The sequence below is a fragment of the Megachile rotundata genome, chromosome 15 (genome assembly GCF_050947335.1).
Source record: "Megachile rotundata isolate GNS110a chromosome 15, iyMegRotu1, whole genome shotgun sequence".
In the NCBI taxonomy this organism is placed as follows: Eukaryota; Metazoa; Arthropoda; class Insecta; order Hymenoptera; family Megachilidae; genus Megachile; species Megachile rotundata.
In genome coordinates, this window is record NC_134997.1 from 14288887 (window position 1) to 14433065 (window position 144179).

A 144179-nucleotide genomic window follows, 5' to 3' on the forward strand; every position below is an offset into this window, starting at 1 on the left:
ACCGAAATTTCGAAAGGTAGCCTTTACGAGCGTAATGGGAATCGCATTCGCATGTATAGATTACGTATCGTACGCGAACGTAATTATTTAAATATTATGATCACAAGGTACGAGTCCGAAAAGAACCGACAATCGTTCCCGAAACTATTCCGGCGATGGCGGTAAAACGAATCACTATGGTCCAAGTAATCTCAGCCTCGCCTGTTCGAGTCGTAAAAGGAATTTTAGACGGCACTGCTAATAAACGTCGCCAGGTTTAGTGGCATTTAGCGATGATTATCAGGAACAAAGTGTATTTTATTCACCCGTAAAAAATTCATATTTCAGCTCGCAATTTAGAAACGCGACGCTGTCGTCATCTTACCGGCGACAATCCCCTGCCCAAAGATTGATGCTCCCCCAAGGCAATTTCAAAAATAGTCCCACGAAGGAGTAGAAGCCTTCGAAATCCTCGATCGTCGAAAGTCATCAGGCTCGATCAGCCACCGAAACCATGGTTCTCCTCCTCCAAAAGAGACGAAGAGAACCGAGGGTCCCTATTAATGCCCATTTCGCGTTTAATCTGGCCACTGATCTTTCGAAACGCGAACGCTGCCGAGCAGCCAGCGGATAGAGCGCGAAAAGTGATGAGAAACGCGGAGATACGAGCGACGAGAGAGGAACGGGAGGCAGGATGGAAAAGGACGAAAGGAAAGCGAAATGATGGAAGGGGTATAGGGCCCCGGAACCAGCGGGTCTGTCGCTGCGGGGGGCCTCACACGCACGGGCCAACACTCGAACGAAAAGCCAACATCGGCGCCGACAAATAACTACCCATATTATCCGATCTTGTACGCTACCATCTCACCACGACTCCTTTGTGAGAGGACCAACGTTATGTATTAGAGGACCCCATGAAACCGAGACGGTGAAATACAGCCGTCCCCTTCATGGATTTCCGCCTGGTCTTTTACGTGCCTCGCGTATTTTGCGAAAATTTTAGCGTCACGTACCGCGATACGTAGCGAAACGGTGATTTCTCTTTCGAAGGTTGCCAGACAAACGTTTCGACGCGTTAAGCAACTCGCTGCTTTAATTATCGCGGAGGGGCGATGAGAAATTAAAAATTCAACGATCTTTTTATGCCAATGTATAATGTACTCGGTTTTACTGTTCCTGGTAGATACCGTGTTTCGCGCGAGGTGTGCGGAAACCAGTGAAATTATTATTCGTAGGAGGCGCGCGTATTATGAAAAATCGAATAAAAATTCAACTCGTAGCCAACTTTTAAAATGCCGTGGTCCACGAAATAAATGACACTTTAATAAACTAGATGCTTTACTTTAGTAACGTTGCAAGGCCTACTTATGCGAGCCGTGTAAGTTTGTTCCAGGCAAATAATAAAGTAATTAAAACAGTGTCCGCTGGAGAACCAGTCGGTCGCTTATCTGGACGTCAGTCTACGGTGAAATTTATATTTCCTGTCATTATTTTTACCACGATTCCGGCAGACCTGAAAACGAATGAAACCATCAACAAGCGGTAACGATACCGTTACTCGTAAATTCACTGGTCGCCGTTATTAATAAAGTTGGAAGTGTGAAAATCGTCTGGAGGCACGCTCGATTCAGCGATAAAAGAATTCATTAAGAGCTAGAAGCGTTCCGGTGTCTTCGCGGAGGATATCAAACGGAGTAAGTACTTTTATAACCATTAAATTTCTCGTTTGCTCGATCAATTTTTTAATCGCTTCGCCGCAATTTTTCAATCGCGCACTCGTCAAGAGTGTTTCCTCTATTATCGAACGTTTATTTTTTTCCGATGATTGGTACATGCGAATAAATATAATAGTTGCTGATAGCAGAGTCCTCGAAAAAATTGAAACTACACCGAATCGCGTTCGAGTAAGTGGCAACGTTTATTTATTAACAAAATTCGATACAAGTGTACTCGTGTTCAACGAGTCAGGATGAGTTTGATCGTTCGAAGCGTTAGCCAAGTATTAATTAGCGAAATAGAAGCTTAATGCGAGCGATTAACGTCGGATTAATTAGTCGAGCGCGGAATTTTATTTAACTAGTCTCAGGTATCGAGAAAGTTTTCATTAATGAACCGTGGTTCGCCAACTATTAACATCCATAAATAAATCGTGGTGAGACGCGTTTCGTCGAGCCTGCACACGCTAGTCGTTAATAGCGCATTATTACTGCCGCGAACAACGCGTAAAGTGCATTATCTAATCTCGAGTTTCATAATCTCCGAGCCGCATAAACTGCGTATAATTGATACCGGCAATAGCAAGAATAGCAAATACCCTTGACAATGAGAATTATAAACATGGCTGTTACAGCGAGCCAATAATCCGTGATCCAAACGACATCGTTCGAACCCGTCCTATCCTGGAATCGTTCGGAACGCTCGAGCCGAGAGTCGAGAGTCAGCAAAAGGCCGCGCGACGTTTACAAGCCGTTCGATTAATTTCTCGTCGGCCAGGATGAATCTTTAGTTCGTCGATGGAGAGGAACGCGACGAGGCCCGGTCGACGAGCCTTTCATGGCCAGGAGACGCCGAAGGCACCGCGGCCGAGGGCACCGATTGTAAATTAGGGCAAATTGATCGCAAATCAGCCGCGGCGGAGAGTCACTCCCACACAATCCGTTCGCGAAAAGGGGAGGAGAAGCGGAGAACACCGAGTCGGACATTGTATTTACGCGAGGACCTTGAACGACCGAGTAATGCCCGAACGCTCGCGGTTTTATTGGTCACCTCTGTTCCGACGACGGTAAATCCTCGAACCGGCAAATACGCTTCGGCTCGCCGTTTTGAGGAACGTCCCCGTCGCTTCGACCAAGCTATTTCTCGAACTTTGTCACCACCTTGTTCGCCAACGTGTAACTTTACTCTCCTAGATCAACATTAGACATTCACACGCATTCCGAATACGCGTATGCGTTTTAAGAATCTGTAATAAGGGCACAGCGACAAAAGGACGTTGTCTGGTTCTCCATTTGCACCTGGTCTCGTGGACGACGGTCCACGAAAGTCAGCGATCGCGGTTTCACGGAAGAACGAGGCGCGGCTGGGTCCGTGTACGGGTTGGGAAAGGGTTGATGGTAGGAGGGGGTTTCTTACCGGAGACAACGTTTGTCGGCACGTTTGAGGGCGCCGCCCGATACCTCTTAAGGGCCCGAACTGTTACGTCGCGTTTAGGGAACCCGCCTCGCATTGGTACAGTTCTCTCACCCCCAGAAGAAAGGTGACTTCGGTGTCCAGGTGAGAATGGGTGGTTGAATTCTGGAGATGCCTCGGCAAAGGAATCGTCGAAACGATGCTGCTCCGAGAATTGGCTGCTCGAGATTCCACGGACTGTTTCGATGTCGTTGTCATTGGGTCGGGATGCAGGCTAGAATCTTATAACGAGATTCGTGGATAATTGTGGCCTGCGTTTGTCGTTTTAATCGCTCGATAATGCAACTCTTCGAGATATAAATTTTCGATTCGAGATACTATAAAAGCGAGGACAATCGAGGAGTAAAGTTTTCTCTTAATCCTTCGCGGCAACTACGTTTCCGAGCAATTAGTCCATCGATGATCGTGGGCGCCTAACCAAAAACTCCCCAGCCAACGATCGTAACCACTAATTCCTTCGTTCGTTAGAGCCCTGAACCTCTAGAGTCCTCGAACCTTCAGTGATTTGACCGCGTCAATTAACATCCCCGAAACTCGGGCCAATTAATCAGCGTTGAGTCCATAAGCGAAAAACGAGGGACAAGAAACGGCGACAAGCATCGATCTCGCGTCCAACGGCGGCGTAAATCCGCTCCGAAATACGGCTACCGACACTCTCGGCTTCTATTATTCCTCTTTCCATCGGCGACGAACGAAGACGCCGGCCAAACAGTCCGGATATCTATAGCCGCGACCAAGAGGTACACGACTAGAGGATGGCTCTCGGTCTCGCTGGATGGACACGGACAGGTCCGCATTGTATTCTGCGGCCAGTAAATCCTGGTGCTCGGTAGTGTAAATGAGAGGCAGCCGTGGCGGGGCACGGTGGACGGCTAACCTGGACCAGAAAGGGGATTCGAGGCTGGGCTTCCAGCTAAGCGAGAGAGGTGCAACAGAGACGGAAAGATTTATCTGCCCGCCGCGAGCAGCCCTTTGTCGCCGACCGCGGTGAGAAGTTCGCATTTTTCGCCATTTTTTTCCATCGTGGACGCCGTTGTTTCGCGTCTCTGTCCGTTTCGTCGGATTTTTTTCGCCGCGTCCTCTTCCTCCAGCTTCCTTGCGCGCGGACAACAGAACGCCCTAAGACTGGCTGATTGTTCCTGTCTCGCCGAGGACAGTTTCGATGGATCGAGGTAATGGATTCTGGACGATCGATCAGGTGTACGATACTTCGATTTTTTGATACAAATATTGAGAAACTGCTTTATTCGCGAGTTGTCAACGATATCGTCGAACCTGACGGTAATACGGTCTTTTAACGGTGTACGGTTTCGAGACTAAAGATAGTCTACGTCTATCGTGTATTGTCTATCTGACCTATTATCTTCTCGCTAAAACATTGTCGTTATTATCCAAAAGTCGTAATGTTCCCGTGTCATCCTCGTCGCTTGACGTCATTCCAAAGAATAGAAAAACATGTAACCCTTAAAAGCTATCTGACCGACGACGGATCGATCGATCAAGCAAAAGACACGTCTTCGAGAAGCTTTAATTTCTCGATCGAATCGCCGTGAAGGACCCTTCGCGTTCCAGAATGGTTCACGGATCGACTTCAGAAGGAGAAAGCCGACCGCCAAGTCGGCCACTTTGCATAGTTTAGCACCGTGACACCTCCCGGTGTCAATTAAATCCTTGTCGCTATCGGACTAGTCCCCTATACCCTTCAACTTCCAAATCTTCTCCTCCCCGCTATCCCGTGGCTCATGGTAGTGTTTCGACGCCGCTCCGATCAAAGCCAGTTGGGTGTTCGCGATGCTACCTAACCTTCGTTTTGTGGCGGTAGCCGAGGAAACTACTCTCTACTTTACCATCCGTTGATTTCGAAACTTGAACCGTTCGATCGATCTTATTATATTAGTTTGTCGATATTCTGCTTTTTCGATCGCTCTCTATCAGCCACGTATCGCGTTTTATTACACTTTAGTCTGGGCTTATCATAACCGATGTTCAGGATTTCATCAACGACTGTTAATTATAACTTACCTTCCTTTCCATGTTCGAGCGATGAGATTGATTCCCCGTAATCGAAACAGATTTCCATTTAATAGTCGACGAAATCGTATCCTCGCGACCGATACGCAGTGACAGATTGCATTCCCGACGATAAATTCGAATCCACCCCCCTGGCGAAGGGGTTGGTCGCAAAGGGTGGCCGGTACCAAGCGCGTACATAGCGTGCCCCGGCCAAAGAGCACGCTTTAATATCGTTTATAAATTATTCGCCGGAGATAGCCATCAGCATACAAATTGGTTCGGCGAGGAGCTGCGTTTCCTTCGATTCCCATCAAGCACGGATCCTTTTTCTACGAAAACGTCTGTCCGTGCTATCGATTCGACCTTTCTAACGTTATACAGTCGCTTTAATCAATTTCGCACAGTACGTGGATTAGCGATTTACAGTTAGCGGTGATAAACCGCGTGGAATATCGAACAATCGAGCAGAAACGAAGGAAACCAGAGACGACCAGATTTCGCCAGAGATAAGTATCGGTGAACTTTTGTACGGCTCGTTTTTCGATTTTATTCCGCGGGCAGCCAAGCAGTTTCGCGGTAATCGATTCGATCACGAAAGCTGCTCGTCTTTTCGTACTTCTTAAACGCGATACAGCTAAGCTGATATTAGCATACCCGTTCGACGGTGGATTAGTTTCTTAAATAGTCGTTCGCGAAATCCCTTCTACCTGCTCTACGTGTATCATTTTCTAATCTTAAATACTTAGTCATTTCTCTGGTAACTGCCTAAAAATTATACTACTTTGTACGGCAAGTGAGAAGTTGTTGAAATAATTTCGAGTCGAAAGCTAACATTCGTTTTTAGCGGCGGTTGAGATATGAAAGCGTTAACGGTTAGGACGAGCAACTATCAGCCAACGACGATGAAAAATCACGAGTGAAAGGATCAGGAACGGTGTCAGCGCGACGACGTCGTCGGATCGATTGCGTTGCATTAATTGACCATGAAAATGGAATGTCACGGCTCGTAGATTTTCCAGATTAGGCATTGCCGTGACTGCCGCTCGTTTCTGTTCAACGGTTTATCGCCATATTTTCCCTCGCCGCGCCGCGCCGCTCCGTGTCCGATCACCGATGCATTTTTCTGTCGCGTCATCGGTTACCAAGCGAACCTAACCGAGAAATCTGTTTAACGATGTCACCGAAACCTCTTTCGTGCCAAGATTAGTGCTAAGCCACGGTACGATGTCCAAACAAACGATCAAGAATATCGGTACATATCGAGAACCTTGAATTATTAATCGTTCGAGCATTTGTCCATCTTCCTTCGACGATGCACCGTCATTAATCGCTAATTGCGATCGTTCCCGATGCCGAACAGCTTTCTAATTTTCTAGCAGCGAACGTCAAACCACAGCCATGAAAGATTCATCGAGCTGGAAGGATAATCGAGGGAGTCGAAACATGCGACGAATTCCGCCCCGGCGAGCGTTCACACATTTACGGAGCAACATTTTCATCACGCGAACTTTCATTCAAGCTGAAAAAACAAAACGAACAAACGTATTCCTCGGAACGTGATACTACAAGGCTCGTGGATCTTGCGAATCTTTTATCGTCACTCGTTAAAGTTTGCTTCCAGCTCTTCGAATGCGATATCCTTTACTTTCTTTCTTTGATTATTACATGGACGCACATGCACGCGCGTAACAGTGTTCGAACGAATAAATATTTATAAAGAAAATACGAGCGTTTCTGCTCGTGAAAAGGTGGAGACCGTTTAAGAAATGTCGATTACCGAGGGACAAGTTTCGTTGGAAATTGCAATATTAATGGGGAACACCCAAGTAAAAACCAGTCGACCGACTCCACGGAGATTTCGCGATTACGTGCAACAGTTTACAACGTGTTGCCGCGGGAAAGAGTTTATAATTATTACTCGTTGACGAAACTATCTTCCCGTGGATAGACTCGAGAAATAATATTTATCCAACATGATTCTTCATCCAACATCGCATTAAACTATTTCATATTAACATTCTATGTTAACCGGTCGAAGTATCCAGCGTCTTCGAATTAGCGAAAAAATTGAAAGGCAACTGAAAATGTGCGAGGAGGCGAGTCCGTAACGCGGTCGTGTACGCAAATCCTTAGCCTGGGGCATTTTTTCGTGGGCCCACGGGCGTGGATGAATTATTTATACCCACGTAGCTCGTTTACAATGTGGTCGCGATATTTCGTTGGGTAAAAGGAAGGGTTGTACCGTCGTGAAGTTTCGCGTTCCCGTGCAAAAAATACCGACTTACACGGCCCACGGGTCGCTGTTCTAATTATACAATCACGCAATTTGTACGTTTACGTGCGATTAAGTCGTTAGCTTTTATGGGGAGAGAGGAGGCAAGAGGAGCATGGGACGCGACGAGAAAAATTAAACAGCCGTGGTTGATTTTTAATGGGACGGTTTTGTTTATTCAACGATCGTTTGCGAATCGGAACGACCCGTGTCCTTGTCGCGACAACGATTATTATCCCACTTACGACGAAGATCGATTACGCGATTAACGGTGATTACTAGATCCGACAGCAAATGACAAGTTTCTTTTTCGTTTCGCTCGTAAAAAGGACGAGGAAACTGATCTTTTTTCCGTCTGAACCGATTATGGTCGCGATACGTCCGTAAAAGGGTCGTTTCCTTACACGGCTTTTCAGAAAATTACTTCTTAATCCTTCTCGAATAACTTTTCGATTCAAATTCGAGTCTTTATTCGACGATAAGTAACCTTTTAATCACTTACCTAGAGCAATCGAGGAGAATTAAATTAATAAACTCAACCCTCGAACGGCGACGCAGGATCAATTCACAGCCAAAGCGAAAAGAGTGTCGTAACTCGATTTCAACGATTTAAGACTAAACCTCGTTCGTGTTTCAACCGCTTTGAACTGTCGTTTTAAACGGAACACGATAAAGGATGATTAAACGGAGACAGTCGAGTCAACATGGTATTTTTAAATTAATATATATATATAATTCTTAGTGACGTGGATTTCGGAGGGCGTTTTTAGGAGGTAGGGGGTGGTGGAGTAAAGGAATGGGCTTGGTGGATGTACAATATACAATACAAGCCACGGAATATCACGAGTTCTCGTGTTAGTTTTAGAACATTTCGATTCTCGTCGAGTTACATTTGTCTTTTTTGTTCATTTATTTTTATTGCTTCTTCTTGATCCTCGACAACGTGTCTTCCCTCTCTTTCTCTAAAAGCACAAGACCTGTACGCAACTCGCTTCGAGAAGTAACCGCAACGGCGAAAATAATGGATAAAATAAAGAGATCGATGGTTGAGCAAGGTTGTCGCGAAACTCGGTGCAAATGTCGCGGGGTTTCGCGATCGAACAGGGCCCCGTTACTCGACGATACGACCCTGAGATATGGGCAGAAACGCGCGCGTTTCAGTCTAATCTCGTTTGCGCATAAATTTGGCGTATTTAACGCGTCTACGGTTCTTCGTATCTTCTCTCTTGACGGTTCGTCTTGCGCGACCGATCGGCCGTCTTTCTCGAACGATCGTTGCCTCTCGTCGAAACTCGAAATTAGGCTCTTCTCGTGGAACGTTTGCCACGAAACGTTGAGACATTTAGGAAACGATCGAACGAGAAACACGACCTTTTTTGACCTCACCGTCCTGGACGGGTCATTAATGGTACGATCGCGAAGAAATATCAATGTTTTCCGCAGGTTATCGCGACGCACAGAAAAGGAACGACGATACCAAAAGCTTCGAAATGCAATTCGAAAAATGGGCGAAAAGAAAAACGAATGTTGGAGAACTTTTAACAGACGTCGCATTTATTTAAAATTTTAAATAGGAAAAAAATAGTTTAAAAATCATTATAATGACAGTTTGCAACTGGCAAAGTGACGTTAACTAATTAAAAACACGTAGGAACAGATATAGGTATTCACATTTTTACATAATCGAAGGTGTTACGAGTTGTTCTGCGATCGAAATAGAATAAAGAAATACTACATGACGACCAATTATTTGTCAAGTTAACTACGGTTTATACAATATGTGGTAGTGGTGAAAAGAACAATGTTCGAGACGTTCGTTATTAACAATTTACAACTGAAAAAGGAAATTATCTACCGTCGAAAGAAGGCTGAACGGAAACAATTGCAAGTTCGCATTTGTACACGGTGACGGCAACAGACCTGCACGAAATTCCACAGAAATTTTTTTATCAAAACCGAAACGGGAAGTAAGGAATTTCTTTGAACAAAAATGACCAATAAACAACTATAAATTACATAAGAAATGGTATAAAAAACGCAACGATTTAATAACGCGGTAACTCGTCGAAATGGGACTCTATCGAATTTCATAAAATTTTTCCATCGCGTAACTTGGTCATAGACGCCCTCCGTGTAAAATATACGGACAGTGCATCTTTCAGAGCGTATATTTTTAATCGAAGCCGACAGAATTTTACCTGGAAGACATTTATTACCTCGACGTCGAATGCAACGAAGGCCATTTCAACGAGCAAAGTTTATCGCGTGATCGAACCGTTGCGTTTTTTTTCGACTCGAGAAAAAGGAGACAATTTTGCAGGGGTCTTGATAAATTTGCGCGTGCGTAAATCTTGCATAGCTTCTAAAAGTGGGCAGAAATTCGAACGAAGAATTAACGAAAAGAAACTCCGCAAACGGAAATTGCACTCCGATCCCCAGCAAGACATCCGTAAACGGTACTACCCTTCTACCGATTCGATCAATTATTCCGTCCAGTACGATACTTGTTTTCCATTAGAACGCGAAATATTCATCGACGAAAGAGCTCGTTACGGGAACACGCGAGATTGTGAGGTGGTGAAACCGGAAACGCAGGGACGATCATCCCTCTTCGCTCAGGGAAACGACAGAGGCTCGAATCAGTTCGCTTCTACGTTTTTTTTTTCTCGCCGACAATTCGACGATTGACAGCGTTTATTCGCAATATATCTACGTCGATCGCTAACGTTTATACAAAGAGGAGACGAAGGAACGCGGGAGAAGGGCGAGCGGTGTCCTTTCTTCGAAGCAACAACGCGGAGAAAGGGTGGATCAACGTTCCCGAGAGAGAGATCGTTCGAGATAATGGTTCCGATTCGGTCCGAGAAGCTGGGGAAAAGACGCTAGCGACGGTGGTGTCCTCTACACAGCCAGCAAACGACGCTCGATTTCCGGTTTTTCTCATCTACAAAACACACGTTCGACGCGAACTTCGAGACCGAAAGGCGGATCGTGAGACCGAATCGGATTTGGCTTCTTTTCCTTGGTTGCACCTACTCGATCTTTTTTTTACGTTTGCGCCTTGCTCGGTATTTTCGAGAACGTCGAGGCGCGATCGGGTACAGCGTGCGTTTATGCATCCTTTACGTCTCTCTAATAATTAATATAATATTATATTCAATAATTAATACAGAGAGTAAGTATTTTTATATATATATGTATATTTATATATATGTATGTTTATATATTTATATATACATATATATATATAATATAATATAATATCACTAGGGTACATATGTACAGGGGCTGCAAATGGTAGGAAGTGCTTTCGTATTGCAATATCTCCCTCTCTCTTAGATCTAAAACGCACGCGGGTGGGAACGCGGTCGCGCTATTTTCATCCCCGTTAGACGCCGTTCGAAACGATTCGACGCACTTGGAGCGCTCGAAGTTAAAGTCTCGCGAGATACGTTCGAATTTCGAAGCTGTCGAGACTCGCGTGGAAATCCACGATACTCCAAACGACTCGAAACGTTTGTTGCGCGTTCCGTGTCCGTTCCAGCCAGCCGCGTCCCACCCGTTCGTGCCCCGAATAACAATGTACACCGGCATCTCTCGTAGTCCAACGCGATCCACCTTCGGCCAAATTATGTACACTCACAGGGAGTCAGGCGTAGCGCCACGAACCGGAAAGCAACGGAGAACGAGTCCCCGATCGTCAGGGTAAAATTGCACTTCATAGTCTCGAACGTGTCTCGTCCAGGTGATCGGCTGTTTCCCGGAGGGACGCGGATGAGCCCGGAGCGGTACCGAGCATCCCGGAACGGGGCACACAGGGTCCCAGAGGGTTGGACCGACGACCCTCTCCCCTGCTACGACGGCTCGGAGGTTGAGTCCGGCTCCCTCTCGTCGCCGGAGAGCTGTTCAAGGTCACAGGGTTCAGCCAGCTGCTCGTCTTCGGGGTCGTCGTTCGTGCTAGTGACAGGTTCGTTCTCCTGTCACGGACTCCCTCCGCCAGCGTCCGCGTCGGCTCTGTGACCGGGTGTCAGACTGGGACTGCGCCTCCTCTTCTCTTGCAGACCGTTCACCATGTTCTCGATAGACTTTAGTTCGCCGGCCGAGCTGCTGCTGGAGGTTAGGCCCGCCGTTGGAGTCGGGGAACCGGTGGGTGGCCTTGGCGGTGGAGACCTAGGACTGAGGGTCCTGCTGCCGGGCGTGACGGTCTCGAAAGCGGAACCGTGGGAGGGTGCCGGAAGGGTGTAAGGCGCGAACCGATGTCCCTTCAGCTGGTGCAACGGACTGGCCAACGGATGAGGATAGTGGGCGAACAGGGCCGGATGCTGGGACGCGGCCAGAGCCAGTTGCGCGTTGAACAGCATGCCCGGCGTCACACCGCCGTGGATTCCCAGAGGACTTGGCGGTATCAGGGGTCCTGGACCAGGGTAGAGGCCCGGTACCGGCGGATAGAGGTACGGTAGCAGAGGGGGATGAAGCGGCGGACCCACCGACACGTCGGGCCTGGGTCCTTCCGATCCCGTGGGACCCGCTCCACCGCCGCTCTCGGAGCCCGACGACTCGCTACCTTCGCCCCTCTCGCTGATCCTGTCTTCCCTCTCGCGAGAGTGCTCGCGCTCGCGTTGATGGTGCGCCGGATGAGGCGTGTCAGGGCCCACGACGTCCAGAAGCTTGTCCTCGTCGTCCAGCAGGTCGTTGACGGAGTTCGAAGAGCGTCGCTTCTCGGGGGACGCTGGCCCACCTGTTGTCAGACGGGAACCGCCTCCTGACACTGTCAACAGCGCCTGCCTTCTGCAACAACGACGCAGAGTTAGCAATCTTATAAGGCCGGTTTCGCCGCGATTTTATTTTGCCGGGCTACACGAGGGAGGGGCATCCTTTCGATAGAATCGCGGACCTCCAGGCGCGAGACCACCGCGAACACGATTAAAGATACGGGAATAGTTTTTCGGCTGCAGAAGAGTTTGATCGGATCTCGCGCGATGTCTGTCGGAAAGTAAAACGTAGACAGGTTCCTCGACGTTTTATTAGCTTACGAATTAGAAGTATATCGTCGGAAGAACAATACCATATTTAGGAACACCCTTTTTAACGCGGAAGAGAACTCGTAGACGCCAACGCGGAAACGACCACCGTAATGCTGGCAAATTTCTGCGTTTTACGCCGTGAGAGTTCACAGCCGTAATAAAAGTTTACGACTGTTTCAGTGCAACGTTAAATATTTCCTTTATCCCTTAAAGAATATATGATCGTTTTTGCGACGATCGCCGTTAGTAATTGCTCCGCGGTTGTTCGAACGCATGCTTCCCTCCGGGTCTTACGCTGTAGGTAACTGGAATGGCTTCGCAAATTTCTGAACGACGTTTTCGAACCGTTGATCGCGTACTCGGAATCCAATAATTGCTACGCGACACCCTAAAACAGCTCGACGTTCGTCCCTCGGTCGACGCGTTTCGCACCTCCGACAAATTACAGACGTTTTAGCTGTCGCGCGTAATCACTGTGCCACCGTTCGCACGGTTGTTATCCCTAGGAACGCGCGTGGAGCGTACAACGTGTCATTAGGTCGATCGTATCGTCGTGGCTTCGTGTAGTTCGCGATCGAAACGTTGAATCAAAAATTTATCGCGAAATAATTCTACCCTCGTCTCTCGAGTAAACTCACTTTCGCTATCTAACGCGATCGCTTCGATCCGATACTATCCTATTCTATAAATTCTTACATTCATTCGTACGTATAAATCGCACCGGGGATACCAGTAGCAAACTGATGCACTTCAAAACAATCACGCGCTTCAATTTTCAAACCAATTTTCTTCGAAAACCTTGGCAATCCAATTTCCAGAAACCACTTTCCCTCGTAAATTTCTGTCGCGCAATTCCCAGGCCAATTTATATCGAAACCAATTCTGTATTCCAATTTTCGAGTCGTCGTACTTAAAACGGTATTTCCGTTCACGAAGTTCCGCGAACATCGAAGTTCGCGCTGGAAACCAATTCGCCCCGTAAACCGCATCCATCTATTCCGCTCGAAACTTCGATTATTAAACGAATTTCTTGAAAAATCCATCGTGACCCGTACGCATCGTTTATCCCGTTTCGACGTTTTCGGATTCGTCTCGAGCGGATCGAACGTTCGACGCGATAACTTTGGCGATCCGACCACGATAAGTCCGCTGTTCGCGATCGATTTTGCGCGACGAATGCCACACACGTCGCGTTCCCGTCTCCGGCATCGAAGGAACCGAGCAAATTCATTCGGCGATGCCGAGATTATCTTATTATCTCGATGCACGACCGTGTTCCGATGAGAAATCGAGGGACGAAGGGGGTGTAACGGAACGCGATGCAAATCGAAGCGTTTCAACGAACATATCGAACAAACGTAAGCATCGTGTAAGACTCTGGCAGAGCCGTTCGAAAGCCGGACGTAATGACAGGCTTACCGATACCTTAATGCCGTGTAATGCGATCAATGCACCGACACAACCGTGACAAAACGACGGCAAGGTGAGAGAAAGAGCGAGACAGACGCACACCGTGTACATCGTCGATGTCGTACGGACGAATCCGTGAAGCTCGAAAGGGTGTTACGCTACGGTTCTCCGGTTTCCGACGCGCTTAAGTGCGAGAGTACCTTAAAATCAATAGTTGCGTGGACGACACACAGGTACTTGCTCGATGCTGACCGACTACCTTCCTTTGCTTTTAGTTGTGCACCGCTGATCTTTCGATCGCGATGTTTCTCCGCTGTCGACTGCTTCCGAGCTGAATCGAGCTTCGACGTTTACGGAACTGTTGTCTAACGAAACGCGATCATAGGTAGTAATGGAATTTAAGTATATCGCGAGTTCGTCCGACTGGATAATTTCGAACAGTGTGCACTTTCCGAAAGAGAAGCGATATTGGCAAGTAGATTGGATCCAAGCGTAGAATTCGTGAGTACACTCGATCCTTGGTACGATTGCAACACTAGCCTTTCAAATTCTGTACACGTAGTAAATTAGCTGTACAGAACGTGCAATTGAGAAAATACAGTTTGTCGCCACAAGATGATAAGTTAGGATACGAGACAGATAAAGCGTCGACGTTCTTTTTTAAACCCTAAACAACGGCATGAAAATCTCACGATTATCAGTGAAACGCTTGTTCGATTGATTCAACTGTTTCCACATGCGAGTTGGATGAAGTAATTGGATTCACTAGGTGTGCTTCGGTCGTGCACGCGACTGCTCCAGTTTCAAACCGGTTGACAACACTTGCTTTCGAGCGCGATATCAAATTTTTCCTTCCAACGTCGTTACTTCCTTCTCGTAGATCTTAACTCTATCCGATACGTCGAACGCACAAATGAATCGGAATCTCGGAGTAGACGGAGCTAAGCATCTACGGGCGTAGGCATCTGCCGATAGTATCTCGCTTTTATAGCCCACGTATAAAAGTCTGACGAGAACGGAGAAGAGAAAAATAACGAGCAATATGCGAAAACGTCGAACCACCATCTTCTCGAATCACGGTAACAAATTGCATCTGTTGCATTTTGTCCACGAATCGAGTATCAGCTACTAAATTGAACTCCGTAAGATGCAAGAAGCGATTGTTGAAACGTTTATTCGATCACCTGTACGGAATTGCTGATAAAAGTGCTCGAACAGCGCAAAAACCGTGAACAGCAACGCGTCAATCTCGAGTGGACCGCTTTCTTGCGGCAATTTCTCCGGATAATCGCGAGAGCCGGTAATATCGATCACGATTCCGGTTAATATCCAACCTGTCTGCCCGTTTTGGCAAATTGCACCCGGTTCGACTTTCCACCGATGAATTATACATTTAGAGGAAATCGATCGGCCGCGGTAATTGAACTATTTGAAAAGTCGCCGCTGAATTATCGAGCGATACGCGGCTCGATCGGTACTACACTCCGTTCGGGGAATCCCTTTGATCCGTATTCGACCACGTGTTCACGGTCTTTGTCTCCAGCGCGGTGCAACGACCACTCTCCGTTTTTCCGTCGATGCGACCGGTTCGCGTTTCTTAGCTTTCACCGCGTCGCTAACGCGTTACGCACCGCCTGGGTCATCGCTGGCCCGTGCTAGTTACGCGAAATAGACACTCTCTTCTAAATCTGTCGACGAGGCGCTTCCAAAAATTCGCAAAAAATTCAAGAATAAAATTTCTCTGCACCTACTCTGCATCGACACCAATTTTTTTTGGAAACCGACGTAGCCACCCTCTGCGCTGGCTCGTTAGGAACGAGGGTGATGCGTTCGCGAGGCAAAAAACGAGTCAAAGGTCCCGTATAATTTTGCCATAATTACGGGACGTCTAGGTTGCTCATCGAGTAGGCTGTAGTCTCATTCGATGATCGACTGTTCAGACAGAATGAAAATTCAGCCCCCGTTCAGGCCTTTGACGTTCGACTATCGGTGTCGTCCCACCCCTGTGTGTCATCGTCGAGGATTTGCAATCACCCCTCGAACCGCTGCTTTTCCCGGGGCCCTCGTGCCGGCGCAACGAACCCCGGCCACGTTTTTTATTTTCGCCACCCCTGAAAACGCGCCACGGTACGCGGAATCATTCCCTATGAAATTTCTGGCCTCGATGATTCCCGGCGAACCGTCTTAATGGATCGTTGACGGTGAAACGTCTTTCCGACGGTAGTTTCGATGATATCGTTCGACAGGGGTGAATCTGTTCCGAACCGCGATGACTACGGGGATGAATTTTTTCTCTCCCCCTCGAGGAATAATCTCCCTTCCAACGCTGTGTCGTTCGAGAACGATGATGTCGCGAGAAAATTGAACAAGTCGTAAATTTGAAATTGCGGTAGACACCAAAGTGCAGTTTCGAATGACAAGTAATCAAGGGGAAAAATATTTCGAATGACTCTATTCGATACGTTCACAGAGGAATAATATTATGTGCATAAATACCGCGAAACAGCGGGATGTAGTAATTAATGAAGAGAACCGTGGAAATCTATTCTCGGACAGATTGATTCTTTGCGCACCGCGATACGGTCGTTCCGGCGTGCCCCGTGATAAATGGACGTGACAGCGAGGGGGAAGTGGCTTCGTTTTTTCTTCGGAAATATGTTTCCTTCTAAACGGCACGTCGAATCGACTCGTCACACTTGAGTCGCATAGCGTCTCGTGACCAATGCATCCGTACCCCTTTGTTAAGAACTTGACGAAACAATAAAACATCCGACCCTAATCGATGTTTCCGCAATTTTCTATTTGTCTCGTTAAATCCTCGAACTATCCCGATGAATAATTTTAAAATTAATTATTAATTGGAAGCACGACAATGTAACCGTATGAAAAGTCCGCAGCACGGTAAAAGGAAAAAAGAGCGAAAAGAGGGAAACGAACGAGGCCTAGTACGCCGGAAGTGGTTCCCCCACCACCGAAGCACCCTTTTATACGCCGGTTACTGGCTGTAGCGACGATATAAAATTCAAAGCCACCAAGTGGCACCCTCCACGCTAACGACAGCGCCGCCCCTGAGCATCAGTATGCTAATCCGATGATTGGCTATGTTCCAACCCCGTTCTCTCTTCTTCTCTTCCTGTCTCTATCTCTCGCGGCTCCATCTCCTGGTTCTCTGCGGCTTCCTGATGGGATCCGGCCACCCTTAACCGGGAACCATAAGCCAAAACTAACCCTTATTCTAATTAGGCGGCGCCACGACGCGCCCCCTGCTTTGCATATTTTCTCGATTAACCTCGCCCTTTCTTTATCCGGTCGAGCGTTAGGCGTCGCTTCAATTTCCGCGGAATTTTCTCGACCTACCCCTTCCCCCGTCACTTTTTACAACCACTACGGGCATTTATCTAAGGAGCGATTCACCACCGCGTAAATTTTCCGCTACAAGTTTACCGCTCGGCAAAATAGTGGACGTTTATCGGCGAATAAGAAACGAGGGTGATTTGTCGGTTGCGGAACGAACGCTTTGCGAATCGACTACGCACCGTAATTTGTCAATGGTCAATAAGAAGAAAAAGTTAAAGAGCCAAATAATCCGAGATAATCCTACAGCACGAATAACGAGTACCGCAACCCTTTTTCGATGGCGGACGTCTTCGCGAGTCACGTCAGCGCACCTGAATGAGCCGACAATGCCACTGGTGGTACGAACAAATTGGAGAAGCTTACACGGGCTTTAGGAACGGCGATAAGCGTATAACGAGGATTACAGCGAGGTTAACGAGGCTGCCACGAGGCCTATGCATAGCAACTGAACTTAACATCGTCAGGATCCACTCGAATCCACCCCCAGGCGCGACCAATGAAATTGAAATGGTCGACCCTCCTCGCTGTAAGCTCATAAAGCCGCGATATTGAATACAAATGGACGATACCCGGCGGCCGACCGACCAGGGTGCAAATGAGCCCCGTGAAAGCAACCCCTAACCCCGAGGGCTGACCTCGAGCTCGATACCGCCGACCGTAATAGCACGGATCGAGGGAGAGAACGGTCGACGATCAATTAGGCTCGTATCTCCAAGACAAGACTATGCTGAATTGCTTTTCGTTCCACGGGCTGGCTTCTCATTGGCTGCCCTGCTTCTTCGAATGGGCCGCGTTACCGCTCTGTTTAGCCGATCAAAATAGTTTGCAGGGTGAAAAACCGAAGGTGAGACGAGGTTAGATCCCGTTTTAAAGGGAGTGGAATTGTTCTTCCGACAAAAGTTCAAAAAATTTAGCATAATTTTGAAAGCGATACTCACTTTTTCTCGCGCTTCCCCGCGCCCGTGTCCCGGAATCCTTTCGCGAAGGGGTTGTTGTCGATTTTCAACTGCGTGATCTGTGAACAGAGGACAATTTGCGATAAAATATAAATCCCGCGAAACGATTCGATCCGTGTTACAGGGAATCGAGAACGTTTCGGAACCGTTCCGAAAAAGATCCACAGAAACGATATCCTTGTTCCGGCGCCCCCACCGATACCGGGAAGAAGCCGATAAAGAGGGGGCCAGGAATCGGACGACGAAAAATTCGTACAAGGGGTCCTTTTTGCTACTTCGAGAATAACGCGTACCAGGAAGCACGGGGCTTCCTCGAACCCCGTAATTAAAGTCTGCCGAGAGAAACGAGAAACAAAGGACGAAATAAAAATATGCCACTATTACCATATTTCATCGAGTTCGAAACCGTATAAACGCACGGTTAAAGTATGAAACGGAGAGAAGGATAGTAATTTTGAGCGATAACTGAAAGCTGAATTTTCAAATCGATTCCCATCAACGTTATTAGCAACTAACCGACGAATAATCGCGACATGTAATTTCGATACCCCTCCTAATTGGCTTAGCGCGTCGTATCATCGTGATTTTTCGCTCGATTTTTTCATTGTAATTTCGTGAACGAATAATGAAACTTGTTAATTAAAGGGATCCGATCCAGTCTGCTCGTTAATTACTACATTTTCTTTAATTAATTCAATTCATTTTGATACGATACCGCCAATTTCCACTAAACATCGATAATTAGTGCGCAAAAGATAATAACTCGATAATAACGTCGTAGCGAAGAAACGTTCATGTTTCCTATCACTTTTATCGCGCTATCACTGACACAATAATATACCTAGAATAATTTGTGTTTCGTGCAGATTCGCGTAACAAATGTTGTACGATTTACAGGAAAATAGGGGTCGATAACCGTGCTCGCTCTAAGATGTCGACACGGTAAGTTTCTCTGGGGAAAATGGCGATTTGGATGAAGAGGGTATCATAGCGTGCGATGGGATTTCGTCGACTGCAGCTAGGGGAAGAATAACTTTTCTAGCAAAACAACTTACGACCGACAACATTTCGTAGGCTCGGCGAAAAATCTGCATAACGCTAAAAGTCCCGAAAGCCTCGAAACTTTATCGTATTCCCGTTTTTCGCGAACAAAGAAGAAGCAAAAAGACGAAACCGGTGGCTCGAATCGAACAAAACCGCCTGGACCAACAAAGGCCAGATCGATCGCGATAGAACAAAGTATAAAATTCTGAGGATCCTAACGAGAGTTTTCCTCCATGGTATTCCACGAACAAGTATGACGAGTCCGGAAACAGGAAGCCGACGTTCACTCACCTTCTCGTTCTGATAGGCGGTCACCGCGATGAATTCCGTCTCCTTGAAAACGTAACTCCTGAACGTCGAGTAGGGAAGCTTCAGGATGTCGTTGGCCCGCACCAGATGAAACCTCGGTTGGTACTTGTGCATCGAGTTCAATATCGTCTGAAACAACGAGCGGAGCATACATTGGGACAGACTGTTTCAAAACGCAGAGCCCGTGCTCGCAATCGTTTCACTCTTCTTTCGAGTGGCTTTTCAACGAAGATCGACCTACGTGTCTTTATTTGTTTTTGGCATTTACGCGAGGTTAACTCTCCGCGGTTGTGTGCCTCGAAGCTTCCAGTTGCGACGCTTCGAAAGCTACAAATATAGTTAAACTATCAACTGTTAAATGAACGCTAAGTTATCGTATCGTGCATCGTGGCATAATAAACGAGTAAAGTTCGAAGGGGAAAAAAGTAAAGAGGGAGAAAGAGGAAAGCAGGGGAGAAAAGATAGAAATCCTAATCAGAGTTTATCATGCTCGTGATTATTTCGCAAAGCGGTATAATCGTTGCTCGAGTTGCATCATGCAGCGCTGATCGGCTCGTAAACTCGTATTAAAGCTCATCTTTACGTTCTCCGTCTTCATCCGACGATGACGATTCTCGATTTTACAAGAAATAAACGCGAAGGTTACCGACTGCCGCCGCTTTTCGACGCTGAAACTTCTAATTGGATAACTTCGAGTCGAATTCGAAGCTTCGAACGGCAAAGCTCTTTTAGCGACCTCGATGCTAAAAATCGCGAGGTATCTAAACTGAAAGTTGCGAAACCACGCGATTAAGGTATGTTTACCTTCTATTCGTAATAATCGTTATCGCGAAAAATCAACGACTGTCCGTTAAAAGTATAAACTACGGAGCTTAAAAGGAAAAAATGTTGCGAACGGAGAAGGAACGACGAAGGTAACCTCTGTTTTTAATGGCGGACGCTTTCAGAGCGATTCGATGGCGAATAAAACGAATCGATTCGCTTTTAGTCACTCTCTCGGAGGCGATGCAAATGCACCGCGGTGGCAGTAGTAGCTAACAAGATTGCAGAGGACATTCCATCGAGAAATGGACGCGCCTCTGCTGGTAAGTCTCGATAAATCTACGTTCCATTCGGGAATCACGGTAATTACGTAGTGGAATTTTCGTAATGGAGAAACCGGCAGTCATCATTTTACTCTGTACGTCACCGATTCTAAATGATTCTGCAATTTGACGAATGATCAACAAGAAATATGCGCTCTTCTCCTTCTTTATCTCGAACATTTATTCGCGTTCGTTCGGATCGGAGATTTTCCTTCGAACGAAACCGATAGCGGAATAATTTCAACTTACGCAAGTTTCGTTAAATTCGCGTGGAAGTTCGTTCGAAGCGTCGATTAATTATCCTTAGAGCGCGTTCGCTTTCACCGCGGCGAAGTGTCGAGAGCCAAGACTCGTTCGATCGAAAGATTCCATTCGGAGAACCATTAAATATCGCGAAACGGAAAAAAATTTCAATCATTTTATCAGGAAACAAAGGATCGACGAAAGTTCACGGGAGTGTCGTGGAAAGCAAAGTCCCCGGTCGTGTTCGAGGAGGGAAAGAGGGCAAAAGGTCCCGCGATCGCGATAACCAGAAGGCAAAAAGAGAAACTGTATCCAATTGGACGACGAGGAATCCCTGGTTCGCGTTGATCAGGCAATAAATAAAACGCGGAGCGAAACAGTTGGTGGTCGATGCGTGGAAATCGTGATCGTACGAAAGAAGCTGTTGGCCCGCGACCGTCGCCATTATGCGCGGCTCCGCACAAAGGAGAAATAATTAGCGCTGCTCAGCCGATAAGCCGGCCAATCTAGGCGTTTGTCATTAGCCTATCAAACTCTCTCTCTCTTTTTCTCTTCGATTCGTCTCCGTTCGCGCCCGCGCGTTATCTTCTTTCTCTGAAACTCGAGGCATCGACACGCCTCCGACGCCGCGGAAAGTATGTGCGAACTCCGATCGTTGCAATTAGTATCTTCGTACTGATTAATCCGGAGAAGTTCTTTCTCGAATTTTTCGCCGACTCTCGTTCCGCAATTAGAAACGAATTCGTTCGGCCGAATCGGTCATCGGACGTAGCAGAAGGATAATACGATATTAATTTTCGTATCTAAGTTTCAATCGGTGGTATAGCGCTAAAAATCGTTCGAAAGACATTCGTTTGGTTATACCGGCAAATAAACTCATCGACAGAACGTTCGAAACCAAAAGCAGGAATAAATGAAGAGCCGTTCCAATACCTGATCCGCTCGTATACACCAAAACCCGGGACCCTAAGAAACAAAAAACGCCAGAAGGATCATCCTCGAAAAAGAAAGAAGAAGAGAAAGATCTTCAGAACGAGCAAACGACGACGGTGTCAATAGCGAGGAACTCTCGAACAGAAGTGGACGGAAACGTAGAGGGAGACCTGGCACCGAAACGACTCGGCCAACTTACATGCATACGCAAATACATACGTACGTAGGTGTATTCGTGCCGCGTGAATTGACCGTCCAGATAAAATGGTGGGAGGTGGAGAAAAGAGAAAGAGAGAAAGAGAAGGGAGTCGAGGAAAGTGAGAGAATATCCTGGCGGACACAGAAGCCGACGCTGCTAATGACTCTGTCCGCGGTAATCTCCGGGTGTTATCTGTCCTGGCTACCTGGGGCCCACCTACTTCGAATCACGAAGCTGCACACGCTTCTGCCTCCTTTCCTGCCGCTCAACCGCTTCTCTAACTCGCGTATACTCTTCCATCGGCGCTCTGGACAATCCTATCGACGAATTTTCCGCTTCGCTAAACACCCACGAACCATCTCCTTTCGTCCGTATCGCTCTCTGTTCTCGACCGTTCGGTTTGGACGACCGCCAGTGAAAAAGGTTCGCTAAGATTGCGAAAAATTGGCCCGAGTCGATTCGGTAATCCGTCTCCCTCGTCGGTCCAGCGAAGTCGACTCGTCGTAGGCGTGATTTCGCGTCTCGTCGCAACGAACTCCTCTGATCAAATTTTCGTGTCGCGAGGAAGCACGGTACGCGAGCAAAAACACGATCCTCGTTAACGGGCAAGCTCGACGCGAAAGAAAGCCGTAGCGCGCGCTAGAAAAACGAAGAAAGGAAAGAAAGAAAAAAAGAGAAGCTCTCTTGGCTCGTTTCTGTGGCTGTGTGCACCGCAAACTAACTGCGCACAGTTGCCTTATGTACGGACTCTAAGTAATCCTCGAACCATCAGCTAACTTCTTAACCCTCAAAGTGAAAAGGGCCGCCTCGAGCTGCGTCTTGGCACGACAGAGAAGAAGAGGAGGTGGAGGAGAGAAGCGTTTCGAGGGTCTCTTCTTTTGTCTCTGCGTTTGTTCGCTGCCGAGGCTCGACTCGCTTCTTCCGCCGCGCGAGTTTCCGCGCGGAAAGGAGCCGAGTCGATGACGTTAGCCGCAGCCAGCTAAATCCTTTCGGTGCCGAGAGACTTGTTTGCCCTTCTGTACGATCAGTTGGCCAAACAACGGGGCTACGATCTCTCCAACGACGCGACTCGCGTGTAATTCGACGATTCCGTACGTGGAATTTCTTTTTTTCAGACCTTCCCGTGCTCTCGAGCCTCTCTTTTAACGTTTCGCTTCCAACGATTTTCGTGCTCTTAAATATTGCTCGAGACGAGGTAAAACGCGAAGTTACGTAACTGAACTTGGCGGATTAACAAATCTGCGATTTCGAAACAATGCTGCTCTTCATCCTTGCTGTCCCCTACCCGATCCACCGCGTAGAATGCATCGCGGAATAAATCCGGCTTCCAAAAACTACCCCAATTAAACAACGAATCTTAAATCCCTGACACAACACCTTATTAAGTACACGTCGGTAGCCGAAACGCACCAAGTCTCCGGCACATAATGCTAGCTCAAAGGATTTAAGAAGCGTCAACCGCGGCAGAACTTCCCTTTTCTCTGCGAGTCTGGACCGCAAAAAAACGAACAACGAGTCGAAGAGGCTGAAAAACGCGTAGAAAGAAGGGAAAAACGAGAATAAGTCGCGGGAAGAAGGTGGAAGACGTTAAGCCGCACGCGTCGGACGCTAGAGGAGGGGTGGAGAGCGAAAGGGTGGCGAAAACAGTGGCGCCACCTCGGCAGGAAGCGGCAGAGGAACGAAAGTAAGCAAAAGCAGAGGGTCCTCCGTATATCGGGGGTGCGAGAAAGAAAAGGCGAGGCACATTGGGGGGATGGAACGCGGAAGAGGAGAAGGAAAGGAGGTGGTCGTCCTGGTATCGACCGGCTGAAAAAGGGGTGGATTTTTCTACCCCTGGGCGGAGGACCAGCGTCAGGGGGACGTGTTCTGGACTCGATTACGACTAGCCCACCTCTGATCTCTACGTCGGAGGAAACCGACTCTCGGTTCGTCCCTCGGTTAACTTTTGCCACGATCGAGCCTCTCGTTTCTCGTTCGTTAAGGGATGTTTCGTACGCGTTTGTTCTGTAGCTCTCTCGCGGCCACCACCGAAAATTAACGGAGTGATCTTCGCAAGGGACACTCGACGTTTCAACCACCCCACTCGTTTCTTTTTCAAATTATTTATTAGTTCGCGCGAACAAATGGACGATTGGAAGAAGAAATCTTCGAGTATAATTACTTCGTACTATGCTACTTTTCTAGTTTATAAATTAAATACGAAACTTTGCACTGTATCTATCAAACCTAGCATAACCCGATCTGCCATTCGTACTACAGACGAGGAGTATGACCATTTTCAAGGTTATTTCGTCGTGGACGTCGAAATCGCGGGTGGATCCCTTCTCACGCGAATCTCGATGGCGAACGAAAAAGGCATATCCGAGTACCGAGAAGCGGTCGCTTATCAGGTCCATAGGAAACTTTGACACCGTTGAGAAGCCGTCGATTCCACGGAATCCAATTAATCCCCGGATCGTAGGTAGGTTCGAGGAAGCGGAACGCGTGGGAGCTGGCTCGCGACGCTTCGCGTTTATTCCTAGAACGAATTAGCTGTCGTTGCTCCGTTCGCGACCGCTTTTCACCGCGACCACGGAAGCTCGAGCAACGGAGAGGGAAAGAAAAATGGATCCTCCGGGGTTTCTCCGCCACTTTACTCGGCCGGAAGCTAATTGGCCCGAATCGAGGGTGGCTTTTCCATCATCCGGTTCACGGCATTATGGCCGACTCGCACGTGAGCTGCTCGGCCAATAGGGTCGCGAGTCGATGCTCCAACGACCGGGAACAACCGCTTCCAAACGATGTTCCTTGCCTTTCTTCCTTCCTTCGGCCTAATTCTTCGATCACCCTCTTCGCTGGATGCTCGCTGATAAAACGCGATGGAAGCGCGATAAAGGTGTCGGCCTTCGACCCATGGATTCTTGCCTTTCTTTCTCTCTTTGGTTTTATCGACGTCGGGAGACTTCGTGCGATCGGTAATTCGGGACACGGAAGATGTTCGAATTCGATTACTTTGTCGAGTTAATGGTAGCCTCTTCTGGAGCGAGAGGAAACGCGAGCCAAGAAATAAAAAATACGTCGAATCGCGTAGAGCCTTCGGTGAAATGATCGTTCACCGTGGACAAATGAAAGCTCACGCAACGATCGTTTGAACGAGCAAAGAAGAAAGATTATCGGGTGAACTGCAGGTTGTGTCTCGATGAACCGTGCGAGCGGATGGAATATTTCAAAAGCGGAATATGCCGCGATCGGTGTCCTCAACGGGTAGGATATCGACGCTTCGTTTAATCGTAAATTACCAGGTCGATGTCGAGTTAACGGATGGAGATAATTCCTATTTACTTTCATTCAATGATCAAAGAACCGCGTTAAGTCGATAACGCTTATCTACCCTTTCGTACAGTGGACCTATTCAACTCTGAATTCGAAGTGACCGGCAATTTCTGTGCGATCCCGTCGTTAACTCCGGACCAAATCGATTAGCGTCACGTGCGACCATTTCGAGAATCATTTCGAAATTACACGAAACAAATCGTCCGATCGAAACTTTTGTTCGGACTCTTCGTTTATCCCCGACGCGACGCGACGGTGCAATCGGTATTGAAGCGAGTTAATTTCGTGGGGTCGTATTCGTCGTTTACTTAACTCGATTTCGCTCCCCCTCTACGAAGGCCAAGATTGCTGAATAAGTTAATTAGCAAATCGATTGCGGAAATTAATAATAATGAGGATGGTCGTGATTTTATAAGCTGAACGGGTTGGAAGTCTACGAAATAAATTCATCGACGGTTCGTTCGCGTCTATTTTGCACGAAGAAACTGTTCGAAAGGAAAGTATATTACGGCCGCTTCGACTAATCAACGCACGAATTCCGTTCGCGCAGAATCGTTCACCCTTCGGGGATTACCGTTTTACCGATTCTAGCAACGATTTCGCAGGGGAAAAACAAAACTAAGAGGAGGAACCGTAGGAAGCGAACGGCAGAAACATCGATAGAGAAGCACCCCACGCGACATCTTTTGAAAAACCACCCCTCCCCGGATCGTCGCTCGATTTCCATCGTTCGGGACGAGGAAAAAATCCAGCGGAGGAAAACGTTAAACGGAAATCAGCCGGTCGCTTACAAAGAACCGACGCTTCTGGTTGGGGGTGGCGGATGGCAAAAAGGTTCTTTGATGGGTGCGCAGAAATACGCTCGAAAAGATGGAAAACGCCGCGGGGACTCGGTCCGGGATGGGGCTGAGAAGGGAGTAAGTGTGAAATTGCCGGCGATGCCACGGGAGAGACCGGAATTTTCCTCTTCTCCGCGAAACTGTTCCGGAATATTCCAGGGGGTTGCTTTTCAGCGATGGACGCGTCAAACAGGGCAGAGAGTGGCTTCGTTCTCGTGACCGAGCTGATATCGGTGACCGCTTCGAGAGAATCAACAACGACCGAAATTCGTCTAGAACGGGTTCATTTCCAAACCTCTTTTTGCTATAAATAATAAATTAATCCGCTAGATTAATAGAAGTCGAATGTCGCGTAATAATTGATAACTAATTCGCCGCGAAATGCGTCGCAAAACAATGTAATCAACTCTGGTCGAGCAATTAGTAGACGGGCGGTATTAAAAGTGCGTAGCACAGGGTTATCTGCGTGCATTACGTATTGTATACGAGACCGACTGTTCTCTTTTTAAAAACTTTGCTCATTAGTTAATCAATTACAAATTTGTTCGATAGCGAGACAAATAACATTATAAAGCCGTAAATTTCGCAAAATATTCTTTATCGACGTTGGTTACAAACAAGATAAACGAACCGCGCATATTCGTTACGCAATGTACGTCGTTATGTGCTTTTCATTATCGTTAAGTCATGCTATAATTTTTACATATTATAAATCCGGACAGAATCGTGAGCGTCGTAACAGATTTCTTTGATTTAATCGTCGCGTATTTACAATATTTAGAAGAGTTATTAAAAGCGAGACAAACATAAAAAGCATCGAATCTTATCGAATAAAATTGTTTTCGCTATACGGAATACACAGAACGCAGCTAAAGAAGAATCGAACAACTGGGCAGGGTTAAACGCACAAAAATAATGCGATAATAATAATTGTATTGGACACGTACATTGACTCCCTGTTAAACGATTCGCCCCTCTACATCAAACAAGCGGATCCCGCCAGCCGACAAAGACGAAACCACCCCCGTGGGACAAAAGAAAATTCTTTCCTCTTTAAATTCTCTTCATCCCCTATCGATCGGCGATCCCAATTTCCCAGGACGAGAAAAGCATTATTCCCTAATCGTTTCTCGATCGCACCGTAACAATTTCCTGACCGGTTTCCTGTCGAAACACCAATCACCCCCTTCGGCGGCTCACCCCCCTCGTCGAGGATCACGGTGACCAACAATGGTGCTGATTGAAACCAATTATCGGACCTTCTTTTTTTTTTAACTTACCGGCACGCGGTCACGCCACCCTTACCGCCAACTTCCGCTCGAGATATCGCGACCCTGTAATTTCCACGGGGTGACGGGGTCAAACGTAAAAAAAGAGAGAAGAAGAAGAAAGACAAGGGAAAACAAGGGAGGCAAGGAAGAAAACCGAGATCTGAATGCGAGCCGCGAACGAACGAATGCCACCCCCTCCCCTTTCGTTTTCAGACCCGACTCTTTGTCCACCCACGGACCAACCCCTAACGGAGACTGCTAATCGAGCACCGTTTTCCTTTTTTTTTCTTGGAATACAAACGAGCCCCCAGGGGATATTTTTCTTCCCGTTGGGAAGACGTCTGACGTTGACCAGAATGTAGTTTTTGTAACCCTGCTTCTCGTGCGCAAACGTTGAATAATCTAAGGGCGAACTGATCGGAACAATGTTAGATTATCATTGCGTTACGTCATATCAACCGGTGCTATTCGTCGAAATAACATGTCCCTATTAATCAAAGTAGAAAAATAAGAACGTTCCTAAGAACGTCTGGTACGGATCTTTCGTATGATCTGTGAAATTCCGATTCTCGTAACGAACGACAGCCGAGTTTTACGGATTTCCAGAAGGATCGTCCGAAAAATCGTAAATATGGATAGCCGTGGCTCGTAAAGAAGATAAATAGGAGGGGCAAATATCGTGGAATCGACGCGTGCATTAAGCATCTCCGTGACTCCTCGAAGCTGCCGCGGCTACGCGTCTTTTTTCCTCGTAGCTTTTTAGAATTTCGTCGCATAAATTTATCGTTCGGTCGACCGGCTATCCGTGACCCCGGGCCGACGCTCGGATAACCTCTGAAGTTCATAGCGCGCTCTATCGCAATCTGTCTCAATAACTCGACGCAACGATGCGCACGACCGGCCTGCTAATTGACGTGTCGACCCGTTTTTTCTTCCGTGGGAAGCTGTTTGCTCCTGATTTTCGATCAACCTGATTCGTCGCACCTAAGTTTTTTTCACCTAACGACAAGGTTCGACGAAAGCTTCAACAGATTTCACGTTTTTTTATCGCCTTCCAATTCATTATTTTCTCCGCTCGTTAACGGGAAAAGCAACGATCGAGGATTAAAATTCGAATTATGGTCCCGGAGCCGAAACTCGGTGTCCCGACGGCGTTACACGAACCTTTCGAAGATTTCGGTCTTCGGTCAGCAAGCACGCTGGACTCGGAAAGGCGGTGTGTGTAATTAAAGGTATTTGCAGAGGCGTCCGCGGAGTGGCACAAAAGGTGTCCGCGGGCCCAGGAAGCGCTAGAGGACGGACCTCACCGCACCGGTAGGAGAGGAAAAAGAGGTTCCATGCAAACACGACCGCGCGTCTACCACAGAGGCAGTAAGTGAGTCGACCGAGCGGAGCTCCTAAAACATTCAAACGACAAACAACAAGGAGTCGAGTCGCCTGTCTTTCCTTCGACTGTCGCCCGAATGTCCGTTAATGGAGTTTGCGTGGCGGCCTCTCTGATGTCCGATCGACGAATGCGTGTCCCCACGGTCTCTCCGAGAAACGGGGGCCACCGCTGTTCCTCCAAGGGGTGCGCAAACATCGGCGCCGGTATTGGACGAAGGGGATTGTCTTTTCAAATTGTTCCTTGGGCTTCCGTGCTTTCGGACGGTCCGTTTCAGTTTTCTGCTTTAACGGACTATTAGATCAAGAGCAACCGTCATGATTTTATAATGTCGTATTCGTTTCGAAGAGTTCAGATCCGTAGGTGAAATAGTTGACTCGAATCCGCTCCATTCCATTACTATTCGAGGTTCTCGTATTCCTAAAATACCAGCCACATCGACAGCCTGGAGGTCTTTAATCGAAAAGTCGCGCGGCTTAACAAAGCTCACGGCGTTCGCGGTCGCGCGGAACTTCAAACGACCGTTTCGACGAATCGGTTGGCAATTCGCGAAATCTAATTATCACCCTTGGCCGTGGTGATAAGATTTCTCTCGGGAAGACGCGGCTCGTCGCTAGAACCAGCCTTTTTTTATGGCGCGCCTCTAATTCGGAACAGCTGCGCCGTCAACGTCGCTCGGGAGGACAAGACGGTCGAGACTTTTTATCAGCTCCTCGAACGATCGATCAATTCGCCGTAACTTGCCCTCCGGCGACATTTGTCTGCAGTTTAAGCAAGTACCTGGTGCAAAATACTTCTCAGGGATGCAACGAGACAAGTGGCTGCGACGTACGATCGTTCGGTGAATGCGAATAAAGTTCGGTCTTTATTTCTGAACACCGTATCCAGTTGAAAATAACGTTCTATTCAAGCAACACTATAGCGTTTCAGAGAAGAACCGACTTTTCGTAGAAACCGTGTTTCGGCGTTGATTAGAGGAGGTCAATCTGTTTATTCACGGCGCGTTAGCGTCCTAAATGAACGGATGAAAAGAGTTTGACGTTAGAGGCTTCAAATGGTACAGATTAGGTCTGAATTGGGTCAAGTTAACTCTAAGCTCTATTAACTCTTCTGTGGACTGTCTAAAAAGAAAAGCATAGACGCACGGTGATGATTTTAATCGAAACGTTCACGAATCTCGAAACACTTTCCGCGTCGAAATGGTTGGTTTATCGATTTTAAAAAGATGCTGTTTCAGGTTGATTCTCGAACTCGATCCCATCGCTGGAACAAGGCAAACCGGGTAGTCGTGGTAAGTGAAGACAGTAGTCGGATCGATCGAAAAAAAAGAAAAATCCTCGTTCCATTATTGCGTCGACTAATGGCCGACGACGGTAACCGTGAGCACGGAATGAAGGTTACGCGAGGAATTCGAAGGATCCCGAAGAAAATCCCTTTCCTAGCGCGAGACCCACGGATTTCTTCGAAACGCTTCAAGGCCGTTATTTAATGCCCACCGCTCGTAACAGCAGTTTTAACTTCCATATGATTTCACGATACTTTTATGAAACATAGTTACGAGAAAAATCATCTTCTAGTCGAGACAAGTTCATTAAAACGAAAATCTAGAGTAGAAAAGTGTTGTTAACTCGGTCATTTTAAGCGATCTTTCCGACTCGAGAACGTTAGTTTACGTCGAAACGTGGCTTTTTCAAGCTGAAACGCGTAATAGAAGATCCGAAAAGAAAGTGTGCTCGGTTTTTTCGTTGAAAGGGAAGCAGATGCGGCGCACGCGAAGCCGGAAATCCTCGAATCGGCGAGTTCCTCGTAGTCCGATGGCGCCAAACGAACCCGCAGAATTCGCGCGGAGAAGAGAAGAGCAGAAGGGACCTCATTATGTTTCGGTAATTGGCCGAATCCAACGATGTTTTCAATTTGCTCAAAGGCGCCGCTTGTGCTCGCTCCAGTCTGTCGTTGGTGGCCAGTTTTACGAGAAAAGTTATGATTTTCGAGGGAGTAGTTCGATGAAAGCGTGGCTGGTCGGTGATCTCGTTGAAATCTCGTTCGAAACTTATTCGAAATTAGATTATCCCTGCTAGCGATTTCATCCGAATTAAAACGTTGTATCGCGCGAATCGTAAAAGTTTACGAAGCTTATTTCTGTCTTCTGGCAATCGATCTCTAAAGCAAACTAAAACTTTCAGCCATAAATAACGACTTCGATACCTAGAATCTATGCTCGTGTTTCCATCAAGAATAAAAGAGCAGCAGTTTCAGAGTTAACGATCGTTCATCACTCGAAACGTAACAATATATCTGACACGATACCGTCTACTTTCACACTGTTACGAAGCTTTTCTTTATTCATAGAGAAAGGGCTTCGACGCAAGAAACATCGTCGAGTAACTCGGAGTCGATTTCCGGGTCAGTTTTCCACCTGAAAATAACTCCGCGATCGACATTTACCCGAACCGCTTACGTAGACAGGAGGTGTTCTTTGCATTCGATCAACGTTACAACGTTCCACGGATAATTAGATTCTATAGTCGGCGACGGTGGAGAAGGAGAAGCGTATAAACAGAGACATCGGAGTTTAGGAAACAGAATTTTTCGCTCCGGGGATCGCGTGAGCACCGTGTTTTTACACGTTGCGTGTTAAAGTTGGTACAGAGTTCACCGCAAACCATGCTCGAGACTTATTTGACTTGCTTGCAGAGTGAAGTAATATTTACTCTTTCTTCTATAACGCTTTTCAACGCGATGCTCGAAACACGCGTACCTATTCCAGAAACACTCGATGGAACTTCTTGCTCGTTTTTCTCCACCAAGCTGTTTGCCGTTCGAGAATCGAATTCTTTTCATTTTCTTTATCCCTCGCGATGATTCGCGCGCGATAATCCTTGCACAAACCGTGTCGGGCTTAAGAGCACTTTGTTCAAATCCGTTTTGCCACGCTCGTCCGCTTCTACCGCCTCGAACGACCATTTAAATGGACAAGTCCTTGCGTTCTCGATGCAAAAACGTCGATAGAACGCATTGAATTTCTCGGAGAAGAATGGATCCAGCGTGGCAGAATCCTCGAGTCGAAAGCCGACGAACGAGTTAAAACGAGCAAAGCGGTTCGGCGCGGAACGCGTGGCAAGATTGGCCAAGTGACGAGAGCCAGCGTAGACAAAAGGCGTCCGGGCAATCTCGTGATTGTCGGCTATCGTCACCCGGAGGTGGCTCTGATAGAAATTATGATTGGCGGGGCCGATCGAGAGGCAGCGAGACAGAGAGGGAGAAAGGGAACGAGCGAATTGGGGAACGAGCGGACGTGGCCGAGTGGCTCGGCGTTAAGCAGGAAGCCGTCCCGACGAAGCGGACCCATTAACTGCCCCCTTCTTCGACCGCGAGATTGCATTTTATCATTTTAACTCATTTTTCAATATGGCCGACCATGGGCCGTCTCCTACCTCCGACATAATATCTCTTGATAAACAATTTCATTCAGAGTCATCCTCCATTTCCCTGATTGTTCCTTCATTTTTCTACCATTTTTTTCGCGTACTAGGAAGACGAGTTTCTACACTCGCCGTTACCGAGGTCGTTGACGCGTCGCGTCAACGTTTATCGAATTGAAAAGGTAGCGAAAGCGTTGCCTCGAGATTCGCGATAAAGTTAAAAAACTCGATGCTTAACAAAAACAGTAGCGGTCTAAATGGGTCACGGAGAATTTGGAAAAGTAGCGGAGCGTCGAATAGAAAATTCCAGCGATGCTACGACACGTTCCACCCTCTAGCCGATTTACTCGTCCAACCGGGAGGAAGTGACGTCAGTTTTCGCCAGCTTTCAGGCCTGGGATCACGAACAAGTTCGCCATTGAACGCGTTTCAGACGCGCGTCACGGAAACCCGCGCGCCGTTCCTCGACAGAGTCGAGACGGAAGCTGGCACAGGGTTGAAGGGTGGGAAAGCTTGGTCAGAGGGAGCTTTCCGGAAGAGCGAGGCACGCGTCAAAGAAGCGGCCTCGTCGCACACCTTTTCCCAGCCGCGATTGTGGCGAGGAATCCGAGTAATTAAACGGCTGTTGCTCGACCCGCAGCCACTCCAGGAAACTAGCGCAAGAAACGCGAAGAAAAAGCACTCGCTGGGTCTGGGTGAGACTCGAGGATTCGCTGAGAGCGTCGCTGTTGCCGCCTGAGATCCGTTTTCTCTTGTCACGATCGGGGTGAGTGGTTTGTTTCTTCTTCGAACTCTGACATTTCATCTTGATCGATTATCAACGTCGCTCGGGTCATTTCGCTCGCGTCGAGCACACGCGAATGGAAAAGTAATTTACAAGAACGTTGCGTCGAAAATTTCGACATAAAACTATAAAGATAGTAGATGGATCGGTGGTGCCGGCAAACCAATTTCCGCTCTCCAAACAGACTAGTCGACCCGGAAGCCCGGAGCATCCCGACGGGAGCGCAACGAAACGGACCGAAAAGCCCGGAGAAGGTTGCGCGCACGTTCGGCCAACAAATCGAGCACGGGTCGAAGGTGGCTCGATCGGTGGGCTCGGCTACTCGAAAAACCAGAAACCCTGTCTCTGTCCTCGTCGCTGACGGTTAGGCTCTTCGTCGGGCAGCCAAGATGATGGCGTGCTACGTAGCCTGCAGGCCACGGTTCGCTGCTTCCCAATAATCCTCTATCTTTCTCTTGGCGTGCGCGCGAGCGAGCCAGGTCAACGGGAGATGATGGATCCTTGCGAGGATGAAGGAGAAGAGAAGCAGGGAGGAGGGGATGGATGGTTACCTTGGTAGGCAGATATAATGTAGCCAGCTGTAGGCAGTCGGTAATCACATGTTTGTTTAACCTCCAAAACCCCTCATCTACGGGGTCGCCCCCTCGAGCACCCCGGGCCACCCCGAGCTTCGCCAAACAAAGATGTCGCTTCTTCTTTCTCCTTTTGCTCGCTCGATCCTTTTTCTAACCGTGTTTCCTGCCTCCTTTCTTCGTTCCGTGCTCGCTCGTTCGCTTGGGTGCAGCTCGATCCGTGGGCGCCACGGCCTACAGTGATGGATGACCTCGGTCCACGGCGCGTATTAATGGAGCAGAGATTTCACGCGTCTCAGAACCTCGTCAAGCACGGATTAGTCGGGTTCCTCGGGCACCGGATCGGCTTCTCGCGCGACAGGATCCGTTTAGTCGACCAACGATTAGAGAGAGATATTCTACGGCGTCGGAATGTTAACCCGCCTAATTGTTTTCCACGAACGCAACAATCGCACTCGGCCAACTAACGGTGCAGCGTCAAAATATCGGGTTATTACCACCGGACTAATCTTTCCACGACGATTCGAAACGTAGTTCGATAGCAAAAAGAAGAGCGAGAGTTACCGGGCATCGTTGGGAGACTGGATGCGCGGTTACCTTGGGCCATCAGCGTGGAGGTCTTCGAAACGTTGACTCGCAACTCGTTCCACGCGTACTTGCAAATTTGTTGCGGGTACTTATGACTACATTATACCGGAGATCGGCCGTGGAACAAGAATTACAACGGCCGTTATCGAGGCGGCCGCGGTGATCAGCCTCGTTCCCGACGGAAGTTGCCTTATCATTCCGCATAATTGCGGCAAGGGAGCCTCACCGGCAAGCTATCCGATATCTTCCGAGGAATTCTAGAGATCTCGATAATCGAACGCGTCTATCGAGTTGCTTTCGAAATCAGATTTTCCGAAAAACAGTTAACTCATTGGCGAAAGGTGCGATCCGAACGCGCGCTTCCGGTATCAGGGTCAAGGAGGCGAAGTTTCGTTCGGAATCGCATAAAATTGCTATCGACGAGACGGTGAGTCGATCGAGTTGGCCAGCAATCCTTTGGTGGTCGCACGACGTCGTTCGATGGTCGGCAGAAGGGGTCTCTGGAAGGCGGAGCACCCTGGCGCCATGTCGCGGGGGGTCCACGGCACCCACACCGAAGCGAGGTGCATCGGTGAGAGCGCGTCGACGCCGAAGAACACGAGTCGAGGACGCGCACCAACACTCTGCCGAGCTCGACGCCGCCACGGTTATTAACCGTGGACTCTATCGCTGGAGGTGTGCTGATGGAGGCTGAGATTTGTGATTTAGATGAGCTCACCTCCACGTCCCTCTGCCAGGCCCCGAGGGCTTTGTTTTAACCGTTCAAAGTTTCAGCTGCGACGACGGCGGCAGGCCCTTAACTAGCCGCGGCCAGGTATACAACCGACCAGCCAGAGACCCCCTCCGTGAAAAGGGGGATAGGGGAGCTTGATAGAGGCTCGCGTTGGGGGTTCCAGGATCTTGGAGGAACGTCCTCGAGACTGGTCCACCGCGGGAATTTGAATACGGGGCGGAGGGGAAGCCTGTTTGTTTTCTTCTTACCGAGCAACGAGCCTGCGGACCCTTTGCCACACGGATTCACCGATTCTCCTTCGCGAATGCATCGAAAGCGATAGGAAACTTAATTTACTCTATCGCGTAAATCGTTATTACGAAGAACAGATTGATCCGATGGACTCGAAGAGAATAGAGCGAACGGGTCGCACTGAAATGACCGTGCCAAACAGTCGCAGAAAATAAAACATATTTCAATCTGATCGTTCAACGCGGTCGAACAATTTATTCTCCGCGATTTACATGAACCAACGCGCTTTTATTTACCCTCGACGCGGAAATACCACCCCGCGAACACGGCACGCGACAACCGTTTCGCGGCTGTAATTCACTGGCCGCGCACGATCAATTATAAATTTTCATGATCGGTTGACGTCAACGTTCGAATGACGGACGATGAATACCGCATTGTCGACTCCGACGATTGCGAAACAGAAAAACAGCGAAATAGTATATTTAGAACGCGGCGCTACGTCGCAAACGGTACAAGATCTTAAACAAGGTTTTACCATCGCCCGTATAAGTAATTTTCGTTTATTAGAGATTCGATTCCTTGATCTCGATACTTTTGTAAGGATCGATTAATTTCTTACCGCGGAGAGCACTAGCCGAACGTAATTCGATTACTTTCTAGTTTCCTCGTTTCTACGGACTTTGAAAGAAAGTTGAAACTTCTGGCATTTCCTCGCACGAAAAGAATGCGTTAACGCGCAACACCGTGCGAGAAAGAAACGGTACGTCACCTGTACGATCGACGGTAAAGCCGCTTCGCGTACGAACAAACCTTTACTTTTTCTTTCAATTCATGCATCATCCAGCAAAGAAATCGTCAGCCTGTCTATATACAGAATAAATCCACCGCTGACAGTTCAGTAGTTGTCGCGAATTATTTTTTCATCGTCCTTAGCACCATTCTTGACAGGTGGCGTATTATCGCTTCGTCTTGTCGCTATAGGCGGTCGCATTAAAAATAGAGAAAAGCAGGGAAAACGGCTAGACGCGCTCGCGATACCAATCTCGTAAAAGCGCCGACGCGTTTCCCTTATGAATTTTTTACTCGATTTTACCGATGGTGCGAAACTTTATTCAGAAAGTATATAGACTATTTGTTCTAACGAAAACTGGTCGTTGATTCTCCTCGGTGTAAAAGGTTCCCCTAAACACTGTGTAGACCCACGAAAGCCAACCTCTCGAGAAAAGAAACGGACGAGGAATCCAAGAAGATGAAAAGTAATCAGGATTCTAAGCACGAAGAACGCTTTCTAAAAGAAAAAGTTGGCCGGAATGTATCCCCGCGCGAAATAGCACGAGTTCGCCAAAAGCTGCAAGGTACTTTGGCGCAGCTACTCTCGTTCTCTTCGCTATCTGTTTCAGGATTCCGGGGCGGGTTTCTCCCGTCCTTCCAGGAAGATGGAAACGGGATCCGGTGAGCGGGGACGCGCGTCGATTTAATCGGTAGCCGGGAAAGGGGTCGCATAAATAAGATCTATCTCGCGTGGAACACGGGAATCCTTTACCGCGTAGATAAAAGCCCGGGACACCCCGTAGATAAGGTGCCGCCTTTCATCGCGCCGACTCGCCTCGCCGATAAACTGTCCCCGCGGTTGACGTTCCTTAAATCCCACCGGGTACACGGGCTACCGCTCTCTCCTCGACGTTTCTCGCCTCGACTGTTACCTGCAGATCTAATCTCGATACTTTGCTCCGAGTGGCGAGCGTGATATTGAATTTTAATGCGGGCTACTTTGTGCTTGACCGCTCGTTGCCGCGCGCCGCGCCGTTCGATTAACTCTTTGAACTCGCACCTCGACGAGGGTGGTTCGCTTTCGTCGATCAACTCGATCGGCTTTTTAACGTCTTTCGGAAGTTATCGAAGCATCCGCGACCAGTTTTTCTTCGCGTAATTAGACCGTAGATTCCGATGAATTTCGCGCAGCAACGCGAAAAGGGACGAAGGTGGAAGAGATGATCGGTGGCGGTTAATCGAGGAGAAGGATCGCAGGAAAGGAAACGTAGCGCTACCTGGGAACAACGTTACACGGAAGAAGATAAGAAGCCGGTTTGAAATGCGCTATCGTTACAATGTCAGCAACACCTCTTTACCGTCGGCCTAAACAACTCACGCAACGATCTGGGCCGAACAATCGCGAACAAACTGTTGTTTCCCACGCTGCGCGAATCACGATTCGCTTCTTGTTAACCATGAGACTCGGATCCGATCCGCATCAATGTCGTTCGGATAAACCGAGCGCGAGTCGTCGCTGAAAATTCTACTATCGGTATGCCGAACGGTAGCCGTCTAACGCTGCAGAACGCCTTTATTGGCAACCGAGCCGCCAATTGAGGCTGGGAGCATTAACATTAATGCCAGTCTCCATTGTGCTCGGTGTCCTCAAACCGAAGGTGAAATCGCGAGTTGCCAGCTGAAATGGGACCGTTCGCGGCACTGCCACGTTCTACGACCATTTCATTTCGATTTAACTGATCTTCTAACGAACGCTTTTCCTAATGAATTTTCTTTTTAAACAAGTATGCAATTCGATGCGGAGAAGGACCGATACGGGCTCATTTTCTAGACGCTACGTGTTTATCACGATTAGAAAACGAATCGTATTTTGTCACAAAAGTCTCTGTTAATATTCGATCCGAAATTCGTAATTGGAATAAATCCGCGTTTCGAATATCTCTGGCGGATTCCAAGCAACAGCGGGCATCTTTGGAAATCGATTTTTCCAACGGCGCAGATATCCCACGATAGGAAGCCGATGAGTCACCTCGCGCGGCCATTCCGGCGGCTGGCTAGCGGTGCTCGCTAACAGCGTGGCATTCAGCGTGTCGTCCGGCTAAATACCGGTGCTTAGAGGCTACCTTACGGGCCCTGGTCGAGATAGGGGCTCGTTCTCCTTTCCGTCCGGAATTTTCTGGCCGGTAGGTGGCCATCATCCCCATTACACCGGCTCATTATGCTCCGACGTATTTCCATAACGACTCGTTAGGCCGCGACGAGGAGAACGGACGAAGGTGCGGGACCGTGTGTTTGCCACAGCCACGAACCTACCTGGACGAGTGCCCCGCCATGGGTGGCGCCCTCGTGGGAAACCGATACACGCGTTTTTTCGCCGGTCCCGTTGCCCGTTTCCCTTGCTTTCCGCCAGCCGACCGGCCGTAAGATCCAGCGAGTTAACGATTACGCGCGGTTTAGTACCGCTCTAATTGGGAATGCTGCACCGGGGCTCGAGCTCGATCGCCTCCGCGTCTGCCTCGTTATGGATTTTGTTAATGACGACTTCGAACGCTCGCGTAATTATCAACGATCCGCCGAGAGACGACCGCTAGACTCTCCGATGTTCTTGTCTCTTTATACACGATTATCGGCACCGCCGCGATACGTCGCGACGTTATTCCCCCAAAACGTCCCGATAAAGACATTCGGCGAGCCGAACGTCGAAAGACTCGGGCTTGCTGGAGCACCATAAACGTCGGGCCACGAGCAGAAGAAGCGGTAGCCCGGATAAAGCAGAGGCGGCGAGGGAAAAAAGGCGAAAGAAATCCATCTAGGCCTGGTACGTGGCAACGAGCGTAGCGCAAAGAGCAAAGGGAACGCGACAGCGAAGAAAACCGCGGGTTTCCCGGCGCAACAACGCGCCCAACATGGGAATAATATGTGGCGTGGACGCTTTTATGGTGGCGGACGCGATCAGGCCTCGATGCACGGCCTCTGACTGCGGACAGGTAATTTACAGGGACCTTCCTTGTCGATTGAGACGTCTAGCGGATCGCGTGGAGGCATGCAACGCTCGTTGCTCTCCTGCCGGCTCCTTTCTCCGCACGATTCGTGGTAACAATTAGATCGGTTCCACGCTCCGCTCCTCCGCTTCCTAGGAAACTTACTCGTTCTGCTTCCCTACACGGGCCACACAGCTGCGAGCTCATCTGCATACGGCTGACTTACGCGAGTGCATTTGCAAGTCGCCGATATCGCGCTATATCGGGCCAACGAGCGAGCGGAATGCGCTGCGCCGAGCAACGAGCTGCTTTCGCTTCTTCGACGGACATCCTAAAGTGGTTCCACGCCAGACTTTTTTCCCTCGAACGAGCTTGCGCGAACGCTCGGACAACTGACCTTATGGGATACCTTCGTTTCGCTCGGTCTTTGTTACCGGAGATTGCCTTCGAATCGGCGAGCCCGATCGCCTCTGTCCGATCCACCAGTATTCTGGCCCAAAAGAAGCCTCGCGGAAACTCGCCTTGGCAAACCGTGGCTCCGTCGATCGACGCTATCGACACTGGTGACGTTGTTGCTTCTTACGTCTTTTACGAATTCCCGAATACGTTAATTCTCTTCCAAATCTTGTTTCTGGTGGCGTCGAAAGGCCGGCTTGTTTCGAGTTCGACGATCATAAAATAAAACCTTTGCGCCTGAAAATGGTACCCAAAGGTATCCGCCATGGATTAACGAGTCCGCAGCTGCATGTCGCATCTGCATACAGCTGAGTTACGCGTACAAGCTCGCGGCGTGTCGATGCGTCGCGACAACAGGATGCAGATTACCCCAAGATTAACAGGTACCATCGGTGAGAAGTTCCGTTCCCTTGATATTTTAATCAACCACCGTCGTAGTCCTTAATCGAACTCTGCTTGTACACCAATGGACTCCCGTGTTCCGCGTCACCTAACCAAACCGGACTAGGCTGTTTCCGATCGATTCGCGATGTTTGTGCGATATAAATTGTTTAAAATCTCCTGTGCTGGGTCGAGTTCCTTCTTTGGTTTCTTTTTTTCAAAGGTCGTTCCTGGAAATACTTTGGTCATAGCATTTAATGTCAGACAAAGATGTACTTCGTCCCCGTTTTTTTCCGGCACGAACGTCAATTGTGCATTATTCGCATTTCAGAATCGACACATGTTCTTGACACGGGTTCGCGACAGCCTTTGGGTAGTCGAAGAGGAGCCAGTGTCGTCCTCGTTTTCAGTTCCAGCCGAGAGGTTAGCTTCGTGGGCCACTTGGGGGCCGGCTGACGAAAATTGGAGGCAATTTTCGGCAATTCCGGATAATTCATGGGGCGTTGCGGGATTTCACCGCGAATTGGGGATGGGTATACGCCTCGCGGATAAATAATACGAGAGCAGGAAGAGAAGAACGCGAACGACATATGGCTCGTGTGCAGATCGACGAACGCGATAAGGGGCCCACTCGGTTCTATCGTATTACGGGGCAAACTATCTCTTACGGTGGCTTTATATGGGGGTTCCGGGATTACGGTCCACCGCAGGGACCTCGAGGGATCATAGATCCCCGATACGATACATCGAGAGGGTATAAAACTCGCGTGGTTCCTTTTTCCCCCACTTCGACCCTCCGATTCCATCGTTTTATCCCGAAAAAGAATCGACGACTCTTTCGAACTCTAACCCCCCACCCCATTACCTTTTCCAATCGAAATTTCGTCGATGCTTCGCGTTTTATGACGTCGACGCGACTCGGATCGTACGATGTTCCCGAGTCTTGTTTGGTCGTCAACGATCTCGACGTTTCTTAGAGGATATACAAACTTCGGCATTTCAAAGTGCATCCAAGTTCCACGATAAAACGTTTCTTCGTCTTTTCCGTCCCATTTTTCTATAAAATGCGTTTAAAGACACTTAATATCTACGAACGCCATGACGACTCTACATCTTCCTCGTTCTATTCAATTAAATAGTTTCTACCGTAAATCCATTAATTCCATTCCGTCATTTTTCATGTCTCAACAGGTCCAACTTATCTTTTACTTGAAGAGAATCAACTGTTTTAAAAACACCATTAGTCTCGAGTCATGTAACCCCGATCTCGAAACGTACAACTCGTCAAACCTTCGAGATTGTCAAGGTTCCGTGAAACTTCGTATACCTACGAGTTAAACGACTCGTTCGTGTTTATCCTTATGCAAAAGGGGCAAAGTTTGGAAGAAGTTTCGTCAACGAAGGACCACGGTCGAGACCCACGTCAGGGTCTGAAAATTGACGGGCGATTTCCCATAAAATTGATGAGCATCGTTCCAGGCGCCACGAAAGCCACACGATTTAGCTCCGGGCGTTCCCCGGGTTATGAATGGACCACGGTTTTCTCGATTGTTTCGCGCAGGTACACGAAAGCTGGCCCACTATGCGAGACACGGTTGAGACAACCTTCAGCCAGTTTCGGCCCGTCCCACGGAGGAAATTATACGATGCCACGGGATTCGTTAAGAAAAATTAGTGGCTCGGGGCCCCATGGACGCCTCGTTCTCCAAACGATCGATTCGACCGGGCAATTTACTAGGACCAGGTCGAAACGGAACTCCGGATCACCAGTGATAAATATGAATGGAAACGCTCTTGTTTGTTCGTCGCTGCGAGCTTTCGATGATTTCGTTCTCTCCCTTTTCCTTCGTTTTTCTTCCAAAGAGTTATGGAATTGCTGAAGGGTGATTTCTTCGATGATGCACGACGTGCTTCGACCAAGATTTCTTCATTCTTTCGCCGTAGCTTTCTCTTCGAGTAAATACGCTCCGAATACGTAGCAAGTGTACCATTAATTGGCTGTTAAATTCGACGATGGATGTGGTTATTGATCGGTGCTGGCGTCCATGGGGATGTTTGAAAGTTCTCGTTACAAGAAAATACTATTTCTTTAATTCTTTATAAATTAATTTCATATAATTTCACTTCACACTAATGAAAGGATAATACGAACATCGAAGAATGCGTCATGTTTTTCTTAAGTAACAATGTTTCTACGACCACTATCTTTTTTTAAACGAAAGAACTACCCTCTTTTCATCCCCTGACGCGTTACGAAGTATCCCTCGCGCGCAAATCGGCGAAATAAAGCAGCACGATTTTCGACTGAAGTTTCAAAGGAGTCCGTCACTCCTTTGTTATCTACCAGGCAATTTTTCCTTCCGTTTTTGCGGGAATCGCGAGAACGGGTAACGATAATCGAAGATTAAAGGTACTCGAGCATTTTTGTCCCTGTGTTTTTGAATTTCTCCCGGGTATTTCCTTTCACAACCTTGTTCGTTTTAAAAACACGAGTCCATCAAGTACGCGATTGTAGTACGCAAAATGGGGATGAGTTCTGGAGGAAGGAAAACTTTTTCTGAAGGGTAAACGTTTTTTTATAATTGCAGTTATTTCAGTTCCATCGTTTGTTATATTAATTCATTAAATTCGACGCCTGTAACGAATTATCGTCTTTATCCCGAAACTCTCGACTTTAGACTGTGAACGAGTAAATAAACAAGTAAATTGAACACGTAAATTATGTTGTCCGACAACGAAATGTCGCTCCTGCGAGGCTCGTTTCTCATTCCCTTCGAAGAAATCGAACAGGGAGTCGTGTAAAATGAGACAGAGCACGAAGCTGCTTGTCCCGTAATCGCTTCAACCCCCAACAACCCCCATGAGTTACTCCCGTGAAACGGGAGGAGAAAAAAAACGGAGAAAAGAAACGCTTCCGACAAGAGCTTCAAAGTTAAACACAAATAGGGAAGCATCTTTCGAGGTTCCTTTGTACCCTCGTTTCTTCGGTCTATCTCTGACAAAAAGGAGTCCCTGAACGGAAAGAAGAGGGCTCATAATTCGGCTGTTTGCGTGAATTTTAAATTCAATGAACCTACGCTTCGTTGCTCAACGCGTTGCACTTTCACCACCGTTCGAACGACGTATTATCAATATTCATCCACTGGCGTAGATGGTATTTTTACGTGAGATGGTCCTTCAGTTTTATTAATAACTCTTGGAAATTTGAAAATTTGAAAATTCTTAATAGAAGGTACACAAATCGTTTTACGTCCTACGAGCAGAGTCGCGTGACTCGACACCGCAAGGCTTTCCTTCCATTTGTGGAACAAACGATACCATTCTTACACACTTCGTCTTCGAGGGGTCGCACGACACGTAATTTGCTTTGCACTGCCGTTTTTTTCAACCTATTCCTCGCGCGTTTCGAGCTCGTTTTCCGCGGCTCGGTGTCGTTGAACCTGCGTGTCTACGTTCAGCTAGCCAAAGTTCCCGGAACGGTCTAACTTTAACTCGTATTCGTACGTTACCCTGACGAATCTTTACGGCCTCCACTAAATTCTTAAACAAATCAAAAGAATTCTTCATACTCCGACGCGACGTTTCGCGCAGCCTTCTCGTACCAGCAGGGTCATTTAAAAATTTTCTACAGGTCCAATTGACTTTAGAATCGCGTACGTTCAAATATGTAAAATACAAGCTCGAAGCAGCGTTACAGCGGGAACAAGCGAAACGAAAAAGAAACGTCGAGGAAAGGCAACGTTGTTGCTCGTGAGACGGCCAGGTTGTTCGTCGTGAAATTCCCTAGACGACCGATCAAGGGATTGCGTAACGCGACGCGGTGAAGGATACATCGTGGCAGGACGAGGAAAGGCCCAAAGGACGTGTCGTGGTTTTCGAGATGTCGCGCCGGCTTAGTCGGGACAAACGAGGACGAAGAGCCGCGGACTTGTCCGTCTCACGCTTCGATGGTGAGCGACAGAAAACTGCTCCTCCTGCTCACCAACCCCCTTTGCTTTTTCATCGTCACCGCTGTTCCCTCCTCTTCCTTCCCACTCTTTCACCGCGTTACACTTCCCTCTCGTTTGTTTGTCAACGAACACGACCGATGTTGCAACGATAGAACTCTTTACGTCCGCTGTGCTCAACTTTATGCAACATGTTTTCCAACAGCTATCTCGTACGATTTCGTTCCCTTTCTTTTACTAATTATATGCACAGTCGGATTTTTCACGAAAATTAAACGTCTCGGAAATTGACACAGGCACGGATCACGGTCTTGCAGATTTGCAATTAGTGCGTGAAACTGAATAACAAATACACGAGAGATAGGAGAACACAAATTGATCGTTGAACAGCGCTACCAACAGAATCGACGAAGCGCGAGGTCGATAGCACGGCAAAGATTGACGGTGCGCGGAAATTCAGCGACCGGAAGCGATGGCGAGCTAGGGCCTCGTTTAATTATTCGCTGTAGCCAAAATCCCGGAAGGTGTGACCGATGTCGGGCGAAAATGTGTTTATTCGGGTTAACGCCGTTCCGAAGAACACCGCCCCGTGTAAACGAGGCCGAAAGCGCTACGAAATGAACACAGAGGCACGCTAATTAATATTTACCCTCCGACAACATAGCGCCGCCATCACGATCGAGCTTCAGCGCTGTTAGCGGAAGCGTGTCACAAAATGATCGAAAATTTAGCTTCTCAAGAAATCTTTTTCACGATCATTGAATATTTACTTTCGTCGTTTATACTTTTCTTTCGATGGCTCAAAGAAAGTAGTTCTTTTCAATTTTGAATTATTATATCAGTCTATAAAATCTGGGATACTCTCTCATAAAATGTTGTTGCCATAAGACGTGCTATCCATTTTTTTAATTCTTCGTGTCCCATAAAATACCGTGAGACACGAGTTGTAAAACTTAACACCTGCGTTCATTTTTCCCGTTAGGCTGGTGACGGGCCGAAGAAAGAAAAGATTCCAGTAAAATAGAAGCGAGACAGGAAGCCGTGGAATATACGTTTACGGGAGAACAATAAATTTCGGGCAGAATATATTGGAGAGGAGCGAGGCTGGGATCGGGCAGGGTCGGTCCGTTGTCTATTCTAGTCTCGTGGCGCCATAGGTGAGCTCGCGAGGCCGCAATGGGGCGCTCCGAAGGAATTCCAGGAATTCTCGTCTCTTCGAGCGAGAATTCTTCACGCGGCCTGGACCACTTTGTACCGTGACCCTTTATTTTCCTTTCGAACCACCTTTTTTTCCGAAGCATACGCGTGCCTCGCGTTCAATCGTCACGGAAATCGTCGATCGACGCGAAATTCGTCGAATTCTACATCGTTCCGTTTCGGGGTGAGTTCGAGCTTCGAATTCTCCGCTCGAAAACGCGTTATAAACGACGGAGGGTCTTCCGAGATAGCGCGAAGTCGACTATTCGATACAATTCATTTTTAGGAGAGAACGAAAGCACTTGCCTGTCTAAAAAATAACTACATTCAACCATCGAGGTTCAGAAACCACTTTTGTAACTAATCGGAATAAGAATAATAAACGTATATTCCAACAAACAGTAATTGCATTCCATACGAATATTTTGACAAAAGCACCCCTTACCAAAACTATTAAATTAACGCGAGCAAGTTTCTAAAACGGTAAAAATCTTATTATCCCCCTCGGTTTAAACGAATCTCCTTTAAATCACCGCACCAGAACAATTTCATTAACACCGCATCCCTCTAAAACAATCATCGCCGTTCCTTGCCGGTCGTCGAGTTCCGACACTCGGTATCACGAGAATTACGCAGCGAAACAACACCGACGTATCGTTGGATTTACCGTGTGAGATTAATCCAACAAACCCCGTGGCATGTCATCCTCGTTTCACCACCCCTCGGTGGTCCAAGCATAGCGAACAGGACGGCCAGTCGGTAGAAGCAAAAGTGCTTCGGGATAACTCCTCGATGGAAGGGACTCTGCCCTTCCCCAGGATACAACACTGTACATTTCCTGTCTCGCTCACCCTACCCCCCACCTTTGGCCCTTCGCCAGACGTTGTCCACGTGGTGGGAGGCAGACGACCGCCTCCAGAAACGCCCTTCTTTGCCTCACCACACGCATATGCTCGCGATCCTGATATGTACAGTCTGGAACATAACACTCTGGATGCGGCGTCTACCGAATTTGATACTGAACCTCCGTAATTACGAGTGTTTCACGTATTCGCGTAACTTCGTTAGGTTCTAATAGGAATTCTTTAATTCTCTCGCGTAGAAATTTTCAATCCAAATTCCAGCAGAATTGGAATAATTGCGATACTTTTGTCTTCGAGAAACGAAACATTGGAATATGTCGATATTCGAATTTCCCTTGCAGCCTTAATCGATATCCGATAAAGGGACGAGCGAAATAATCGAATCTCGGTGAAATAATTTGCAGACTGTACTTGCAGTACGTGTACGCGTATGCACCTTTTTCCGCGTGTATGTGGGACGTTTGCACGCGAGCACGACGCGATGCATGGAGGGAGGAAGAGCCGAAAGAGGGTGGGGCTGTTCACGGTCTTTGGCTTTGTCGTCCTCTCCAACGCTCTTTGTTAACGCGCTTTGCAAATCGCCTCGCCGCGAATTCGAGCTGCCTCTCCTTGGTTTCTTCTTCAGCATTTTACTGTTTTTTTTTCCTGCGTTTCACTGGAGAGAATATGTGGTTTTAAAGCTGATGGTAAGGAGGGGATGTTTGGACGATTTTTGATCGGGTTCGATAGAGGATTGCGATTGTTTTTGTTGCTGTAAGGGAATCTTCTTTGAAGAGATTCTTCTTGGCGGTTTTCGGCCAGTTGAAACTGGTTCGTGAATGCTGTCGAATTTTTTTTTTAAATGGTCGACCAGAGAGAAATTCTTTCGGGGTAAAGGAGTTACTCGAAAGTTTAAGGAATTCAGTTCGACGGAATAATTGTTGCTCGAATTATGTGCGCAGTGAATCTTCGATTAGGAGAAGAGCGAAGAAGTCGCGGTTCGACATTGCACGTCCCTCCGTCGGAAGTGCGATCGCAGTAGAACTATTCTCGTCTTAAAATCATTTACAAAACTATCTTCCGAACCCTCGGATCGAACCGTACAATTCGTCCATCGACTCTCACCCCTTGCGAGAGGAGTCTGACCCCGTACACATGTAAAAGCATCGACTAGGAAAGTTCACGGGCGACAGTATCGTTCTCCCTGACTCGCCATTACGAATCGCCAGTAGATCCGGTCGTAAGAATCCATCGGTTTCGACTCGCCCTACGCCAGACCCGTGGAGGGAGAGTTGCAGGGGGGTTGTTTGTCGACATCGACGATGGAGAGAGGAATGTCGCGACGCGCCAGCAAGCAGACAGATTCTCGATCGGGCCGAAAGACGGATCGTCTGGGATCGCCTTACCGGCTGTTCGATTCTATTAAATCGACCTACTACCATCCCCTGTGCAAAGGGGGTTGCAACGACCCCGGTGTCGAGGAAAATCCGGCGAGATATTCGTCGGTTGCCATAGAATCAATCTACAGCTTCTTCGAGACTTTATCATCGGCCATCGTGCCGTTAGGGGTGGGTTTCAAGGGTTATTAATGGATTCGCCACTGGGGGCGGTCGGGTGTTTGGATTTCCTCGCGGCTACGATGGAAACGATGTTTGCGCTGCCGCACGATCGTAGTAAATAATGACCTCTTGTGCTTCCAACGTTTACCATTCGGGGAGGGACCGGGAATTTTTATTCCTAGTTAGAATTCCATTTAATTGGTCGTTACGATCGGGTTTGCGCCGCGTCTTTTCGTCGTTTCATCGACATTCGGTCAAACGAATAAAATAACATGCACAGCGTCCGATTACGACGCTCCGGCACAATACAGCAAAGCAATAACGATCGCGAGCTGCCACAAAACCAATATTTCCTCCCTGAAATTACAGCTAAAAAACCGCTTACCGCCAACGACCGTACGAAACCGTGTTCTCTCTCTGTCCACTTCTTAACTGCACGAAAGTCCATCGACGGACCACCGCGCACGCCATGAAATTACAATGGGAGCCGTCAGGTTGACCTCGTAGCGAGCGTAAGGTGCGTGCACAACGGTTGTACGTTCGAAATGGCTACCGTCTGCGATTCTCGAACGCGAACCACGCGGTACGAGTCGATTGACAGCTGTCACACACCGACGCTGCTACTCTTCGGGACTCGATGCACAATCGAAACGAAACGGGAACACGAAGAAGAGCCGCGCAAAACCGCGACAGCTGTTACCCGGGTCGATCATCGTCGAAACAGCTACTCTTTGTCAAGTTTTCATGCGACAGGTGACACGCGCCGCTATAAATCGTGAATTAGAACGTCAGCTGGCGTTATCAGAACGTGGCACCGATGTCGGTGATACGTTCTTCTCGAAGAGATAGATCGAAGCTTCCGATGTGTCGGAGAAAGACATTTTAGGTCTAAGGTTGCCCCCCTCGAACAAAAATTTTATTTTAACGTGGCGCTGGTACGAGCATCGCGATGAAACGGTCAAGCGGGTAGGTAGGCGAGTTTACTATCTGCGTGTCGCCGCGACTGCAACAGCCCTCGTCTCCAACGTCGTTAATCAGCGCCCGCATATACAGCGTCGTTCCTCTTTTACCTCTTCTCTCCCTCTCGGAGCCCGTCGATCGTGCGACTGCAGTTCATGAATAACCGTCTTTCGCCTTGTTCGGTTCTTATTGCCGGGCACGCAGGTGCCACCACGCATTAGCATTCGACACGTGCAATTCGCTTCGACGACTATACTTTCCAGAAATTGTACCTCTACCAACGAGTCGAACGGGTTACCCGAGCAGACTGCTCTTTTTCATCCCCTTGGACTACAACTTTGAATTTAAAGGACCATCTCGTTGATGAACGCGCAAATTGCGCTGCGGGTCATTTCATAGCTCGGACGCTATAAACGTTTCGAACATTTCGCAACGACGATATCAAAAAACGATGAAATCTACTTTACAGATTAACATAAACTCTGATCCGTCACGGGTATAAATAGAAACGAAGAAGGCCCGTATCCGCGTTGCATCTCTTCATCGAGGCGCGTTTCCAACGAACGACTTACCGAACGTTTCAAGTTTCTGAAGCAAAAAATAAACTCTCGTCCAAGATAATTTCATCAGACGGCTCACAAAGGCTAACTAAGGCTAGCAATAACCGCGGTGCGTGGAAAACACCGATTGCAATCGTGGTTGGTCACTATCGGCGGGGATAATTGCGAGACACCGCGTTGCCCTAACGCGTGCAACGCGCGCCGCTATAAAGATTGTAATCAGTCACCGCGATGGACGGCGAGGGCTGTTAGAGCCGGAGGAGTAGGCGCTAAACAGCAGATAATGAAACGAGTCGACACAGCAATTTTATCGTGGAATTAACACGGTTCAATCTACCTACACGCACCGACAGAACCCTTCTGCAAACACTGTCCATGGTTTCTCTCGTTATCACTGGCCGATATGTCATCCTATATCCATCCGATTTCCCCGTGATCCGACGATGATGCTTTCGGAAGAAACGCTTCGAGACTATTTGTCACCTGGTGCTGTCGAGTACACGAGATTTTAAAGCAGAGATAAAAAGATTTATTGCCCCACTGTCTACTTAGCATGTTAATATTTATCGAAGATCGAACCATAAATCTTGACGATTTTATGGAACGATGAAGTCATTCGAGAAGGCGGGATCGTGATTTTTAAGCTGAAACGAACGGCTAATGTATCAGAGAATGTTCTGTGTACACAGTGAGGTTGACGCTATTCGAAAGCTATCGCGTAGGTGTTAATTCGTTCAAATCGTAGTTTTATCATAGGTCATCGCGAATGGAATCACCTTTATATTTTTAGTCCTGCATGGGACACTCGGGTTTCAAATAGTTGCAACGTTAAAATTAAAGCCACAAAGTTAAACAGTCTTGCGTTTACGATCAACAAAGCGTACAATTTGCGGCCTAAGCGCCCAGTTTGAGGTTTAAAAGATTCGTCGAAGCGTCGATGATTATTCGGTGGCAAAGAAGAGTGATGGATTCGAGAGATCGAGAATAACCGCGAAGAAACGAGCACGTAGGGAACCGCGAGACGCCAGCCAAACGCAATAATTACGTGGATCTGGACCCCCTCACGATTCGTGGCGTGCCCGTTATGTCATTATCCCATTTATTATAACGATCAGCAACCACCACAGACCGGATTCCACGCCCGTTTCTCGCTCGACGAACGCAAATTGCCCGGCACTGACCGAATCGACTGCCACGCCGCGATGATGTCTTGATACCGAATGAGCTATCGTTAATCGACTGTGGAAGCTACAGTTCTTTCTTTCGTGTCTAGACTAAACGTACACTGATCAAATCGCTGATGCGACGCTGTGGACCGGTAGCGAAGATCGTCGAATTTTCTAGTACGCTTCTGCCTACGACGAGACAACTGTTTTCTTTACGATAACTCAATGAAAATGTTATTTAAACGACGAACGTGAAAATGCAAAATTACTGCAGAGCGAAAACATGTTGATCGTTTGCAAGGATCGTATCCTGACCGACATAGTACGTACATTCTCCAACGACCGACATCGCGAGCTTTTAAAAGGAAATTTTTCATCCCGACATAATCAGACGGCAGAGTGACGGTCATGCGAATTGGCTCGAGGCAAAAAGGAACGTGTGAACGAGCCCTCGTGAAATCCACCCTCTTTTCACCCCGAACCCTTCCTCTTCCAGCCAGAATCCGTCGCAGAATTCGCGCGCGATCGTTAACGGAGAGAGGCATCCCCGAGGGAAATTTGCAAGAGTGCGTGCCGAATGTGGTCATGGCAAACGATTTAGTAATGTCTGTGCGACAGGGCAAGCCCTTTTATGCCTCACAACCTCACACAACGTTGCAGTGTATACTTTGAACACCGGCAATGATGTTTTTTACAAATTTCCCTCAACTGCTCCTCTTCTGGAACCGACAAAAACCTCATTGATCTTGCAGCGCTGCTGCTTATCAAACTTCTCGATTGTATCAGTACTGTAATACATGTTATACTTTTACAATAACATTTGCTGCTTTCTTTTGTTCACTGAACTCTCGAAGAGAGTGTCAACCACGCGAATAACAGATACAAGGGGGCTCTTAAGTTTTCCCAATTCTATTCTGCAACCGTAACGAAATTAAAATTGCACCAAGTTCATTGTACAGAAAATGTTGTAAGCCAAGAATCGAAAACGACCTTTCTGACTGGAGAGAAGAAACTCAGCCTCCGAAACCGACCGCAGAGTCGGCGGAATTGGACAGTTCATCGATATCCGATCGATGTCTGAAAACCACCCCCAAACGAGTGGTATCGATAGAAAGAGAGAAGACCCCTCCATTTACCGAATTTCCCCGACCACCGGGGAAACGAAACGAAACGCGAGGGTGTACAGCAATGGCGCGTGCAACACGCTCGCGAGAACACGACACGTTCGTGCGCTGAACACGAATCGGATCGGTGTTCGTTGCTTCGAACGTGAACAGCAAAATGGCCCCCGAGCGTGGTCGAAGCTCACACGCACGACGCCTCGCCGCGCAGCACGCGATTCCGTAATGAGCGCGTGTGTGCGTGTGTGTGCGGATGCGTGCACGCAACGCGTGGGACGAGCGCCGAAAAAAGAAACAACGCGACTGAACCCGTTTTTAGAAAAAAACCGATCCGCTCGTTTCTATTAGAACATTGTTGCTTCATTCTGTTTTAATTGTTATTTGTATTTGCTCTAGTGTGCGCTTGTATTGTCGTTGTATAATAAGTTATCGAGTTGCGAAAGAAAATTTGGAAGAAAATTATGTTAAGGTAACGATAGTTGTTAAAAAAAGAAATTGAAAGGACCTATTTAAATTTACATTTTTATGAATCTATGAATGATGTAAAATAATATCGGACAGCGTTAACGAAACACAAGCTGATTCAAGTGGAAGCGTTTAAAAGCATGCAATTTTCCTGTAATTTTTTCAATCTCTAACAAGCAAGTCCGGTTCGAAGCGATTTCCATCGCGAATTTCCGCGGGAAAACGGGAAAAATTAAACTGGAAACCGTGCACCGTGGCAAAAAGCTCCGGTAATGGAATACTAAGCGACGTGTCGAGTAACCGACGCGTACAGTAGTGTAACTACGGTCGTGTGCGCAGTTACACGCGAAGCAAATCACGAACGGCGAGCGACAGCGTGCAATTTGCCGCGTATACACGCGCGCGCGTGCCGGACACACTGGATAATTAAAGCTGCCAGGCACGATTGATCCGGTTTCGACTCGATTCATTTCGTTTCGTCTGCGCTGATTGTTTTCCGTTTTAATTTTCGGGATATTGGAAAAAGAATTTCGTTCGGAGCTAGCCTGCCGGTGCCTAGGATGTGACCTGAAAAAATTCACTTCTCGGTACGAACACCTCTATTATTTTTCTATTTTCTGTTTTTCCTGCTTCGTGGAAAGAATAGATATTCCGTTGGCTTCGAATGTCCGGGAATTAAACACACACGGATGGTAAAAGTTAAATTTGTCGATACATTATGGTTCGGAATTATTTGCTCGATTATCGAAGACATTGTTTCGTTCGTATTTGTAAACGATGCTTCAACTTTGACGAAATCCGTTCGTACCTAGAAGCCGGTATTTCAGGCATCCGTGAATGTTCTACCGCGAGGATACGAAAAGAGTGCAGCCCTTAATCGGTGACGAACGACAATTATCTGAAAATATCGAAGAAATCGAAGAGGAAACGGTGTAGGTCGATTCGATGGCCGACACGACCAAGAGATATCGACGCCAGGCGTCGAGTGGCTGTGAAAGGCTGCACTTTTGTCGAACCACTCGAAACGAGGAGTCGCTGGATCTTCTTTATGCAACGAGTCGGCCGATCCCGCTGAAAGGACGAATGCCTGTTCGCCCGTGGATTAAACGCGGAGACCAAGTATTCTTGATGAAGTCGGGTCAAGTGGCGCGAAGAACGACTAAATTGAGGGAAAAAACCGACGACGATACGCCTCTGTTGGCGCGTCGATGGATCTCTTTGCTTCTACTTGTCCGGTTGAATCAACTTTCAGGTGGTATTTGTTATAATTTTCGGTCGACGAAGGAAAAGTGCTTCAATCTCGTTAAGCACGACTACGAAGAGCATAGAAGTCAAGGTATATCGGCGACGTATATATCGCTGCTTCTCTTCTTCGTGGAAATTCAGTTTCAGACTCGAGTAAAGATGGAAAAAAATTCCTCTTGAAAGTTTCTAAGCGCGCTTGGCTAACGAGCTCATTATTTACCGGTAAGCACGAAATTAAGTCCAGTTACGTCGGCGTTAGATCGGGATTAGATGGAGGTTGCTCGGACGTTAAGTCGAAATCGGTCGAATTTACTTTTGGATTTGGCTCGAAGTTACTTTAGGATTAGCTCCAGAATAGATTAAGGTTGGACTTAGGCTAGGGTTAAGAGTCGCGATCGCTGTCGTAGTCAGTGGGCCACTCGGTGCCTTAAGTAGAAACAAATTGAATCCCAAAGTCAAGTGGAGAAAGGTCCTAAAGAAAACAAGCGACCGCGGTCAGAATCGGTCGAACAATCGAAACTCGGTGTTTCCCCGTAATTTTGACCGTAGTCTCGAGCGACGAGAAAGGAAGGTGGGTCGACGGAAAGCAGGAAAATTAGCGCAAACAGCACTCGGAATCCGCTCGGGAGGAGGAGAGCGGATAGATCTCTAATCCGTCGGGGCTGGCCCTTTGTCGGGAAAATCTCGTGGCGGCAAACAAAAATGAGACACTCGACGACTCGAGTCCTTCGAGATGGCTTCTGCTCGAGTGTCTGGAACCCTCTGGCGCGCGAGCAAACACCGGCTAACGGCTAAAGGACTACGAGGTCAGCAAACACCGGGAAAACGGTAGAACCCGGTGGATCCTGTTGCTCCCGTTTAAAGCAGGGTTTTACCGAATTTACCTTTGGCTGAACGGTACGCGTGGGAATCTGGATGCGAGACAAAATCTCGGAGGGTGGCTCCGGGGCTAATGGATTCCGGATTTGGTCAATTCAGCATGGTAAACGCGATGAAGTTTGACCCAGTTTCTGTGGAGCTCTTTTGTCCTACGGACCAGGCTTCCTGGCAAACTGCTGGACACGTTACCGTTCTTTTTTCTCTTCCTTTTCGTAAGAGCGAGTCTTCGGGATACAGAGAACTTTTCGGTGATGTGCTTTCGAAAATGTAGGCTCGAATTTTGAACGCGACTTTCCGAACGCGAATAAGAAATAAGCGGCTAATTGTTGATTCGAGCTGACGGTACGCAACTGTTTCGAGTAAACTGCCGAAAAGTCAGAAAATCGTAGAGAACGTCTCTAAGCAGACATCGCGAAAGCTATCCAGTAGATATAGCAAATCCAGTGGAGAGAAAGGAAGAGCGGCTCGCCGACGAAGCGGATGAAATCCGTCTCTCGCTGCTTTTCCGCTCCACATGCTCTGCACCAAAGCGCCCCCTTAAAAACCCCTATCGCGAACGAATGTTCCATAAATCCGGAAAGGGTTGAATTGGCCCCGGACCGTATACTCGTAACCCTCTCGAAGATGATATCCATAGTGAACGAACGGATCCTCGGAAGGGGTATTTTCTGGGCTCGTGCACAAGCTGGCTCCGTCGAGGGGCAGAAGACGCAGGTGAACCGTGGCTAACGTCGTGGTCGCGTCACCTTTCGTCCCCTTCAACCCCATCCGGACCCAGGCGACCGATGAAAAGAGACGGTGGCGTACCGCGCGACGCACACGCGGCCCGCAACAAGAACACGAAGAAAGAGAAACAGAGAGAGGATGAAGAGACCAGGGCCAAGAAGAAAGAAAAAAGGCTGCCGGTAACAAAGGTCGGGCTGTGCCAGCCATTGACATCGTTCGGGGCCCGGCTGCTTCGGAGGAGGACTAGATTTCACGAGCCAGCGATGCAGGATCCTTCAAAGGACGCCGACACGGACTGCCGCAAAAAGGATTCGCAAAAAAGGAGAACGGTAGAGGTGGATGGAGGGTGAGAGAGAGAACCGCTGAAAGAACCAGGCTTCTTTGCTCGACGCTGGCTTCCGCAGGCCCCACTTTTCTTCTTCTTCTTCTCACAGAAAACGTGAGACGAAGGGCTAATAGAGTGGCGAAAGGGACCAATATGCGGGAGGAACCGTATATAGCTACTTGACGCCGAAATCCATAGCGATAACTTAACGGCTCGAATACCGTCATCGAGCTCGTCGATCGCATCCGACGTCTACGATATAATCGACCAATTCCGACTCGTACAAATTCTTGCGTTAAGAAAAATCTTGTCCAAGTGTCGAGAGATAACGTTTCTACCAAATACGTTCGATTACTCTTACGAAACGGATCATTGGAACGTTCATTTATATCGGCGAAACGATTAAAAAGTGTCGCGAAGTTGTTAAAAAATCGTCGATTCTAACTCGTCATCGTGGCGGACGAAAAGAGCCTCGCGCAAGAGGCCTAACGAGCTTTTAATCGGCCGATCGTTAGGTCGTTAGCCGAGCAAAGTTAGCGATTAATTGCGAGACTCGGAGCTCCAACTTAGAGGCTAGTAAGTAAGTAATTGTTTGGTTGGCGTTACGTACAGTACTTACAAAGCCGTGCTTGTCGCTGATGTTGTTAGTCAGCTTGAGCTTGTGGAAGCTCACGACCTTCTGCATCCATTGCTCACCGCTACTAGGTGAATCCGGATGGATGTACATCCTCTTCGGCATTTCCGGGTCGGCCTTCCCCGCTACCATCCACCTGCTGCTCGACAAACACGTAAGCGAGAATTAAAACGTCGTCCACCGTCTAATTATCCTAACCAGAATCGAAAGATTTACGATCTTTACCGAATCGTTTCGTGTGCCAAAAATAGAAAACTCCTATTAATTAAACGTGTGCCTTGTTCTCTCGAGTTTATCGAATAACGATCTTCGATCAAAACCGATACGAGCTTTCTCGTTAATCCGTGATTCCTCTAAGCACCGACTATCGCGATTGTTGTCCTTTAAGGGAGGCGTGTCGAACCGTTCGTAGTTCGATCATCGCAGGTGGGTCAAACGAGGCAAAGAAGAAGAACTCGTTCGACGAGTTCCAAAGTGGCTGCGGTCGTCCGCGTGATGTAATCGTTCATTGTGGTCTACGTTTCGATTGGCCGTGACACGGTGCGTCTTCGGTGTGTCGCGGGAAATTTTCACGTTATCTTTTCGCGACGGTGCCTTAGATTTTCAAAATTACATCGAACCAATTCCTATTCTAATGCGCGCGATCTTAATGGTATTCAGGCACAATCGTCTGAAACGCAGGAAACGCGAGTTTGCGAGCAATTTCGCGGCGACAAAAAGCGGACAGAAACTGAATCGCGCGGAACAGGATCCCGTTTCATTCATTCACGTGGGAATCCGCGAACGGATTCGCAGCTATCGCTGACACGTTTTCTCAAATTCCATCGCTTTTGTCCGCCAAGTCGACCGACGAATTTCCCGGCTGCTTTCTCGACAGACCGATTACCCACCGTTTAGCACCCTCGCATACGTCGAAAAACACTAAACGCGTTCGTGAGAATTCCCGGGAGAAACCATGAGATTTTCTCGGAAAACTTAACGACTTTGGCTAATCACCGGCTGAAACCTGCGTGCACGGTAAATTATGGTCGTTGGTTAATCCGATGGTACTCGCGAACCGTTCAATCGCATAAAAGAAATTAGGAAAGAATCGCGGAATACAACGTAATTCGAATGATTGCTTCTTCAAGAATGGTGTCTGCATCCTCCTTTCTTTTTCTTGCCGGTTTAGTTTGAAAAATGATTTACTTGATCCATTAAACGATGAATCGAACAATAAAAATTACGCTAATAAGGAAGATAAATGATTTGGTTATAACCGCGAAGCCACGAATCGAGTATTCAACGAAGAAAGAAATGAAAAAAAGAAGTCCTTCGGTGTGCAGGAAGTGCCAAGAACTCGCGGCGACGTACGAAAGTATCGAGTAATCAGGTAATTGCATTAATTTCCGCGTTCGCGGTCGTCGTCACGAAAGCTTCGATGCAACAGCTTGATGGTTCGTGCGAGCGATTCGAGGAACTATTCCGATCGTTAACGCGTTTCTCGAACTTCGCATCTACCACTGATTAAATTTACTCGAACTTGCTGAAAATTACATTTTCTCTAACGCAAACGTTACGAAGATTACTTCGACGTTCTCGATATTTTGCTACAGCACCTTAGTCGAAATTGCAATTATTCCTGCGAGGGAGTACATGACTTATAAAATTAAGGAAAATTTGTACATCGCGTGTACTCGAAATATTTCGCTTAATAAACACCTTGTATACGAAAAAGGGTTATGTAATGGACTACAATGAGCAGGTGCATTCGTTAATTGCATAAGAAAATAAGGATGGAAACGAGGTGTACTTTTCCGTGAACGTGCTAATTGCGTCAACATAGTATGTTCGTGATAATTTTTGGTAGAGGAAACGCGATTATAGAAACTTACCTATTGTGGAACTTGTATCTGTAGTCGTCCGCGGCAACGATGTCCAACAAGAGGATGTACTTGGCCTTTGCGTCTAAACCGGAAACTCGGAACTTCATCTGAGGGAACATCTGCCTGAAACCACCGATCAACGCGCACACGTCCATTAGATAGTGACAATTATAACGATTAGCAAACGTGGGTGTACGTAAACGCGTTCGTCACCGCCATGTAATCATTATCAACGATTGAATTTGAGGGATCGAGAAAAAAGTTCCGGAAGAGAAATCAAGCTAAAATCGCGATCGATCCATCGAAGGAATAAATCTCGAGGCAAGAGTTCAGTTTCACTTCCAGTTTCACAAAGTCTCGACGACACTCCATGGAATCCTGGAAGATCAGAATAGAAACGTGCACGAGTCAATCGTGGACGCTGTCAGAGAACGGGAAGCCGCGTTCTCCGCGGATAAAAAGCGGTTCCTGTTGGAGAGACGTCAGCACGCGGCAACCGGGTTACACAGGCACTCGGGTGCACGTCGTGGAACGATAATACCCCAGAAAGAAAGGGTGCCTTCTGCCGTGCCGGGCCAACCAGGGAAGATGCCTTTGCTCAGGCATTTCGTGGCTTCTACGTGTTTTACACTTTTTCTCGGCCTCTGTTTAGACACAGACAGCGACAGGAATGTCGTGGCTTCGTGAAAATACCGCGAGTACCTCGGCCACGTGGAATTGAAATCGTTCCCCCGCCGATGCTACGAAACTTCTTGCCAGAAACGAGTCGTCGCGAACAATCGGAACGTCCATGAACGTTTTATACTTCATTTTCGGCGCATTAAATGCCTCTATTCCTTATTTAACGTCAGAGTTTGTTTCTACTTTATCCAGTTAGCGAACGGTATCAAAGTTTCCATGATGGAGACGAACGATACGAAAAGAAAGAACGAAAGAAAAGGCTGTATCTAGGGTACTGAAAAGACACTTTGATAAACGCACGACGGTGTGGCGCAACGAGGTCGCAAAAACGAGGTACTATCGTGTTGGACTCGGGCAAAAAAAACTAGCTCCGATAAGCACTGTTGACTTCGATTCGTGAACGAAATTCGTGATTCGTCCAGTAGACATAACATGATTAACAAAATTGAAAAAGTACGCCCCTTGGTCGGACCAGTTCAATTACTCTGATACCGATATTCGTACTCGTTATTCTAATCGCGACCCACAGGATATTTCCTCTTTTACCCGACTCAATTTTCCTAACGATCATCGCAAACGGAAACGTTCTTCGTTCTCGAAAATTCTCTTCAAAGCGAGAAGAGCCATCAGACCTCTACGCCGCTTTGAAACGTATATTCAAAGGTTGACAATTTTCTCGAGAGTTTTTCCAGCTGCGACGCCGCTCAATTTCCCGTGCAAAGGATTCGATAAAACCTTCGTTTATTATCAACTTTAACGAACCGAGGGTTTTAATATTCGCAGTCGGAAGATAGCTTATTACACTCGAAAACTTTATCTCTTATTTTTTCGGTTTGCCATAATTGTCCTCCATGTTCCAGAGGCTCGACGTACCACAAAATTTCAGCGATTCGAACAAAAAGAAATATAGATACAAGGATGCTGTCGTAGAACGACGAGACGAATATTTCTGCCGACAGTTCGGAATCACGATTCGAATCGCTAGCTCGAAAAGATCGCAAAAAGCAGCGTTCGCCAGAAACGTTCTCGCCATATAATGGAAGGCTGCGGTTACCTTAAGAGAAATCGCCGGTGGTGCCTTCCCCTCTTTTCTTTCCTTCAAATTATTGTACTTTTGTATGCTAACGGCGTGAGTGTCCTTAAATGTCGCCGTTATAACGGCGGGACCAATTACCGTAATTAGCCGCCATAAACGAGTAGTGTCTGAGAAAGCACCTTTGGAGGTTGCCCCCTAAAGAACGAACAATACGCCGTGTGTGCTGGCGGAATCGAGTTTACCGATAAATAGAAGTCTCCTCGTGGATGTCTTCTCGCGGACATCAAGAAGCACGGGTCGCGGATATCTACCGTGCGATCCATTGTTTCGAACCTAACCCGATAATCAATTAGAGTATCTAACCGGAGGTTCTACCGTGGGAACAAATCGAGACTTTCCGTCCTTTGACAGCAGACAAATTTTCGCTCAACTACCTTTCGCAACAATTTCCTTGCTAACAACGCGCTCGAATCGAAGTCATTATACGTATCTCGATTTCCAAGGAAAATCCAGGATGTCTCCTTCGAATCCCTAATTCGGCGGATGAAAATATTGGTCGATTTTAAAGGTTGCCCGGGGATTTCTGGTAGCATCTGTCTACTGTCCTGAATTTCGTGACGAAGGGAAAATCGATCCTCATTCACGTCGAGCACGTTAAAGGATACTTAAGCCGGATTATCCTGCGATGCGAGCCAAAATATCCCGCGGGAGGATTCTGCGATACCGACAGCTAACTCGCATCGAAGAATCAACGTTCGAAGCTACGAAAACACGAAATTTTACGAAAAGACTTTTTGCCAGGATGACGCGTTTGTCGATACGCGCGTCGAAACTATGCCGCAAATTGGAAATTCAAACACTTTTACCTCCGTCAAAGTCACTGTCACTTATTTTTAATTAAACTTCCGTCCTATTATTTGCTCGTCGAACTCGATATCGATGACTATCAAACTCGAAATATCTTTCTCGAAAGAGAACGCTAATTAATCCATGCGTTATCAACGTCCTGATCGCTTAAAATTCTCTCCCATCATCGTGCGATATCGTTCGAGGATGCACGCTAGCTTTAAAAATCAAGATAAAAAGCAAGTCTATCTTTTATCTACCGAATGTCCCCGGTCGGCCATTAATCGAACGGTAGTCGTTCAGAAATTAACACGTCGTTATAGGAAACTGTCGTCCGATACGTGTCCTCCCACGCTGTGTCGTAACGGGTAGTATCGGGCCGATAAAACCGGCCATTTCAGGGATGTTCGTCGACGCTACGCGACACGCCGCCCGGCATCGTCACCAGTTCCCGCGTGTCACATAACTCTACCAAGTCGTGTAACGTGGCAATAAGCAAATTATCTGAGCCTGTACGAGGCTGCTGAAAGCTGTAAATCGTCTGATAAAGCCCTTTCCCGACTGGCGCCCTCCGAAAACTGTGTAACTTTCAAAAACGGACCGATAAGCGTGCTCCGAGGTTGTCTCTCGGTACGCGGGACATCGATACCTCGGACATTTAACGAGCGACAACCAGGGCCCGTTTTGGTCGATGAGAAAGGGCGTAACCCCGTGACATTCCTTTTCACGAGAGGCCCTCGTCCTCCGGTTTAATGGCCCCCCCGTACAGATTACGAGAAAAAGAAATTTTCGGTTTCGAGCGGCGCGACGCGTCTTCTCCGAGACACGTGTTCGGCCCTTATGATTTTATAAGAGTACCCTTTTTCTTCGCTGACGCCACGATCGTTTCTCTTTTTTTTCTGGCGATTGTCTTCGAAGAACGATTCCGTCGAGGCGAGATCTTTATCGGAGCTATTCTTTTCCCTTTTGGTAGGAAGCATGTTTCGGAGCGCTACGTACGTCCGAAGCGAATAAATCTCGATAGATCGATCGGGTGAAACGGTAGCCGGTACGGAGGCATATTTGCAGAACACCCGGTAGATCGAGCGGTGTCCGGGTTTCCGCAGTGTGTGGCAGGTGGAAGCGAGCTCTCGCTTCCAGGAAACCTCAGGAGCCCGCGGTGATGTGCGAGAGAACGACCACGAAGAGGACGAGGACGAAGGGGCAGGATAGAAGCGCGGTGAGCAGCCACGTCCCTAAATTCTTCTCCCTTTCCCTTTGTCTCCGTGTTCGTCCTCGTCCTTCTCGTTTTCCAGCTACGCTGTTCGTCCTTGTTCGCCGGATGTCTCCTCTTTTTTTTCCTTTTTACTCGATAGCCACGTCTGCCCTCACCTCGATCGGCCGTCTCACCCCAGCCTGGCCATATTTGTTTCTCAGACGGCGCTAATTTTCGGCGTTACGGCTCTATCGGCCGAGGCCGATCTGGCGACCGCCTCGGGCCGATTCTTTCGGTATTTCGTGCTCGTCCGCGGCCTCCTCCTGGCTCGTTAACGAGAGAATCGGAGAAACGACGGACGAGTCGCGGCGAGGAGGATCGATGCTGGAAGGCGACGACGTATTCCTAACCGTGGAACACCTGTAGATCGACGCCGACTGCGTGGCTTGCGTGCCTAGACGCCGCACCGTACGCTCGGCGTCTTCCTCTCTCTCTCGCTCTCGAGGCTTTCCGCCAGATCGGTGACCGAGATTGTGGCCTCGCTCGCTACTCCGCTGCCTCGATACCCGCTCGTTTCGAAGATGATTTCTGAATTCTTCGCTTATCGTTTGGAATCAATTTATTGTTCAGATCGATCGATAGGTCCTCTGCACGTGTTCGTTATATTACGTTTTCTCGTATCGTGTGGGCCGCGTGTTTCGTGTATCATAACGCGTACGTTTTATAATATTAACCGTTATATTCGTTTCACGAAATTACGAACGTGCCTCGATCTTCCGCGGCATGCTAATAAGCACGAAAGAAATCGCTTCCCGAGAGTGGGTTGTTCCTTTTGTTTCCGTGTCACGGAATCACGATCTCCGATCAAAATCTGAATCATTGGGGAAGTTTATATCTAAACATCTGGAACATGTTCCCTATCGCGAATCGAGATCCATAACGTGTTATTTATTCAAATGAATCATCATGTCCTTTCATCACGCACTTCGAACTTATGAAACTACGATGAACGATCGGACCACTTCATTTTTTCCTGCCACAAACGATACGAAGAGCGTGACCAACTTTGTTCTAGATAGTAATTGGCGAGTAACTGTGCCGTCTCTCGAAAAATCATACCCGATGTGTCGTGCCTCTCGTAAATCGTAAACGTATTTCATTGCAAATGTCTTTCTAATTACGATCTTCTCGCAAATATGTCGTAGTCGAACGGCAATCGCAACGAATCATAAAGAAAATATCACGACAGAAAAAAGACCAAGTCGGCTGGTCAAAGGAAAACTTACACGAGCCACGTTTAATCGAGGTATTTAAATCAAACCGTACACATGCGGTATACGTTGGACTATCCTCTTTACGGAGCCACGGATGAATAATAACGGCAAATAGGGAGGGAGAAGAAAAGGGCACAGGTGTTCGCGTCATCGCGCGAATCGCGATTCGATCAAATCCGCCGCGAATTTACGAGGATCTTCGGATCGTTAGATCATTCTGCACGATCCTCGTGAAATTTGCCGTGTTCCTCGATTCAACGTGAATTATTGTCCTGCTATGAATCCTGTCGAGGACGAGAACACGGGTTAGAAGCTGCTTTTGGCTCGACTTCGTACTCGAAATTTCTAACCTTTGCGTCCCGTCATTTTTCGTCGATATCGATCTGGAAATATTCCAAACGAACCTTTTGCAATTTTACATAGCTAACGTTGTTTCGAACGTTCGAGCAGATTTTTGTTACGATACTTTTCTCAACAATTCGAACGCGGCGGATTTGCAAAATAGTTTTACGATGAGGTCATACCTAGATTCTGCTTAACAGCTGATCCCGGCGTGTTCTCGCGAACGTTCTCGTGGAACGCGTACAATAATTACAGTGGAGAGCGCGTATCGTGGCGAGTACGATTCGTCTCGCGTTTTATACTCGCGCGCCGAGACTTTAAAACGCGTTCCCGCGTTCGTCTCGGCCGATAAATCGAACGTTGAATCGTTATTTACGGGGCGTCATTACGCTCGCGACGTTCGCCGAAAGGCGCATCAGCCGCAACTCGGTAGCTTTCCGGTTAATTTATTTTATCGCTAAGCTTCGCCTACCGATGATTTGCCGCGGACCGCGAGGCCCGTGATGATAAAATTGAAAGCCCTGCTGCGTTTTATGGCGAGATTAAAAAACGCCGGCTTACGGTAAATTGCGACGACCGATGCACCGATACCGTGAGAGGAAATTCAAAGTGCAAGCCATGATTTTTGATTCATGGATTGTACGGATAGCATCTCATAATTTATAGAGCAGCCTCGTCTTGATCCGACTTTCTATATTTTATGTACGAGTTATCGTATCGTTCGACGTTAACAGAATGATGCGCAAAAAATTGAACGTCCGGTTAGTTAAAGCTCGTATAAAAATATTTGAACAGCGACGTTTGTTCATCGTTTCCTCGGCATTCGAAAATCGTTGCTCGTTCCTAGCCAACATTAGACACAGATTACTCGCGCGTTTCGCGCCGTTGAAAGCGTCGAACCCGTCACGAGCCGTAATTACCTCTCGCGTCTCCACTCCGGTAAGACGAAAGCCTGTCCCCCGACGCGTGAAAGAGTCCCTTCCGGATCGCACCCCGTCACCGTCACAGTCACCGTCAGCCTCGACGTCGCCGGCTTAACGCGATAGAAACACATCGCGGCGAGAGGGCAAATAATGGGACGACGCGCGCGGCTCGTTTCCACGCGAAGCGTCCGTTGTGTTACAGAAAAAGCGACGCGTATTGTCGTGGCAGGGTGAGCAACCCCCTCTACGAATACAGTCAAGTGCGAACGCGTGATCTTTCGTCGCCAAGAACGGAATCGCCGTTTCATCAAACAAAACCAACCAAATCCGTCATTCTGGCGCGAGCCAGTGCTTTTCAAATGGACCTACAAACAGGCTGTCCTATTCGCGAAAAGACGGTAACTCGTCGATAACTCGAGCAAGCTCGTTAACGTGCATAGTTTATTTGCCACGGTCGGTTGATTTGTATCGTAACTTGTGCCACCGGTGAGACTCGTTATTACGGAGCAACAAGTCGATATTCGTACGCATATATTAGTGCGATAAGCGGTTTAAGCTTCCCGCTGAATCAATGATCCCAGAGTTCCTGAAATTTAGCGCGATCTTGCTCGGGAATGTTAACAATACGAATTCGGAACAACAGAGTAGTCGATCGGCAGGAAGGAGAGAAAAAGCTTCTGAAAAGAAGGGGTCAACGAGTCGCGTCGCGAGCAGCAGAAACATCGCGGAAAAAGGGATCGACGAGGATACGAAGGGATCCTCGGTTGCGCGAAGAGGCTGCAAACAGAGAGGAAGGGAGAGAAAGGGAGTCTTGTCGAACAAATCGGTACAAACGATCGTCGTAAAGCAGTTAAGGCGAGTTTATATACGCGTTTCTCTCGTAGGGCCCCGTGGAGGCGGTCGAACCGAGATGACCAGCCCCGATAGGGAAACCGATAGTCGCTGGTCGGGCTTTCGAGGGCTTCTTTTATCCCGGGGCCGCCGAGGACCTCGGGACCCCCGCGGCGAGGAACTTTTTTAACCGGATTCGAGAGAGGGTCAAGTCTCAAACTTGTATCCGTCCACCGACGCTGATCGTCACAGTTTACGTTCTACACCAGGTATGACCCGAAGACGACGATAGATCGTCGAACTATTTAATTTCGCTTTTCTCGCCGACTCGTTCATGGCCCGAGACGAATCGTTTTTGTCTTTCGAACGGTCGTTTCGGCGAATCGTTTCTTTCCGGTCCTTCTGCTTTTCGGATGTCGAGTGTCGGTGCGTTCAAAGTGCTTCGAAAAAGGCAAATTGATTAGCGTTGTCGTAAAAATAATTCGACCGTTCGAGGAACAGATCGGTCGTTTAAGAAAGGTTACGTACGTCCGACTTCGATTATTCTATCGTTAAACATCAATTAACGACACCATGGTCTTTTCGACGCGTCCCATTAACAGCCACGAAATCGGTAAATTGATATTCCAAGGGGTAGACACGATTGCTGGACATCATCGTTGTCCAGGTAGACGGAATACTAATATACTTAGCGGTCGGTGCCGTTGAAATTTACATTTGGTTAACGTGCAAGAGAAAAGGTAGAATCACGAACACAAATACAACCGGTTAGTGAAATAAATTTCCCTCGACACGTAGCCCGCTGAAAAATGATTCACGTCTCGCTCTGTATGCGTCACATCCACAATGAACAGAGCACCGTATCCACTTGAGCGGTTGAAAGGGGATCCCTGAGGTCCACCTTTCACGCCTGAGGACAATAATTACCCGCGTCTCATTTATACGAGAGACTAGCAGCAGCGGCAGCAACGCCGCAAGAAAAAAATATCTTCTGCTCCTCTACAAAATAACACTCGCAGTCGAGCCTCGCACTGTCCGGTCTGGAATGATTGGTCCTAACAATGATCGACGGGACGCAGCTAATTGCATATTCATTGAGCCAGACAGGTCGTAAAGAGACCTCCTAAACGCCTCGACAGAAATCAGGAACCGAACGATGTTTGTCCATTCGCGTTGATTCTTCTTCTTCGAAATTACCACTCGGGATGTTTCCGATTAGAATATTCGATCGTCGCGACGAGTACAATTTTATTATCGCATGGTTCACCGTGAAGGAAATTTCGAATTTCCAAGACTCGGGTATTCGGTGATCGCTGTCATCGACAGAGAACGAAACGTTGACGATTTCTCGCGAATTCGACGCAGACCGAGAGAGTCTGGTCTCAGATTGGAAGCCGTGGTTTCCTGTGCTCTTCAAGGTCACGATCGCTCGAAATTCCCGCGGTCAGCCAGACCCGGCATAATTTCGGTCGTTTATGACTCGCCAAGAACAAATAATAATTTAGTGGGCGTCTACCGGCATCAACCTCCCCCTTGGGAGATACGGGGCCCCAAAGCAACTCCCTTATGTACCTTCTCTTCCTCCCTTGGCCGGACGGGCCACACTGTATAAATAACGAGTGGCGCCAGCCGAACTTCCACTGTTACATTATCTCTTATGGTTTACACACGCCACGGCCACCATTATACCCGTCCAAGCACCATTCACCAATACGTGGACCAACCTTGGTGTGAAAAGGTGAAGCTCTAGCATCCTGATCTTTCTCTCCCTCTTTCGGCCTTATACGATTTCTTATTAGTCCTCGGGGCTCCTCGAGGTGTGAGAAACTCCAAGATCGATGTAACGGGTGTGCCCTTGTTTTTCGGCTCTTTCGTTCACTCTCGGAGTTCACCGCTACAAGTTCGATCTGCCGATCGATAATGCGAATCGATGGAAACAACAGACTTTGCAATCGAAAACATTTTATCCGATTCGAGTACGTAGAATTTCGAAGGGTATCGATATCGGAATTCGATCGTTAATAAAAACAAACGGTTGCAAGTAACGCGTTAAATTTCAAAGAGTAATTACCGCGATAAGTATACTCTTTCCGCCATTGACTTCGAATTTCACCGCCAGAACGTTGAAAGGAATAAAGCGTGGAGAATTCTCATGCATTATTTAATCTCTAATTTCAAGCAAATTTCGCGTGTTCAGATTTCTGGTCCAAGTAGATTAGCCTCGGAAACAAACGTCGAGTTTATCGATTCTTCCAGGTAGTGGTTCTTCATCGAAGGTGTGAAAAATGCACAGGCCGCTCTTGAATTATAATGACGCGATCAATATGTACCGGGTGTTCAAGAATACCTGACACACATCGAATACTCGTGCATCTTTTGTCGCGTTAAGTTAACGAATCCATGTCGATGAACCGAATATTTAAAAAAGTTTGCGTAAAAAAATCTATCATTTTGAGAATCCTATTTAAAGAAACGATATCTTTTTTATATTCCAATTACTCGTAATAAGATCTCGTCGCAATGTCCAGTACGATACTATTAGCATCGTAAAATTTGTAAGCGTTCGTTTCTCGAAACGAGAACTTCTACTCCCTCTTAAGAACAAACTATCGTAATAATACAGAAGCTATTTAGTCAATCGAGATATCGAGAAGCAAAAAGATTGATCTCGGTAAACGGAAGCATCTCTTCTCCCTAACTAGATCGTCGGCATAAACAGTACATTCGAAGGAGAAAAAAAATGAGAAGGAACGAGCTCGAAGCTAATGACCCTGTTCATAGCTATTCCATCGATCGTAGTATCTCGAATGATGGTTGATAGCCACGGCTGTATAAACGAGTTAGCGCTGTTTGCGATTTAATTAAAGGAAGGAAAGAGAACGATGATAATCGATAGATTTGCGCTTTTCGTCGGCCGTGACGCGAGAAAATTTTTACGCAAAGACATAATTGCACAGTAGCCGGACTGTACGATTGTCGAAGGACGAGAAGCGTGCTCGCGTCCTCTGGCGTGTATCGTCAGCTCGCGTCTAAGCCGGAATGATCGTCCGTGCTTTCGTGTTCCGACGGTTTTATCGCCGATCTTAATAACACGGAACGCTGAAAATAATGCCGGGTTGGTCGAGCGCCGATTCAACGGACCGAGTATTACGATACTAATCGCGGGATTATGCTACTTCGTGCCGTCCAATGGATTTTAAATCGATTGATATCACTCGACGAAACGAATTAATCGACTCGTCTCTGGATACGCTTCGAATTTCGACAATCATTTATTTATTTATTTGCTCGTATGCACGGACCATGTCCTCCGATACGCCATCGCGATGGGACATTGGCCGATACGAAACGTGCACGATGAATCCGGTTATTTTCCACGTTGTTACATTAAAGATACGATAACAACTATCCTCGCGAAGCCCGTAAAAATTAGCGGAACGTTGAAAAATCTATCGCATAAATATTCGCGAACGATAAAATACGCTTATAACGGTTGTTCGACTATTCAGATTTCCAGTATTTCGAGCGGGAAACACTTCTCTGGAACTTCAACTCGTTAACTTTATCGCAACTGCTTTAACACATTGTTCGCGTTGTTAACGAGGCGCACGTTAACGAAGCCGGGCGTAAATTAGTACAAACTCTGAACCTGAATGATCCTATACCCTTCGAATTAATACCGGGCCGGTTAAAAGTATGCCGGCCACATCCCGTGCAGGCTGCAGTGGCAGCTGGCGAATAGCGGGGTACCTATTAAAGTCCTCTAGATAAAGCGCGAGATTAATTGCCCGCATGCAATGGGTAATTGATCAGATCCAGTTCGCTACGACGACCACGAGGTAACGCGATCCATCGATCCAAATGTTCTTTTTCCTTTTTATCCTGAAACCTGCTTTTCTTACCCTATACAGAGTTCATTATTCAACATCGTTTAGGACATCTTAGAACTTCTAATCGCCTTTTAACCCTCTTTGAACCTCGAACGTCGTGCCCCCACGAGAAGACTTTCAAACGTAGCGTCGAAATTTTAAAACGTCGAATAATTAGCAAGTAATTTTCAATGTTTGATACTGTGGGAAATTTTCAGCCGCAGCGTGTCATTAGATCTTAATGAAATTCTTCGGTTAAATTGCAAACGATGTTCGCGGTGAAACTGTAATTGGCGGCTATGAATTCCAATTAATTGAGCTACGTAGAGATCTATTTATTCCTCGTTGTATGCGGCAATTAATGCTAGAGATACAAGTTTAGCTTTCGTTACACTTTTGTATCGGTCGGAAGTTAATTTATCGGCCAGCTTTGCGGGTCAAATAACGAATTACATTGCGATCGTGTTGCTTGTAAATTAAATACGCCCGTTCCGCCGTTTCCCATGAATATGGTTCACCGTTTTTCACATGATCAACCACGTGTACACGTAACTATCGATCGTTAACGCGAACCACGTAATTCAAATCAGTAGTCGTGAACTCTGAATTCGAAGGATTTTTAACGTTATATTTTACAACGTACGTATAGAGCAATCTAGTACATATCCGTAATAACTACAACGGCAATTAGCGAACGATTACGTCCGCAAAACAAAGCGATATTAGATACGTATCGTGTAGGTAAAGATAAATAGATATGTTAAGAATTGTTCCAAAAACCATACTGTTATATTCAACTACCCTATATGCGGTTCCCGTGTTTTCGCGTCATTCAAAAGAGTCCAAATGGCAAACAAAGAAGTCTAGCAACAATCTGACGGTAAGGAAAAACCGAGAAACCAGAATCGCGGCTCTCGACGAGCCAGAAGAACGAGAATATCAATTAATTCGCGAGGATGGGGCGAAAAGACGACGTTTTCAGGGTGAAAGGTAAAAGGGTGTCGCCAAGACGGGTCTCGTTTGGAAGAATAGCCCACAAGAGGAAGAATGTCGCGGGCTGAGGCGAGCGAAATGAATTCTCGCGTCTAGAATCTTCTCCTGACTGCCCCTCTTCGCCCGTTACGGTGCCACCTCCAACCCCCTTCTTCAGCCCTCGTTTCTTTCTCCCTCGGTTTCCATCTATCTGGTTGCATTTCACATGGAATTCACACGTCTCGCGTGTACACTCGGTGAAAAAGAAAGGGGCAGGCGAGTGTATCCGAGGGGTGTAGGTCGAAAGAGGGCGAAGAAGGCGGCCGTAACAGCTTTCTATTTGCATACTGCCTCTCCCTTTTCATCCGCGAGCTCCCTTTCGACACCGGCGTTATTTGCATTCAGAAATTGGCCGGCAACCACCGTGGCGACCTCCTTCCTTCCTTCCTCACTGACACGGGAACCTCTCGCGACCCCGCGCACCGCTCCGAATCATTTTTCGGTAAACCCGATCCGATCCGACTTTCGATCCTCTCGATCGTTCGTTCCGCCGATTAAAATCACGCTCTCGTCACGTTAATCCCTTCTTAGTATTCGTTCGTGAAACGCGTTAACCGCGTACATATGTACATCCTAATCGTATCGACGCGAGACAGAAAGCTTACAAAGGGTGTGGCTTTACGACTCACGGAAAAAAGCAATCCCGGCTCGGACAATCTGTCAGCGATTCTAGAGAGGATACAATCCTGTAAAAGCGTTACATATTCGCAGATAGGCCGATAGGCTTAACCAGCTCGAGACAAAACGAGGAAAAAATTGAAGAGAGACCGTTTCGTTCTGGTAAACGTTCGTTATCTATTCACACCGCTCGAACACCAATATAAATGGTAAGCGAGATACGTACACGACGCACGGTGTTACTCGTACACGTGTTTCACCGTACACTCGCCCTTACGCGGCCACGCCGAGGCGTATTTCAACCCTCGTAATTCCTTTTTCGTCTCGGACAGCTCCGAGTCGACTCCTCCAGCGAATTCTTCGGAATCTTTATACCGGCACCGTTGTTCGTTCGAACGAGCACGAGCTCAATTTGGTTATCGCGCTTTACATTTTCGAGCAGCTCGCTCGCGATGACACTCGAATCGTTATTAATCGCGTTTATCTCCGAATTCGAATCGACGATTAAAATATTCCACGAACGAATCGTAGAATAATTAAAAGTCAAGATCGAAATAATTAATGCATTCTTAATTCCACGATCGACTTTCTCTCGAACGCGATCACGACTCGGTGGATCGTTTGAAACACATGCTCGTACTCACACGGTCGATCGACCGATCGATCGCGATGCATCGTCTCGAACTCGACATATGCTGTTACAGATTATTACGTGCAGCGTGCATTCAGTACACGTGCATGCAACCGACCAGTGCATCCTCTCGATGCATTCCCCTATCGATTCATGCGCTCCTCTCGATGTTTTGTACCACGAGAGCAAAACATTACGCGTTTACTTATCCGGGCGAACGAAGAAACGTAACTTAACGAACGTTTCGAAAGCGGATATTAAAAGATGCCAGGCGTCGCACGAAACAAAGGAAAAATATCGACTGTTCGATAGAGGAAGATGGTTGGAAACGGGTCAACGACACGTAGAGCATCAAACATAAAACTGTCAAAGCGACCAAGTAAGCAGGATATAAATTTTGTAGCAACACGACAACTAACTCGAAGATATAGCGCTTTCCCTTCCAAATGATTTCCCTTCCCCGTAACCGAAGTACGCTACTGACGAATTGCATTCCACCGATGACATCGCTTCCGTCTATGATTTCTCGTGATTCAAACTCATTTGCATTGTTCCAGCGTCCATCGCATGTCGCGTGTTGCGAGCTTGACCTTAGGCGACGACGTTGATCGTATATTATTTGAAAGAACTATTTCACTAGCCACTGGATGCAACGACATCCTGGCTGACGCTAATTTATGACGTGCATCGGATGCGCATCATTTATTAACGTTGATTTTCCTTCGCGTTTATAACCACCGGTTACTTGGATTTTCTTTTCCTGGCGAAATTTGCCGTTGAAAAGCCGTTTATATGAAAAGACGCGCGTTAAATTACCGAGCTAACCGATTTATTCGAGGTGCAAAAGCAACGTTTAGCCGTTAACTGTGTCCTCTAAAGATTTATCATTTATTCTTGAAAGAAGAAGCTGCTTAATCGTTCAAAGAATTGCGTGCACGTGTTTCGCGCCACTTTCGTCGATCCGTGAGAATTTCGCCCAAGAGTCCCGTAGTTTAATTGCCAGATAAATGGTGGACGTTCCTCGCGCTCTTATCGTCGTACCGTCGCGCGGCGCGTAAGTTACACGCTCGTAAGCCCGCATTACGCATGCTAGATAATGGGACGCTAATTATTTCTAGCCAGAGCTCACCGGCTAATTTATTATACAGGCCGGAACGCTTCTTTTACGCGCGCGCGGGTCCGCATCATGTATCATGGATACGCGGCGACAAGGCGCTAGCTAGCGTCGCGCTTCTGCGCAGCGCATTCCGTTCGAAACGACCGCTCGTGTTAAGTATTCATAGGAAATTAATAGGCAACACTGAAAGCATTTTGTATACCTCGCTTCTTAATATTGTTTTCTAATCGTTCTCTACTTAGAAATATCCATTTATGTTTTAACGCCGACACATGTTACATCCATTCATATAACTGGGTAGGGGTTAAGACGGGTATGACCCTCGCGAAATATGAACTGCCACTTCCCGTGCGCAACGGGGCTCACTAAAACGTAGGACACCTCGTATACTCGTGTCAGGCACTTGGAGAGTTCCGAAGATTTTTAAACTTATTTCAAAGCTCCAAATTTCTATAGCAATTCTATGGTCAACCACCCTTGAATCGCCCTGTACATTTACGCATCCGACAACTTGTTCTTGAACGACTCGAAATTTTGCAGCTTCGAGTGAAGACTGGAGACAAAGTTCGCGTGCTAACAGACTAGACGCGACAAAACCCGATGCGACGCGATGTGCTATCTCATAATCGCGTGTACAGGCTTTTGTAGCCTTGAGGAACACGCTACAAAGTGCCGTCGTAGATAAGGGCACTCGTACTCGAGTAAAACGACAAAGTGGTGGGAATGCGACGGCAACGAAAATGAAGTATATACGTGCGTACAGAGTAAGGTTAAATCAGGTAGTATACAAAGAGGTAAGAAAACACTAGGGAAGTAGGTGAGTTCGTGGGATTCGCTAGATGACGTTAATATTTATCGCAAACACGGATGACTTATTCTTCTACTTATTCTCGTATGCGCGTGATACGGAGTGTAGTACGACAATAATGGGCACGATGCAATCGAGTGACAACGTCCGTACAAGATTTTATGGAAAACGGATACCGGAATCGCGATGTTTTCTGATTATTTCCTCGTGAACAAATCTAAACCTTGGAGTCTAGATTATATGTGGAATAAATGATCCTTAGCGTTCTCGAGGGTCTTGTTTGTGCTCGTTTTATCGAATCCTGATCGTAAAGTGTATGATTTTTAAATTTCCAGATTCGATGGAAACACGAAATTACATCGCAATTATTTGAAACTGTTGCACCCATTAGATTCGTTGCAACGGCTACCGTGCAACTAAGATATCAGGTTTCTATAAACAGTAAATAATTTAATACGCATATCCAGTAGCTAGTGTTGCAACCGAGTTTCCCGGGGAAAATATATGTTTACAGGTAGTAACGTAATGCGTACAAATCGTATCGTTCCCGGGGATAAAGAAACCGCTTGGCAGAATTAATTCCTACCAATGTATCGAATGATATTTTAGTTAAATGCGCACAACCAATTAGCCGTTTTATACGTTCATCGAGCTCGGTTTAGTTTGCTCGAACGTACAAGCTATTTTTCCAGCGTTAAGCAGACGTAAAGAGTTTCGCCACTTTTCGAATGCATGAGTCATGTTAAAACAGAAAATGAAAGTCGAAAGAACAATAGCAGTAAAGCGAAAGCGACACCTCAGCGTTATTCTTTTTCGAAAGTATTATCTGTGATCGTAATCGAATAGATTTCGTAGAATCGAGCAAGGACTGATGCATTAATAGGTTAATAGATAGCCGGAAATACCGTAGGAAAATTGTTGGCAGCAGGTTATACGAACGGGGCTCGATCCTTGACGCTACTTCATTACACGCTTCAATATAGCTCCTCTTGCTCTATTCTACGCGCGAGAGGGTGGCGCGAATAAAGAAATACTCAGCAACTCGACAGACCTAATTACGAGCCACTAAACCTTTCGAAAGCTCGAGCAATCAATCTCGCGCGCGTCGAAAGCGCCCCTTCTCGGCTCGACGCTCGCCGTCCACACGTTTCTTTTGTTTATCCAACGATCTACACCGGTACGCGCCAAACCGTTTCCCTCACACGCCCCTCGCACGTCCTCTGTGTTTTCCCAACGACTCGCGAACGCATCTCATTTCCGTCGTGGCGAGCATGCCCACCTCGATACCGTCGCACGAAAAACCCACCCCCGCCCGCTGTCACGCGACTGATCCGATCGAGCCTTTTCGCGCCGATAAAGCACGAAAATAAGAAATCGCAAACAGCAACATTTCGTCGAGTCAACGACGGTACGGACTAAAGCCTGAATTATCATTTTGAAGTTCATATAAGCGAATCGCTAATATCGAAATTATAAACCTAGATGCAATGTCAATCTCTATGTCCAATAATTCCAACGTAATCGATCGAGAATTATGAAAGAATAGGTAGCAAAGCGTTAACGAACAACAAACTCACCCCTGCAAATGTCTGTCGTTCACGTGACAGCGGACACCTAGACGCGTCGCAACCTCGACACCACGTGGTAATCATCACGGAGGGGAGGGGGCTAGTGTAACAGCACAAAAACCCGGTGAAAAACGAAAGGATGCTTTACGACTCGACTCGGCTCGGCTCGGCTCCGCTCGTGGTTCTCGCAGAGGGTGTTATTCAAAGGCTCCCACCCTTTTTTCTCGTCAGCGCCGAAGGAAACGTCGATATACGACCGCCTGCGATACTCTCCTCTCTCTGACACTTCCACCACAATCGCAGAGCGCATTTTCAGGCGCGTTCAGGCCACTACGGCTAATTACCAACCCCGGCCTGAAGACGGGACGAGCGCGACCCTGAAGAGAAAGCGTTCCCATCGCGGCCGACAGAGAGGAACTGAGAGCTCGCACATGCGCTCGCGACCCAGACGAAGACGAATAGATGGCTCGTTGGTGGGGAACGAGAAAGAGAGGGATGAGTGGCGGGGAGAGAGGGGGTTACACAGCGATTGCGGGCTGACGCCACAGGTAAAGGGGTGCTGCAGGGCGAAGGGCGAGCATATGCACTGGTATGACCCTCCGAGGGTGAAGAAGAGTGGTAGAAAACGGACGAGAGGAGGGAGGAACGCGGGATTTTTTGACCGATGATCGTCAGCAAATTTTTTCAAGGATCGGATCTTTCAGTTTTTCTAAAGAAAAGCTACTTAGAAACTTGTTGCCACGACAATTAATTATCCGAACAATCAAAATTTACATGCTCCAACGCTATCGAGCTCTTCGTGAAAAGGAGCATACCTTATTAAAAATTGTTATCGAAGTTCTTGATCCGAATGTTCGCGTTCAAATTCAACGAGGAGTACATTTTAAATTTAAATTTCGGTGTATCGTGCTCGCTAGATCTAACGATAATTTATAGAGCAAGATCACTTGTCAGGAAAAAAAATTGCCTAATTTCGAGAACTTTAGTGGCAAATCCTTTAAAGGGAATCTAGCCGTTTCCCTCGTTCTCCGTTTCTAATCATAGTGTCCGTGTACGCGTCTAATAAATGAACGAGGGTCGGCACTTAAACAGCACTAATTAGAAATCCAAATGAAAAATGACGAAGGGGGACTCGGCCGAAGGAGGCGGCGTGATAATAGAACGACGGTGAACAGCGATACAAGACGCGGCGAGGCGCAAGATCGGAGCTGGACACGCGATTCCAGGTGTACGATCTCGTTTCAGATAGAATTATTACGCCAACTTTGCCGACGATTAGATTATTTCGATGTCAGAGGACGAGGTATTCCGTTAGCTCTCCCTCGATGCAAAACTTAAATCTCATCGATCTTGCATACACGCTCGCGATACGCACGCGAACGCGTGACGAGACTTGGCCTTGTCGAGTTCGTTCGACAACGTGTAAACAGTCGCCTAGATTTCGACGAACCTTTACTCGTATCGTATCGTGCAATTTTAGAAATTGAATAAGCTCCGATACGAAGTTGCAACGCAACGAATTTACGCTTGCCGAGAATAGATTAATTTTGAAGTGTCCTGTACATGCAGCTACGTTCTCCCCACCAGACCAACCACGAATTAACACCGCGAACGATACGACATTCGGATCGCAAAGTCCAAGGACGATTTTGCAATCGAAGAAACCGATGGTTGCGCGACCACTTCAAGTGACACCCGCCTCTATCTTCGCTCTTTTTGAAACGCTCGTTTGCCGCCAAGGTGGACACGACAAGTAACGTTCGTCAATGATAACGGTGACAAGCAATATTAACGATAAGTACAAGTTCAACCGTCAAAATGGACATGCATATTTCATCGGACGAGATAGTTAACTGCAGCTCTAATCCCCACACAGAATAGGACATCGTTTTTCGTTACGTAACCATGAAATTACTATGCTAAACCACGATAGATAACGAACGGTATTTTGAAGGGTGAACGAGACACCTGTCCACGCGTGGAGGTATCTAACGAAACGTCTTCATTAACGCTAGAAGCAACGATTGGGTCAGAATGACCCGTTGACAATTTTTCACGAGTACATTTTCGATACAGACGATGAGTCTAATCCCCCACCTGGTCCCAGTCTAATTGAACGAAATTTCAAAACCTGATCATCAGATTACCGAGAGGACAAGGATCGACAGGAAAACAAAAATCTCGTGGAACAAGGAGAACGCGGGATCAAGCGAAATGGTCAGAGAAATCCCCTCGACGCGATTACGTAAGATCTTGTCGGTTCGAGTGATCGTGGTTGCTTTACGGTTTGTTGGCTCGTGCCTCTTTATTTGATTTAAAAATCAGAGAAATTAAGGCTCATAAAAGGGGCCGAGCGCTAGACCGCTGAAAAGAAAGTCAAACAGTGTGCCGTTAACCGCGCCAAATCGTCGGAAAGTTCGCTTTAATTCGTGCGCCGACTAATTGATTCTCTCGGCTGTCCGTTTCTTCCATTCTCCGCGAATTGTTTCGAATTTAACCGACCGAATAACCTTCTCTATCCCGCATCTTCCGCAAACGGTCGAAACTCGATTCCGGCGTATCGCGCGCGAGCTAAGCGGACGATAATCGCGGAGGCTCGACTCCGCTCTAAATCAATCTCCGTCGCTAAATAATAAGCATCGAGTTAAGTCCGTTCAAAGAGGGGTCGCTCTCGAGAAGACGGCGGGGACGATCACGGATAATTACACGCGCGGAAATTGTGGCTGGCCCAATCTGTGTCCGGTGGTCTACGTCTCAATACACCTCTCTGGTGCTGCGCTCTCGTTCCCTCTACCTCCTGTTTCATCCTGTTCCTGACCTGTACCAGTGGCCGGCCACTCGGCACGCACTCTGCACAGCGAACGAGCTCTACAGGCTGTCGCAAAAAAAGTCCTCGCCACGATGGCCGCTGAGGTGTCGCGATTTTTTCGCTTAAATCGCTCGATCGTCTCCGCTAATTTTCTAGCTAGTCTTTTCCGAGGAAAATGCCGACGTAAAGGAAGGAGAGTCCATTATTCGTGCTAACTAGGCATAACGCTCGATAACACTCGACTAATGGTTCGGGTTGTCTTCCTCTACACTGTCATTTCCGCTACCGTACTCGAGAACTACCGTTCTCGAAGCGAATAAAAAATTCTTGAATAATTTTGCAACGGAAAGCCTACAGCGAATTTGAGACACACTGTACATCGTGAAAGACTCGCATAATGCCAGGGGTGTTGGGCCCCGTACCAGGGGCCCTAACCATAGGGTTAGCTTAACGATGTTTGTTTTATACATTGGCAGTCTGTTCCCGAACCTGTAATCTTTCTAAACGAGATATTACCCGGGCCTCTCGCGAAACCCACCTCCCCCTGTGCTCGAGGCTGTGCGGGCCCGGGGACAAGGATTTCGCGCTCGTGTGTCGAACAGAGCCCCGAAATTGGCCCACCGTGGCCACAAATTGCTGACCGTTCAACGGTTACACGGTATGTGCTCGTAGTCGGAGATCGCTCGTGTGTCTCTCGAGATGGACCCGTGACAAACTGACAGAGATTATGCTTTCAAGAGTCGTTTAGCGACTCTGGAATTCGTTACGGGTGCCCGATATCGGAAATCTGTGCTGAATATTATGACTAAAGGTTCATTTAACTTTCAAGCAGTCGTCGATTATTAAGATCAAAAGCGAAAGGTAAACGTTAGAAGAAAAGAAGAGAGTATTAAGTCCAGACGAAGGTATAGTCGGTCGTCAGCTGGAACCACGATCCAGATACACATGCGCGTACACGTCTTTTTCACGCTCACCTGTGTGCGTCACATATGAAATATGTAACGATGCATGCTCACCCTTTTATTCGATGTACTTTCCTCAGCTATTATAGTTTCCTGAAGTGTACGCGTTCTAGCGTTCGCAACTCTGTTTCGACTGTTCTTCCGTACTACCTACCCCTTTACTTTACCCCCGCACTTCTCTTTCCCCCTCTCGGATAGAACGTTCCCGACAAGTTTGCCGTGTTTACGGATTATGAGCATTTTCAATCGTCGGGCAATCGGGAAAAGCGTAGACAGAGCTTTCAGCGACCATACGATTCATAAATTTTTAAACGCATCGAAAAATGTTTCGAAACAACGAGTGATACGAGACTCTGACTCGAGTTTGAGTTTCCCTGCTCGTTTTCAATCGACCTCTACGGGAAACTTTCTCGATTATTTGCATTTTAGATCGCGAACAGGATTAGACTAGACGTTGTTCGACTTTTTGGATTTTCCGTTTTTCAATCCAACTATAACTCTCGAGTCTCGAATGTCCGTCGTCTACGCGAGGGACCAAAATTCTCGTTCGCCGCGAATTCGCGAACGAGGGGGCCAATTCACGCGATTTTCTGCGGTTTCTCGCAACTACTTCTCGTGTTTCGTCCCGTAGCCAGTCATTTTTCTCACGACTCTCGCTTTACGATTTAACCTTCTATCACGATACATCGTTGATAAGGTGAACGCGTTAATTGCGATATTTGTTACGATCGAAAAGAATTCGCCGGTGACGGAACGACACGAGAAACGACTCGTTTGAGCAAATTTGACACTTACCGGCCACTTTTAGTGATCACCATTTCCGTGCCCAGCTTATGAAATTTTTCCCAGAGTTCCTTGCCCTCGAGGGTCACTTTAGGATCGTCCACGACGCCGTCCTCCTCGGGATGATGAGGAGGCACGAGGGGATGATGTGGGCCCGCGAGAGGATGATGAGGTGCCAGGGGATGCGGTGACGTGTGTAGCATCCCCGGGGGTAACGGAGGCCTAAGTGGCCTCATCGCGGGCCCACCAGGACCACCTTGATGATGGTGGTGTAACGCTGCCGCTGCGGCCGCCAGGACGGCTGCTTCTTCGGGCGTGTGAGGGCCGAGGCCTAAACCTGAACAACAAAATTTCAATATTACGTTCCTTCTCTACGAAACCGTCTCCAACAGTTATCTACGGTTATAAACAGTTTCGTTGTTTTGTACTAACAAAAAAAAAACTTCAAATTATAAATTGTTTTATAATGGAATGTAATCGCACCAAGTTAAATATGTGTGTTAAAAAGATTTAAACTCGTCGAGATGCATCGATTGTAAATAACGAAAATGGAGAAGATGGTTTATCGCAATACGGACAGCCACGATGTTTTAAAGTTACTTATTTTATCGCGCTCTAGCGAACCGCACCGTACATTAAACAACCGAATATCGAAATTATAAACTTTATCTTTACTGCTCGCAATAAATCGACAGCGATATACGCCGTTCGGTAATACTCGTTTACGGGTTTCTCGAGCCCTTTAACTAAAATATTATTAACGTTTCGTTCCCGAACGAATTAATATCGCAGTCGCAAAAATAATGGAAACGTATCACTTTTCGCGTAAACTTCAATCGGCACTTTGTCGATTATCGTTCTCGCAATTAATCTCGTTTGAAAATGCCAAATATTTTAACCAATTTTATTAAACACACGGGCTATTAACTACAGAACTTGCGGCGATTATATTTCCAAGGTGATTATTATAAAAAAAAAATGTTCGATTCGACGTGGTTTATAAAACAACGAATAAAATGTGGGTTTATGAATGTTTGAACTTTTGTGAAACATCAACGAGACTCTAGGATCTAAAGATCGATCAGCACGATCGAATCGATCGTCGTACGAGGACAATTGATTAGAACATAGATTGCTCTATTGACCCGCGAACGACGAACGCGTCAGCTCTATTTTTGGATTCGAACCAAGAATAGTGACGGCATTCGCGAGTGGTTCGCGATTTTCGAAAGAAAAGAGCAGTCTTCCTTCAACAAAGTTTCCAACTTCCTTGGAGAAGTTGAACACGGGAGGGTGGGCGATGGAAAAAGTAACCAAAAGTTTCTTAGGGGTTGCGAACTGCCGGTCGATCTACCCTCGCCAACTTTAAGCGGCTGTCCCTCGCTCGTTATCCCTTAATCTCCTTGATCCTTCGAGCATCGAAACTCGAATTTGCGATGGCATACGATCTCTAAATGATTATTAATGAAATTTACCAGTATCCAAGTCGATATCGAAGATGAAATACTTTCCAGAAATAGAATTTTATGTAAATCTTGAGTAGTTTCCAAATATTATCGAAGCGGATAGCTTGAAACGTACGTTTGGAGATGTTAGAACAAATTTCATACATATTTATCTAGAGCAGATAACTACGAACACGACAATTAGTACAGTAGCGTCGTTATTCTTCGGTTCTTGCGGAATCGGGATAACGTATGCCTCGTCAGATATTTTATTTCTTACCGTTAAGTATAAATTTCACGTGTGATCACCTAGAAATCTCGTAAATTGGTCGGCCTTCTTTCAAGTAAATCGAGAATCAATAACAGCCGACGATTAAGATAACGAAAGAGGATGAAATCAACTTTGAAATTCTGATCAGCTCCGCGGCTTTTTGATTCTTCGATTATCTCGAAATTTATCGATGTCTCTTACCTCTGTCGTGTACCGTGCCAGTATTTCTTCAATTAACGAAATTAGCGTTTAATTCTCCGATCGTAAAAAAAATCGCCTTGAATTCGTTCCACAAAAAACGCCTCGTCATAGAAGCGTAGGGAGAAAAAAAAAGAAATCAAACTATCTTCGTTACTTCTATCACTTTCGAACGTTCGTGTCTGCATACTTAATTAACAAATTCTCGACCAGTTCGAGCCAACTATAGATTACTTTTTCATGCGAGCAATTTCGTTATTTACAGCGGCGTTTCCTCCGCTCTCGACCAATCACGAACAACCTGTTGCACCGAAAAAACAACAGACACCATTTTTGTATTCTTCGTTCGCAAAAATTGCACTCGGCCTTCGGTTAAATATAACTCTCGACGTTAAAAATTACCCACTATTCTACGTTCCTGTATTTAATTTTCATTTTCCCCTTCCAAATTACGATCAATTTGGACGAAAGCTGTTATCCCTTACATCTCCCGGTATTTTTCACTTTTTCAAATTTTATTTCTTTACCAATAATTCGCGTACAATTATTTCCATCCGCGTATCACGGTGCAATCTCTTCGAATGTTATTCCGAAATTTTTTACAATTTCTTCGACGACGAATCGCGGTTCTCAACGCGCAAGCGGTAACGCGTTGAAATTATCATTCGTTACGATGCAAATCGCGATTACAGATTTATGATTAATGACACGGTTAATAGTAAGCGGCACGGACAAGGCTCCTGGTATTTTCTTTCCGTTTCAATCAATTACCGGGCGTAACCCGGGAAAAATGCGAAACCTGTTGGCAACGCTAATGACTTCATGATTGTTATCACATAAAGTCCGCGCGAGCCGATCGTTAAATCGATGCCGTTTATCTATTTCGTATTTATTTCCACTGCACCGCGCGTTCTTAACCCGCTTCGCTACGATTCCTTGCCTTTTTCATAAACAATGAGCCTCGACTTTTATTCCGTATCGTGAGTTTTACTTTTTCTTCTCTTTCCTCTCCTTTCTCGTAAAATACAAATCGTTCTTTATAATTCTAATTTTCTTCTTAACGATACCTTTACTCTTCGAATTAAACACGAGATTCCCAAATACAGTAGACACGCGTTATATTGCCGCAAAACTTGGAGATTAACCATACATCGAGATTGTAGGAATCTGTAGGCAATATGGTACGATACAACAGTCGGTGGTGCAACGCATGACATGTGTTCTCGAAACAAATGAATGGCAAATAAAATGCGTTTCATCCATCCGGAACAAGAGAATGTAATTTGTTGCAAATCGACTTCCTTCCGAGATTTAATCCGGTTATCAATATCAATATTTTTCCCGTGCAAACAATGAAAATGTAATTATCGGTTCACAATATTATTATGCGATGATTTTACAAACAAAAGAAAACATCGTGACGTTTAACGATTATTACTGTTTCCCCTGTACCATTCGTACGGGTTTGTTACACGTATTAATGACGATGATTCATCGTCTGGCTCGGACTCAATTTCCAAATCGCTGTTTAGCTCGATCCTTGAATCGATTAGCGGGTATTTTAGACGCGAACACTCTCGGGAGATCGTGTTCAAACAAGATGCTTCAAATCGGTTGTGCATGTATTCGAAAACAATTTAGAAAATTATTTAAACCTATTCGTTAATTCCGCTCTCATTTATTGAAACAGTTTAATTCGACCTATCGCTGAAACTAATATTATTATTTAAAATGAACATACACGAGCAGATGCGTTCGTGAAATTTTCTTCGAAACAATTCTCTACAGAACTCGACCGATTAAATTCAAATAATCCGCGCAATTAGTAAGACGAACTCGAATCGAGAGGTAATAGCGATTTTCCGGGTGAATCACGAGGAACAGTGAAAATCGAGCGGTCAGGCTCGGATAAATGATCGGTCCGTTTTTCACTCGGACAAATTTCACCTGGAAACCGAGACTACAATGCCGGCAGTCATTAATTGCACCGCTTTCTATTGATCGTTCGTTTTTATTTCTCATCGGTCATGGAATACGAGGTGTCTCGAACCTATTTCGATCGAACAAGATTTCTCCATCTCCAGGAAAATTCTTCCAACGTGTAACGTTCAAATATCGTGTTACACGAAACTACTTTTTTAATAACACGTTTCTGGTAAACTAGCAAAAAGTTTACGGTTAGAATCAGATACGAGAGGAAGAGGTTAATGTTCGACTAATCGCATTAATTAATATGCACGTAGTCTTTGCTGTGAAGCAACACTCTTTTATGGAGTTTCGATGTAAAGTTAATTGGAAATAATTGTCTATAAAAATCGCATCGAATTTCATCTAACTAGCAACGTAAATACTAAATAAATAATGCAACGTAAAAATGACAGAATGCTTACCGTTGACGACAAAGAATAATCGACGAACCGCGCGTTCGAGACACGATCACGATGGTTCACACGATAGCTAAGCAGATAAATTATCACTGATGAACGACGAAAAAGAAAGTACGCGATAAACTACGTTATTTCGATCACAACACCAAAGAATTTCCGAGTTGCTTCGTACGCGTCACGTCAAAACCCGCCGAAAGTGGCGCAGATGGCGCTCGAGTCGCGTGCTTAGCAAACCATTATGGCGGCACTATTTAAATTCAAGTATATTTAACTATTATTGCATTATTAGATGCTACTAAACTAAACGTAACACTTGGAGAACCAAAAGTCGTTACCGATAAAAATTCATGCACTTCTAAATGGCTTAGCAACATTTTTGTTTTTCTTTCATAATAGAATTTTTCCACATGTTATGTAAAACGCGTGTGACATTAAGAAACTGTAAATAGTTTAGTAAAACAAGTCGATTTACTTGTAGAAAAAGCATCAGACGATGAAACCGACTGCACATTCAATTATCTCGAAAACGAAAATTCCTGGAGAAAATTCTTATTCCGTGCGTTGCGCGTATTTTTTCAAGAGGAATCGGCTGCGTGCTGACTTTAACGGTGAATCCGAAGACGTCGGGTTTCTTTTCGCCCTTTTCCCTCGGTGCCGGCCTACGGGTTACGCGACCAGCGACACACTACGAATTTCGAATGTGGCGAACGTCGGTCATGCCCTTGGCAAGATTAATTGCCACGGGACAGTGGTCAGTTGGCTGGCAGCCTGACTAGAAAAGAGGAAGAGCCGGAGAAATGACGGGAAAGGCGAGCAATAACAATGACGAATCACCCGTTCTCGCTGACGTTCCAGAAAAACCGCTACCGTACAACCTCCTCGTCTTCTTACACGCGATTTTCATATTTTCATTGAAAACTTCTCCTCCTTCCATTAACCGGAATCAATCTTACTATTCGCACGGTTAACGTGTCCTCTTCCCAAGACTATTCCGTGATACAGAATTTTAACGCGATCATAATCGACGGCTTCGAAATTAATTCTTATATTTTTGGGAATGCTAAGAGGCTGCATTTGTCAACATCTTTACTTTTCGTTGCCTCGAGATATGCTAATTAGAATTTCTTTTAAAATCGCATTAATATGTCTCGAGGAATAAACGATCAGTTTCCTGCATCATTAAAAGCAACTTCTACTATAATCGATTCGTTCGTTTAAAGCGTTTCAGGTTTGTGGCTCTCGAAGAAGTTTGCGAATGTTTTATATCTGCTAATGTAACGACGTACATTTAAGCGGATAAAATCGCCTAATCGAAACGCATCGATAAATCTTCTACGGTTTCGGACCGTTTCGCACCTATCCTCTTTTGAACAAGCGTCCAGGCAATATTCTTTGCACGTTTCGAGATACCCGGGGCGAGGACATCGGTATAGAATGCAAACGGACTACAATTTCAAAGAAGAAGAAAATTCTTATGAAACTGGCCATACATCACTATGACTAATTAATATATAACGATAATATATTCCCAATTTCCGGAGCCCGTTTATTCCACGAATACAGAGATCCACTATTTAAATATAAAAGTGTTAAATTTTCCAGTATAAGTCTTGAATAAACATACGGTGATTACAATCGACGAATAAAACGTGGTAGAACTTTAATAAATTTATGTATCAAATAATCCGAGATCTCCTGTTGCGATTAATCCTCGAACATTTCAACAACTATATAAAATATTATTATAAAATCTTGCAACGCTCGTTGCACATTTAATCGTGTTCCGTCTCGGAAGGAAAGAACTAAGACATAACCTCGTCCAAGCAAGAATTTCAGAGAATTCGGGCTACCTAATCGAGGAACCCAGCTATTTCATCGAGTTTCTGTTCGCCGAGGCGCGTTGAAAGACAACGCGTGTCAACGACTACGGGGAATTAATTCATCATTCGAGTTAACGAACGGAATAACTAGTCGCAACGGATGAGGTGGACGCGTGTAATAACCAGATGCTAGATAAAGCGGCAGAAAATCGTTCCACCGCAAATTATGATTTACTTTTTCACGAATTAGAGTTCTACGCGTTGTTACAATAACGATGCACGTTTCCAGAGCAACTGGAGTTTCCTGTAAGTTCACCAGATCCGCTTTTCCTCCGACATCCGCGTCAGTTTCGCCGATTGAACAGAGACAATGCGTTCTAGAAACGATATCAAAACGTTGTTTCTCGAAAGAGATAGGACAGATCGATTGCATTATCTAGGACTCGAGTCGTGATCTATTGCCGACGAGAAGCTAAGATTTTTCTCCGCCAACTGCACCACCTTCTTGATCTTATCGTTTTTCCTGCGTTGCTGCAGCCATTGCTCAATGAGATTCCGATACTTTTTCCTTTGAATTATGCTCAGGTGCTTTATATCGGTGAAAGAAGTTATCGATAATCTGCTCCTACCGATAATGATGACTTCTCCCGTCGGATACGATACGTAACACGCGCGAAAAACAACTTCCGGTAGACGATGGCAATACGCCAGCAATGCACGTGACAGAAGAATATTAGTTCCAAAAGATATGTATCAATTTTGTTCGAAAGATGAAGTTGAAATTATTTAATCCGAGAATTTTCTGGGCTTTTTCTTTTAATTATGGTGCAAAGTATCGAGAGGATAAATGTCAAAGAATACCTTATTAATCACAAATATCTTTGAGCAATTTTTAGTTTCGAATTAATCGAACGATTCAATTTTGAACATATTCGATAGAACGTGTTTTGCTGCGTCGTTCGTCGATGTACACGCTCGTGAACCTCCATTTTGTATTTCCACAACGCTTCGTGGCGAAAATGAGCGCTCGAATCGTGAATTTTTAGCTAAAGTTTGTTCGAAGCAGAATCGCATTTATTTATTAATTCGAGAAGTGAAACGTTCTCGTCTAAGACTTCGGCTAAAATTTTTTAAATATTCATACTAGTATCATTGTGTATTTTTCCAGAAAGAATATTAATTTAATCTTCGAAACAAGAAGAAAATGAAAATGTATCGAATACGATATGACTGTAATTTTCAATTCGCATATGCTATACATAACTGTTGATACTCGATTAACTTGGAACGTAAAGAAAAATGATGTGTAAACTCGAATGTTGTGTCACGACAAATTTACCGATATTAAGCTTACATGTTTAATTAATGTTTCTCGTGCAAACAATCGTTCGATATTAGAAAGCGCGAAATTCGATTTTCATTTGAATTGCATTGACAGGTTACGAAAGGAAACGAGGAATATTTTGCAAGTGCAAAATTAATGAATCACCGATTCGGACAGGTGAGAGAGCTTTAGCTTTAGTTACACTTTAATTGACAGCTGGCACGGTGCAAACGCGAGCTTCCGATCACGGAATTAATGAATTTCCCTGTAACTTCGAGCCGATCTGTCGAGTTTCCACCTTTAATTTTATTTTAATTGCTACCTAACGCGAACAGATGCGAACTCATGATCATGGAAATTAACAAGCGCACAACTTCGAGCCTATTAACGACAAATGAACGAGTTCCTCTACGATTTTCAAGTTGATAAACAGAAAACTAACAGTCCTTTTCTTTGCTAACCGTGGAAGAATGTGCACGCCTCAAAATGGTGCCTAAACACATCGCCCCATTCCTCTTTTACAATTTTCAATTCGTGGACGGAAATTTTGTCTGATCGCATACAACGATTAATATTCCAGCATCGCGAAAACTAAATTGTACACTATAAATTTTGCTAAGCAACTCGTTCCTTGAGAGTCTCACATAAAATGTGCGATTAAAACAAACCTGCTGCATAATAGTACAATACCTCTACTATGACGGAATGGCTGTTTATTTCCGTTTAACAAACAAACATTGGCACATTCGACACTGCAACGCGTAAAACATCGAATACTGTTTCAAGACTCGTGAAGGGTATTACTGACTTATCGTTACTAATAGCTCACTGCTTAGAAATTCCACGCGAACACTATTATTGCAGTAAAATTATTCAATTCCTCAACTGTCCTCCCTGTTAATTAAACGTTACACTATCCGTCTTGAACTAACTTCGATATTTCGGCTACGATATTACATTATGTGTATTTAATCGCAAAAAAGGCTAAATTAAATTCGTGCACCAGATTCTTGGACAATTTCGTGCAAAATTTAGCGCATAAATCAAAATATTAGCAAACTGCCTTAATTGCCTATGATCTACTTTAATGGTAAACATCGATTCTCTGTTAATTTCAACAAAATTATGACACGGGAGACATCAGATTTTGCAGCAGCAAGTTCACGGAACTACGTGATCGCTCGTTAATCGTTACGAGATAATACTCCCCTTCAGAATATCACCTGTCCATCGTTTAACAACCGAATACCATGAAGAAATCGCGTAATAATTAACCACCACCGAAAGGAGATACGTCGAAACGATCCAAGTTTGCTACCCAGTCACCGTCTAACCGATCCTCGATGAATCTCCGTCGAAATTCACGATCCGTAGATCGATGTAACGTCTAACAACGTCGTCGGGAGAAGATTGACAGCCCTGGCTGTCTCGACCAAGTGAAAACACGGCTGACCACGTTAACAAACCGATCGGAACGGTAACCTCGTGGAAATAAATGTATCTTGCCATCGGCGCGGATGAATAAACGATGAAACAGTTCTCTCGCGTGCCGAGCGTGCGTCTTCTGAGATGATTAGCGATCCTGCTTGTAAAATCCTCGACGAATCCACCGATGCGAAAAATTTGAACGTCGATTCAAGTTGCTAGCCCTTAAAGTTAGAACAACTGGCTTTGGATGCGAGTATTCTTGATTCGACGTTCGCAACGAATAAGTGAATAAAGGATGAAAATAAATTTGCACGTACAGGGTATGATGTAACTACTCGTGTAATTTTATAGTTATTGAAAATTATAATTGTGCGGTAAAAAGTAACATGACAGCGTCAAATACAATATTTACTTATACGGTTACGTTTTTCTGGAAATCGGTGTTGGATATTTCTAAACTGTTTAATTTTCTAGCGAAAATTTCATGAAACGTAGTAATACCATTAAGAATAGAATATTCGCCAAAAAGGAGAATACCTGGAGTACCTTAACCTCCCAAACCTGTCATCCAGCGAGTGTTATTTTTTATGACACTATTAAAACTCTTGTGCCTTCACTGAAAGATCGAACTCTCATAAGAATTCCATATGATAAATCCAGAAAAATTTTGAAAAAGAAGCACCATCAAAATTTAACAAGAATAATAAAATTTCTCTTTCCTTCTAGGAAGATACAGTCACCTTGTACATAGCAAAAACAGAACAATGTTAATACTATGTGTTGCAAATGATAAATAAAACTTTATCAAACAGCACCTTGTCCCTTGTAAAAGTCTAAGAGATAGGCTAATTAAATGACAGAGTATTTTTCCATGACGGACGCTTTTCTTTCAAACGCAGTCAGAAAATTTTGAATTCTGAAACACGTGACTCTCCTTGTTCTACCGTGAACTTGCTCAATGATAGTGGAACATTTATATCTTTATATAGAGTTTCTAGACGAGTTGCAGAGGAGTGAAGGAATAAATACATTTAGGCCTTGTAGCCTTATTGCTATTTTTATTTTTTTCATATCGATCCCTATCTGTATTACTATAATAAAACTTGTTTCCTTTTTAAGTAATTGTTCAACTTTTTTCTACAAGCATTGCTTTGCATTTTTAAAAACACTGTTAGTTGCGCAGCATTTATTTCAAACTAATATGTTGTAACTGGCTCTTTAAAAATATACACGATGTTACTGAATTGTTGAAGAACAACAACAGAGTTATGTCAGGCAAATTTCTGTTCAAATTAACCATACTATGCTCGCAAAATTGGACAAACAACATAAAGAATTTCATAAATCTACTTAAACGTTGAATTTTGTATCATAAAAAGAAACAAATATTATAAAATATCACGCGTTTATATTCATTTAACGTCCTTTGCTTCATTTGCTCAAAATTTAATAAGAAAAATTGAAAAAATCGAACGAACGATGCATTGCTCGACAAATTAAATTTGTGAAAAGCTACTAATTAATATCAATCAATTCAGAAATTATTTTTCATCGATCATTGAACAGAACTACCTTCAATTTTCATGAACACAATGGTAATTTTAAGGAATGTACTGTTTCGATCGTCCATAGTCAATGTTTATAGACAGACTGGCAAGTCTGATATAAACAAATCGATGTAGCATAATAATTTACAAAGATTTTAGAGGTTGTGAAGAATAAAAACCTTCTATCGTCAATGGACATTCTTTATAAATGTATTTCATTCATTTTCTTCCCTTAAAAGCATGAAATTGTTTAAGAATCGCCTGCTTTCCCGATATAACTATGGAAATTGTCTATCTTTATGGCATAAATTAGTAACAACACGGTGTACCGAATAACTGACGACTCGAAAGAACAAAAATATCGATATCGACGCGAATTAAAGATTGGCGAGAGTTCGGATTTCGGTGACAACGATAGGATCGCGTGGTTGCATCTTGAATCTCGGTTAGGAGTCGTTGGTTTACCAACCACCGTTTAAACAACGTCGACACGAGATGTTATTTTCGACGAGAAACGACGGTTCGTCGAGATTCCATTTTCTCTGGCACTCGAAAGCCGGAGCTAAACACTCGCGAACGTGAGTTTACATCTCAATCTAGACGACGGCGCGAGTTTACTGTTGCTGAAATCACCGGCTTTCAACGAAGAGCCGCGATTCTATTTGTCTCGACACCGATTAACTCAGCCGGCTAACAGAACTGGATATCACGACTGGAGCTGTTTGATACGTCTTATCGATCTACAACCTGTTCTTCTGTCGCAAAAGACTACGGATCTTCCGTCTCTCGACTCGGTACTCTCTAGCGTTCGACCCTCTTTTTCGAACAAACAGAATTTCTAACTCGAAGAAGAGCCTAACTCGATCCAGCACTCACAGTTCGATCACCATGACGCACTTTGCCGGGAACTTTATTCACGAAGAAAGCTATTCGACCTCTCGACGCTCACTTCAGTTCGGAAACTTGGTTCACCAACGAAACAACAACGATGACTGCACTTTGCACTGGATCCTATCGATCCTCGCGAGAGTTCGCGAGCCTAAATCGAGCGAAAACATCTATAAACGAGCCGGCAGACGTTCAACTAGGTCCAAGTCGGAACACTAACCACCATCGGCTCTAATCGACTCGTATCGTTTTCGAAACACAGCGTCGTCACAAAACACTGGAACGATCCGAAAGGCGTTAAACGAAAGCACCGTTTTCGCTCACCTGGTGGCGTGATGCCGTGCGGGTTCAGATGCGGATGATGGTGCGCGCTACTGAGGATCCCTTTTCCTTGCAGATGATGCGCCGTCGGTCCAGGCGAGCTGGTTGCCGGCAAATGGGCCGCCGGATTGTAAAAACCGGCCGCTGCCAGGGCGGCAGCGCTGAAATAACTGGCCGCGGCCACTGCCGAGGACGGATGCGACAATTCCCTCTGGCTGGGCAACGGTGGCGGTGTTTCCGGCGCGGCTGCCGGGCTACCGGGTCCACCGGGTGGCGGCGAGGCGCTACCCTGGGACGAGGAGCCACCCAAAATCGGCGGATGAGTGCTGGCCGCGGTCAACAACGAGGACACGCTAAAGTCCGTCGGTCTCGGGGCGGCTGGTGCCGGCAGGTGGCCACCGGATATGTGCCCGTTCGGGTTGCTGGACGGTGCGCCAGCGATCGACGTAGCAAACGGCGAGTGCTGATTCAGAGCCGTCGCTGACGCGGGGTACGCCATCCCAGGCCCCCCCGCCTCTGCCCTCGGCCCCGTGTTCGCACCCTCGACCACGTTAGTCTCCAATTCTCGTCTACGTCGTTGTCCTTCGATGTCCTTCGTGGAGGAGTCCACCTCCTCCTCCACCACCTCCTCGAGCCGTGATCGCTGCTGCAGCGCGGAGGGTTGCGGAGTGCTGGCGCAGTGGGTACCCCTGCACGCTGTGTCTTGTTCGAATCTCATCGAGACGGGCGGGTATGCCGAGTCGCGCGAGATTCCTCTTCGAGTGACTCAAACCGAGGTACTCAACACCTGACCCGATCACCTTCTCTACGCACTACTCACTCTCTCCAAGTCGCGCGTACACTTTCTCGATTTTCTTTTATTCGCGATCGTTTCGTTTCTCTTCGACACTGCCAAGGTATCGTTCGTTTCTGTCCAGTGATCGTCTAGTTTCACCGCGCTCTTCGTCACTGATACGCGTCACCGATCCATGCACCCGCGTCCACGTCGTTCGACTGCCTCTCGGACATGTTTCGTCGCTCCGAATCGCTCAGGAACACGATCCGGAATCCTCGCTGCGTTTTTCGTCCTCTCGACGCTCCCGTCGCGATCTCTCGTTCTCCTCGAGATCCGTCGCGAGACGTACGCTCGACATCGTACGTCCCGCTACGTGCACCCGGCGACGAGAACCTTCTCGCCCCCGGAACACCACTTTCTTTCCCGGTTGTCCACGATCAATCCCGCGAACGCAACACCGGATCAACCACGATAACCACACTTTCCATCAAACGGACACACTGGCAGCCGAAGCAGTCGTTGGCCACGTTTCGAGACGCACCGTACGCTCGTCGCTTGGTATCCGGACGTTCACTGTCACTGGTGCACTGGGTCCCACGAGTCAGTTCCTCCGTGCACGCGCACCTCGCTTCTGGATTGATTCGGCAAACGGCGCGACGCGACGCGACGCGACCAAACGCGAAAAGCGAAACGAGGCGAGCACGCGAGGGAAAGCTGGAGGAGCGGGCGCGGGCAACGCGGTCGAGCGAGCACCGGTGGAACGGAGTCCGACGGCAGAACGACGACGCACGGGCCGAGAACAGTTCGAACGCGCGATATCCGCGCGCGAAAAGCAGGCGACAAAAAGACGAGAGAGAGGAGAGGTGGCTCTGTACGGCTCGGCTCCGCTCTGCTCTGCTCTGCTCTGCTATGCTCTGCTCCGATCTGCTCTGCCGTGAACCTCGGCCAGGGCTGGAGAGCGGACGAAAGGTGTTACTTGGGTGGCGCCGCGATGGTCACTGAGCAGCGCTAGGATTGACACCTCCTCTGGGGGCTCACCCCCACACCTCCCGCGGAGGTGTTGGTGTGCTAAAGTCCTCGTCCGGATTCAGGGCGTGTGTACGCGCGTCTACGTGTACGGTAACGGCCGCGTGTGCGTGTGTACGGACGAGCGGAGTGTGCCTGCGCCGCCGAACGGACGCGGGAGGCGTGAATGCTGGAGGGCAGCGACGCGAAGACTGAAACGGTGCAGGGGCTCCTCCTCCCTTCCCCTTAGACCGTTTCAGCGTCCGATGGTGGGGGAACCTGCCTCGACAACCTAGCCGACCGTGTACCAGTGTGCCGAACGAGGAGAAAAACACTGCCGGCGCGGATCGAACGAAGAACCCTGCAGTCGTCTATGGGCACCCTTCCCCGGCCTCCACCGGGCGATAATGAGCGCTCGTAGTTCGGATTGGCGTTCCGGCGCCAATCCGAGCGGCGTTGCTCTCGACGCCTTTTCCGACGCTCGCCGTCTCTCTTTCGCTCCAAACGTCTCCCCTCTGTCTCTCTTATCCCCTCTCTGCGATTCACTCGTGCACACCGCTTCGAACGCTCTTCCTCGTTCTCTCCCGCGTCTTGTACCCCCCACCAGCGCGCGTTTAAGGGTGTTAACCGCGAGTACGCCCATTAACACCACCCTCTCCGCGACTCTCGATTCCGAGGGCGGGGGTTTCGTGGGAGAGGGAGACGTCGCGATCGACGTTGCTCGAAGCTTCGCTGTCGAGAACGCGGCCGATCGACACGCTGGATTTTCACGGTGTTTGCGGCCGGACTAAACGCGAACCGGTGTCGCTTTTCTGTCCGAAGGTGCCCGAAACGAGGTGTTTAAGGCCGAGATTTTTTTCCGTGTCGCTGCACTTGCCAGATGTCCGTTAATCTATGATTGCTCCTTTTCGATTTCGATTTTTTATCGTGCCACGGCTAGAGCGCAACGATTTTATCGCGTTCCGGGTACATCGGAATTTTCTACGTTTCACGAATGCCATGCTCCGTTTCCGTTCCCTCGTTCGAACGACAGACGACTGGCTCGTGTGCCGGAGTAATTCTGTACTTCAAAGTACCCGTAAATAGAGAGAGCGCTTTGTTTCGATTTTTTGTTTTTAACGTGTCCATGGTCGCGGATCGTGTCGCGCGGTTAAAGCGGTCGAGGAAATCCTTGGTCAGGGCGCAACGCGCGTTCCGTTCGGCATCGTCGGCCGGTTTTCTCTGTTAATCCGGAACGGCACTTCATCGGTCATAATTCAAGCCGATTGGCCGTGTCGAGAGCCGTCCAAGTTTTCCGCGAAAAGCCGAGTGAGAAATTTTCGCGAGCTGTGCCAAAATTCGCGCTAGCCAGCGTCACGAACATCGTCCCGCACTCCTCCCCTCCTACTCCCCGACCCGACACGAGCCTCGTTCAAATTGCCTTGCGCCGTGTACCGCAAAACCGCCGACGTAGGAGAAACCGTTGGCTCCGCCCACCGTATCCCCACCGCTCGGACCGCTCTCCCGCCGCTCCCCACCCACGTCACCTCCTCCCTCCTCCGCCGACGCGGCCTCGCGCGTCCGTTCGGCACCTTCTCCTCCCAGCTCGCGGTTCCGCCCCCCACCTCCGCCGCGAAACCTCACGGTTTTTCGTTCGGTCGTCGTGTGGACCCCTCGTCCTTCGCGCCGTCGAGTGTTAGCAAGACGCCCAGCGCGTCACAGTGTTGCCAAATCCGCGAGAGCTTTTCAAGCGGCGCGCGCGACCCACCGTGATTTCCAGAAACACTTTCTGCGATAGCCAGATCGGAAATCGGCCTGCGAATCGAACCTCGTATACGATATCGAGTCGCGTCGCGTACGTCGCTCGCGATACCGAGCAGTGGAGTCTTCGATTGGAAAAATGCTGATTCCGAATGTCTTAGGATTCAAGCTTTTCGTTGCGTCTTCGAGACGGTGGTAGGTTTAACTTTGCAGTCACTTTAAACAATGAATTAACGATGGTGAATCGTTTGGTTTTTATTCCACTATCCGAAATGTCTCTTATTCTTCCTGGTAGAGTTCAGAGTTTAAGTTCCCTCGCCTGACGATAGACGTATTGCTCCGGGAAGCTAATCTGAAAATGATAGGTTTCGAATAGGGACTGTCGGGATCACATAGAAGCCCGTTGACGCGCATTGCGAATCGAACAGTTAGTGTAAATAGAACCACGATCGATTTGACTGACTTTCTCCGTTTCGAAGGGTCGACAACGTTTAACGACGCTAAAGCTGTTTCGCCAGCTCTGTCATTTTTCCGTCATTTGGGATTTTCACGCTTTTACAATTAATAAGTAACGCTTCAACTAAAATACCCCGAGTTCACTAGAGATATTATCATAGCAGCTCATCCGACTTATAATTTTGCCTGTAACACAAACCATTATCAGAGTGAACAGCGTTATACAGTGATGCGTTACATTATAAGTCGTAATGTCGTTCGAAACAAACGAGAATATCGTTTCGCGTTGCCTGTCAATTTGTTCCTTTAAGTTGGACGTTTATCAAATCCCGTACAGTATTATTACAAGTGCTGCGAATCGTTCCCCCGTTCGCGCATGTTAATGTGTATTGTCAGCTGTCGGTCGTCTGACAGACGGCAGTGAATGGAAACAAACGGGATTCGCTTCTTAGGTAGCTAGCAAAACCGAGCTAGCTACATGAGCAGTTTTAAAAGTCTCTAATTGCCCTCGACACATTAACGGAAAGACGCTAAATGTCTAGGTACAATTGTATCCTCACGGCAAAGCCGACAGCTAATCCTTTCACCAGCAAGTACTTTTATTTTAATATAAATTATTCCTGAAGAGAAGCTACGTTAAAACTGACTACGTGGAAGTTTCACTTCGGATAATTGGTCTCCCGTGGAATTGCCAAGGGTTAACCGGGAGATCTCGAAAGGAAAAGTAGTCGCTACTTCGTTTTTCTCGAACGATGCTACGTTACGCGTATAAAAGACTGCTGTTCCCGTTTCAAACTCGATCGATAACTCTTAACATCGGTTTCGCCAGTTTTAAGACACGTGGCCTTTCGGAGTTCAAACAGAATCACGAAGTTCAAGGAAGCAGCAACAAGCTGCGCGAGACCGAGTGCCGCTACTTTAAGCCGCGTACACGCGCGAGAGGAAATGTTCGGCAAGTAATCGCGTAACGCCAACTCAAAGGCAAACACGGATCGATGTATCGTTTCATAATTTATGCGATGCAGGAGCAGGATTAATCGTGTCGCTCGATTTAGTCGCGCGAAATTTCGTTATAAACACGTACGGGGTTTAATCTGTCCGATTAACGCGGTGACTGTCGCAGTGAAATGTGACCTATGTGGTCGGGCACATCGTATTACAACTTATTACGGCTACATACGCCTAATTTCTTTCTTAATTTCATTCTATAATGTTTATTAACTTTCGCGCAGTATCTACAGGGTCACTTTTACCCGGCTACAGAAATAAAATGCGTGAAATTGATACCTGACGCGCGCAGGTATGCAAATATATTATGTATTTACTACGTACACGCTTATACAGCGTCAGAGTCAAAACGCTGTTGCGTCTGTCTACCACGTCAGTCTCCGAGGATTAAAATAATTTATGACAGTGTAGGTAGTTCTACTCGTCTCGATGAAATATGGCACAGAATCAACGATCATAATCGCACACATCTTTGCGATCTTAATATCATTCAAGAATAACCAGTACAACCGGTCAAGACTTCTTTAACGACAAATAAAATGGCATAAAATTATATTTAATGGTCGCTGGAAACGAGATCTAAGATCGAATGTGCTAACGATACGAAACAACGAAACACTTTACTCCGTTCACTTCTTTGTTCTCGACTCGGCGCACAGGTGTTAACCTTCCAGAAACGAGTGCTCGAAAGACCCTTAATCAAGTAGCAACGATTCATCAATGAATAGACACGCATAGGCTTCTGTATCGTATCGTACAACCTCGAACGTACACGCCCCCTACCCCTCTCCGTTTTCCACGGTATCCGTCGAACGAAATACTCGGAAAGCCACACTCGAAAAAGGAGTAGAAGTCCGACGAGTCGCGCGGGACTCGCGCACTCGATACCAGAGGCTGGAATCGCGATATCGTTTCTATCGCGTGCTGTCCAGACGACGAGGCGACGAGGCGATGCCGCGAAACGTGTATCACCGATTGGTCGCGTTGACTTTTCCCCCTCGTCTCTGCTCGTCTCATTGTACCGGCGTCCTCTGGTTCGCTGAATCGACGGCTCTCTATTCTCTGTTCGAACGATCCAAGGAGAGAACGACGATCGATGCCAGAGCGGGAGTCGGAACGAGAGAACGTATTCGAGCCAGGTTGGAACGAGACGCGACAAGCGTGGTCAGGCTGAGAACGCTGGTCCGACGGGCTGGGACAAGAAGCGAAACTTCGTCCCAGAAGGAACGCGCGTAGTCCCGAAAGAAGGGAGAGAACGATTCGGCCTCGAGGAGGAAAGCGCTCGAAGATAGGGAAAAAAAGGAAGGAACAGGGATGAGAGGACAAAGAGCCAGGGAGAGAACGCGGGAGAGACTCGCAGAGAAGGGAGAGACCGCGAGCGAGAGAGGTGGTCATAATCGCGCAGACCGCGTCATAATCCGCGACGAAAAACATTTGACGAGCGCGCCTGGCTGGTAAACGGGCAACGCGACGGGGCGTGGCTACGATTGGCACCGCCCACCCGCACCGAATTTCCCCCACCACGCGGCGTCGCCAGGAGGAGGGGGGCTTCCCCTGTGCCGCGGAACGCGCGGAATCGACGGAACCGGGGGAGGGGGGTCTGCGAGACGAGGACGGAGACTCGCGCGACATTCGTCTGGCGACCACGATCCGAGCAGGACGGAGAAACAGGCCGCCGCTTCCTGCCTTTTCTTTCACGCGATTTTTTTTACACCCGTACCCCGTAACGTCGACGCGTTCGCGACCGCGTCACCGGGAATGGACACCTACGGCCGCTAGTGTATCGATGTTCGAACGCCACGCTCGCCAACAGGACTCGCTACGACTGCTTAGGGAGATCCCTGAACTTTGCCAATGTTTTTCTTTTCCTCTCTTCTTTTGGAACATCTTTTTGTTTCCGAATAACCGCGTCATTTTACCGAAACTTACTGTTTTTGTAACGCAAACCGTTTATCGAACTCATTTATTATAGATTTTTTTGTACAAATTGCAATTTCGGAGGTGAGTCGTGGAGAAACATCGTTTCTGTTATAAGAACGTATACCCACCCTTTTCTGCTTACGTAACGAAAGTAATAACACCTAAAGAGGATCACTTTCTTCGTCCAAACGAATACGGTCGATTTATTTCGCGTTACCGTATCAAGCCTACATTTTTATACGAACGGCGGAACGAAGGAAAATCCTTCGAAGTTTTCAAGCAAGAAGTTTGCCAACTAAGAATTGTAAAAGACACTGGTAAATATATTCGAGCAGAGGTTAAAGTGCACCTCTTCTACGAGTTTAACTTTCAAGAAATCGATTGGTACATATTTGATAAAAAAAAATTGCACGAGACGAAGGTATAATAAAACGTAGTCAATGCCATTCACGCAGCGTTCGAGCTACAGCCGTTTGTCTCGTTAATTAATTAAATAACCCTGCTAATAAACATACAATCTCTACCGTCACCTGCCTTAATCTATCAACATCCTCGACGTGTACGATTCACCATTTGGAAGGTTTTCTCACATGAATCATGCTGACGCTATCATAAAATCGTTTAAAAGGTCTGAACGTCGACGGACGATCCTGTAAGTTGGCAAGAAAATTGACTCGCGGATGCAAGGACCGACGCGAATTGTCCGCATCGATCGGTCCGCGCGAGCAAGTGATAGAAGATTAAAGCGGACGCGGTTGAAAGGCGGCGAAGCGGATAAGAGATCGCTTGTGCTTTTATTAGGACGCTTAGGTCTGTCGGAGCAGCTGTGGAGATAGTCAGCGCCAGATATTCCGCGTTTTCTCGTATAATACCACGAGCTAAATAAGGAGTTTCCCTGGCGACCGGATCCCGAGTCCGTTGCGCTTCTCATCGGCCAATCAGCGTGTCCCGAGCTCGATCGGAAATTTAATGTCGGTAATGATCGAGGCGAGCGTGCCTCCACGCTTGATCGAAGTAAGATCTAATGCGCAATTACCAGCGCGAGAGACCAGTCGTTAACACTTTGTTCACCGTATTTGTACTGCCGTTCTCTTTCCATCGCGATAAGTTTGTTACGATTGTAGTCGATGCACTTGATTCGAAGCGATGATCCAGTTTTTTAATTGTTTCGCTCGAGAGGTGCTTAGTCCTCTTTACCAGTTATCGAACGTTGGCTTTGGCGAGGAGAGGTAAAGTAACTACCTTGGGATGTTGGATTTAACGATGTACCGATGACTTCTCTACAAGGTTAAATATAACATTTATAATATATTTATAAATGTGATAATTACACGCTCATTTATATATATTTTTATATTTATCAAATTATTCTAAGGTATACGAATTGTAAAATGTTCGAACTTCGAACGTTGACATATTAGCACTTGCGGAAAAGCGTTTTCGATAGACCACAGTCAAACACCTCCATCACCATAGACACAACCATAGAAACATTATAACCGTGGTGGTTTTCTGAAACACGAGTAATCGTGAATTGTTTTTAAACAGGATCAGATGTATCTCGAAACTCGAATATTGATCCTAATCAGAAATAATCAACGCGATCAACAATATAACTTATGAATTTAACGCCGTAATTGTTCGGTGTTGATAGATGGCCGATACTTTAGGCTAGACGAAACATCCTTGCTCCAACTTTGCTCCGTTTCGGTCTACTTCGAACGACACTATCCGCGCGAAACTAGCGATTCCACGAACTCGCCTCCTAGAGATCATTCCGGCGAACTGGTGTCCGCTCGATCAGCCGTTTTTCCGCGCGCGTCTACCCAACAGTCAACTTCGCGTCTACCTGTCGCTACCCAAAGAAACGAACTCCTCCCCTCGCGGTCGTATTTCGAGCGGAGATCTAACGGCCGTGGCGCATACCGGCCTCGCTGTACGTATATCGTCGCGCAGCCTATAAATCTCCTCGGCCCATAAACAAAGCTTTTGATGCAAAAGGTCGTTGCAGCATGTGCGTGACGAGCTTCACCGTCGTCGTCGTCGTCGTCGTCGTGGTCGTCGTGGTCGTCGGTTCGCGATACGGACAGGGGTGTGTTGGGACGAGGTGGGAGGGTGGACGAGCGCGAATGGAGTCGAGAATATGGATACGGAGGGGGTGGTGGATGTAACTTCAGGAAGGGAGGAGAAGAAGGAGGGAGAACAGAGTTGCTGACGCTGTTGCTGAACCCTGCTGAAAGCTCTGACGGCTGAATTTAACGCCAGGGCCATCAAGGCAGCGTGTAACAGGCAGCCTGTACGTTCGAGAAACGTGGCCAGTTTTCCGTCCAGTTCTTTTGCTCCTTGCTGTTTCTACGGGTGTTCGTCTTTGTCGCGTTTCCCACAGAAACCGTGGCCTTCGAATTACGGACCTAACGGAAGCTGCTTTTGCTTTTGCCTTCTCGATTCGAGAGCAAACGACGAGGTGCCGCCGAGTTCGTTCGAAGGTTCGAGTGTCGAAGGTTCACAGGGAGGTGTTTTGGATAACTTGTATACTGCTCTTAGAAATGGATATGTTGCTGGTTTTAATATCCGATATTAAGAAATAAAAAACGAGATAATGAAAGTTACAGACAGCGCATCGATTAAAGTGTTGAGCAACATCGAGAAACTACTCCGAGTGACTCGTTCGCAACGTAGAATCGTCTACGACAGTAATGAGTCTTGCGTGATAGAACTCGTCGCAGGTGAGTGCATCAGACGTCCCTGCACACGGCGCTCTTTCCGTTTGCACGGCATTTCTTTTCTTCGATTTCTCATCGAACACCGTATCCGCCTCGGACTCGGCTTCGCCATTTTCGTTAAATACTTTCCAAGTTCAGCCTCGAGCGTGTCGAACGTCGACCAGTTCGGCCTGTTCGAAAATGGAAAAACGAAAAAATCTCGTCGTTAATATCGGCCGCAGACCGGTGGCCAGATCTCGTTCGGACGCGTTCGCTGCGACAAACAGCCGTAATCGTACACCCGAGTATTGTTTACCGCGAAACGAAGGTAATATGAACTGAAACGCAGCCGCGGTGATTCCCACATTCCCGGAATAGCGTCACGCCGACGGGGCCGAGCTCCATCCCTATCCAACGCCAGCAGCGCCACCTTTCCCTCGGAAGTCTGCCGAACCGACGCTACGAGACCGGCCCTAACCGACCACGCAACCGACTGGATGCGTTCGACCGAACGAAAACCGCGAAACACCGACAACCAAACAATTATCCGATTCAATCAGGGGATGCTGATCTTTGCACCTAGGCACAGCGCGATGCCCTCTAAAAAAGGGTGCTGACGATTTTTTACGTCGCTCGTGTAAATTTGCACGGATCAATCTGTGCGGAGCAGACGGAAAGGGAAAGGTGAATGGAAAAGCGAAAAAGCGATGGAACAGAGAGGAAGAGGGTCGAGTAGGTAACCGACGCAACGGCCGGAACAAACAAACAAGAAAACGGGCGAAGAAAAAGCAAGGATCCGCCGTCTACGCGGCGCCTGGCCTCGCGATTTTCGAATTCTTCGCTCGCGCGATCAGCGGGAGAATGTCGCGTGGTTACTTGTTCTTGGACGATGCTTTAGTTCTTTGATGGAATATAGTTTCGATACGACACCGGTGCTATACCGACACGAATCTTTGCTTTTTCCGAAGCTTATTATACTACCTCCTCTTATTCGCGTGTTTTATTCGACAGAAATTTGATCACGATCACCGAATCCATCGGTCCGAAGGATCGCTGGTTGTTCAAATTCTAATGTAATATTCCGGGTTGAATGGGTGGCGGACTGCATACGTACGAGATAATTCAATTAACCTCGGGTAACTGGCCTCCTAGAAATACAATCGAGATCCTCGGACGTGTGTTGTTGCAAGACTGTTCTGATCCGAGCCGCATGGTTGCCGGATAATTGTAGGATATCGCGGTTCGAGGGTTCCTTCGCCAACGGATTCGTCGAACAATTAGGCGTTCCCACTTTCGCCTCGTTATTCTCGTGATCAGATTCACGTTGTTGTTGTTACGCTCGCTGAAAACGGTTAAGGGATCGTTTCTCTCGCCACGAATCGAATAACCGAACGTTTTCTGCCCGAACACGACAAGAACGTGCCTCGGAGAGAAATCGACTCCCGTGGAAACCGAGTAATTGGCAACGATTGCATCCAACGTACGATCAACGATCATACAGACTCCGCTCGTAATCGTGATGCAACCGTAAAAGGGGTGATTCCTCGTGCTGCTTAAATATTTTTCTCTTACGTTTCTTTCGTTCCTCGCCTTTTCCTTCATTTATTATTTTCGACTTAACGAATCAATTTACATTCACGAGTCGTTGCTATTTTACCCCGTTATCAAATTTATAATACATCAGGGCCGTTTTATTCCGGACTTGACGCCTCTCCGCTCTAATTCTCTCTAACTTCGATCCGATCGGCGCCAATACAACAGAAATCTGCTGTCATTTCTTTTGTACGATTGTCAGCTTGACCCAGAATCAACCGGAAATCCGTAAGAGAAGAAACGTCGCGATCGTGTCGTGATTCAACAACCACTCACGCTCGCGATGATCACAATGAGCTGCTTTAGCAGATTTTCGGGGGTAGAATTGGACGAACGCAACGAACGAAAGCGACCACGACACGAGCGTTTACAAACGTAATCTGCACAGGGACAGGGGTGAGTCGATCGAGTGGTTTGACAATGGGGTTGTTTAGTCGAAGATATATATATATATATATATATAGATATATATATTTCTAATACTATTAGCCGGTGTTCCGTTACACAACGACAGATGGACAAGCAGATATATCCGTTCTATTTGGATCTCGGTGTTCGGGGGTGCAGCTGCGTGTGTGTAAATCGTGCCCGTTCTGTTTGGACCTCGGCATCAATTGATAGTTTCGGTAAACGGGAATGAGAGATTGAAACAGGATAAGCGGGACAGAGACAGCTTCCACGAATGGGGTAGTATCGACGTGTTTCTGAACAGTCGAAGCCCAAAACGATTTAAAGGATCGCGCGATTCTTGTTTGGATTACTCCAATTTCGAACGCCATATAATTTGTGCAAATATTTAGGATAATTTTAAACGTATTATACAAGATGCGTTGAATGTTCCTGTAAAGGAATTTAAGGATTTTGAAAGCAACACTGAAACTTCTATTGCTACGTTGAATTTTCAACGAGATGAAGCTACAATATTTATCAAATATTGAACGTGCTTTCACGCTCAGAGTCACTCGTCCCTTAACATACACGGAAGACGGGATCGTTTCAGAAACTTCCGGAGCTATAGCTATATTTCTCCCACGGTTATGTGACGAACTTTCGATTATAAACATAAACGCAACCGAGGGTTACCGACGGTCATGCGAACCCACATATTTCTATTCTATTGTCAGCAGTCTGTCACATACCGTTGTCACTCTCAGCTTCGTGACGTGTCGCGTGTTCGTGGAGGACTCCTTTTGATATGGGCTACACATATACGATATCGAAACTCTTGGAGGTACGGTAAGCGAAACCAAACATTCTTATTAACGTATTAAATGTCTGTTCGTCTACCTGTCTGTTTGCATACGTGTATCGAATCGTCGGATTTGCCTTTCCTCTACAGATACAATAGCTTAATTATTTCGTATCTTGTTCGAATCGAGTGCTATGGAATTTAAATTAAAGATCTTGTACGTGTACTATTTAATCCCTCGTGATCGGTATGCAATATGTAATATAATTGTAGCTATCAGAATTTGTAATGAAAAGGAACAATATGATCGTTATAGAGAAATATCATGAGCGCTTAGGTATCGATATAATCGTTGCTTCGAGGCACGCAATAGAACTTCTTCGCGGTGAAACAAAGCAAAGTGTGTGTACTAACGTCTATTCCTAGGCAGTATAGTCTTGAAATAGTGGCGCGCTTAGGCTGTCAGAGAGTCTAAAAGCGACGTATCGATTAAGCGGCAGCGTTCTTTAGGGGAAGAAAACGGTATGGGTTGGGAGCTGAAATTGATCGTGAGCATTAAACGTGCTCACAGAAACACACGTAGCTTGTCACTTTTATGCTAAAACGTTCTAACGGTACCCCGTGAATTTTTCTCAGCGTTTAATAATTGAACAAATAATAACATTCTCGCAGCCTTTTCGAGTCTATTTAACGCGAACGTCACACCCTCCAAAGAAACACCTCGATGCTATCGTGATAGGAGTTCTCTCGTCCCAACCGACATGCAACTGTCCCAAACGAAACTCGTGCAAACCACCATTAAAACCACCTTCGTCGTAATTTGACTCCAACCTCCGAAGAACCAACGTTCCAACGACTCAATCGGTAACAGAAGTTTTCGTGGTCTTCGGAGACCCTGAAAAGCGTACTTACGAACACTTTGTACCGGAGTCAACGTACCACCATTCATTTTCCACCGATCCCCAATTTTCGAACGTCGTACGAACCGGAGGATAAGAAATGACGATGGTTAATTAATGGATCGGCACGCGAAAAGGACGCGAAGAACGGACAGGCTGCAGTGTCTCGGTTCCAGCTCCCGTTGACGCGAAAACCCTCCTCTATCCCTTCCTCTTCTGTCATCGCGGTTCCTCTCGCTTCCTCTGTCCCTCCAGCTGGCCACGAATCTCGCGGAGAAGACCGAAAATCCCCCCCTATTGTCGGGCTGTTTTGTCCCGTCAGTCCCAACCGCGCAATGCGATATCTATGGGTTTCTTTTGGGACTCTCTGCCGAAGCCGCCATTATACAGGCGGCCCTACCAACCCTCCACCTCGCCTCGAGGCCCTGGCCGACCCCCCTTGTACCCTATTTAGCGATGGGCATTCAATTCTCTCGTCGAGTCTCTCTCTTTCGCTCTGTCTTGCAAGCTTTCGAGCAATTTAGTCGTACAGGGTGTCCCGCTGAGAAACAAGAACGAGATCGGTAGAGATTCGTGACGGTTTTTGGACTATTCGATTTTTTGGTGATTTCGTCGAATAATGTGGGTGGCCCGAGAAGCGGAATAAACTTGTTGTAATTCACGAGAACCTGTCCTTGAACACCGTAACGCGATTCTTCTACTCGAATTCGCGTTTATAACGAAAATTCTTCTTCGACCTTCGAACGAACGCGCTTGCCGATAAGCTATCTTTAAATCCCTTTCCAATTTTAAATCCAACAACGACAGCCGACGTCTCTCCAACTCCGAACGATGCAACCTGGTCAAAACCGCGTATCCTTCATCACCGGTTCTTCTCGATTCCCAAACCGATGGAACGTCAACCCGTTATCCTCCATCCGGTGTACTGTAACGTCCATCCAGTTTCAGCATAGCCCTGGAACGGTAGTAACGACAGGTTCGAGGCCATCGCTAACCGGAGTCTCAGCCAGCGGACGTCGGGCACGCACGTAAAGTACAAGTTCACAGAGAACGTCAGATCTGACGGGACAAGTCGACGCGCGGCTCCCCAGCTAGTTGCCTGTCCTCTTTCTATTACCCTTCCACTGGGAAACGTGTGCGACTCGTGGGCCACGGAGAAGACCGGTGCCCTCTCGGTACCTCTAGTTTCGTCTATTCACGGCGGCGTGCACGTCGAAAGGGATGAAAGGCCACGGGAACCGACACGACTACCGGACCAGTCTTGGACCCTCTTCGAGGCGACAGAAAGGCCCGACATCGAGCCTGTACGCGACCTCCCTCCCCAACCTATTCTCGTCCCTTCACCCTTTCTAGCTCTGTAAGCAGCCTAATTATTGCCCTATCGACATAGATGTCTTGGATCGGATTACGCCGACAGAACGGGGAACCATAGTCTTTCGACAACGATCCGATTTTTCGGCTCCTTTCTCGACCCTGCCGCCTACCGTTTCTGTTGATTAATCTTTATGGGGTGCGCGACCTGCTTTCCTCCGAGTCTTCTTTGTCTCCCAGCTGCGTCAGATGATACGGGAGCTTCATTCCGAGAACGTTCGTGGAAAGTTCGAGTGCTTGTCTAGTTGTTGATTCTTCGGATAAATATCGTGAACGAGTGTCACCGATGTTTTAATCTTTTCACGGTGGTAGGAAGAGCTAATGTTTCTCTTTAAAACAATGTTGTAAAATTTGTATTCGTCTACCCCTACTTCATAACGTTCCGCAAGTGCTTGTCAAGACAGACAAACGCCTAAGAAGAAAAATTATATGAATTCTTTCAAAAGCGAAAAGATTAAACGCGTCGAGGGAAAATCTTCTTTCTGAGCTCGATGTAAAATCCCTTTCCGATAGGGGATGTTCGTTCCGCGGACGCGTAATATCGTCGTCGATATCGAGGCAACACATGAATATCCAAACACGTGACGGTCATCGATAATTCAATATCGCACGTACAAGCACCCCTTTTTGTCGTGACATGTCACGCTATAATGACGCGTCTTCTTCATCGTGAAAATTTCATTCGCGTCGCGACAATTTTCCTCGCAAGATATTCGCAGCGTTGTTCCTGACATTCGTAAGGGGATGTTACGCGGAAACACAAAGGAAACGAGGTTCTTTTAATCGTATGCGCTATGTTAGTTTCATTCAGAAGGGACTACTAAACTATCATTTCGTTAGCAACGCGTTTTGCAAATTGATACGTTCGAATTTTCGTCCGTCCAAGAGAGCAGAAAGAAAGTAAGTAGAAAGGGAAAACAGAAGGAGAAGGAAACTCGGATTGTTCGTCGCTTTTCTATCTATAGACGCGTTCCACTTCGCGTTGTTGGAATTCGCAACATAGAGAACGAGAATATGTCCCGAACTCTGGTTCCGCTTGCTTAGACCGCTGAAACTTTGCCATTGGATCGATGAAAAGTTTTGGACTCGCCTTCGCTCTCTTCTTCTTACGAACACCTGCGATTTCTACAATACGACTCTACGACAATTTATAATTTGGTGATTTCGGTTCCTAATTCCATGAGTTTTAACACTCGGAATTCTGCAATGTTCGTAAACTCGAGTGAGAATACTTGCAAGATCTGAACTACTTTAGCTCCCATTATTCTACAAAACGTTTTCCGAGCCATTCAGCAACCCCTAAAGTTCTCCACACTGTTAAAAATCTCAACTACAATTTTCAAAAGACCCATCAAGATTTCTCAGTGATTTCAACCCCAGCCCACATGGCGCGGTAGATTTCGATTCGCGAGAAGTATCGCAAATGGAGACACCCTCTAACTTATTCAAACGCGCAGAAGGCTGGCCACACGACCGACCATAGGTGAACACGGCATTCGAGTGGGTGGAAAGGGTGCAACTGGGTGAACCAGTCACCAATGGCGAGTCCACGACAACTCAGGTTACGTGGAACGTCGTCGATTTACCTAATACTGCTGTAATTCTCCTGGAGAGGGGTGAGTTTATAGTATTTTCACCGGCACAAAATGGTGCTACACGAACTTTACGTTTCTTCTTTTTCTTTCGTGTACAGAAAGTTATTTTTGGAATATTTTTTTTATAAAAGTTGATGTCCTATACGATTAAAGTTAGGTGAAACGGAAATAAGTTGAACGCGTTCGTACAAGAGATGGTTTAATGGCGATGGAAATAGGATAGGTAAAGGAGTAACTCAGGTAAATGCTGTAGTGTAAAGACAGCGTACACAATATTATTAGTCGCTATCTTTATCACGGTGCACCACAAAGGGGGGTGAGTTACGACAAATTGTCGTTTTATTCCACGACATGGCGAAATATTGATGAGCCACGAACGACCCTCACCAAGTTTCAGCCGATCGAGGACGAGAAACAACAATTCCCTATCAATTCGATAGGGAATTGTTCGCAATTCGAATCTGCGCGAATAAAATTATTCCTAGTAAAATGTATATATGTTTTACGATATGTTAGACGAGCAAGACAAACTGCTCGTAGGCTATTAAATTATTAAACCTCGAAGTAGAAGACCGCGGAAAAGTTTGCGAGTCCTTGTCCCATAAAATGCTGAAAAATTACCCGTTACTCGTCAGTTAGTGCAAACTCGACATCAGAAATAGGGGTCGCGTCACGATGGCGTCCAGGGTGTTTTTCGGGGTTCCATGGGGAGGCGGTCGTTTTTCTATTGGCGCTCACCTAGCCAGCGGTTTTTAGCTGAGCTGCCCCGAAGAAAAGAGCCCTTGTACACGCCGCCAACACAAAATGTTTCGCACCGATGCACGAGCACACCCTCCTCCGGAGGAGAGAGAAAAAAAGCGTGGATTATAATGGAAACGACCCCCTCTCTCCATCCTATTACCCAGTGCGTGTTCCACCCCCCTGAACAGCACGCGTGTACCATCGAGAATTTCCGAAATATATACGTACATCCCTATTGTCGGTCGAAGAATGGCTGGAATTCTCCTCGTCTTCCTCCATCTTTCATGGTTTTTCACAGAGAACCTTCGTAGATCGTGTTTCCGTGATTCTTCGAGCTACTACCCTCTGGTCGGTTGTTGACACGGTTTTTCTTTTCTTCGCGTGTCGATGGAACGATTTTTCGTATCCGGATTCACGGGAATTCCAGTGAAATTCTTGAACAGTGCACCAGATGATACGGTGATAGGATACCTTCTGTTTGTCGACACGAAGATGTAACTTCTCGGTGAAACGAGGTAAGTCCTGACCAGTAGACTAAAAACTTTTAAGAAATTCGCCTTTCTACTACGAGGATTCTTTACCGAAACTTTATTACAACTTTTGAAAGTTGTATGTAACTGAAAATGTATGTCGACGGTGTACAAGATTACTCTAAATTCTTGAACTTACGATTACAAAATATCTTCGAAACGATTCTTCGATAATCGATTTTCAATTCGAGGCAGAAGAACTCGCGAGCGGAACGAATCGTTCCCGTTTGCCTTCCTACTTAATAACTCTTTCCTCCGGCGAGCATATCGAAAGAGAGGAGAAAAATGGCCGTTAGTGCAAGAGATAGAAGATAAGTCGCGGCTCATATCGGCCTTATTCGAGGCCGGGAATCATGCAAATTTCACGGAGCGGATTATAACGAAGCGGAGCCAGGATCCGCGTGGATCCGGTGGCCGATAAAGAGAACACGGTTAACGAGTTATGATCGAATAATGATAAATTCCTCTTACCAGCTACCAGCTGCTCGTTGAATCGTTAAGCTTGGCCAGCAGCGTTCCACCTCGGAGTCGACTGTTTCGAGCTTTTTCTTCGGCACGAGCATCGCGATTAATGTCTTCATGAGCCATCCAATGATACTCTCCAGCAGCGAAACGTTGCCATTTTCGTTTCTCTCGCTCGGTTCTCCTTCGCAAAGTTCCATCGAAAGGCTGCGAACTATGAAAATTATCCCCGTCAATTTTTCGCTCTGCTTTCGATTCTTTTGAACGTCGAAACAAAAAAATGTCAGGTCGCTCCTCATCAAATGACAGATTATGAAAGATAGAAAGTATCACCTAATTCGACGATGTAGAAGAATTCGAAAATATCATGTATCGACGCTAATTTAAAGATTACCGTATCAAATTTTATGCGTTTCGAAATGGATCATTCGATATGCAACGACGTAACGATATCATTGAAACTTTCACGATGCTTGCTTGTAATTTCATCAGGGATCGGAGGAGCGCTATACCATTAATTATAAGTAATTGGCTAGAACTTTGTAAAACGTTGATGGTGTTGATAAGTGGATAAAGTATCGTTCGTAATAATCACCTCGTACAGCTCAGTCACTCGCTCTTCTTACATAAGATTCTAACATTCCAGACACGGTGGTTAATTGCCGAGTTATTAAAATTCTTAATTCTGCAACATTTTGTCGAAACGTGTAAAAAACGAAAAGGTGGCAACTCGAGTGTTCGAGTAAAAGAAGTTCCATAAACGGAAAGAAGAAAACAATGCGAGATTTGTAGGTTCGCGTAATTTTACGTGGAACAACTCGTGTAACGTGGTGACATGTAAACCCCCGCCTCCTCGTCGCTACTGGAAATGGCCCCTTATTATTCGAAGCACTCCCACCACGGTACGACCGGTAAACCGCGGCTCGCCATTACGAAACCGCGTTTCCACGGCTGTTCTTCGACGTCTGTTATTAATTCTGCTTCGACCCTGATGACGTGCCTTATGTTATAAATGCATGTCAGAGTCAGGCGATTGGCGTGGGAGAGGAGGTACCGGTGAAATCGTCGGCGAATTTCATCGCTAAAATATTCGTCTTAAATTAAAATCGACGACCTAGGGTTCTAGAGATTAGAAACACGGGATGGAGTTTGATTAGGCAACTTTTATAAAAAAAAAGTTAACCGTCGGTTGACGAACGCGTGGCAAACAAGTCGTTTCATGAATAATAAGGATGATAGCAACAATAGGGTGCAATTACAGCAGGAATAACCGGGCTGTCGCAATCCTCGCAGAAGGGCCGACCGAACAAAGAGACTGGGAGTCCCGAATTTCGCAACGCCGCGAAACGTGACGCGGCAAAGGGACATCGGTTTGCGCTTTCCGGCCACTAACAGGCCTGTCGAGAGGGATGGGACGAGCAGGGAGGAAGAAGATTTAAGCAGAAGCTTGTGTGGACAAGCCAGAAAATTAGCGACATCCGCATTCAGCGCTAAATCGTTCCCCGTGTTCTCCTCTTCCTATTGTCGCTAGCTCCTCGACTGTGAAACTTTTGTTAAGGCCTCGCTCGAGGGTTTTCCGCGGTATCTCGTATTTCCCTGGGCCTGGCTAAATTTTCCCCGACCATCGTCCTCGTAAATCGATGTATCGTCGGTTCGATCGCTCTTAACCTTTACTCGAGCAACGTTCGTCAGCGGTCCTACGAAATTTTCTGTAACGACAAAATATCAGACGGATTGAAGTTTAGCCGGAGGTCGTCGGCTTTCGACTGTTCCGTTATTTTTCTATTATTATTGCAACGGTGGCTGGCGTTGGCGGCGCTGAAGATTGTACGTCGGAGAAAGGCGCGGCCTTTTTTATTTCAGCATTTTCCTTTTGTACCGGACCCAGAGAGTCGAAGGGACGGAAACGTGGCAAAGAATTCCGCGGCTAGGCAGAGAAGAGGAGCGGTGGCGGCAAGGACGGGCTTCCAGAATTCGTAAACCGGCATGAGAACCCGCGGAATGCTTTCACATAAAGACGCAACCCCATAAGACTTCATCCCCCTTTATGCGGAACGTTCTCGCCCCCAAAAAGCGCGTCCCACCGACCACCACTAACTTCGCCTGTACGTGTGCGTGTGGTAGAACGTACAGCTCAGCTACGGGATCGATGTTTCCTCCTTCATCGGGGAGTGTAGCTCGTGCGTAAAAACCAACCCCTAAGATCCACCCTAGCTACCCGTTTTCTTCGCTGAGAGAACGAGCACCGAGGAAAAGAAAGGAAAAAGACACGCTGATTATTTAATAACGAAACTCGCTTAAGTTACGGCATAAATCACCACCGCCGATCCATGCCATTATGCCTCGTACGATTTTAATCTACTCTTATTATGTTTGTACAAACGTAACATCGATCCTCGTCGGAACACTTCTTTCTTTCCCGTCATAATTGGAAGTGGATAGTTTGAAACATCGGTAAATGACCATACACTGAAAACGTAAGCCTCAAAGTTCAAGGACAAACAAAATTCTTTGTACTTTTATCTAGGTTCGGTATATTTTCATGCTTATTGAATCATCGTTCGCGAAGACGATCGTTTTATCCCAAGATCCCTAGAAATTCGCTTTCGTGGCGGAGCCGAGGGACCGAAAACATTCTTCGAGCTTTTGTCCGTTTCCGATGCGCCTCCCTACCTCGGTTAGGGGTGGCTTTTATCCTTGGGCGGGGTATACAGTGAGTCACGATAATATTCGCACTACCCCTACCAAGGCACCTTCGTTCATTTCGAACGATCGGAGCTGTTTTCGCACGAACACGATGGAGGCGCCACCGACAGGGGGCCTCGGTTCAATTATCAGGGATATTTTACTGCAAAATTTATGGTGTCGGTTTCGTGGTAGATCAAGGCAATGAAATTAACACCCACACTACTGGAAATAGTTACTAAAGTTCCGGAAGGACATTTTTGAAGCAAATAAAAATCTTCTGACTGTACAGAAGAGTCGAGAAGTTTCCAAGCAATTACGTTTGAGTCCTTTAGCACCGAGTTCCGTAGTTACAAAAATTAATTGGAGCAGCTCGCATGTCGCTCGTGACTGTCGGATATGACGTTAATAACAAAATAACTAATCGGATCGCACAGACTGCAACACAGTAGGATTAATAGTATAATACTAGACTCGGTACGAACGGACTTAGCTTGGTCCTCTCAGTGATCCATCGCGGACAACATTTGTCAAGCAACGTTTCGGTCTACAGAAGAGAAATATAAAGCAAATCCAGACAATAAAAAATTCGTCGGTGTAAAGGCTTCCGGAGCAGAGGCGAAACAGCGTTAACATTAACTTGGACCAAGCTTGTTTGGAAACGAAACGAGTTCGACATAATATGAAACGTAGGAAACGAAAAGAGAATAGAGCAGAGGGTAAATTCGGATTGTCGGTATTCGAAAGGCGAGGGTTAACAAGATGCCGATTAATCGGCAGGGAGCGGGCAAAGAGGAGCCGACCAGCCAAGTTTTCCCGGCGTCCGAATGGTCCAGATAGTCACGGGGATGGCTCCTCTTTCTATCCAGGTCCGTTCTTTTTATTCCCTCGTGGCTGTCAGGAGCGCTGTTGGCCATGGCGCCACCATACGCGGTGCAGCAACTCGACGGAGCAACGGAGAGAGAGAAGGAGCGCTGGGAGCCGGCGTTGCGTCGAGAACGGACGAAAGTGCACGCTTGCTGGTCGTTTTTTAAAAATAAAATGGCGGCCGTGCCGAGCGACGTTGCAGGGGACGAAGAAAAGGGTGAAGAAGAAGGGGAGAACTGCGGCAGGCGGAGAAGGAGCAAAGGAGAGAAGGGAGAGCCGAGAGAGGACCACCGGAGAGCCGTTCTGCGATTAGACTTACAAAACAAACGGCCCGCCGGTCCGGACCACGCAGACCAATGGCGTAGCACACCGATCCCGACAAGGGACACGAGATAATTGGATCAAGACCCAGCGAGAGAGCGCCTCGTAATTTTCGATCGGACCAAGGTTGACGACCTTGACTCCCAGCACGCACCGCTTCGATAACTTCGCGAATACGATGCTCCGGGATCTCTGCGATTCCAGTCAGAAGCAACGGAAGCTTTCCCCGGTCGTGATCGATCGGATTCTCCGCTCATCATTTCGCGGATCTAACCCTTCTCCGGATTTCCGAATCGACGAGTTTCCTCGACTCGTGTTTAAAAATTAGAGGGTTGCCGAAGAACCTACGAGTGGCATCGCACGAGACACCGAGAAAGGTGGACCTTTGAAACGGGAGCACACATATTTACCTCCCTCGAGTACTCCAATGATTACTTCCATTACGAAGTATTCCAAGAATTACTCCGAATGTTAAAAGTTACGTTCGAAACCGTAGATCTTGACCCGTACTCCGCAACGGTAGACCAAACCACCCCGAGACGCTCGAGCATAAGGTATGCTCTCGCAACAACGGCACACATTCCATCCCTCTGGTGGCCCAAATCGTCGTCTCTCGCGCGATTAAATCACGAAGAAAAAGAGGTCCACGATCGTTGGTCCGGGGATCGAACCAGAAGGTGGCTCTCCACGACGACGTTAACTCTAGGTGGTGCACACCAAAGAAGAGGGGTGGTGAAAAGAGAGGGAAGGAGAGAGTAGGGTGTCCACCTCCTAGAAACGCGTAGTAGCCTCTAGCCTCTATTGATCGAACTGCCCTGGGCTCCAGTGGAGTGGACTGGACACACCAGCGGCAACCCCTAACCTGACCATCTCGTAGGGTGGTTAGTGTATGCGCGCGTGTGTGTGCACACGAACCACGCCAGCCAAAAGACGGCCAAAACGATCCTCGAGGCTGGTCATCCCGGGGGTGGCGGGACACTTGGACGCGTGGCTCGAAAGCCACCCCCTCCTGCTTCCAAGAGTTCTCGCACACGATAGTCGAGTTCGTTCGGTTGTGTGCGGCCGAGTAACACGTACACCCACGGTTTTATTGGACCCAGCGGGTATTGAGCGAAGGTGATCGCCTGCTAGAAAGCGAAATATGAAATTCCACTGCACATCGCGCTCCAGACGTTTCCGCGACCAAGTTGCTTCGTGATTCGACATCGAACCGACTACCCGAACATCACCGGCTTCTCACATTTTCTGCCGTCGATTAAATGGGACATTGTAATTCTTAATATTCGTGCCCCGTAGACGAGCAGTCGAAGTTTCTTCAAATATGTTTAAAACTTTTCCGACGATTTCAATTGGTATCGATGCCTTGTTGCCTTGCCGACGTTTGCGTACACATTGCAGTTTACTTGTTCGGGGCACCCTTGACCCTGGAAAGTTATTACCGCTGCGTGTACAGTGAATCGACAAAATATTGCTACACCTATAATTGCATCATCTTCGAGAGAGCGCAAACTTTCTTTCTTCTCTTTCGAAGAGGTTCAAGGTTCTACCACTCTTCGAAAATCTGAATATAAAAGCATCGTCGAAGCGAAAAGACAGTCGATGCTCTTTCCTTCGCTACTAGAAAGTAGAATCAAGTGTTTTGTTTCGGACGAAACATGCTGTATCACAATGCATTCTTTATGCAACAAGGATCACGATAAATGGCAACACCGTTCGAACAAAGAGCAACGATCGGATCGACCCGAAGCGTGGACAAATTATGATCGCTGCCGATTTGTTGGTTCGACGTTGGTTAACCGGCTGAATTTCAATTGCACGCGCCGCTCGATTGAGCACGAAAAAGACAAACAAGCTGGTAATAACGCGGTTTGGAACCGATAGTTAATGGAACTGTCAACGATATCGCATTATAACTGGAATTGTCACGCGACAACCACTCTGCACGAACCACGGATTTTCAAGCAACCCTCCGCCACCCTCCACTTCGGTGAAATCGATCGTACGATTAATCGACGACAAGGCAGATAGAAAAAAAGTTCCCTGTTTGTCGCGTGATCGCGAATTTTCCTCTTTTGCCCTCGCCGAGAGAAACGCGAGGGCTCCCTCGAAGCTTTCGAGTAAACCTTCGAGGAACGCGAGTTTGTTTTGCCATTGCCCTGGGAAAAAAACGTGACTAAGCATTGTTTGCACGGTCGTTCTTGAGTGGCTCCTTCGTTCTCTTATCCTTGGAAAGCCTATTTTATTTTTGCTGTATTTTCATCCTTGATTTTCAAATTCGTTTATTTTTTCCACTTGACGGACTGCTTTGAAGAAAAGGGTTGGAGATTCTCTGAATAGGTTATGTTAGCTCGGCCGAGCGAGAAAGGATTGTTTAGTTGAAAAGTTGATGTACCAAAGCACCTTGCTTGCACCTTTTGTACGAAGCATCGTCTTCTAATGCACGATCAAAAGAATAATCGTAGCTCTAGTGGTTAAGAACGAACGGGACCAAAGTAGCCCACAGGATGAAGAGGAATATAATAAGTAATAAATCGGGCGAATCTAAGAAATCTCGAAACGAAGTCTTGACGGGCTATGGAACGGTCGACAGGAATTCCGGTGACTTTCTATTCAAATATTATCGGTCGCAGTCACGACACGCGAATCACGACCACTGGAATAGTTCATTATGGACAGTTGTATGGTAGCGGTTGCTGCACCGGAGGCGATCTATTTGCCCGTGGATACCGGTTCCCCGATATCTTACGACTCGGATAATCGGTCCGGATCACGAGCGTGTCTGTACAGATTAAAGGAGTGTTCCCCTGTCGTTGATCTTGTTATTGTTTAATACCGGAGGCTGGGAAACAACGGCGGTAGTCAACTTCTATTCCTCGATATCGGTGTATCGTTTATCGAACAACAAAGAGAACCGTCGTTATTATCATCCATCGTAATCGAACAACTATTAAATCATTTTGGAAATTTTAAGCGCTATGCTTAACGCAAAACCACCCGAACGCAAAAGCGTTGAAAGAACGCGAGTAGAGAGACTTTGAAATATTCAAGCGGAAGCACGATAAACTCTTTATAACGTTATCGTGGAAAAAAGCGTCGAGACTGGCAGAAATTTTATGATCTGAAAGCTTTCGAAAACAAGCAACCAAACCATTATCGAATTCGCTTGGCGCGGTCACGATGCACGCGCACAAAGTGCATCCACGACATCAAGTAAACAAGGTTGCAGCTCGTACGAAGTTAGCCGTGCACAGGTATATCGGGAAAATTCAGACCACCTTGCCATTATCGTTCAACTCCATTGTCTCGTCGACGTTATCGAATTACGCGACAGATCGATTCGCAGAACTTACCAACGATTAATTATATTTACAAAGTATTATAAAAATGATTTTAACAATTGATTGTTATTCCTATACATTGTAAAAATGTTACCAGTACAGCATACGTATTATACATAGAACGAATCGACTCATCGATCTTCGTTCCGAGAAAAAAAATAAAAAGATACATCGGTAGATCCCGGTGTCGCGTCCATTTCTCTTGGCAATTTCTCGAAGGGAAAGTGACGTTATTCAACAGCCCCAAAGAGTACATGAAATACGCGCAGGGTGAGGTATATGCGTCTACGTCCCCGTATCCGAGGGACGATTTTCGCCGTATCCGTACTTACGTACCGCGGCGCTCTGTCCAAAGGAATGGAAGATGCTAGGCGTCCCTTCGAGGCGCCGTTCCCGTCATCTATCACCGGTTGCTACTCACCCCCTTAACGTCGCGAGCAACAGAGACGTTGCTGGGAGGAGGCGTCGAGCCACGGGCTCGTAAGTCAACAGGACGGTAGTTATCAGAGCGTGGAGGACAGAGTCCGAGGAAGCTGCTGCGACTCTTGGACGTTTTACTGAACCGTGAAAGTCGAGGATGAAATTAGGGATCTCGTGCTTTTTATGCGCTGTTGACATTTCGACGACGCTGAATGCGTCGCGTTGTAGATATCGAAAATCCACGACTCCTCGAACACGCTAGTGTCACAATTTCACAAATATATCGACAAAATCGTACAAAAATATAATAATTTTCGAGATCACCCCTGTGAAAATGGAACTTTTCCAGAGCGTTTCTTTCTCACAGAGTGGAACGAGGTCATTGAGAGTGACAGAAACATTCGGGAGGGTTATTTTCTTGGGTTCAAAACGAAATCAATTAGTTACTTTCTGCGGTTGGCTTTGCCGATGACGTCCGTATTGCAACAGTGGCCAACCATTCGTAAAATTTAAATAATCGCTGTTTCGAAAGCATACAATCCCCAAAGTTCATCTCCATTTTCCATCAAGTACAATTTTCAATTTACATTTCACGATAATTTCTTTAAAAAAATTTAACAATTTCGCTTGTATCCCGTTTTTCAACAAAAGAGCAATTATCATAACTCGATCTCGGATGTTCAAAGTGTTCCCGATTCCAAATTATCGGCTTGTTTCTTCCGCACGTTAACTCGCTTCCCGCCGCTTTATCTCGCCTCCTGCCCACCTCTCCACGCTACCTCTCTCTTTCTTTCTTCCTTTTCGTTAAGGCCCCATAGCTCGATCGTTTGGGGTCTCGAAGACGTCGTCGGTCCTAATCACGTAAAAAGCACCCGGGGACACGCATTTCATTTGCTGCTTCTGTTGAACCTTGTTCTTCTTTATGTCTTACCCGACAGCAACCCTCTTTTGGTATGGGGGTTACCGTATATGTTTCGAGAATATTTCTCCCCATCCGTGAACAAAATTTCGTGATAATGGAATTTACGTTCCGTACCGAATGCATTACGAGCGACCCACATTGTTCGTCGAAAACATAGCAATCGAATCGTTAATTAGATCGTAGATAGTAAAGCATCCGACACGAACAAGCTAACGATGATCTCGCTAGCATCGAAAAGTATCGAAATCCAAATAGAACAGAATGTACCTTGTTTACCCACCCTACTTTACCCTAACGGTCTACCCTAATTCCTCGTTCATCCCTAGCTCACGCGAATCCTGTCCAGAGCAACAAACAGCTCAATCAAGAAACCGTAAACAGCCGAAACGGAGGATGAGGATCAAGATCAGTCCCGAGGGGTAAAAAAATCATCTGACCCAATCTCGACCAATCCGGCGTCGACGAGCAGTCCTTCACCGAACGATTGTCCCGCAAAAATCGACAGTGACACAGATTCTATAAATCCCTGTGGAAGGAGCAGCCTGACGATTCGAAGAACCGGCTCTCGCATTCCTGGACATTTTTTGCCGGCCATAGGAACGAATTAAAGGATAACGCGACGCGACGAATCCTTTCTACAGGGATCCTTTTTCTTGGGTCAGATCTACGGCTGGTTGGCCATAGACTCGTACAATACCATTGTCGGAGTCCCGAAGAACAGAAGGAGGATGCACCGAGCCAGACAGTCGTAGAAACCATTTCGCGGACGGTTGATAGCAGCACAATAAACGAGCGGTAACCAAGCGGACAGGCACAAGTAGCGAGAAGGTTTAAGCGGCAGGATCTGTTTAACGGGATGATCCGTGCGGAAAAGAAAGGATCGCGGACAACGTCGATCATTTTCCCAGCATTTCAGGCCTAATTTCCCCCCGACAAAGAGGACCCGATGCAAGCTTATCCATCATGGGATAGCATGCTAAAAGCAAACCCGAACGTTATTTAAATAAAATATTTCGAAACTCGCACGAATAAAATATACGAAATCGAAAGATTAGTAATTTGTAGAGTTCGCATGAAAAATATAATATTCTCGCCATCACGCACAAAATTTATTTCACAAAGGTTATAAACAATTCTTTTCTCTACTTACCTAGCGATACTTTTTCTTCCCGACGAGTCTCCCGCGTTCGAATATCTTCAGCTCGGCCTTCTCGAGCGGATCACGGGCTTCCCTCTTCCTATTTCCTTCCCGGAGGACTCTGTTCGAAGATCGGCTCTCCTTTGATGCTCCTATCGCGTCCTCTTTGTCTTCAGCCCACTCGTTCTTCGCTTCTAACCCTTTCTACCTTCCACTTCTGTCTCGTGTGCCCCTCTGTCGTTCGTTTTTCTGTGTCGCGCGTGCGTTCCCGATGATTATGGTGATGCCGTGTCCTCGTGCGTGAGCTTCTTTATGGTTGATTGGCTCGACACTGGACGTATATTGCGCGAACGGCTCGACAACGGCACCGCCGCGATAAACCGCAATCCGGATCGACTACAGGCGTACGTTTCAACGAAACGATTATAACAATTCCAAGTTGCGGAATTTCAGTTTTTCGAAGCGATTAGTACGACACGTTTTAATAGTTTAAACGTTGATTGCTTATTCGAATAATTCGAATCTTTGTCGCACGGTTCGGAGCATCCCGAGCTACGAACAACGCTCTATTCGGCCGAAATATCCGAGAACATTGGAAAAGAGAGGAGCTCTTTCTTCGGGAATCTCTGCTAATTCCTCTTCCGAAAGTTACACGGATGATCCGTCGGAACACGGACAATCGCGATGCACGAGAGATTCGAAATTCCAACAACAAGGTCGGCTTCGAACCGAGGACTGTTTAGGCCCACAATAGTAACAGATACGTTTAATCCAATTGTCGCGGAATGGATCCCTCGGCCAGTGCCGACAATGACGAAGCAGTACCCGAGGCGGAGCGTGACAATGTCGAGAAATATTGGATAAGCGTGACGAGCCAGACCCCTCGGCCAGGTAGACAGACGACACGCTTAACCAATTTCGGGCTAGAATGGGGTCTAAATTTGCTTAAAATTAGGCCTTCTTAAGCGCCTGTTTTGCTCGAGTACTCGCTAGATGACCGTCTTTTGCTCGCCATTGTCACGAAGACCACTCGAAACTTCTCTTTGTGACGAGTGGACCGCCGAGAAAACGGATAAATCGAATTTGAAACGTTGAAAGATCCTTTTCGACGGAAGAACATTTTTCTATCTTGTTTCCTTTGTGGTCTCGTTTAGCGTGTTTCGAACCGTACGAGCAACAAAGCTAGATTTGCGACCGACGATTCGCGGATTTAACCGCCTGAATGGATGGCGTTCGATGGAAAACTATCAACGCGTCTTCGGACAGTCGACGAAGGCATCGCCGAAGGAATGTAGGAACTGGCAGGCTGATCGTACGCGGAAACCTCTGGCCTTCACAGTGTCGAGGATATTCGGTGTTTTTAACAATTTTTAGGGATCGAGCGAGCAATATTCTAAAATCATCTATCGAGACATTCGGTGCTTCCCCAAAAAAGCAGCGCGGTGTTGGTCCTCGTCGAACAGGAGACCGGACCCCGATCAACGATCGCGTCGATTTATTCCGTCAGAACGACGAGCTGGCTGCCCTTTGTTCTCGGTGACTTACATCGATAATCCCGCTCGGTCCCGACACGGTGGCCCCTCCCGCGTCCCTCTGTGTCTCGTGGCGCAATATCTCGACGGCGAGGCTCGCACGCATAAAGGCAGCAACGGCCCCGCTGGGTCCAGACTCGGTGAAACCGGCGCTTGCTCTCCTCTCGGTCTCTCCCGGTCTCTCCCGGTTCACCGCCCCCTCGCTGCCCGTCCGTGGCTAACAAGAGGATTCACCATTCACCTGTCACCGGGTCCGAGGGCGGTTAGTTATAGTTTATTTATCGTTTCCACGTAGGCTGGTGTTTGAAATACGTTTACACCGCTCGTATGTTCACCCTTTCTTTCGGTGTGGGTATGGCGCCGGCGTGTGTGGTCCGGCGCATACCAGCCACACGCGGACGAACAACTATTGTCCGGTCGTGGCGCAGCGTACACCGGTGCAACTCGCGGACAGTTGCAAGCCGCGCGGCCCGCCGAGAGATGTCTTAAGCAGATTGGCCGGGACGCGCATGAACCGACCGCCGTGCAATCGCGCTGCTGCTACGCACGCCTGTTTTTTTTTTCGCCGTTTTCCTTTTTGCGTGCAGTACACTTACGGAAAGTCGCTTCTGCGAACATTTCGACTAGCTACCTTTCGGATTAGGGCTCTGGCGCGTCCGCTTCGTTACGGATCCGCTCGATTCGTTCGCGACCGAAAGCGACAGTGCCGAACTCTGACACGGTAATGTTCAGCTACGCGTTATCGAACATCCATTAGCTTCGATCGCCGAGACACGTTCCCGCTGTCGAGAGTTCTCGGCGATGGTCGAGCTCCTGTCGAAGCCTTTATCGGTCGGCAAGGAAACTTTCCACCCTCGTTTACCGAAATAATTAACGTTCGAAGAAAGGTAAAAGTATTAACGGGACGCGAACATTAGGGTTATCCGATGAGCAGATCTCCGTGTAGACAAGGGACGGCTCGGTATCGGTTATTTTCAAGCTTGTCCTAGTCTTACACCCAGGAAAGGGTAGTTTCTTGGGGCCAGGAGGGGGTGGCCCGTCTACCTGGATATCATAGGCGAACGTTTGACACGTGATGACAGCTCGTGGCGCCACCAACCCCCTGGAGTTGCCGGCTCCGCAGGGGTTCTACCTCGAGTCGAAAGATTCTTTTGTTTCAGGCTCATTAACGTGTTGCCAAACCCTCGTCGTCGTACCTTCGAGGAGCGTCCTGGTCCGTCAACGACCTGGTCGAGAGCCATGCGTCACGACTGCTCCCTGCTGGATGCTTCTAACGGTCGAGGGGATCGAGAGACAGAGTGTGGCGCTTTCGTGGAGAATAAATTTTTCCTCGGGAAATTCCGTAAAATCGTAAAGGACCGCAAACGATCGATCGGTAAGTTCCGTCGTTCGCTCTCCGTTCGGTACCTATAGGCCTCGCTTATCTTTGTCTCGACGAGTTAGTTTTACGTTTCACGTCGCACAGCAGGGGCTTGTGCCGTGGTTTCGCTCGCGGCGAGCTACAAGGTAGATCGTGTTGGAGGAAATTAGTGGTCTCGTACAGAGTAGATCTACGCGAGTTCGGCCGATAGAGCTAATATCTTGATCTTACAAGGGGAGCTGGACGAACGGTTTTTCGGTCGTTCGTTAGTTCGATTTTAAAGAACCGAGGGATGAAGACCGTTCGAAACGACCGCGCGGCAATCATTCGCCGACACCGAGGATCGCGAGAAGGTGGCGCGATCGCTCAACCGCGAGGCTGACTCTGATCGTTTTTTGCCTGTTGCTGAAAGAATCGCTCCGTGTTGTCGCGTTTCACCGGACGATTCACGAGACGCTGCGGCGTTGTCGATTACCCGACAGAAGGGACAGAAGGAGCCGGCCGACTCTCATCAGCTCGCCGAGCTCGGCTCATCAGCGTAACTTCGACTGTCAGCCGAGACAACCCGCCGGTTGAAGTGTTTATCGGCGCTGGTCCCCGACCGAACACGCCGCCGTTACAAGCGCCGGTTCGTGTCCGTCGTGTCGTACCGGCAAATCACCGAATCGACCGCAGGACGCCGTGGAATCCGCAGCATTCGGCAGCGGGACTCTGGCATCGGGGGATCGCCGCGACTACCGGCCGTTCAAAAGACTGGAATTGCGGTCGTGGCGTGCTCCAGACCGGGCCAACCTGCGGTTCGCATCGATCTCGTCCTCTCGCTATTTCGCGTGGAATCGAGATCCGCCGAACCGTTTGATCGTTCGGGACGGTTCTCGATAAACGGTCAACGGGAACCGTCCTCTTCCTCTTCTTCTTCTTCGCTGACGCTGCTTCGATCGGCATTTTCTACGGAACGTACTAAGAAACTCGTGCGTCGCGGAGTAGTTTTATGCCGCTCCAAACGGCACAGATTATTCGACTTTGCTGTTAGACTTTTAGTGATCGTGAACGTTCGATTAATTTATTTAAAAACATAAAACCAGCAGCACGCGTAACAGAGCGATGCAGCGACACAGATGGACGAAGAACACGATCCCGGAACCTATTGCCGCGAAACGGCGTCGATCTCGATCCAGGAATGGAAAAGCAGTCCGCTTCTTTAGGTGGTCCAATAATAAGACAATAAGTTAGGCGTAGCGGACTCCTCGAGAGCCGGTTGATATCAGTGTGGGATCGAAATGCGGCATAGAAGAGACGCGTATACGCTAGCGAGCGAGCGAGCGAGCCAAGAGTTAGGAAGAGGAAGAGAGAGGAAGGAGCGACCGATCCGTAGGAACCCATGCCGGACGAAAGCAAGTGGTATGCCCGGAGTGGCGCCAGAAGTCTTTCCTCGTCCTTCTAGCTCCCTTGGTCGGTCCATAGTCATCTTCGTCGCACCCTGGGCTATTATCCTCGAGCCGGAGGACCGCTATCTCCCTTGGCGTCCCTCTCGAAACGGCGTCGATCCAATTCTCTCCGCGCAGCCTGCCGGGAGAGCTGTGGGTTTCGACCACGGGGGAACAGAAATTAATAATCTCTCGGCGAAGAAGCGCGCTTCGTTCTCTCTTTCTTCGTTTCTCCTGTTCGACTCTAACTGGTTGCATTCCACTCGTTAAGCAAGGGAATCCGCGTGAACGGCGTTGTGGATTCCGATTCTTATGTAGTCGGCGTCAGTTCCCATCAAGACTGACTAATTAAAGAGGACTCGTCGTGAAAGGAGGCTCGACGAGCCGGACTTTCGACTGGTGTATTAATGGGATACCGATGTCACGATCTTTATGACCCGGACGATCTATCGAACGGCTCTTTATGCATAATAACATCGACCACTTGTTTATTCGTACGACTAGGACCAATTGACCCTCGTCATCCCCGTACCGCGTCAGCTTTTCGCGCGATTTTCTCGCGTTGCAGGGGCTCGGATTGACCCGTCGACGCCCCCTTTGACATTCTACTCGAACTTTTAGTCTTATCGAGTCTTTCTCTCTTTACCTTTTCATCTATCGTATATTTTACGTCGGCTTTGATCGCGATCGTTCGCGTACAATTTATCGCTTTCGCTGTACCTGTGTGTCTACCTTCCAAGTACGCTACAACTCGTGGAATATTCATGAATAGCCATTCCGACCGATCGAACTTGATGCTCCGAATCGATAAGCCATAAGTTGGATCTCGCGATACTTCTATAACTTCGAATCGGTTTAATGCCATCCGGCATTATCGGGCTCGAGTCCGTTTCGACTTGTCGTCCACATTTTCGAAATCGACAGAGATTCGCGCGGCGCGCTACGCTCGCGTTTCTGTAAACGCGCATTTGGTCCCGTTCCAGTAGCTATCAACAAGCGGGTCACCCGTCCCACCCAGCCGAGCGACAGACCCTCTCGCAGAGGACTTCCTGCGCCAGAGAATCCTGGAGCGTCGTAAAGCAATTAACAGTTATGGTAATAATCGCTAACGATCCCCGAGAGAGAGAGAGAGTGTCCCCGGCGTGGAGGAACAAAAAAAAGGAGGAACGGAACGAAACGAAGAGGAGATGGAGGCCGAAAAAGGAGTGGCTTGACTCCCGGGGCTAGGCTGAAGGGCGGCGGCGGCGACTACGGCGGCTAGCAAGATGGAAGGGAAGAGCGATCGAGCGAGGATTATACGACTGGACATTTCGGGCATTTTTACGAAAGGGACGCGCAGGAACGCGTGTTCTATTAGCTAAGACAAAAGAGCGGCGCCTAGACGGAGGGCGAAGGGAGACGGGATCCCGAAACTGTCCGACAGCGTTTATTTATGCGGCAAACCGCGGAAAAAGATGTAAGTCCTCGGGGCCCGGTGCATTCCTGCGCCAGGTCCAGCACGCCCGACAGGGATATTATCTGCCAGGATATAATCGACGTGTCCTCCCAGTCGTAAGGACATATTTTTACCGAACCGACTAGAAACGACCTGAACCGACTCGAGCGGAGCGCACGTGCGCCGTTCTCGCTCTTCGCGCTTTTCTCCGTTACATCGCCTAGCGTTACCATCGATTTTATTACGATTTCAAGTTCGGAGAAAATCGAACTTCGAAACTTACGTTTGCTAGGCTGCCCAAAGTCATACCGGATCCAGAAGAAGGATCTAAGATTTTTACCTTAGATCTAAAATATAAGTTTGATTTAAATTAATATTTATCGCATGCTTCCCAGCAACAACGACATTGTGGAACGCCTTTGCCGCACGATCACGGTCGTTTTCTTCGATTTTATCTTGCACAATGTCGCGAACGACGGACCGGCCACGCGCAATAAGCGATGCACTCTCGCGCAACTTTATCGTAATCCATGCAAATTTATTCTGTTCGTCTCAAAGGACTTTGTTCCGGGGCCGATCCTCGATATTCCTCGCCCCCACCTACCCCCTCCACCACTGCAGAAAGTAGAGATCTTGCAGTCGAGTTTTTAATGAATAAAACAAACCGACTCCATCGTGCAAATTCACTATTTTTATGCTCGGAGAGAGAAGAAAAAACAAGATACATCACTCGTCGCGTCTAATAACGACCAGTCGGAGACAATTGATTTTATAAACGAAAACGCGATACATTGTGTTTAAAACGCTTACTCATCGAGTAGATTCTACTTGCAATTCTACTGGAGTACCCTCTTCTGCCCTTAAATTTAGACAAAGTCTAAATTACTTAGGCTAAATTTCGGCAAATTCGCATTGTTAAATTTTGGAAAATTGCGAACTTTATAGAACGTTTAGTTAAGTTTCCTGAGACACGCGCTGGTGATCCAGGAACTCCAAACAGATTCCCGGTACGCCTAGAAATTCCGGTAGGTACGTTATTGATGATCTCACGGCACCTAGATGAGCTATCGCGAAACAAACTCGGGTCCAGAGAGGATTCGGGGTCCAACCAATCGGCTCGATTCGAATCTAACCGACGTTGCTGGCGTTATGTCCCTTAATGTCGATTAATTTATCAAGCGTGGACGAGATAAGGCTGCTCTACGCGAAATGTTCAGCCAACAGATTGATGAGAAGAAGACGTTTGCGTTTCTACGGACATTTGTCATTCGCACCAGGGTTGATCGTTGATAGGAATCGCTTCTGTGGAACGGATTCACAGAAGCGGATGCTACTGAACTTTGTATTCATGATTCGAAGTCCTTCTCGAAAATATCGTAATTCTTAACGCGACCCATTCAGCGATTAATCGAATTAAAAATCGAAGCAACCCTCGTTACGTTCGAGTGGCAAACTGCAACGCGAAATCTACAACGTGGAATAAAAGTCGGTAATGTTACGATCGTTTCGCGTCCACGCGAGGGGTTAAATTTTAACAGCGCCGTAAACGTGGAAAGTCGCATACATCGTAGGGGGTTGGTAGTAAATACGTAGCCCCTTTTAAAAACTTTTACGTCTCCATAACGTAAGTTCGACGCAGGTGAACGCAGCCACTCGACTTTATAACGCAAAATTAATAGAGCTTATCCCTGGCCCTTCGAACGATTTATCATGGGATTACGGTGCAAATACGTCAACCGAAGGGACCGACTCCTCCCCTTCTCACCCTCCACCCTTCTCCTCTGGCACCGACCCGATCCGTGTCTTCCGTGAACCGGTCTCCCTCGATCCATAGGCGCAGCAATCACTTCCTGTGTCAATAAACACGGTCCACCCCGCTGCCTCGGCCCTAATTCAACCCGAGGGGTGATCAACGAACCGATGATACCACCCCTTTTTCCCTAATGTTCCTTCCTGAATTTTACAGTCTTTCCTCTGTCTATTTTCGGAGCATCGATACCAGCGGAGACTTCGTTACAAGCGATAGAGGGTGAGCTTCGTGTTACGTCGAAGGGTACGGTTGCTTTTTCACGGGGCGGAAAGAAGACGCGAGTGAAAAAGCGGGATAATAGAATCTTATCGTTGCCTTTTTCTTTGCTCGTCGATGTTTAACATGGGCCGAGAATAATAATTCGATGAATGTCAAATATTTAATCGCAGGAGGAACTTCCTTTTACGCGTTCGATTCAATTCCCAGCCAAAGTTAATGAACGTAAATTTTATAATTCGTGAAACCTGGAGCGTTCCCTTGGCCCGAACAGATTGAAAGTTCCCAAGAACATCGAGGACGATCAGAGCCCCGCTGGCGATCGCGCAATTTTTCTCGACAGTGGGTCGCGTCCGAAAAAGGGTGTCTCACGGGCGATTATGCGCGAAAGGATGCACACCGGGTCGATTCGATGGCATGGGGTCGGTCAAAGACGAACGTACATCCCGGTATCGTCGTCTCCCCCTCGACTGCCGGCTGCATTATTTGTTAGCAATTTTCCGAGCTGTCGGCTGGCCCGTGCTCCCCTTCTCGCCTCTCTTCCGATCCGTCTCGATCGTTATTGCGGTCATTGTCATTGTAATCCAGCCGGGAATAATGCATAATGCGAGAGAGCGAATGTACGTGTGCGCGTATACGTATGTATGGAGCGCGTGCGATGCGACACGACGCATCGAGTCACGCTGTCGGCGTTGCAGCATCACGTCCGTGAGCGTTTCGCGAATTGATTGTGTCACGGATCTCGGCTCCGTTCGATTAATCATCCACGCGGCTGGAATACCGAGTCCATCTTTCGCTACGCGCAGTTATCCCTGTTTCTGCGACGGGTTTATCGTTATTCGAGTAATCCTCTCCTACTCGCGTCGAATACTGGAATTATCATCGAACGATTGCCCGAAACTTTACCGAAACTCGTTTCGAGACGTACAACCTCGAGTTCCTAGAGCTCCGTAGCTCATCGTAATTGCATTTTCAGTACGACGCTGTTCTAAGATCGGAGAGGCGCGCGCGGGAAGATCTTTTCTTCTCTGAAATCTTTCCGACCGTTGTTCCCTGAAAACGAGGCAACAATGGAAAAACGCCCCCTCCGCTCCTTTTTTTAATCACCGATTTCAGAAGCACAATGCCGTGCTCAACCAGCAATTTACGGTAACACGAACGTTACGTGCTTTCGCGCCACCCATAATTATCGTCCTTTCCACGAGACGGCACGCAAATATCCACAGGACTTCGCTTGGAACCGTTTACGGTGTTCGCTTCGAAACGCGACGTTCATTAATAGCCGGACTACGATGCTCGACCTCGTTCACCGTTAAAGAAGAAAGAAATTCATATATCGAAGATTACCTTTGCTGCAACAATCTGCACTCCCGTCTCTCGAGTAATTTTTTCTCCTCGTATTTCAATAAATTTGATCGAACGAAAGAAACAATAACGAGAAAGAACGCCTCTCGCGGCGTGGCAGCCACATAAAGATATACAAGTGCTGGCGTTACGAGCCACAATTCGGTCGATCCGCGACGTGTAATCACGTATGCAAATGGGGCCATAGCGACGTCGTGTGCGTGCGTCCCGTTCAACGGAACGGGACGAGTAAATGCGTAACTGTCGATATCGCGGCCGTTTCGCACGCTGACAGGACAATGTGCACGCGCGACCGCCCGCGAGCTGGTAATTTGTACCCTGAGCGGGGGAACGTCCGGTTATCCTCGCCGCTATCAACCACCGATACTTCCACCCGCGACCGCCGCGTTTTCTCTCTTACTTGCTAAATTATTTTTCAACCGTTCGTTTACGAACAGTAGTATTACCGCTAGCACGAGCCAAAAAGTTGAGAGCACGGATCGCGCGATACGAAACGCGTTAAGTTCAATTCTGTAACACGGATAGGAGATAAGTCGGACATAAATCAACGGCTGGTAGTTCGTCCTGGGAGAGAGAGCTGTTACGTTTCCACGAGGAGATAGGGCCGACGCTTTATTATACCGGACACAATTGCGTGTTGCTCGAGCGCCACGTGACCGGCAACTTCCGGCCGTAGTTTGGGTTCCGCTCGGTAACGCTTCCTCCCTTTTCCCCTTCGATGGCTTTTTCCTCGTATGGAACGGGTGACGACGATCGCGTGTCAGGTCCACGATGATGCTGAATGCTCGCCACGCGTGCTCTTCCTGCCCGCGCGACGGCTACGTTCGTCTTCCGTCGTGGCGCGAATTGTCACAACACGGATCGTGTGCCGTTGGGGTCGAACAGGATTTTCAAGAGGGTGAGAAAACGTTGCATTTTCCAAAGGATACGGGACGAAATTAAAAAGGCGATGAAGATAGTTTATAGAAATAAATTGTATTTAGAGTTATTTGGAATAAACAATTAAACAAACGTATTCCTTTTTATGCGTTCGATCGATCGAGACGCGCTTAGAACTGGTCTGATCTCGGTTCTATCGATTTTCTCATTCCCGCAAGGTAACACTAAATTTTACTGACGTCCTAGACTCTATTCCCTCGCCACCATCAACCCCGAGTCGGACGATGGTTTTAGTGGTTACAGTGGCTACACACCCCCGCGATAAACTCGAGGATTCGCCACGCTGGTGCGGGTACAGGGATGGTCGAATAGAAAAGCAAAGCAGAACCGTCGCGGTATTAACATAAGAACACCGTGACTGATCGGTTCGACACACCATTCTCCCCCTGATCTCTCTATTACACTGATTTTCTCCCCTTCGGGCTATCTTGATCTCTCTTTTTCTGGATTCATTACACTCGGAGGTGTTGCGCGTCGGAAAAATGCATACAATTTTTTCGTTTCAAGCGTATAAAACGCAAAATAAATACAGAATAATACGGTGGATTATAGTATTTATTCTACTAAATCGTTAAAAATGTTGGGTCTATACAGAGAGGAATGAAGGAACAACGAGTAGAGAAGGGCGAATAACCTGCTAATTACGAGCTGCAACGCGTTCTCGTGCACTCGTGAAAGCCGCGGTGCACCAAATTCAACGCCTCATCCATCAGCACGGTCAGCCATTAACCCCGGTAGGGCTCGCGTAACAGGACCCTGTCGGTCGAGCAGCTCGAATTATTAATCGCGTTTCAAGTCCGAATCAATCAAGCAACCGACGCGCGATAGGTTCGATAACAACGTCGGAGACCACCCTCAAAGTCTGATCCCTAGAGATAAATCCTTGCAGTTTCGAAGTCGATAGTTTCCGCGATTGTGAGAAACCGTCTGGACCTACGAGTTCGAAAGAAAAAGAGAGGACGGTAGAGGAGCGCTCTCTTTTTGACCCGGGTAGAAGGGAGAAGGCTGTTATATCCCGCGGTGGTTGACTCTGGCACGGTGGTCCAGGTCAACAATTCATAATCGTGGCTGCGACCGAGTAACGAGGAAAGGTTGAGCGCCTTACCCGGGGTTCTTGCATACAAGGTGGCTCTCTTCGTTCATCGCGTGGCTTCTTCTTATTCTCGTTCGCGTGATAAGATGGCAGGTATGCTTGAAATTGATGCGCTTCGCGGGAGTTTCCAAGCGAACAGACTCTCGGATTATATGGCTTTTCGAGAAACAACAAGTTGTGTCATAGACGACGGTAAATTGGATGTTTGCGATAGAGAGCTTCGATTGATTCTGTCGAAATTGCTGGTACTATGGATTCTGCGAAGTGTACGAGTTTCGCTAGATTCGGATCCTCGAGAAAAATATACAACATAGAATACAAACGATATTCACGCAAATCATTTATCAAACGGCAACAAACGATGGTCTTTAGGCAAGTGTTTCGAACCTAATTAAAACTTCGAGCCTCGATAATTGAACTTTGTTAACGATACGACACGATGATCTGCATCGATACAAAGAAGAAACACCGTTGGATGAAGTAGTTGTGATACGCAAAGGGAAATTGAAAAGTCAACCGAGTAACAGAAAGGAAAGAGTCACCCTGTACACGCGGAAAAGAAGGAGGAACTTGGCCGTCGGGGTGGCGGGTGTGGGGTCATGAGCGAGAACAAGAGCAAGAACAAGAGAAGCAGGTAGGTCGTAACGTGGCGCACGGAGCGTCTGGAGCCCACGCTCCGCCGCGCCACGACAAGGTGGTCCCGGGGTCCAACGGGGCCCGACTCGCGAACGTGGGGCCCCGCACGAATACTCTCGATTTATGAAGCACGAATTAAATACTATGATCCTAGTCGCCCTGTCTGCGACCATGGAACGGGCCTCCGGTCACCGCCAACTCCATAGAAATCGAACTCCACCTTGAGCATCTCGGCTACCGACTACGAACCGCTGATCGATCCGAACGCGATAACTAAAGCGAATTCCGAACTGACCTTTTACGTATTGCCAGCTGTCCGTTGCCGATTCTCGACCGACTAATTGGTGGTGCGATCAATTATAAAAACTGCTTCGGTCGGATCCAATTATCTATATATTTTTCAATCGAATTCGCATCGTTTCTCGGTGAAAGTCCTTAGGGACAGAATGGTGATTTGTAGAGGAGTCATTTTTGCGCTATAGTTTCGACACGTTCGACTATCGAGTAATCGAGAGCGCAATTCCTTGGGGAACTTAATATCTCCACCTCCGCCAGTGGTCCCCTAACAGTGCGAGCAATCAATTAACAGGGACTTAACAGGAGAGGATCAGTCGTAGCAGGGCCGTAGAATAATGTGGCAGCCGAAGAAACGAGTCGATCCCGGCTCATTACCCATGCACACTCTTAAAACCAATTCTAGCTCTCGTCCGGTGCGCGAGGGCTAACGAGACGTCTATATTATTATGCCGTCGGAAGAGCGGCGCGACGTGGGTCCCAAAACGGGCAGGCTTGCGTCGGATATTAGCCGCGGGGCCCCCTCTCGTGAGGATAGAGAGACGAGGAGAACCATTCGGAGCCGGGGACCACCGTGAAAGAAGGGAGTATTCTGGACCAACAGCTCCTCCTCGCTTCTCTTCTCTTCTCTTCGGAACTCTTCCTTTCTCCCTCTTTTTTGCCTCGCTCGGCTCGCCGTGCCGCGCCGTCCGCTCCAACAGTTCCAGGCGGACGCGAGTTTCCTCGGCTTTACAGCCTGCTGCCTGCCAATAACCGCGAACACGTAATTTCCTACAGCGCCTGCCGTATGCATTAGCGTCCATTCTTTTTTCTGCCCTTTGGAACCGCCTGAAATTTATCACGGAGAAATATCCGTTCGATCATCGCCTCCGCGACCTTTTTAAGTCGCGTCGACCACGCATGGACTCGAAAGCTGATCGAAACCGAGGAACGTTGCTAGAAACTCGAAGTTATCGGAGCATTCGAGATGCCTGTCGATACATCCTTGCACGCCGCGAATCAGATTCACGATGCTGCCACGGAGGAACAGGTTTGATGGAACGGGCCAATCCAAGTCGACGATTGCACCTGCTTGGCAGGTGTTCCGAAGCTATTCGCGACGATTATTAACCGTCTAATCATGGTTCTAATCGTTAGAATTTGCTCGACAGAAGCCGTTTCTCTTCCTCCAAACCGTCCGCGAAGAAGTCTGGTTGCGCGTGCTCCGACAGAAAAAAGTTCCAGCATGGGAAACGTGGTCGGGCATAAATTTACGCCAATGATCAAGGAGGATAAGGTGGGCTGAAAATTCGACGAGAATCATCCTTGGAAACGGTGATGGAGCAGGGCAAAAACGGCGAAAGAAGTTTATGTCCCCCGTGGAGGGACGTGTTGGCTTGGCGCAGTGACTCTCTTCTGGTCGGTAATTAAAAGACGCAATTGTCACGTTAAGGGATTAATGTCCCCCGCGGTGGCGACGACGTATTTATTAGCCGGGTCCACGAATCGATGCCGCTTAGGTGGCGCCACTGGACCCAAGTAGGGGGCGCTGTACGATTCGAAATGAAATTCCTTCGGTGGACTGGTCCCCGGGTCAACCGGGACCGGGGATCTTGCGGACGCTCGACAATGGCTCTTGTGTGTGCGTGCTGGTTGTCTTATGTTTTAATTGTTCTCCGCCGCCGCGTAAATCCTAATTAAGACTGAATTATTTGGCCCCTGTACCGAGTAAGAAACCGCCGATTCGATCGCGAGAATTCCGCTTCCAAGGACGATTCGTCCGATCGGACCTGGTCGCAAAGTGCTGCTTTGCGGACCTCCCTGCACGGCCTCGCCATTGCTGCTTCGTGTTCGACGTACTTTTTGCCTTTGGATCCGACGCGAACCGCTTTGTCGCGAACCGACCGCTGCGAATCCACCTGAACCTTGGATTCAGGTAAAGATTCAAATGTTCCAGATATTTATAACATGACCAAAATGAGTAAGATCAAATAAAACTCGATTAAATAAAATTCGAGAGAGTTTGTAAAATGATTGCATGTCAGTGGAACGACAGTAACAACGACCGTGCAACAATATTGGAGTTTAAGCAAAACGAAGAGAGGAGGTCGAAGAAAGAGAAGTCCATTTGACAAATTAGTACTAGGCAGCTTCAGGTAATTTCCTGGGAACTTTTAGTGCTCGTTCTTCTTCCTAAACCGCCCTTCTCAATTTCCTGGACCGTGTACACAGTCCAGTCGCCTAGTATCTTCTGCAAATGCGTCGGAATTCCTTGGTCGGTGCATCGCCGCGCGACGGAATTCCCATCGCAGACGGGCATTAAATAGTCGCGCGTGTGCGCAGCGTGAAATTTCACCCTCTCGCCGCGTCTGGAAAATTCTCCGCTTCTTCCCTCTACATCCTCTCGTCTCGAAGGAATGATGGATCACGTTGTGGCGTGCAAGAAACCTCGTGCAACGTAACAGGGAAATTTTGTTGCTGCCAGCGGAGACTCTTTTTGTACTTCCTCTACTCGAGGCAAATGACGAGGAAGGTTTATTGAAGGGTGCATGCAACGTTCAAGACTTTCGAGGCAATACGGCGCTCTTGTTCGAAGAAAACGTACCAGGATGATCGTTACCTTCTCGGAAAATTAGATTCTGTTGTTTTTACATCGTGTTTGATATCCAACCGTAACATATCGTATGTTACCGAGGAATATTATACTTGTACCAAAGTTGGGAAACCTAGGACAACACGGAGGAAGCCTAAGGAAAGTTTAGGGATAACTTTAGGACATTTCGGGGCGACTCTAAGGACAGCCTAGAGAGGACGAATATTCTCCATCGCTAAGGAAACCGACCGATCGAACAATTCAATAATTGGTAGCTTGGTTATTCGAGGGCGCAGAGCACGAGGGATGCTCTGAAATCAAGCGAAACGCAGGAAACTCGAGGCGCCTTTAACAAGGATACCGTTTAAGCTCGGCCCAGGATCAGGATGAGTTTGCATTATCGCTGATTCCGGAGCAAGCCACGGGATTTCCATGTCCGGGCAGGGAAGCCACCGTCGCCATCAGCATCGCAGCGAACCCACGACTCGACTTAGCATAGATTAAAGTTGCGCACACAACGGCAATCTTGCAGATGTTCGCGAGCTCGACTAGCGGAGTAGATGGAGCCGAACACCGTTTAGATAAAAATCGGGACGATAGATCCTCCACCTTTACGAGGTTAACAGTTGAGACGCGGAAATCGCGACTAAATTCAGAAATTCTGCTGAGTGGATTAAACGAACTAGCGAAAGAGTAAATTTGCCTCGAAAAATTGGGCCAAATGATGGAATGAAATTTTACTGAGTCACGTTCGAGTTTACGTATCACTCTTCGAGAACTTAACTCGGTGCTACTGCATCTTCTTTCGATTTAAACGTAGACTTATTTATTCTGTCGCTAACAAAACACTATTTTCCAGGTAAAATCTGGATGATTTCGAGCACTCGAACGGCGGATAAGCGAGGTGAGTTTGAATTAAATCTCGAGTAGCAGGCTTTTGAGAAACACTGGTTCAGCTTCATCCCCGGCTGGACCGTGAAATACCATAAAATTAAACGGACGTAAATCCTCTCGAGGATGCTGGCCCGGTGCCAAAATTCACCGCCACCATCGTTGGCGACGCTGTGCCACCCGCGAACAATGTAAAAGGGAGCCACGGAATTGGCTGTGAATTTTCAAACACCGTCTTCAATCCCGCTTTAATACACTTACCATCTACCTCGACCCTTGGTGATTGCAAGGGGTTTACTTTCCTCTATACACCTTATCTCTGAAAATTCCATTTTAAACAATTTGTACCCTACTCGATAACGTTTGCACTCATGCTGTCGTCAATTAAATGTATTCTCGCGATCAATCGGTGAATAAATATCTAACAAATACTCGAATGAAGTTTTCCATTTCTTCCCGCGAACGTTCAGAGGCGCAAACAGCTAGTAACATCGAGTAACAACGTAACAATTCAGCTGCAATTAACCCGCATGACCGATCCAGCCAGTAACGCCAGTTCTCGCGTAATAAACACGCATTAATCAAAAGGAGTCAGGCATTTTCAATAAATTTTCAGCGGCAATAACCACAGGATTGCGGCCAGGTGTTACGCCAACGCGTTGGGTCGACCACTTCCTCGGAAACATCCTGGCTAATTGCGGCATCGCTCATGTCCTTTTTGCCTTCCACGACGCTTATCACGACGCCAACATCCTCTCGACTCGTGCGCTACTAGCCGAGTCCTACGCGAATCGTTCGAGAAATCCTGTTGGTTGACGAGCAAAAATTTAACGACGACTTTCCTCTTTTTTCGTTTTACTGAAATGTATATTATTCGTGGAGGAATCGATGTCAAAGTTGAAAAGTTTTCTGCGAAAAATAAGTAGCCTCTCGACGCCTTACCGACACTCGAAATAGTTTTATCCGTAACATAGCGTCGGTACGACTCTTAACCCCAAAAATACCCTTCTCTGTCACCCTCCCTTCCTGCTGTTCGCTGCTAATAAAATACCCGCAATCGCACCCTTGCCAAAACTACCCCTATCTTTCCAACGGAACAGTTCCATCGAGCGGTATCTAATATCCGATGCACTCTGTTAGATTCGCGCACAAACGCACACAGGGGTGAACAGGCACGAAAATAGCGACACTCGCGCGCTCGTAAAGTCACGGGATCACGGCACCACCCCTCGGGGACAAGTAACGAAATTAAATTCAAATATAATCAAATAAAATTTAAATTTTAAATCCGTCTTGGCTCCGTGCTGTGTATATGTACATGTATCCGTAGCACGCGAAATTTTGTGGTCCCGCCAGTGTCTCCTTCTTTCCATCCCCTTCTACCATTTTCCGTCGCTCACCACCCCCTGAATTCGAGTCGAGATTTAACGGGTCAAACTGGGGCCAGGATCGACCGACCGGGGGTTAACTGGAAAGGAGAGAGGGTGCCTGATTGAGAACACTGTTTTGTTTGTTCGTCCAACACCGTGCTCGAGACTGCACAGTGCGGGGATGGGCACCAGTGGATTAGTCAACGAGCCAATCTTCATCCCCTAAGAATATTCTTTTTTTTCTTTCGACATAAAGATATTAGATTCGCGAATAAAAGGGTGTTTCTTGGATAAAAATCAGACCTTGTTTCCAATGAAATTCAATTCCTAATCATTAACCATGAATAATTATTTTGTTGTAATCGCAGTAATTAATATTAACGTTAACGAGGCTATAGAGATATTACATCGATGTTGCTAATATGGCTACCTTCGCCGATACATGGGTATCGGTATTAAAAAAAAGGAACAAACTATTGTTGAATAGCAAGGAATCGAATGTATTCACCCCATCATCATGAATATCACGGTGTCCATTGAAGGGTTGCTCGAAAGGGGCAAACAAATTGAAATCTGTACCTCTAATCCGATCCACTTTGTCTCCAAATAAGACCAGCCAACCCCCTCGTTTTAAAGCGACGACTGCCGCTCCAAGCTTTTACCTATGTTCGCGTTTACGTCGCGCCACCCCCTTTAACCACCCTTCGTATCGCGTCCGTGTGAAGTTGGTGTGCTGGTATAACTTACGTAAAAGGGGTGGCTGAGAGATGCGCGGGCAAAGTAAACCCCGCAAACAGCCAGCTCGGTTGCCGGAGCCAGGCCGAGTTCAACGACGGAGCCAGTTTCATCCCCTTTCGCGTTCCGCGGTGTCATCGTCAGAGGGCACTGTGGCTGACACAGAATGACACCCACCTCCATCCACCCGGACCAACCCCCGCCAGCGAAATAGTCGTCACTGGCAGGGCTGAACACGCACGGAAAATCGTCGAGGAGAACCGGCCCTTCGCTTCGGGGGTTGATTGCCTCCGGATGGTAATGAGGGTGAACCGACACTTTCGAAGCCGAAGAACCGTGATCTCTAGCGGTGTTTCGGATGATTGGATTTGTTTCTCTTCGGAGAGGGCCGGATCGATTCCGTGGATTGATTCTTCTTCCACTTTTTGTGACGCCGTTCTAACGGTATTACCACGCGATACCGATGCACCGATGGACAAACCAATTCTTATCCATCCTACAACGTTAACCACGAGAAAGCGTTACGTTGCCGGATTAGTGGTGGAAAGTTGTCCTTAAAAAGAACGCGGAATCTACTCTCGTAACAGGAATGCTAGAACCATTTGTAAATCGTAGAAGGTTTTTGTTATCGTTCGAACGACCAAACATTTAACCTGTTCGGAATTAGGCGTCAGTCGGAGTTTGCGCTTTGTCAAGAATACATCGACCTCGTCTAAGCTTTTTGCTCAACTAATTCATTTAATAAGTACAGAAATTTGTTATAATCGTGCTTTTTGGAAGTTTTAACCGGTATCTTTACATCGCCCAATCTTCAGTCTGCAGCGACTGGTGCAATTCAAGGTAAAATAATAAGAATATTTGTACATTTGCACGACTTCCGACGAAACTGCACTCAACATCTTCAGCTTAGCATTTATCTAGACAATAATAGAAAGCTCTCGTGACATTTTGACATATTTCAAATTCAGTTTCATCCCCCGAAATATCAGCGTACTGGTTCACAAAGGGTCACATAAGCGTGAAACGTTCGAAAAATCATGGGGGTCAGAAAAACCGCTCAAAAATACTTTCACCGGAACAATGGTACCCGGTTTGTCGAACAATAAGCTAGGGGAAAGGAGGGGCGGCATTCGTGAAAAGGGGGTTAAGAATTCGCGGTCTCACAAAGAAACGTCGGTGTTCTCGCGATCGTGGCCAAGGATCTCGCCATTTTTAACCGGTCGCACGTATATATCAGGCGAGAGGGTGGAAGGAAGGGGGTGGAAAGGAATTACACACACCGTCGACAGGTCGGAAGTCGGACCAACGTAGTCTGCGCCACTTCCTTTGAACTCTCTTTTTTTTCGGGAACGCAAAAGAGCTAATTAATTTCTCTCTTTCCTTGCACCCCTCCCGTGCCGCGGCAACCCTCCGTAGACGCGTCTCCGCCGTTTATTTTCGCTGGCGAGCGAAGGGATGAAGATCTGGGGACGAAGGGTGGAAAGGATGAGGAGAGAACGGCCTCGTTTCGGACGAAATTCTAAGACTGGTTGGTTTATAGCGACCGGAACGGGAATTGTTTCTTTCTATGAGCACGAGTTTTTCCTTTTTAACGGATTTACCGAATATAAATCTTGCTACGAACAACGATGCGACAGATTTTTCACAATATGTGAAATTATTTCGCTTCGTTTATTCGCCCAGCAGTTTATCTTTCAGCAGTTGAATTCGACTATGTAGATTTAACCCTCGCGTGTATACGAGTACATATGGTAGTTATAAAGTTTGCAAATAAACAGGTAGCAGAGCACAAGATAAAGTAATCTAATGGATTTCATTAAATTTACGTAAAAATGAATTTATCATGCACAAAGTTTTCAATGTATCCTGTATCGTTTGTTGAATTGCCGTCGAAAACGCGAAACGCAACAAAGTCGACGTCGCCAATTGGAAAGGCTACGACTCGTCTTTAATTAAGTCGCGAGCACCGCTAATGAAGTTACCCTATAATTACTAATTAGTGTGAAAAAATCACAAGATAACGACGACGGCAGGACTAGTTTTTTGAAGCACTTCGCAAGCCGCCGGCTAACACTGCTCTGCACGCTCGCGCATTCACCGCGTTTTCAGACGAACACACGCGCGTTACTTTCGCGATGCTTTTTTCTCTTTATCGCGAACCTTCTACATCAATTAGTACCTTAATGGACACTCAATTACTTTAGAAGTTTTCACGGAATTACCCTAAGTCTCGATATCGTTATTGGCACGCTTCAATTTGTCCGTTAAAAAATGTCAAACAATTTTTGCTGAATCTGACTATAGTCTTTTAAGAATGTTTCTTTGAATTAGTGGTTACGTTACATACGGTAACAATAATATATTTCCATTTTGTGAGATTATTTTTAAAGCGTGGCTCGCTAATGATCTTCGTAGTTAACACGCTCTAAATTTTTCTGAAATATGCACACGAAATAGTAGCTTAACAAAATTCAAATATACATATTTCCTTTCGCTGTCGTTTAAAATCGACCAGCAACGCGTCTCAAAGCCGAACAAATACCAGGAGTCCCGTGTTTGCGTCGAAAAGCGGAATCAAAAAGCAACTGCTAACGAGCTATCCGACGACGTCAAAGGCGTCGATGCTAAATAGTCAGACACTTATTAGTTGCGTCGTTATTGTAGTTCCGGTGGTGGGTGCGCGTTCATGTCATCTTTCCGAGAATTCAGAGCTACTGAAACGGCCGATTGCGCAGCGTGGAAGCTCACGATACGCTGCTCGCAATTATCGGCGTGAAACCTGAGCCGGATAATTGGAACGTTTGCTAATTAGAATATTGCCACGGCACCACCAGCTGCGTGCTCGCGATCCACCTTTCAAACGGAATGCTTTCCCGTAACGACAAAACGAACCACCCATCGCTTTTAACCTAGGATCTCGACAATCATTGAGCGAGCGAGCGACGGAAAATTTCGACCAACAACGCGATCTCGTTCGTTTGAACCACCATTACGGCTTGATATTTGGATACGTGTCTGGAGACGTTAATGAATCACAACGTATTAGAAGCGACTGCGCGTCAGTGTTTGCCCATTAATATAATTATGAAAAACGGAAAACCGCTTGATAGATTAAGTGTTACACTGTCAGGCACTCGCGTAATCGTTCGATTTGAATAATTCTCCAGTTTTTACTCGGTCGATCGAGTTAACGATCACGATCGCTGATTACGTCCGACCAGTTTGCAAATGTAATTATACGCGCTGTCTAGGCATAAGTAGAGCGGAACAAATATTCGCAACACGCGACAAATATCCAAAACATTTACCGAGCGCGTTTGACATAGTCGAACGATCGAAATTCCCTCGCGAAATTCACGCAAACATTGCCTATTTATATTATGCGCAATATGGAATAGTGATGCACCAAATCGGAAAAAATGATTGATTTTGCTTCGATTAAATTCCCTTGAAAATTTCATCTCCGAACATCGACGAAGGTACACCTACTCTTTGAAGGTTAGACCCTTCAAATAAAAATCATTCCTCCCTTTAAGACACGAAAAATACTCGATGAAATCGGACAATCGATTTCAGAAATCGATCTATGTCACTCTTCTCGTCTGTAAAATGGATCCCCTAGTCTGGGGATCCTCTAAAGGAAACTTTTGAATCTCAGAGAAATCTGTAAAAACGTGAAAAAATAAAATGGACTTAGTTAACTCTGCAAGCGGTTCGAAAGAAGGCTATTCCGGGCGAAGAATCGCGAAACCGGCAGTTTCCCCGTGCAATCGAGGGGAGAGCCTCGAATAGCCTCGGAGAGAGACTTGGACCGCGCGAGGAGGCGACTCGACGCGCCTGCAGAGGGCTCCAGCTCTCGTCGCGAGGGCACGAAAAAATGCTAAGGGGGCCGGGAACAGGGCAATGGGGAAAGGTGGGAACGCGAGGGAGAAAAGAGGAATCGAGGCAGCTCGCAGAGGTGTGGCTAGCCGAGTGTTCCAGAGTGGTTCTTCTGGTTTCTGGTTGGCTCCAGAGCGACGGGAGGCCTAACCAGCGAGAACCGGACCTGGGCTTCCCTTCTTTCACCACTTTTTGCCGCGTCGTGTCTCATGGCCAGCCGTAGGTGTCAGAATGCGCCTCGGTCGGGCTGGCCAGGTTGGCCAGGGGGACGAGGGAGCCGCGCGGCGGAATTACTCGGCTATTGAGATCGGCAGATAGCCCCGAAGAAATCATAGTGGCCACCCACGAGATCGGGCATGGTCGACCGTGCCCCTTCGACGGCTTCTCTCGGTTCGTGCGGACGCGATGCTCGCGCGCCACCCCGATTACCGTGATTACTAGGCCCCTAGTGATTTCTCGCGATTCCCCAGATCTCGCGTTCGAGGATCGTTAATTGGTGCCGACGTGGACGACGCCCTGACCATCCCTCGCGAAACGTCCGCCCTCCGACCAGTTTCGGCTGGTACTGGCTGATCCTAGTGTTCAAAGTGTCTGATCGTCGACACTAGAGTTCGAACGATAGCTCGAATTCTAGGCCCAGAACTTGCTATCTGTCCTTGGTCGGTGTTGATCCGTCAACGCGACGACTGTGCCAATGATTCCGTAAATTGCCGACCACGTTTAATAAGCGGCTATACGGCGGAAGCCACGCGCCTATTATACCGATTTCGCGTCACCAGGATGTGGAGTCTCCCTCGGGAATTGAAACTGTTTATTATACGATGGTGCCGACAGCAAATGGTACCGTGCACGGACGTTTATAAAACTGTCGAATCACGATCGAGCCGACTAATTTTATACGTTTCCGAAAACAATCGCAACTTCGTCTCGAGACGACGTTGACCCAACATCGTTCTAGTCGAACACGATCGCGTCGATTTACGGGTGATCTACCCTGTCCGATTTCGACGTAGTTTTGCGCAATGACGCGCATTAATCCGCGAAAAATCGTATATCACGGACCATTACGTCGAAGAAATCGAGAAAGGAGAAGCGAGTCGCTAACGAGCAAGATCGGACAATTGCGGATCCGAACACCTGTGTACGCTTCAAAACGGAACGATTTTTCAGTAAGCACCAGTTCGGTAGCTGGTGCAACTGGTGCATAATACATCGACGTTTGTTTAAACGAAAGCGCGATCGACTATTCTACCCTGTCTTCAACAAGATGGCGTGCCGAAGACTCTCTTCTAGTCGATAAGACAGATTTATAGCAGGCGAAGCTTTCCGATTTCCGTTCGTCGTGCTAGATTACCTTAGTATTTCACGGATATTCATTAAGCATTTTTCTATCCGAAAGGAAGCTATCGATAGACGAATCCTAAAGAAGTCTTTGCCGAACGATCGCGGTGGTATTCGATGGAAAATGCTCGCGAACGAGAAACGTGTTCGAGAGACGGAGAAATTTCGAGAAAAGAACGCGGAGCTCTCGGTACGGAAGGATTCGCGTGGAAATAATAATCTGCCGGAGGTGATTACCTGCTTCGACGGGCTCGGCTAAACCGTGAATTTCCGTGAGATCACTGTAATCTCGCTTATTGTTAGATTCTCGACATCGTGGGTGTGCTAACGTCAACGTACGAAACGGCTTTATATTTTTCACTCTACTCGATCATTTGCACTAGTCGACGAAAAATTTTCGACCGAAACCTCCAAATGTCTCTACTTGCCTCTACTTTTAACAATTTTTTATGTTCTCAATTTTTCCTATCCATTTTTCGATCACGTTCGCAGCGATTCGCGTAAAAATTTAAAACGTCGAAACTTGAATGGGTATCCGAGTGCCTCCACAAGGGTCAAGAAGAAAAAGTTTCGAGCATTAAATGTACGTTCGACGAAGTAGTAATCGAGAAACTCGTTTCGGTATATTTTGTTCACGATTCTCGTGAAACCGTGAATAGAATCTGCGAGAACTGTTCGATTAAACGACACTCGAACACTCGAAAGGTCAATTCGTTTCTCTCGATTGGCGGTCCCCATAAGATCGATCAATTTATTGGACAGGGTGGTAGCGTACAGCGTGAGAAATTAATTGATCGAATAGCTATCGGTAACGTTATTTCACGGTCGATTATACAAGTAGGTGGTTGGCGAATTCGCAAAAAGGAAGGCCACGAGAAGATCCGAGCTGGCTCGATATTAGCATAACGCGCGGAATTAGCATATTTTCAACCTCGGTTCCGGCGTCGATATTTATTTGCACGCTCCGAAATCTGATTAGATTCTCGAAATGTTTGCGCGAGTTTCTGCCGCTCGTTAACGCGTTATCTCGCGTATCTTGGCGTTTCTTCGAATACCAGGAACGTTTCAATTATCCGGCCGTGTTTCAGCGGCGAACTCGAAAGCGAACCGAGAAAAATTTCTGCGGGAACAATGATATCTTCATTCGCTGATACGGTGTCGCTGCTGTTTCAACGAATATACGAGGATAATTTATTCCGACGCAATTATCTAATTGAACGATTGTATTGCTGTCTTAAATAACGAGGGTAATTGGAAGGAAATTCCTGGCGACGAAAGAAATATCTGCTCGTTAACTAACTGATATATCGCTGTACTGAAATTGTTCAGGAGTATTCGTCCAACGCCTTCGAAACCACAAGAAATTGTTCAAATTCATTTTACCTGTTCCGAACTTCCTCCGTTTGTATTATCGCGCAATTGTACTTAATGCAATGGAAGTATTTTCTGACGTGCACGAATAAACAGGTAGATAAAAGTAGCTTAATAAGTTTCCGAGAGCACAATGCGGTTGGCGAGAGTTAACACGCTCTACGATCCGTGCGTTACGGCTTGCATAAATTCCGAGGCTGCGGAATAAAGTAGACAAAGAAAGAAGAGGGCAACTTCACGGACAAAAAGTTAGTCGAGTGTACGAAAAGACACCGACGTAACGCTTCGATTTGTCCGGAAAGTTCGACGTCGTGTTCGGCAGTTGGAAAGTTTCGCGTGGCCGAAGCGACGAGAAATCAAAGGGAGAGGCGTCGCTCGACGCGAGGATGCGGTCGCCTAGTTGCCCGTTCGGCCGCTCGTCCGCTCGCCCAGTCGCACGGTCGCGAAGCGAGTCGTGCAAAGCCGTGACAAGCGGTCACGCGAGTTCCTTTGGGCCCGCGGGTCTCGCACTGCTGCCCCCAAATTGCTCAAAATTATTGGCTTCTTTTGTTTTCCCGTCATACGCCGCATGCTTCGTCGTTCCATGTCATTTCTAACTTGTATCCGTGACGCGCTCTCACCGCCTACTCCTCGCCAGCCTTTGTGTCGCTAGCGTCGCCCGCGAGCGCACACCTCGTTCCCGCGCGCTTTTCCTCGTTCGCGCTTCGAGGATACGCGAGGGTCGACGAACTTTACCCGTCGTTCCTGAACGATGCTTCGAACGAACCCGATATACTTCGAGTATTACGTACGATTTTCGGTCGCGACAGATTTTCGTTAGATCTCCGTTTTTGCGCTCGTAAACCACGAAAGAATGCAAATGCTTCGGACAAGTTACAAAGCCGAGCCAACCGAGAGGTATTCTAGAATCTCGCCAAATTCCTCGCTAAATGACCGGGGCCACAGTTCGAACGATCTCCTAATTCGCGAACGAGCATTACGAGCTTCCTGATACACGAATTTTCGAGAGGCAAATCGTCGATTCCGATGGCTCATGGAACGAAAGGAACTACGGAGAGCCAGGTAGGAGTTTCTTGGCCCGAGCCGCTCATTATTGCTTCCATTGTCGTCGTTAACGTGGCGGTATTGTGCCGCAAATGGCCTGTGAATATTACGGTGTCCTTTCCTGCAGACGAAACATAGGACTCTTCGGCGGCGACCCATCGTGGCAGCTTTACGAGGATCGCCGAAATTCCGCGCGGGTATTGGAAGTTTTCGGGATTTACGCGTTTCCGACTTCCGGTGCTCGCGACGGATTTACTACCCAGCCAAGACCCGATTCTATATCGCCGATCGAATCGTTTATACTTCGAAAGCTTTTCCTTCTAACAAGTCGCGTCGTAGAGAAAATCTTTTTGTTTTAATCTTTTGCATACTGGATACTTTCAGTACCTCTCAAGAATGATTCTTAATTAATTTCCTACGATCAGAATTTCAGGACACCTCCGACAATTTATCGAAGATATTATTTTTCATAGAATCAACGACTTTACATACATAGTTCCGCGCGGCAGAAAGTATCAGTAGATAGTTCTAACTGGTCAGCCATTCGAGTCAGGGCGTCTTACCGCGTACGGCTGATTTCGCTGCAACGATCGACGCGTTTCGAAGAAAAATCCTGCGCTTATTTAAAACACTGTATCAGAAAGATAGAAAGGAAGGAGCGATCTGTAAATTTCGACTCGAGACGGATCGACTTAGCAATCTTCGTCGAGCGAAGACGAAGCGTTTCGCGTTCAAGAATGGTACAAGTAACGACCCTTTGCGGCGTATCGTTTAACAATTACGTCAGAAGTTTTCCCGTTTCGTTGCATAACCAAATCGTAAAGGTTTACGTAACAGCTTTCGACTACAAAAGTCAAAGCCAGTTACGATACATTCCCCAGAGGTAAGAAGGTGACCAAACGGCGTTGCCTAAAGGAGAATCGAGAGAAACAGAAGCCGTCCATTCACGATGAAAACATAAAATGATTTTCGCCCGGTGGTCATTAATTGTCGCGGTCCCGAAACA

General features: G+C 47.2%; 1 protein-coding gene and 1 long non-coding RNA gene across 4 annotated transcripts; both read right to left on the bottom strand.

The window, feature by feature from the left end:
• Window positions 1–8986: 8986 nt before the first annotated feature.
• On the bottom strand, window positions 8987–90959 carry bi (T-box transcription factor bifid). Of its 3 annotated transcripts, none has more exons than XM_076540709.1 (7): window positions 90190–90959; window positions 78570–78894; window positions 57242–57355; window positions 55353–55506; window positions 19536–19682; window positions 18183–18259; window positions 8987–12241 (listed from the first exon to the last, which is right to left on the bottom strand). In XM_076540709.1, the coding sequence occupies exons 1-7, from the start codon at window positions 90902–90904 to the stop codon at window positions 11434–11436; spliced, it is 2340 nt and encodes a 779-aa protein (XP_076396824.1). In that variant the 5' UTR covers window positions 90905–90959; the 3' UTR covers window positions 8987–11433. The 3 variants fall into 3 exon arrangements, with proteins under 3 accessions (XP_076396824.1, XP_076396823.1, XP_076396822.1); XM_076540708.1 differs by having other exon boundaries at window positions 8987–12238; window positions 55344–55506; XM_076540707.1 differs by having other exon boundaries at window positions 55344–55506.
• Window positions 90960–106418: 15459 nt separating this feature from the next.
• On the bottom strand, window positions 106419–120109 carry LOC143265873 (uncharacterized). Its single transcript, XR_013040645.1, has 3 exons — window positions 117876–120109; window positions 108182–108386; window positions 106419–107614 (listed from the first exon to the last, which is right to left on the bottom strand). It is a non-coding gene; the product is annotated as an uncharacterized LOC143265873 (long non-coding RNA).
• Window positions 120110–144179: the final 24070 nt, after the last annotated feature.

What these genes read in the sequence shown, in the direction of transcription:
- bi (XM_076540707.1), bottom strand. Translation starts at nt 90,904, where the DNA reads ATGAGATTCGAACAAGACACAGCGTGCAGGGGTACCCACTGCGCCAGC. An exon ending in GCACGGCATCACGCCACCAG is followed by an intron (nt 78,895 to 90,189) that starts GTGAGCGAAAAC and finishes TTTGTTGTTCAG; the next exon opens with GTTTAGGCCTCGGCCCTCAC. An exon ending in AGATACAAGTTCCACAATAG is followed by an intron (nt 55,507 to 57,241) that starts GTAAGTTTCTAT and finishes TTTGTCGAGCAG; the next exon opens with CAGGTGGATGGTAGCGGGGA.